The 144179-nt window shown below is 40.3% G+C and overlaps 1 protein-coding gene across 4 annotated transcripts; it reads left to right on the forward strand.

The window, feature by feature from the left end:
- The first annotated feature begins 308 nt into the window (after positions 1 to 308).
- On the forward strand, positions 309 to 99122 carry TBC1D4 (TBC1 domain family member 4). Of its 4 annotated transcripts, XM_036393314.2 has the most exons (20): positions 309 to 881; positions 56286 to 56894; positions 58224 to 58313; positions 61649 to 61753; positions 64252 to 64384; positions 66140 to 66231; positions 67005 to 67115; positions 67807 to 67929; positions 71447 to 71521; positions 72492 to 72718; positions 74576 to 74725; positions 80801 to 80961; positions 81873 to 82082; positions 85669 to 85827; positions 87168 to 87326; positions 87764 to 88008; positions 90782 to 90941; positions 93198 to 93367; positions 95076 to 95252; positions 96882 to 99122. In XM_036393314.2, the coding sequence occupies exons 1-20, from the start codon at positions 405 to 407 to the stop codon at positions 97107 to 97109; spliced, it is 3861 nt and encodes a 1286-aa protein (XP_036249207.1). In that variant the 5' UTR covers positions 309 to 404; the 3' UTR covers positions 97110 to 99122. The 4 variants fall into 4 exon arrangements, with proteins under 4 accessions (XP_036249207.1, XP_036249225.1, XP_036249233.1 ...); XM_036393332.2 differs by lacking the exon at positions 74576 to 74725; XM_036393340.2 differs by lacking the exons at positions 309 to 881; positions 56286 to 56894; positions 58224 to 58313; ... (7 more) ...; positions 74576 to 74725; positions 80801 to 80961 and adding an exon at positions 83983 to 84016 and having other exon boundaries at positions 82018 to 82082.
- Positions 99123 to 144179: the final 45057 nt, after the last annotated feature.

Raw genomic sequence — 144179 nt, forward strand, 5'->3', positions numbered from 1 at the left:
CTGCGAGCCGCAGGCAAAGCCCAGCGCCCGCGGCCGCAGGGAGGCCGGCAGCATACGGGAGAACCGGGAGCGGAGCGCACGTTGTGTTTTCCTTTGGGGCTCGGCTTGGCGGGGCTGTCCCGCCCCTGAGCCGGGGGTGGCCAGGTCTCGGAGCCCGCTCGGGGCGTAGCCCCGCCGCTCCGCCCCGGGGCGTTGAGGAGGAGGAGGAGTGGGGTGTCTCGGCCGTCCTTCCCCGCCCCGCGGGCTGACCCCGCGTGGGCAGGCAGGAGGCGGCGCGGCGGCGGGGACGTGCCCGGCGGGATGCGCGTTTAGCGGCGGCCCCGGCCGAGCGCAGGCCCCGCCGGCTGCACCTGGCGCCGGGGGAAGCGGCCGCGGAGCTCCGCGTCCTGCGCCCGACACCAGCCATGGAGAAGCGAGGGGAGGGCGAGCCGCTCTCCCACCCCCTGGAGCCCGAGCCCGAGCCGCAGCCGGCGCCGCCGGGGGAGAAGCGCTTCAGGTTGTGGTATGTGGGCTCATCGTGCCTGGATAGGCGGACCACACTGCCTATGCTGCCATGGCTGGTGGCCGAGATCCGCCGCCGCGGCCAGCGGCAGGAGCCCTGCGGCGCCCCGGGCAGCGGGGTGCCGGCCCGCGAGGTGCTGCTGCTACTGGGCTCGCCCACGCTGCGCTGCGTGCCCGCCGGCCCCGGCCCCGCCGGCCCCGGCCGCCCCGCCAGCCCCGCGCCCGCCGTCTTCATCTTCGAGCACAAGGCGCAGCACATCGCCCGCTTCATCCACAACAGCCACGACCTCACCTACTTCGCCTACCTGATCAAGGCGCAGCCCGACAACCCTGACTCCCCTATGGCCTGCCACGTCTTCCGGGCCACCGACCCCAACCAGGCGAGTGGGGATAGGGGGCGGGGGCGCTCCCCGGGATCTCCCCGCTTGGCTCCTCTCCTCGCCGGACGGGACCCCAGGCGCTCCGCAGCCATGGCGGGGCCGGTGTGCCCGGGCGGGGCAGGGTGCTGCCTGCGGGGCGCTGTGGGTCCGCAACCTCCGCACGCCCACCTGGGGCGCGGGGGAGCCCGCCCGGGGCCGGCCGTGCCCGCCGGACTCGTCCCGGTGTGCCCCTCCAGCTCAGGCGGCTGCAGCGCCCTTGGGTTCCGCGGAAAGAGGGGGTGGTGGGGACACAGAGCCCTGCCTGGCCATGGGGTGCATTGCCAGCCCCTGCCAGGCCGGGGTATCAGCCTCTGCGGAACGCAGTGCCCGGCGACATGGAGCCCCTTTCTTCCCGGGCCATCCTCCGTGGGGAGGCCTCGCATCCTGCAGCAGCTCAGTGGCAAGGGCACGGTTTGCTCTACGATCAGGAGGCAGGACTTGTGTTAAAGCGTCCCAGCGGTGCTGTCAATGCCGGACGGGAATGGAATAGCGGGGAATGGTGCTTTTCCTCAGACCCCCTTGGTACAGAAGCGATCGTTCGTGACCAGCGGGTCCTGTCGTGCTCACGGGTCACGCTAAGGACACCTGGCCGTGCTCAGGCATATGCAGTAGTGCTACAGCAAGGCAAGGTTTGGGTGGGGACATTTTTGATCAAGTGCCAACTGGAAAAAAAGACCTAACAGTAAGATTGTATTTTCCTATCTAGCCGGCTTTGGCTAACACATCAAATGTGCAGCAGACTTCTTTCTGATTTAGTGTATGTGAGCAATAATGGGTGGACAAGTTGGTTGGATAATCAATTTAGCAAGATGCCAGCAAGAAAAAAGGCCTTTTGATAACAGTCCTTTGGTTGAGTAAGTCAGAATACCTTCTCCTCAGCTTTCACAAACTGGAGGAAGGACTCTTGCAGTTGGAAGTTACCTGACTTACTGCATGTACTGAACAGCTCCTAGGGTTTCTTTGTTTGTTTGGGTTTTCTTAAATGGGGAGGGTGGGAAATATTAAGAAAACTACTGAAAAGTTCTCGGTATATTAGCCCTTTTATTTGAGGCAGCAAACTTCCAGAGAGAGCATGGAGGCATTTAGATTGCATTCGTAGCTGTGGCTTAAGGACAGGCAGTATCCCAAGTGGAGGTAACTGTGCTTAACTTGTTGGCAACTGCTGTGGGTTCTACTCTGCCAGGAGAGCATGCAGCAAGAGCGTGGAGGGGATCATTTTCTGGCCGGGGAGGAGCCCAAATGTCCTTTTAGGAGTTTGGCAGTATGGACTGAGGCAAACTAAGGTTCATGCTGTTGGCAGAAGATGCTGAATCAAATTTATTTCTGGAGTAGGTCTGTACTGGTACCATGAGTTTGTAAAACAATCTTGCTTTAAAATAGTGAATCCCTAGTACTCCAGTGAATGTGTAAAGTACTACATAAATTTACATTTGGAAGGCTGTTTCTGACGACAGCTCTATCCATGTATTTCCTCCTTTCCTCATGGGGAAAGTGCCCTTATGTGCATTGAATTAAATCAAACTGATACTGTAGGTAAAGTCTTCCTTTTGAAGGAAGTTGTTAGTGTGAATGTGTCTTGTTCAATTTTTAGTTATAGTTGTTAAGATTTTTTTTTAACTTTGTTATCATTAATAAAGAATATATCCCAGGAGCGTTACTCAGCACATGATTTTGAACTACAGTGAGGGTAGTAAATGCAGCGCTAGTGATGTGATTCACAAGTGTCTGATTAACAGGAAGGTTTTATTAAGGTACCAAAAGGAAAAGATGAATTCTCACCCCCACCTTCCTGCCCCCCACCCTGAGTCTTGTTATCAATTTGCCCAGGCTTGGTTAGTTAAGCCTGTGCGGGTATCTAGCTGTTGGTCTGTGCTAAAGCTTAATCCTGAGTGGGTAAAGTCAAGTGGCACTAGCTCTGAAAGTCTTCTTTCTAAGCTCTTAATTGTTTATTATAGAATTGATGCTGTCCTTGCATGCTTTCAAGTTCTTTACACAGTTCTGTTTCATAGTGGTTATATGAGGCCATGTTGTGTAGTAACTTAGAAAGTATTTTTCACAGCTGTTATTTTCAGACAATCTCATTTTCCATCTTCGGCTATAGTGACTTTGAGCCAGCCTAAGTTGGCACTGCTACTGAGAAAAGTGATCCTGTCCTCTTCAAGCCTCAATCCCTTGTTTCTTCCTCTCAGCTTTGTCCTCGTGGCAGCACAACTGTTTGTGCAGCCATACAGCAAACAGGATCTGGGAGTTGACTGGTGTTAAGCTTGCTTTTCCCTTACCTTCTCTGGAGTATTTCCAAACTGCTTCCCTAATTTGCAACCCTAATGACTGTTTACATCAAGGCAGGTGGGTTGGAGGCACCTGGTATCAGTGAGTGGCTAAGAAGGGGAAGGGTCAGATAGCCTTTCCAGAAGTTCTAGAGAAGGTAATTTCCAGAGAAATTGTGGATACTCCATCCCTGGAATTGTTCAAGTTTGGTTAGGGCTTTGAGTGACCTGGTCTAGTGGAAGGTGTTCCCTGGCAGTGGGCATGGAATTAGCTGGTCTTTAAGACCTCTTCCAAGCCAAACCATTCTATGATTCTGTGGAAGTTATGCTGACTTCAGATTCACCAGGGCAAAGCCATGGTATTGTCCACTTTGGCAGTATTAAGTTCAGCAGCATGCTAATTAGCTCTGGAATGAAGGAAAGGTACAGGAGGTGTCTTGGGGTCTCTGAGTTAGAAGACAGCAAGCCATAAGTGGATGTTAATTATAAAAGTGAGAGGTTAATGATTGAATTTCTAGGAACTAGTGCTACCATGATAATTCAAAAAACAATGTACTGAGAGTGAAAGTTTTGGCTTCAAGCCTGTAGCTTTGTCCACCAGCTGTACTGCACAAGGTTTAGGCTGCACATGCATTCCCTATGATCACAAAAAGGCCTGGTATTCATAGAAAAAAGCACGACCTCTTGCCATTCTCTGCCAATTTCTTTACCAGATGGCTGGTGAAAAGCCAATGTAATATGTGCTCTGATGACATCAGGTGGGAAGATAACATCTTTTAATATTATTTGCTGTGACTGGAGAAAAATGAGAGAATGAGCTAGTAGAATGAAACACCTTCATATTTTATTTGAAAGCCTGAAAATTTTAGGCAGAGCTGAGAAATAGGAGCCAGTGGGGTGACTCCTGTTCTGGAGTAGTACTTTGGCAGAGTGTCAAACCCAGTGCTTGTTGGCATGACAGTGGATGCTAAGATACATTTTTTGGAGGGGCAGTGTGGGTATGTGTCTCTTTCTTTTGCTGTTTAATTACAATGGGAGGCATCTGAAGCCATTCAGATTGACTGGTGGAGATGGGAACAGAAATGTTTGCCCTTTTTTTTCCTCCCTCGGGACTTACTGCAGTGTTTGCTGCTTCTTGTAACTGTCCAAAGTAGTAGCCTGCAGAAGTGAATAAGGGTAGTTGTCCATTTAGTGTTGCCTGGTAGTTCTGAGTAGCAGCCAGAGATGTGTTATTTTCTGTTGCTGTCATATGAGAATTATCAAGTATGCCCAGACTGTATGTAGACATCAAATGATGGCATTGTCTCATTTTATATTTGACAGATTTTCTTTACAATCCTGGGAACAGAATTTTTTTTTTTTTTAACCCAAAAGTTAGAATTTATAAATATGGCAGGCATACCCTTCTTGCAGCCACTGAGAAAAGGCTGTTTACTTAGTATTTTTAAGCTCAACTTTAACACATTTTTATTATTAAGGACTGATTGTATTCTGTAAACCAGATTTTAATTGTGTGGAACAATCAATGCAGTTTGACAATTGCCTTGAGTTCCCTGTTCTCTGGGGGAGAGGTTTATGGTATAATCACTTTCTGCAGTTTTTTTTTTTTTTATTATTATCATGCTGATCTAGATTGTATGTTTCCTGCTTGAAACATGAATAAGCCTGTTTTGAGAGGATGTTTTTTTTTTAACCTGAACTGGCATCCTAAATCAAATTATACTTTACTTGATTCTTATTAGTGAAAATAGTTGTTTCCTCCAGTTAAGTAAGAACTCATTTCATGCATTTTGGTTTTCTCTTCTCAAACTTATAAGCATGATGAAAATGTATTGTTATAAGGTTTCAACTTCTGTCAATGGCTATGGAAAAAAAGATGTTCAGGTGGCCAGACCTCAGTTTAATTTAGCTCTTGTGGCTATAATCTGTAGCTGTGTTAAGGGTCTAGGCTTTCTCAAGGTGAAGCAGAAGTAATGGAGCCTTTTGGTGACAGTGTAAAGCTGTGATAAAAACTGGAGAGGTGGAAACTTAGAGACAAGAGCCAGAGACAGCCCACTTGTCAGAGACACTTGTCTATTCCAAGAATGTGTTTCTTTTCTGTTGAATTATGTATTTCAGTAAAGCAAGGACATAAGACAATTGTTCTGGAAAAGCATCAGTACAAAGTCTAGTCAAAGGAGGTTTTCATGCTGTATGAATATCATGTTACATAAAGTTTCTTACTGAAGAATGTAAGTAAGAAATGTTTGAAGAACTAAGTTTGTCAAGTTTACATGCCTATTTCTGTTGTCCTTTGATTATTATGTGATATAGGAGTGTGAGCTTAATGGCAGTAAAGTCAAGGTGTAGGAAGTACATACATACAGCATTGTTGAAATTCATATTAAGGTATTGCGCCGGTTGAGTTGTCTGATAAGATGTGTTTTGAATAGGTATAACAGACCTGACAAAATAGATACGCTCTAGGTTTTGAAGGATTCTGTAGCAAATGGGAGAGCTGACATTTGGTTGATAGCACAGTTTGGTTGCAGAGGAAGGATTTTCCATGAGAAAGATAGGTTGTCTCAGTTTTTACCAAGAAAACAAGTCTTGGAGGGACCAAAAAAATGAATGTTTTCTAAGTTCGTGTGGGTCAGAATTTCATTCATGGGTTGTAAAACTGAAAAGCAATGACTCAGAACAAAGCATGGATATTAAAGACTTGCAATGAATGCAGAATTGTTTGGTGAGCAGCCTTATTATCTCTAGCTTGCATGGGCTATACAGCCTCAGATGAAAAGTCTTGCACTCCCTTTTTTGAAATGGAAAGTTGAGAGCTTAAGGTTTCATTTTTGATTTCCTTAATAGATTTGGCACTTTTTTTTTTGAAAATGAGAGTACTTTTAATTTTAAGATTGTAAAGTTATCTTTAAATTTTGGTTTTGAACATCCTGCCCATAATATTTTTTTCCTATGTCTCAAACAGAATAAATAATAAAATTGTTGAGTGTTTCTAAACGGCGATATGTAGCTTTTTTATTCCTGGCCAATGTTTAGGAGAGGATAGGGCTGTCTTAAAGAAAGGAGACTGTGTGTATCTGAGAATACCAAATCAAGGCTTCTCTTCTGATTATTTGTTTCTAGGTTGTTGTTTTGGCTTTTTTTTTGTCCTGTCTGTCAATGTAGAGGCAGTTTCTTTTGAAAACAATTAAATAAAAATCTGACTTTAAAAATATTTAACTAGCATATGTGTGTCTTGGCAACAAGGAGAGTCTGATTTTTAGGGGTGATGGAAATCTCTGACCAAGATGCGTGAAGGTGGTTGTTTATAAAAGTGAATTCTAGAGAAGATTTAATTTCTAAACAGCCATTATGAAATAGTGGTGTTCCTGATGCCTATCAATCTCTGCTCTTTGCTAAGGTTTGGTACAGCATTTGATGTGCACAGCTCACCGTTCTTGGATCTCTTCCATCGATCTTCCCCATTTGGAGCTCCCTGAACATCTTGAGTTTCTCTGAGGTAAAGTGGTGAATAAATACCGCAGTGAATTGGGACCAGTTCAGAGATTGCTGTCTGCTCTGTAGGTCATGCAGATTTTCAGCAGCATTGGCATGGTCCCCTTGTGGTACCAGCTGTCCTCTGCCACCTGGTTTTGTTTCCTTTGTGGTTTCAGATACCATTTCAAGAGCAGGGACAAGGAGGAGTTTATTTCCAATGTGGCTTTTGTCACGTATGCAAACTGTTACATCTTCCACATTTGTATTATGCGCTGTTCTGAGGCAACTTTAGAGACCACAGGGAGATAAAAAGACCTGCAAGATCTTCAACGGTGAAAATCTACTTGCAGAGGTCATTAAATAATGTGGTGTTTCCAGGGCTGCTGAAAACCAAATTTAAGGCAGCAAAGTGAAGTGATTTAATTCAGAAATAGGCTCTGTGCTTTCCTGTTCTCTATCACCTGTAATACAGTATCTGCCACCTTTCATTCCGACAAATACATACATCAAGACCATATGCCGTTACGTGGGTTCCAAAATAGAGCATCACCAATGCAAGATAGCATATGATCATTTGACAAACAACTGTATTGTCCCTGGAGAGGTCAAAGTATAAAAAGACAATACTGAATGTCACAGGGCAGGATAAAAATATGGAAGTGGTTACACCAGGGATGCATGAACTATGTGACTTCCTATTTTGGGATTTGTTTTGAGTACCAGAGAACACGCATAAGTTTTGGACATGCCTGTTTTCATCCATGAACATGTTGAGGCTTTTTACTCCTTTTCAAGTGTTCTAATCAGGTGACATCTGGTAGATCAGTGAGATGGGCAAATAAATATTCTTGATGGTCCTGTAGGTCTGAAATTACTCTGTTATTTCAGTCTTCCCCTTGGCATTGGTCAAAGGTAAACGTGTTTGTGCTGGATGGGTTTAGTTCTGATAGTGTATTTAAGACTTCAGAGAAAGGAACATAAAAACCCACACAAGCAACAAAACCACATTTGACTGAAGGGGCTCATTGCAGCCAATTAATTAGAGTCTTAAGTTTTATATTTTATAAAAGTTAATTATGTATCTTGAAAAATCCAGTTAATTTTTATTCTGAATGCAGTCACTCTCTACCAGTGCAAAGCCCATGGTTGTCTCAAGCCTCTCTCTCTTTCTTGCCCCTGCCTCTCTGTAGCAGCCACCCCACTTGAAATGAGCAGCAACTGTGCCTTGCTGTTTGAGGCAAAGCCTGCTTAAAGCCATCCCTCTGAGGAGAAATGGGCTGCTTAGCCCCCCACCCCCTCTCCCTGCTGCAGGGAATTAGGACTTAGAGTGAGAAGTTAATTACTTGGTCCTCTTCTGGAGAGGGTGGTGCTGCCAGGATTTCCACTGCTCCCTTAGCAGACTCTTTCTGGATGAAGAAAAAGGAAAAGCTTGGCACCAGCAAGACTATTAGGTATCATTTTACCTTCCCAAGATCAAGCTTTGTATCTTGGTTTCAGCTGCAGTGCCTAAACATGGTTTTTGTGTCCTTTTGTGTGGTTTTACTTGAGTCAATTGAACAAAAACTTTCAACATGTACCTCAAAGGCTGTCAAAGCATGAATAGATAAGGTTGAAGGCATATAGTAAATACATATATGAATGTCATGAGCTTACAATTATGTAGTTGTGGTACAGCTCCTTTCAGTTTGGATCATTTTAAGAGTGGCAAAATACTTCAGTTGAACCACTGCAAAAAAGAAACACTTTTTTTTTTCATTGTTAAATTTTTATTAGACCCCTAATGCTATTCAGAAACTCTGCTTGATGCTTTGGAGAAATTGTATCTATTCAACCACATTTACTGACTTCATAAGCTACTTGTAGTCATAAGTTTTCTTCATCTCTGTTCAGATCTGGTTGCTTTCTCATGGAATCCATAACTTTCCTTTTTAAAATCATTTTATGTATTTGGAATTAGATAGGCTTTTAAAAATAATATTTTCTAGAAATTTGGAAGGGTAATATGGTGAGGATTTTCTTCTGTATCTCTGGAACTGCTGAAGATAGGTAGGATTCTACAGTATTGGACACGTGACACTTTTGTGAAGGATTAAATAAATTTAAAATGCAAACATGAAAGAGAGTGTTGTTCAAAGCCAGTGTGAAAGACTTTTAGAAGCTGTTGGGTAAGATAAAACCAATACCATAGAAGTGTGGCTTTTTTCCAGCTCTACCATCCCTAGCTCTGGTTTTCCCTCTCCCATTGCAACTGACTTTTAAGGTATATCTCAGAAGTTCATTTTTGTATGTTGATAAACCTCAACAAAGATCTTGCTCTGTTAAAGTGACTGGGGTTATGTTTTGTTTCATTACTCTTCTTGGCAGGAACATGTAGATCTGCACAGCACTGTTTAGAGATCCTTGATGCATTGAAAAACATGTTGAGGGAAGTCAGAATATTATCCTCCAGGGCATAGCAGTGACTGCCTTCCAGACTGTTCATGATTTTGGTTTTCCTAGCAAGATAAATAAGTATTTATTTTTTTAGAATGCTGATGTTAAATATATTTCATGTATTATGTGACACAGATGTGGGTTTCCTGTTTTGTTAATTCAGAAAAAGGGCAAAAAGCAGCAATGTCCCAGGAACATTGGGAATGGTCAGTGGTCTGTGGGTTCTTAATTATTTCTGAAATAGAGTAAATACTCAGTAACAGAGCAGTGAAAGACTAGGACGTGCAGTGCTAACTTGTTGAAGCATATTTTTATGTGCCTGTTAATAGTTTGTTTCTGGCTTTGGCTTGATTATTCCTAACAACTCCATCTCAAGTTACGCTAACATTTCTAAATAAAAATAGAGTAGGCTAATGTATGTTTAACAGTGCTGTCTTTGCTGGGGAGGAACCAGTTGCTTGCTTGCTGCTTGGCTGAAGGGCAGAAATGAAGCATCACACCAACTCCAGCTAAAGCCTATGCTGAAAGCTGATGTTTGACCTTCAGGTGCCATACAAATGCAAAGGTCTACAATTCCTGCCTGCCCCAGCTCTGTCACAGCGTGCAAAATTATAGCTTTGGTAGTCTGAGGTGAAAAAACTCATTCCTGCTTGTGTGCAAATTAGAACAGGAAGAGATTGTGTGTGTGACCTGCTGCTGTACTTGGCAATGAAAATAAATACCAGACTGCCCTCAGGGTCATGGTGCTTCTGTGGCAATTAAGCAGTTAGGTCAAAAATTGCCAAACAAACTACTGTAAGTGTACTCTACAAAAACAAAAAACTAAGAACATAATTTAAGATCCCAAAATGTTGCTCTGATGTGCAAATCCCATAACAACTGATAAGAGAGCTTTCTGTGGAAAATACTGCTCCTTCTGTAAAATTTGGTTTAGACTTCTGTACAAGATTTTTTTTTCTTTTTTTTTTTTTTATGGAGAACAATTTAAAACAAGTATCCCTTTTGTAGACAACACTTCTGGCCTGACTTTGTGGTCGTACTCACTGAAAGCCTCAATTTTCTGTGCAGCGTGACTGCAAACTTTAGCAGTACAAAAAATAACTTGTAAAGAGGATACACTTTTTTTGTAAACCAACTACATTATAAATAGACACAAGATATTGGCTTTTCTTCAGCAGCAGTTTTTTGGGTGAACCTTGCCAAAAGAAAATCAAGTGAGCCTTTCAGTAGGAGTAGCACACCATACTTCTTTTTAAATTATTCATGAAGAAACACACCCAGATTATCCATGGTATATGTGTGCATATATTCAGATTTAGCCTTGAGAAAATTTGCTGACCTAAACATGGGAGCCGAGTAGGAGCAAGGCAACATGATTAAAGCCAGCTCAGAAGGAGTGGGTTTACATCCTGGCACTGTGCCTTGGATTCCCTCTCTGCTTAGTGCTAGGGAGAACTAAAAATAATATCTGCAGTTTAGTGGGGTAGTGTGAAGTTTACAAAATGAATAAATTTCTTCCATAGTGACCTTCTGTCTGCAGAAATCACCACAGAAGAAGGTGATATTAAAAAAAAATTAAAAAGTACATATGGAGAGCTATCAATCAATCTGTATAAATGCTGTAGAGTTTTTTAGGGAATTTTGTTTTCCTTTTTTCAATATGTGTGTTGTCCTTAAAATATACAGCATTACAGTTGGGAGTGTAGAGAAACATAGAGGCCAGCCCAGACTGCTAGGTTTGCTTGAGTTTTGTGTTTCTTTATGTAACCAAGTGGTTTATTTCTGTATGGATTGCTCACTGTTCTGCATTTCATCTGTTTTACTTAAAATTGTAGCCTTGCTGGTTGTAGTTGTATGGAAGTTTGAAAGGGAACGTCATGTTTAATTAAAATTAGAGGTTAAACCCCATTTTTAACAATACCATCAGTAGTAAGCTGACCAGGAGCTTAGCTTTGCTGCTGTTTTATTTCTTATCTGAGTTTAAATTTTTGAGATTTGATAACATATTTGATATGCTTCTGCTCTGAGTTCTCACACCACCACCACAAAAAGGTTAGATTTTGAAAAGATATTTAACTCTTGTATTTCTCCAGCACAACAGACTGGATGCTTTAGGATGTTACTTCTAGAAGTGCCAACCTCAGCAAGGCAGGGATTTATATGTACATGCTGCTGTTCATTACCTATCGAGTAACAAATCTGCAAGACTCACATTATTATCTGGATTATCATAAGCTTTCCTATTATGCTAAACTTGAAGTATCAAAATGAAATGTTGCAGTGCTATTTCACTGTTTGCTAACCCAGCCTCTAATAATGGAGATTCTTTTAGCTGTTTAGTCCTGCTGTTATGTTTTGCAATTCTACTGTCAGACTTTATACATATTCAGTTTAGTAGTTTACCATCACCTGAAAAACTTTGGCAGAGTTGCATGTACTAGCTTTGACACCCATTTTGCGGATTTTAAAATTCTTACCACAGCCCTGTGAAAGCTCAGAATATTCTGTGGAGTCCCACAGGTTGTTGCTGTCCTTGTGGAAGCACAGCACCAAGCCCTGTCCTGGGCAGTCTGTTAGAAATAAAGAGTAGGCTTAGCAGTGTCCTTTTACACAGGTCAGTTAATTCAGTTGTGCTTACTGCTGCCACGTGGGCTCCCCAGCCATGGCACAGGGAGAAGTGGACATGAATTGTGATGGATCACTGCTCCTGGAAGGGCTGTTTTTATGCACCTACAAGAGCCCTGCATGAAACTATGCAGGGTCTGCTTCATGCTTTCATCCCTGTTTAATTGCTTTGGGTTGCTTTCAGGGGACTATTCAGTGAACAGTTTAAGCCCTGCTCTGAAATAGGATCCAAGGCACACAAATCATTGTCTGGATTGCAGGGTTTTCCTGCAAGATCACCAGCTTCTAGAAGATCATACTGCTTCACTACTCTGTTACTGCTCTAAGTGTCATCCTACTAACAAATATAGCAGTCTCTTACTATTACTGTGTCATAAAAGTAATACTCTGGAAGTTTTTTTCATTTCTGCCTGTACTGTTCCTATTAAAATGTCAAAATATCTTTCAGCACAATTGAATAAACAGGAGAGTAAGGATGTGATAGGTTTCTAATTCAGTTTCAGCATGGGTTGCAATTGTCATTTGGAAATCTACACCAAATCTACATGCCAACAGAAGTTTTTATGACTTTGTGGTATGCACCCAGAGTGTTCTTCCAGGGGAGCACACTTCTTGAAGGGGTGTTTTCTCTAGTTGACACCTGTGAGTGGTCATGGTGTAGGTAGGATTGGGAACCGCACGTGAAGGTAATGGGGAATCTGGTACAGAAATCAGAGCTGCCCATAGAACAGTGAAGAATACTGTGAGATCCCTGTGAGATCCCTTACTGTTGCCAACAGATGCATTACTTTTCGAATTTTTGGGCTTTTCCAGTCTTCTTATTCTATGTGTATAGGAGGTAACTGCTTATTTTTTTCTTATGTCATATCTCTTGCTCCTCTGTTTCTCTCATCTCCTTGAAATTGTCCCAGTCTAGGATTATAATCTTTTGGTTTCGAAGGAGTTGTTGGTACTGCATGCAGTACTAACAATCATGAGGAGTCATGATTCTGACCATAGGGGAAAACAGGTAATAATCCCTTTAGCCCTAGTGCTTCCCACAAGCTGCTTGCCTCAAGTTAAAACTTGAAAGTAAAAAAAGCAATCATTCATTCTTTTGAGTGCTTCCTGCCAGAAACTGAGCTTTTCTGATACAGCTATCAGGAGGATAAAAGTTTTAACTTTATTCCTGTTTATATTTCTTGTTTCAAATTCTGCATTTTAGAAGTATCACCAAGACAAGCCCTTTTTTTTTAATTGATATTAACAAGTTTTTTGAAGTGTAAGTTCTGATAGCAGCTGTTTATTGAATAGAAACTTGAACAGAAAATTTTAGGTGAAAGTAATAATGCATGGTGTTCATTTGTTCATTTCAGTTTTAATAGAGCTGTTCTAATGTTTTTAGGTGCTCAAAGTTCCTTTGCATTTGAAGTTTAGTTTCACCTTCACACCCTTTTTTTAAAACACATGACCTGGCGCAAATTTATTTTTAAGTTGTACTGCTAGTGGCTGATGGGAGGTGAAAGCTGGTCTCCTCAGTGACCAAGAGAAATGTATTCTCTTTCAGAAAGAAAGCTTGAGTAACAAAAAAACCCTCAAACAGATAAAAAAAAACCCCAGCCTCTACTATAGAGGGAAGGGATGGTGTGCTGTATGGTAAAAGTCGGTAATATTAGCAAAATAACTCCTGGAGCCTAATATGAACAGCTGAGTCATTTATAGCTGGTGGAGAGACAAATTGCTGCTGAAGGATGTTTGTTATTGCATGGCTGCTGCTCCAGCTGGTGGATTGCCTGCTTAAGAGCAAAGTAAACTTGAACCCAGTAAAAACTGCTGTGAAAAGTACACTCCAGATAAGCATGCTTTAATCTCTGGAACATTTAATTGGTTCAACAGCATTTTCTAGTGCCTCAGGTTTTCAAATGTGTGCAAACATATTTATTACATTGACATAATTATCAATTTCTAATTTATTCTTTTCTGTCAATCCACTGATATCAGTGGCAGAGAACACATTCTCTTTTTCTGTTAATACAGATAGGGTTCATATATCAAATTATGAAGTTAATATCTGTCCTTGAAAGCGTCCTGACTATTACTTCTCTGCTTCTTAATGCAGTACCAGGCTGCTACTGTAGGTCCCCATACTGATGGTCTTGTCTATCTAGTGAGGTTTGAATGTGTTTAATATGAGCCTCAGAGTATGCAACTGTGTAAAATTAATCCTCTCAAAAATTTATATTCAGTTTGTTATCTCTGGAGATCATGTCCATTGGAAGGTTGTTTTGACAGATTACTTAATTAATTGTAAAATAAAGAGGGCTTCTACCTTCCTTAATATTTCCTTTGCCTCCCAGCTGCTTTTTTACAAGCAAAACTGAGCATCAAAAATAATTGTAGGCCCCTGCCCCAGTGGGTGAGTAGGTATAGTTTTAAACAATCCTTTAGTTCTCTCACTGGTCTTAAAGAAGCTGGCAAATTGGTGGGACTTGAAACAACACATTACAAAATTTCAGAGTGCCATTTTGGAGCGAGCAGCGACATAGATTAAAGCTAAGGGCAAAAGTAGGGCAATTGCCCTGCTCCATGGGGGAATAGTAATGCTTCCATGGGAGCCTGCTGGAGGAATGATTAGTGGCCAGTCATAGGAGAGGAAAGCTTTTAGTGTCCTGTATGATAATCAGGCTCCTGAATAATTAACCAGTGACTCTGACAAACACACTCCTCCTGTTTCTTGAATCTTGTTATTTCTAACACTGAACACAGTTGCAGACTTGCTTACAGAGATGTAGCACTGCAGCTATAAGTTTACAATATGAGTAACTATCTGAATACCTTCCTGGGCCTCATACCCTGTTGTCCGTGTGACCACTTGTCTGCATAGTTTGAATAACATAAAGGCAAAATCCCCAAACACAGCAGTAATTTTTTTCAAGTATATTACATCACAGATTCGAGTCCCACAGAGAACCATTCCCCCGGTCTTCTGACCAGGTAGCTCAGAGTGCTCTGATAGCTCTTTGTTACCCAGTAGCTTCTGTCTGACAACCTGGATGGTCTCAGCCTGTAGCCCCAGCCTTAATGACAGAATACATCAGTGCATACCTCTTGCTTCAGCCTCCAGAGTATAAACTAACAGATGGTGTTGGCTAAGAGAAGAGGGGACATTAACTACATCAGAATTACTCATTAAAAGATGCTGTTGCATGAAAATGTTTTTGAATAGCTCAAACATGGAAATTCCATTCATAAAAGCATTATTTCTTTGTGCCCCAGAAATAGGTTGGAAATATTTTTTTATTATTAGACTAGATGTAGTTTTTTTAGAAATTAGTAAATTAAAATTAAAAAAGGTACTGATGGAGGTGGGTTGACTTTATGTGCAGAATGCTTATTAGGACTATAAACAAGATCAGTTATTTTCAAGAATAGATTGAGTCACTGGCAATTTTTAATAGTCCAGATTAACAAAAATGCCTATTTCATGTGTTTGGGGAGATTTAATGCTTGTATTTCTCTAGCTTTTCAGTGAAGGATGATTGTGTCTCAATAAAATTTCTCTCAGCTTCTACTATAATTATATTTTCTCAAGTGTAAGCAGCTTTTACTTTGCTGTTTCAGAGTCTGAGTATCTAATGTTTATGTGTTGCATCTTTCACTGCGTATCCCAAGAATTCCCACATGCAGTGGTATAAAGCAAAAACATCCATGCCTGCAAAAAATGATCCATGGGAACATTTAGACCTTGTGAAGTAATTTGGATGTCCTCAAGCAGAAGTGAATTTTTTGCAGTTCATTCTGCAGTTTCACATAAAGGAATCTGCAACTGTGGTGCTGATGGCTGCTTTGAAGAACACCAGTCCTGTTCCAGCAAACATTGACCTCCTGTCTGTGGGACTGATTATCTTTAAATGTCCAGCTCTCTCTCTATTGCACAGATAAGTTCCTTTCCTTTAAGCCCTTCCTTCTAGATCCCCTGCTGAGAACATGGGATCCTATCTACAGTTTCTAATAAAGGTCCTTACTACTTCAGGTTGTGTCCCAGCTTGTAAACACCCTTTGCCTGTGGCCTTGCAGTCATGCTGTCGCCTTGTGAGCTGCAGTTCCTGGCTGAACACAATTGCCCAGTGTTACAGCTGGGCTGGCACAAAAATGCCAATTATCACACAGAACTACATTATTCTGCTGATTTTACATGCTTAAATACTTACAAGTGGTGATTCTTTCCAAGCTGGTTTCTAAAGGCACAGGCCTTTTAGGTGTTCTTGCACAACTCTGGCTGACTTCAGGGACTTGGCTTGTCTATGAATATTCCTGAAATTGGCTGCAAGCCCAATATTTGACTGGGTAGGTTATTCTGAAGAGCACTATGGTTAGGTCTTGTTTCCAGATGAAAGCTTTTTGTAAATTTTGGTTTTTAACAAGGCATGTTAAAAATTCTTTCATTTATTCACTAGGTGGTTTGCAATGTGCTTTAATAGAAAAGTGCGTAAGATATCACCTATCCTTTTCCAGCAGCAGCTTCAAATAATTGCAAGATGTTCTAAGAATAAGCTGTTACTTGTTTTCCCACAAACTTAGGAACTAAAAAACCTGCTATTGGAGCTTTTCTTCCATATATTTCCTTTAGCTGATTACAGTTTTATGTGACCTTCTGGTAACTTTGGAGTGTTTTGGAAAAAACACTTTTATTAGAAATGTGGCACAGACATTAAGAGTGAGTCCAAACTAAAGAATTTGCACAAGGCATCTCCAGGTGCCTTGAAAGAGCTGCTTGTGGTGAATTTATTTTTTAACAGAATCCAAACCCCAAGTAACAGTGTATTTCTTCCTTAGCAGTTGCTGAACTATGTTGTGTTTTCTCTTATATTTTAAGCACTGGAGCACTGTAGTTTCCCTCCAGATGGACTGAAAGACCAACAAGAGGAACTAGAGAGGAACCCTAGCCTTTGGGGGTAGGGGTGGCTCTAAAAATAGAAATTTCTTTTTAAGGTCATCTTCAAGAAGGATGGAAGATGCTGATGCAGTTATCTCATCCTTTGCCCATGGTCTCATAGTCTTACTTCTGAACAAACACCAGGAGACAGAGCATCTTCCTGGCACAGCAGCTTTAGGGTTATGAAGAGGTGAGCCTCAGCAGCCCTGTTGGTCCTCTCCTGTACCTTAAGAACAGACAGTAAAGTCAGGACACATGGACTATGTGTTGTGTGCAGTCTGGAGAGCTGGTGAAACCCATATGTGAGCAGTCCAGTGCTAAGCCTGCTTCTGCTAGAAGAGAGCCCTAAGGAGATGGTTTTCAGGTCAGAGTAAACTAGGAAAGAATTGCACATCTTAACCATAAGCATCTAGAGCCAGGTGGGTGATAGATGTTCCCCTGATGCTATGGAAAAGGTAGATGAAAATCTAGCTATTTCTGTGAATTCAGAGATGTTAAGAAATATTAGAGTTTTATTAATTCCCTGTGTGGTTCTGTCACAGTAATTTCATTTTCAAGAGAAAGGCCTTCCAGTAGCATTAGAACATTAGAAGTAATTTCACAGCTTAAATGAATTCAGTCACGCCTCTGTAATAAAGAGTGCATTACCCTTTTTATTACCATCTGTGAAAAATGCTTTCAGCTGCATTTGAATTCGAGACCATGGTTAGACTGGGCTGTGCGTAGTTGAAAGTGACTGATCTCATTTTTGAGGAGGTATTTCCTGATAAATGCATCTGTTTATCAAGTAGAGTTTCAGAAGGGAAGTGATTACTCATTTACTGAATTTGAAGGACATGCTTTTATGGCCTAAGTTGTAGTAACTGCTCTGAATATGCAGCAACTACTTTTTAGAATGTTAGTATGTATTAAGGGCAGGTGTGACTTTCTTTGGGAGAAAAAGTCTGTCACCTCTTAAAAATTCACCATTTATCTTAAATGTAAATTTGAAATTCACTGATACCATTGAGACATGTATTGAGTATTTAGAAAAAAATTTGGGCATTTCTTCAGATTTCCTTGGGTTTTCATTGATTATCACCTAGGTTACCTGTAAAGACAAGTTTATCTGTCCACATACACTTCCATTTCTCTTTGAAGTTTCCAGATCTGTCTGTTGGTAATGGCAGCTTGGTCTCTTATTTTTTTTATAAAGTAGAGAAACTGCAGCAGTTTTGAATCACTTTCAGGTATTTCTGAATTTGAAACAATCAGCTTGGACAGACTACATTTGAGACAGAAGCATATTTGGTGCCCTGCATTCAGTATTACAAACTTCTTTAATAGGTTTAAAATAAACGATCTTATTTTTGAATATGAGCTGACATGTGAAGATCAAAATTCTTTGCCAGCTGTGGGTAGAGACAAATGGGCCTAAGAGGGACAGAGGTCTCTTAAAATACATAACACTTTAAAGGGTCTGCATATGCTGGATGGACCATGTGCTTTATTTAACAATTATACTTCACCGAAGCATCCAATTTTACTTGGCTTTGGTTGTCAGCTGCTTATATCAAATGGAGTTTATTATGTACCTTTACAAGTCCAGCTAAATTGCATTTCAAAAGAATTTTAAGAATCAGCCTAACTAGATGTGGACGTAAAAAATTCGGAAAGAAGCTGAAGTACAACTCTTGCAGAGAGAGGGTCATGGAGTCTTCTTTTTGACATAATGCTGCAAAGAGCGAGTGCTGTATAAAAAAAAACCCCAAAACCACCACAGAATACAGACTTGATGAAGAATAGTCCTTCAGTTTTCATAATCTTTCAAGAAGGTTGGAACTGGTGATGTGGAGCACTGTATCCTCACCTGAGTAAGACAGTGACTGGGAACAAAAATTGTCATGAGTCTTATTGTTACATTAATATAGATACACCCCAACTGTGGTATTTAAAGAGAGGAGAAATTCCATTTATTAAGGCTATCTCACAATTTTTTTCTCAAGACTGTCAATGAGCCAATGAGGTTCAGAAAGCTCTGAAACAAACACTGTGATAGGAGCAGTTGGGTGTTCAGCAGTTATTTACTAGCATATTGTTTCAATTAGATTGCAACAGGAAGGAAATTTCCATGAGATTGCCTCACGTACCCATCAGAATACCAGTCTATTTTGGTTGTTCAGTGCAAGCTTTATATAGCTCTAACACGAGTTCAGCAAAATTGCTCTGTTTTGCACAATTAAGCTGCACAAATTGCACTGTTCTAGTTTTCAGATCAAAGGCAGGTGACAGATTTGCCTTTACAAGGTGATATCCATTGGGATTGTTTCTTATGTCAGAAAATAAACTAAGTCCTTAGTTGGTACTTGTAGTATGAGAGAGACCAGGAATGGTTTTCAGCTTAGGATTCTGCTTTACTCTGACTCTGCTTTACTCTGTCCATGACATAAGGTCCAGGTTCACACTGCCTCCTACATGCTGTTTTTCATGAGACAGAGAGCCCCCAGAGTAGGAGCAGAGCTGTGCTGCACCCCAGAAGACACCTCAGTCTGAAGAGCAAGCCTGCCTTGTTTTCCAGAGGGCATCGTGGAAAACAATGGCCTCACCTCTGTCATACCAGAGTTGATGACATGTGTTACAGAAGGGGGTCAGAATCTGCCTCTGGAAACCAAGCATACTAAAAAAATCCTTTTCCTCAGAAACTGGATCTGCTTTCTTACAAGATTTTTTTTTTTTTTTACTGCTTTCTGCTTTTTTGAAAGCAGATGTTTGGCTGCTGACTGCTCGCTGATCCCCAGTGTGGAAAGATCCAAGCTGCATCCTAGATCTGTTGATTAGCTGGAGCTGAGGCTAGTCCCCAAAGCACTGCTCCTGTCCTCTGAGCAGTGAATCAGAACATGAGAGTTCCTGCTATCCAGGCCATTGCAGAGATGATACTATTTATTAAAAAAATATTTTAAAAGTTACATGTAGTCTCACTTTACAGTGGCTTGAGGTCAACCATGTCGAACCTTCTAGTTTAGGGTTCCTAATCTACATACAGTCCTTTAAGCCTTTATTGGAAACACCAGAATAGTTGTGAGGAACCTAACCTTCAGGCACCATGACAAGTATTGTGTTATGCAAGAGCTATTTTTAACGTATTAAAAATTAACATTGATGTATAAGGTAATCAGGAATAAACATCATGTGTTGATAAGGTAAAAGCATTCTCCATTTGTTAATACCCCTATTTTTAAGAGATCCCAAATTAGATCTAAATCTTGGGTTTTTTATAGCTAGACATTGGTCCATGGAGTAGTCAGTCAGGAATATAACTTTTTGTAAGAAATGTGTTGTTTACAGTGACTGACTTTTTTCCTTTGAATTTTCATCTTCATTATTAAATAGAAAAGGTAAATCTGTTCCTTCAATTTTCCACTGTTGCACATATAAATGGAGGACTGTGAGGTATTGGTAAGGATGTTAGCACAAAAATGCCTTTAGAAAGGCACTACATGCCCTGGAGGAGGAGGTTGCAAATGTGGCATCATTGGACTTTCTTCCCTTCAGGCTCTTTTCCAGTGCAAAGGCAGTTTGTAAAGCTGTCCTGGTTCAGTTTATAATATTTCTAGCAGTCAGCAGTCTGCTAGCCATGGTGTTTCAGTTTGTGTATAGTTCAAGCTGTCACATTTTAATTGAAGGGGAAGGATGTCAGTTATTTGAAACTTCCTCCAAAGGTATTCACAAATTAAATCTGCTGTAACAGTGATGTTAATTGTACCAATAAAACATTTGCATCTCAGCAAAAGCTTTTGCTAGCTCTCTTGGATATATTTCTTGACCTGTTTGTCTCAGCTGCTTAACTTAAATTTCACTTGTTCAAGGGCTGTCAGAAAGGTTACCAAACTGGCTGAAAATGTCATATCAGCCAGATACATTGGGAGACAGCTTAAATTTTTAAACCTCAAATCCTGTAAAATACAGATAAACAGGGAAGATGTTTCTGCTACAGTCATTCAGATGAAGTTATTTATACTTCATCTGCTTCTATATTTAACTGTGTTGCAATTTAAGTTCCAGTAGCTTCGAAATATAGGAGTAAAATTATGCTGGTTTTAAGCACTAACATTGTGCTCTTCTGAAAAATATTAGTATATTAGATAAAATATGTCATAAGTGACAGGAAGGATTAATTTTGACAGTAAGCTTTGAAGTGATGTGGTTGGAAAAAAAAAATTAGCAGATGTGGATATTTGCTGAAGAATCTGGATTTGCAGATTATTAAATGTGGAATGAATTACAAATTCAAATTGAGGCTACTTGAAAGCTTCTCCACCTTCTGTGCCTGCAACTGTGTTCTTAGACTCCATATTCTGAGAAGTTTTTCTCCTCCTAAATTAGAAAGTGCTAAAGAGTAACTCTCAGTTTTGTTAGCTAATTGTTCCTTAATGTTCAGTAGGATAACTGGGTAACAATCTACAAAAGCATGCATTTTGCTAGTTACTATTATAAAAAAAAACAAACCAGCCAAGAAAACCTTTCTTCAAGAAAGGAAGAAAATTGTAGGTTTTTATTATTTCTGTTACAATGCCTTTTTAAATGTCTGTTATAATGTTTTTATTTTAAAATAAAAAATGTTTCTTAGGGAGATGGAAGCATATCTTGGAGAAGAGCTGGGCAAACAGCAGTAGGAACTGCTAGAAACAACTTGGGAACAGCTAAAGGGAGAAGAGTTCAAGGGCTGTTCATATTTAAGTTTGGGTATCCATTGGTCGAGTTGCTATGGCTTACCACTAGAAAGCCACGGACTAAGAGAAATCCAGACCTTTATTTACAAGAAATGCTGTCATTCCCTAGCTTTAACCATAGGCTTTTAGGGTGGTTATAATTTGCTGTATTTTAGTGTATTATTTCACATGTTCTTGTGTTTTTCTAGGATGTGTGTTATGCCCCAGTCTGCTGATTTAGGGGAAGGTTATTTGATTTTACTCTGGGCAATGCGTAGGAGTAACAACAAAATTCACGGGCGGTTCAGTAACAAACTTTTACTTGCAAACTTTGAAACAGTAAGGTAGAATAAGGTGCTTGGCAAATTTTGAAATGTATTTGTTTTGGTTAGAAGTGCAACAATGTAAAAGCAGTGTAACACTTAAGAAAGGTATAAGGGAAAGGAAGGAAAGGGTAGCAGTAGAGAGGTATCCAAGGTGACCACCCCTGGATCCAGCAGTGAGACCTCGTTGCAATTTCAGCATCTGTTGGTTGAAGTCATGATCCCAGTCTTGATTCATTGAGGGTGGAGAAAGCCTAGGAAAGACAAAGCCCAGTGGGTTAGTATATGCTCAGTTTAGCTGGGAACACCCAGGTAATGTTGCAAATGTTGCAGTTAAATAAAGTGTATGTCCCATATTTTTTTTTTAAATTTAATTTTTTTTTTTTTATTAACTGCTAAATGGTTAAGCATATTGTTCTGGATGGGACATCATCTTAAAACAGGTCTGTAGTCTTATCTTCTTTTGTTGTAGCTACAGCTGTGCTTTATTTCACTGCAAGTTGAAAAGCTTGTATCAGACAGGTCTTAACAGGCAGATACAAAAAAAATCAATGTAATTTAAATTAAATAAGGGCTTCAACTCACATTGCTGAGTATTTGAAAATGCTGATTAGCATTTACTTCAGATAATGGAAACTCTGGCTAGGCTTTTTCCTTGGGAGCCAGTGACTGACAAAATCAACACCTTAATCAGCTGCTATGTTCCTCATGCACAGTCAAAGCCCTTGCATGTTTTGTCATTAACCAGGAATGTTTACATGTTCCTGACTGAAATGTTAGTTCAGAGCAGGTGTCCCATGGTCCTGTTCTGCCTCCCAGCAAGGTTAGCTGCATTCATCTTGTAGGCTCTGCCCTCAATTATTCTGATGAAACTCCAGACAAAATTTGCAGCTGTAGGAGAAAGTAGTGCAATTGAAGGCAAAAGTTGCACTTTATTTGTCAGCAAAAAAAAAAAAACAACAAAAAAACACAGCTCCCCCTCTAAAACAACAGAACAATAGTGCTTGTTTTTTTTTAATATTAAACTGAGTTACCAGAATAACCAATGGAGCTAAAAAAGAATTGGATTATGAAAGGGAGGTTGTCATTGAAGTACCAGAAAGTAAACTGTCTCTGCTATTTTTTTAAAGCTACAAAAAAAGACCTGTCCTAAAACACATGGAAATTATTTATATCTGCTGCATTGGAGCTCCTGTTTTCCCATGCAAAATCTTTAGTCAGTTTTAGTATTCCTTGTTTTCCTCTACTTGCCTTTCTTTTTCTACTTACGCTGCTATGAGAGTTCCATGGTGTTGCCTTCAGAGTAAAATGTTTAGGGTGATGATGACAGGATTGGCTCTTCAGAACAGGGTGCCACGTGGGTTGTACTTAAAATGTCATCTGAAATAGTCCCTTTGGAGACAAATTCTGAAATGGTTTAGCCTTCAATAGGAAACTCTGATTTGAATAGCTACATTGTTGGGACATCCATTATTTTGAGGTGGACTTTGTACTGGATAAAAGCTTGAATGGAGATGAGGAATAAACAAAAGAAGATATAGCCTATTTATAGAAATCATAGCCTATTTATCTTTATAGATTTACAAGTTGCTTAAATACAGAGATCTCTGGTGTAAATAGTGTTTCTCTGTCTGGTAGAGCTGAGACATCAGTGCTGTGAAACTAGTAGTTCAGAGATCTATGAAAATGAGGGAGATAAAGGAAAGAAAGCTTGCTTTGGGCAATGGGTCCAAACATTTGGGGGGCTCAGGTGGAGTCTAATAATGATGTTCTTTCAGTTGTGGGAGAAGAAAGCTGAAGCTGGGGAAAAAAATTCCCTATATTACACAGACAGAGGCTTTAGTGCACCATGTTATGCATCAGGCTGTTACCTTCTATCCAAAAAACCTTCACCTGCTACCTTCACATTGTAGCTGGGATTTCATATTGAGAGGTAGTGAGAGATAACAGGGAGAATCCTTTGACTGTGCACATATTTCACAAAACACTCTCATTTTGAAATGCCGTCTCCATCAGTCATCCAAGGTGCATCTGTTTACCAAAACACCACTTTGGTGTTCAGATAGGAGCAGGTATTAGATGTGTTATGAGCCCACTCCCATTACATTCAGTGTGTTATGATGGTGTTCATTCTTTGGGAAGAGTCTGCTGAAACAGTAAATGTTAAACTTATTGGTACCAAGAAGCATATGAAGGCATCACTAGTTGTGCCATCCTTGGAGGATAATGACATCAGTGAACAGATTGTGCTGTGCTGGATGTTTAAAGTGTTTTAAGTACAGTTTTGAGTGGCAGATTTAATCTAATTAGCATGGAGCTGATAGCATTAACAGTTGCAATCTCTCTTGCACAGCTGAACAGTTACGAGTCAGCGCTGCATTGCAGAGGGAGTTGTGCAAGTATAAATAAAGACAGGATCTTGTCCTTGAAGAGCTTCCTATTTCAACTGATGTATATCCTGATAAAGGTATGTGCTCTGGGAAGTGGCTCTTGACTCCAGCACCAAACAGATGGCAGTCTTGTGTTTGAGCCCAGCTAGCTCCCTCCAGAGGGTACTGGCTCTGTCCACACTGGCCAGCATCTGCTTGGAGTTTTATCTGGGTTTCTTATGGTCACAGGATCTCCAAGGATAGGCAGGCACTTTGCATGGTTCAGGAGCTAAAAACATGAAGTTGGAATTGGCAGTCACAGGAGTGACACAATGGCATGGAGTTGAAGTGATTGTATCGTGTCCTGGGAGTTGGCTGAATCATGGAATCACTGAATATCCTGAGTTGGAAGGTATGGGAATAAATCATGCAGACTCCATGTTCTTTGTGGTGGAAAAAGCCCATTCTTTATTCACATAACTCGTTTTTATACAGTTTTACAGACCTCGTGTGTGACACCAATTGGTTAGTGGCTTTCTTGCCAATTAATTTATTAGTTAGTAACAAGTTGTTACCCTGTAGTGATTGGTCGATGAAACCCTGGTGTGTGGGAACATGCAGGAAAAATTGTTTGTGAGAGATAGTATTCATTTTTCTATCTAATGGTGTAAAAACAGTTTATACAGGTGGCTAGTTGTTTTTTCACCCAGGAATAGATTGTTATGTTAACAAACTGCTCACACCAGAATTTCTTTCACATGGGAACTTGCAAAGCGTTAGTTTGACAAGGCCAGCCACTGATTTCAGGAGAACAGCCTTGATTTTAAGAGGCCTTTCTTTATAATTTTTCTACCTTACTGCAACAGGAAGGGACCTACAAGCATCATCAGTTCCATATCCAGCCCTGAACACAATCCCACCATGTGCCTGAGAGCATTTTTCCAATGCTTCTTGAACTCTGTCAGGCTTGGTGCTGTGACCACATCCCTGGAGAGCCTGTTCCAGTCCCCAGCCAACCACTGGGTGAAGAACCTTTTCTTTACATGAAGAGTAGTAGGGGGTACTGAGAGTGGAAAACAGAACTTGTATGTAAATGTTGGAAGTATAAGGGGAGAAAGGGTCAGATCTGGTGCAGTTTTGCTGTTTTTCTGTATTGCCCTGCAAGCAAGTGCTGCTAGGCTTCATCCTTAATGTTTGAGCAAGCCAAAGGGGCCAGATGGTGACGGCCAACAGGGTACTTGGGAGTGAGTTTGTATGCACAGTGTGGCTGAGCAGGGATGAGACTTTGGACTGAAATTGAAAGCAAGTGGCAGGCTGAACGGCATCAAACAGCACTTTCAAGGGATTTTGTTTTGAGGACCTTCAAGAGCACCAGTGAAAATATTTGGCCAGCAACTTATCCACAGTGAACAAGAGAAAGCTGCTGAATGACTTGATAAACTGATCTGATATTTTTAAAGGAAAGCAGGTGTGAGGAGACCTTTTTTGACTGACTGCTGCATTTCTCAAGAGGAGCTTACAGGCAGCTGTAGCCACTCAGACTGGTAGTTTGAGAAGCAAATGACCGAACTGATCCCAGAAAAGCTCCTGGGTATGTAGGGAGAGTTAGTTGTTGGGAAGCTGGTCACATCTGAAAAGAACTGTATGTAGGGAGAGTTAGTGTTTGGGAAGCTGGTCACATCTGACAAGAACTGTGTCTTCTTACTTTTGTAAATGAAGTGGTCTTAACTGATGACGAGGCAGGTTCTGTAGGAAGAGGGAGCTCCTGCAGAGAACAACTGAGTTGGACCATCTTCATTCTGATGAATGTGGCAGTTTTGGCATCCATTTTTACAGCTCATTTCCTTTCCATTTATGCATGAAATAGGTCATTAAAAATTGGGTTTTTTATTTGTGAAAGATAGAATGTTTCTGAATCATTGTTTATCTTTAGCAGAATGCATCTTTAAGTAAATGAAGTAGTTATTCCTAAAGAAAATTTATCTATACATTTATAAGACTGTAAGTTATTTCCAATATTATGCAGGAATATGAAAAAAGTGCTGTAAATTCCTTGGATTTTAATTTGTGTCAAAAAAGGAATTTTCCAATGCTTTTCTTAATGAATGATGGAATGCTTATATGACATGGATTTCACTGCCCTTGTATTTAATTAATGAGAAGAACCTAGACTCTGAATTGCAGAACCAGAAGTATTTCCCTAATGTTTCCACAATAAAGTTTTCAAATTGCTGGCAGATTAAAAGTGTCATGGTGAAAAAAAAACCATAGTAATCTTTTCTGCCAGGATTTGTGAAATTTCACATTGCAGTTTAATATCACTAATGAAATCACTTCCATGCCAGACTAAAAAGAGGTGTCAAACTATAGAGACTCAGCCTATGCTAATCATAATCCTGTGATAAAGGGATTTGGTTGCTGACAGTGCTGATGTTCTCTTGCTCTGTTATGGTTGCTGTGTGAGTATGGAGTAAAGCTTTTTTTTTTTTTCCCTTTAATACTAGTATCTGACTTTAAAAAGGTCATTGTCCAACTGCAGCAAACACAGCCATGTGCTCTGGTTCTGCTGGGCACTTTTATCCTGGGTTTTCTGGTGCATGTTTCTCATAGCTTGCAAGAAGGAATGTGTGCATCACTGATTATGAAATTACAGCAAATGCAAAATACTGATTTAAGATCTTCCGGTCTTTAGAACTAAATTGTTCTCTAGTAGTTGTAGATACTAAGTGGTACTTAAAATGCTTGTAAGGAATTTTCTGCTGTGCTGTCTTGATACTGTGATTTCTCTGGTTTATTAAAGCAGGTAGGTAAGTAAGGCTCAGATGTTCTGCAGGATTAACAAGATCAGCTATTGAAACCAAGATGTAGCTAAAGAATCTGGTATGCAAACAATGAATGATGTAAACTGCACTTAGTTATGAGCTATGGACATAGATTAAGAAAATGGATTAGTAATGGGAAGGGGGGGAAGAATCAGATAAAACTTGCATTATTTTTTACAACATATATGGGGACTTCTTGTCTCCTTTGCTTTCTTACACTTAGAAATTATGTGTCTGGTCCTTGCTGTTTATTCTTCCACTTGATTGCACTCAACAGCAAAGGTGGTTCATGCTGCGTTGGTGATTAGAATGCACATAACATTTGCACAAACACAAACTTCCTGGACACATGCTTCTGCTACCCATAATCCGGTACACCACAACTGCAGCCACCAGCTTCCTAAGGAGTGTGCATTTTAACCTAAGCTCATTGTTTCATTGACCTAGCTGTATGTTGAACTCTTTTCACTCTTCCAGCAATTTTTGTTTAAAGGAATGTAAATAGAAGTATTCCATTCATAAGCTTAATGTTTAAGAGGTCCAGCAGTGAAAATCATGATAAGATGGTGCTACTACACACATTAGAACAATCTTTGCATTCTTCTGTGTCATTTCTGTGATCTTGGAGCTCTGTTATAAAATTTTTTTAAAGTCCCCCAAGACTTATTACCTCCTTGTAACCCTGTATTAATCCAATGTGTTTTTCCATTGATTTGTGAGGATCATATCGCCATTAAGGTGGGAGATTACTTTTTAAAAAAAAGTTTTTTGTCCATTCCTTTGTAGTTTTTGGAGTTACTTAAACAATGTGCTTATGGAATGGGTGCCAATCTTCCACATGTTTTCAGTTTTTAAACTTGAGCACTAAAACCCAGTGAAATTGTGTGCAGTCATGTACAAACAAATTATTAGATCTAATTGTCTACTGTAGTGCTCACATTTTACAAAATGGTAAAAATGGAAGGATTTTGGCCCCCAATTAAGCTGTTTCATTTATCAAAAATCATTAGTTGGAAGACATTCTACACTTGTGCACCTCTCTCTGTATCCACTTCTAGAAGCTGCATGTGTTCAGTATTTCACTACTCAAGCACTCACGTTTATCATCAATGCAATAAACACTTGCATAGCAATGTATCACTTATGTAGAAAAGTATTACTTCTTTCCTGCTTCCCCCACTGTTTCCCACCTTTCTATCCATGTCCAGAGCTGAATGTGTGAGGCCTGGCCTCACAAAACATTTCTCATGCTGGATGAAAGAGGCTCACAGGGGCGAGCTGTGGCTGCCTGTGTGCTTCTGTAGCTGCTTTCAAAAAGGGAACCTTTGAAGTGCTTCAAAGAACCCAGCAGTATCTGTACCTTTTGATTAAAAGGATGTTCAGTACAAATAGGAGAATATACTGAAATATTAAGATAAGCAAATTTTGTGGTCATGAACAATAATTCCTGGGGGGGAACTGATGGTGACCAAAGTGTACCTAAGCAAAACTGTACTTTTACCCAGCTCATAAGGGCTGAATAAACAAACAAACAACCTTGATTAAAAAAGAAAGTGGACTGAAACACACTAGTGAATGTTGTTGCTGCCCTGTACTAGAAGAGACAAGTTATGGGCAAAGCTAAAATCTTAATGCTTTTGATTTTTTTAAATGTCAGATGAAATATGTCAGGGTTTAGTTTTATATATTTTACTGCCAATACTAAATAAGTAATGGGTCTAGCTATGACTTTTTAAGTGGGTAACCTTCCTAACATGTTCTTACATTTTTTCTTTTTTTTTCCCTCTGGAAAAATGAGGTTAGAGTTTTGGCAGAGAAGAGTTGTCTCTAATGTAACAAAACTTAGTTCATCTCATGCCAAACACCAACACTTGATATCAATAATCGTCGACTCAAGTATTGCTCTCGGGTACATTAATCATTGCCATTGTTCCATAACACAGTGGGAAAAACACGCTTTAACAATTGCTACCAGGGAAAATTGCACAGTGGGAGCTGAAGCAGTTCTTGCAGTTGTGTAACAAAACTCCAGAATGTTGGCAACACTCTGGGCCTGGAAGGGGATTCTTGTTGGAGAATGCTAGCAGTGGATCCAGACTAAAGTGCACCATCATTTTCTCTCTTTGTGGTATTGAGTTACACTGCATATGCAAAAATGTAATTCTTAAAGGATGTGTTTTTTCTGCTCACTGCCCCACAGAGGGTAACTTGTAGGGAATGTATGATTGGCAGATTGTGACAGTATGAATTTGAATTTCCTTACTGAACAACTGTTAATGTCCATTTGATGGGTGATACATTTGTATTGTGTAGTCAGATCAAGCTTTTATAGCATTCAGTGGTGCCTATGTTTTAGAGCATGCACATTTCAAGAGAAAAGAAGATAGAGATTATTTCCCTTTGGTTTCTTCCCAGTAAGAGTAACTAAAAGTCCAGAATATTCTCTTCCATCCTGTACCTCTCTTCATGTTGTTTTTACCACAAACTGCTTAGCAAGAGCAATATCACTTCCTAAGACAAATGGTTTTAATTAAACTTCAGGTTTAATTCTGACTTCAGAGGATGAAGATCATTTGAGAAACAAAGATACTTCTCAGGAAGGTAAAAGATGATGTCTCCCCTGCTCCTAGTTAAAGGAATCTATTTCTTTACATTTGGAAAGATAATTTGAAACTCTCTGATGCTTAGGTACATTGTTACCTTGATACTTTATTAAGTGAAGGAGGATGAGAATTTCCTATCTCATAAATCGCTTTGTGGAGGGATAGAATGTAAGAGAACAGTGCAGAAGGCTAGTCTCACCCCTGAGGAGCTGCAGCTGTGCTAATCATCAAAGATTAGGAACAGCCCTGCCCTGAATAGGCCACAGCTGTGTCCAATAAGAAGAAGAACGCTACAAAAGAGTGGGTTAGCTGGGTGAGGAGAGAGATGGAGTTTGTTGGCTGTACTGGGAAGAAGAAGGAGCCAGTGCTGTGAGGAGATGCCCATGAGAAATCACTGAGAAGGTATGGAGCTTTGCAACAAGATGACAGCCTTGTTTCAGTGTGCCTTTGAGTATGTTTCCACTAAACCCAAGCTCTCATTCACTGGACTGTGGCACTGGTGTGCAAAGCCTTCAGACCAGCTTTGGGACTGTTAAAGGTGCAGGTCAGAGCACAAGGTGTGTTCCAGCTCTTGTTGAGACCTGTCTGCTTGGCAGCAAAGGTGCAGGGAAAGGAGATCAAGTGCTGACAGCTCCGGGGTAGCTGTGCCTTAGCTGTGTTTTACTTGGAGTGGTAACACAGCAGGCATGCAGCACTTCCCTCCCACCTCAGCCAGGTGTCAGCACAGCCAGGGTGGGAGGTGCTGTATGGAGAGAGGGTGAGCATCTTGTGGAGCTCTGCTGGGGGGTGATGTGGTCCCTCATCAGCTGCAAAGGTGGCATTTCCCTGATAACTGTGCAGTGTTCGGTGTATACTTTGACTTCTGACTGGTCATTGAGACACTTAGCATTTCCTCTTGGGGTCTCTAGCTGGTCAGAGTGACCCCAAGATACATTAGAAAGTCTCTTTTCCCAGCCCAGCGCTCAAAGAAGGAGTCAGGGCTCCTCATTTCTTGGTCCCAAGGTTGTTTATTGTATCTTATCTATAAAATTCTTTCTCCTGTCCAGCTGAGGTCCTCCCAGCAAGACAGTCAGAGGCACTCTGCCTGCCCCAGGGTGGTGTTATCTTTTTATACTAAAAACTACATGTACAATATTAACAATTACTTTCCAATTACTAACAATTACTATCACCTATGTTAGACAGTGATCTTCTACTCTAAACCAATCTGAAAGTGCCAACATCACAGCAGAAGATGGAGGTTGAGAAGGAGAAAAGCTGAATTTGCCTGGATTCCTCCATCTTGCCCCATGAACCCCCATTCTAAAAACCCCAAAAGTCTATTTTTCACCCCATGATAAATTCACTATCATTCTACTTAAACTTTCATGGCTTGTAATTCTTCGTACAAGGTTGGTAATTGTTTTTTCCAAGGGCTAAATTAAAGGCACAGGGGTCCTGGGCTCTGTGCCAAGGTCTCTGAGCCCCCTGGGTAGGGGCTCGAGTCCTCCAGAGCAGCCAGAGGAATTTCATGGGTTCTGACATTTAAGTCTCTCTTCCATTAAGACTTTGAGTCTCTGTGGTAGTACAGTTGGATTCAAAGGGACTGGAGTTGGGGCTAGAGAGTGATTTCTTTATTAGGAATTGATCCATAGTAGAACTTTTCACCCAATACATGTATAAGTTTTCTTATGTGATCTCTTGAGTGTTTAAGCATTTGTTTCAAGGGAGTAATTCATTCCTCTAGAGTGTTTGTATTCTTCCTTGCAGTTAGTGGTTTCAAAGGATTTTAAAAATATCCACTGGCTGGTGACATATTGTTCTGCGTTTATGGTTCCAGATACTAGGATCTGGGTAAGTTGGTAGCCTGAGCCTTATGTCTCAGAATAAATATTACACCCACAAAAATAAACTTGCCCTGTCTCAGACCATCAGAAAACAATTTTTGTTCTGGGTGCATTCATCTAGTTTGCATGTTGCAGTGGAAACCACTGTGTTAAGTACCTTTATCTGCATGTCTGCTGGTGCACGAGGCCTCTTCTGTTTATGTTGATGGTTTTGGAGAGATTGCCAGACTGAATCACTGATGTAGCAATATTTTATAATGCTGTGAAATAGTTCCCTTGACTCCACACCATTTTCAGGACAAAAGTCAAGTTAGGGAGTTATGTGCTGTCATGAAGTGTCTGCCTACATATCAGAAGCAGCATTGCTGTTCTTCCATTAGAGCTTAAGTCTGGGAAAAAATCATGACATCTTTTGGAATATTTCATGGTGTGATAATTGGCAGTTGTGACCAAAATAAAGGGATTTTCAATTGTAGGATGTATGGTTGGCAAGCCAAATTCCTAGTTTGTTTTCATGGTCCTTTTAAGTAGGAGCTGTAAAGAGCAACTTCTGCCCACTTAGCATCGGGTTGGGCTCTCACTAAAGAACAGATCTCACTACTGCTTGTGCTGCTCTCCCCAAAGCACTGGGAAAAAGCTGCCTACTGCTCTTCTACTCTCTGTCACCATGAACGAAATCCCTTACTATTTTTTTTCAGGCTTCCTAGGAATGTCTTTTGACTCCTGCCACAATTTGAGAAAAGCTGTCATGTGAAAGATCTACATCTGTATAAGATGTAACTCCAACAGCATTCTTCATATTTAAGGCTACAGTTCTTCACTCTTATCCAACTGTTTCTCCTTTGCAACTGTCTCTATAGCTATTGTAATTTCTTGGATGATATCCTTTAGATCATAGCTGGGGGCAGGAGGAAAAAAAAGCAGGGAGAATCTGTGTTAGTACAGGCGGTGTTACACTTGATGAAATATTTTAATAATGGCCCTTATGAGTCAGAAATTAACTGATATGATGTAGCTTGGTTTTTAGCAATACCTTGTTTCTTAGATGATGGCATTTGAAGGTGCTCAGATTGCTCTCACAATGCCATGCAACTTCCAGCAAACAGGTTGTTTCCTACAGTCAACATTTGTCCATGACACTCTCTGACCTTGTTTGCATCGTTTCTCCCCAACAGTTTTCCAGTTGTCAGAAGTGAAATTGCCAAAGATGATCTCTCCAGTATGGTAACTGCAGGGCCTTTGTATGGTTTGAACCTTGATACAGATTTGTTATTTTTTTTCCTTATTTTTTTTCCTGCAACTTTAGGTGAAAAATCAGCTTTTCTTGCTCTAGTAGTTCAAACAGAATCAGTTGGAAGGGAGGTTACATGCAATTGGCAAGAATATATCTTTCACAGGACTCTGTGTCTCAGTATTTTAGCTTCTCTTTTCAGATCTGGTACACTTTTTTTGGATCTAAAATAATAAAAACTCACAATAACCCCAAAAATTAAGTTTCTTTGTATGTCTTCCTCAGGCAGAGAAGTTGGCTTTGGGGTGCAAAAATGTTCTCTTTGCATGCATAAGTTTATCACTGCTATGAACCAAATTGTGAAGTTGTCTTTCTACAAAAGCATAGGATGGTAGAATGATAAAGGAGGATTTCTTTGTACAACTTTCTAGACAGATTTGTTTTTTCTCTAACTTGCTAATTACTTCTATAGTAGACTCTGCTGTTTTCTGAAAGGTCATACACTTCTGTAGAAAACTGTCAGTGCAAGAGACAGTCTTGGCAAAGCCGGTCCATGGATTAGGATCTGTCATAAAGAACCTTGAACAGACTCCTTAAATTTCTTTCTTCTTAATCAATTTAGTTGCCCAGAGTTAACCATTTGGACATAGCAGGACCACTTTCCATACAGAAGGGAGTCTGTATCTCAGACTAATTTTAAATGTGTAGTTGTTTTCTGTGAGCAAAGGTCATCAAGAAAACATTGATTAATGTCTAAAACTTGAGCAAGGATTTTTTGGAAGCTAGAGAATCCCTGCTGTAAGGGATGGGCTGGAAGGGCTTTCTGCAGCTGCCAGAGCTGTCAAAGTGTGTGTGATAAATTGTTCAGTAAATGCACATGAGCTGATCCTATAGCAACTCACTGGAGCTTTGTGATGGGACTCCCTGAGGATCCCAGCCTTGCTAGACACAAATCAGCATAAGCCTCTTTGGATTTATCCTGCTAGCCATAAACTCTGCCCAGAAAGGATCCAGAGCTGGGAGCAGGGAGCCTGCTCCCTGTGAAATCAATGCCTCTTTTCAGGCTTATGGACTAAGAAGGGAACAAGCTCTTAATGGCCACATGAGGGTGTGGTGAAGGTAGTAGGGCAGAAAGTTTTTATTCTGACTGGAATCTGGATATGTGACCTTCTTTTTATTAGGGAGTACTTATTTACCCAAGACTAAAAGTGGAAGCCTTTGAAATGCATCTCTCAGATAATGCTGAATATCACAGGAAATATCCTGCCTTCCTGGCTGTTTATGCTTGGATGATAACAAGTAGTACCCCTGGTCAATGAGCTCAAATGGCAGTTGCTCATTTAGCCAAGCTTGAGGGTTAAAGAACCCTTTGGAAAGGATTCTTTAGGAAGATATGATGGGTTTTCTTACCTTTTTTTTTTTGTTTTTCCTTTAATGCAATTATTCTCTTCCCTGGAAAAGAAAGTTAAATTCTGGATAAAGGCAAAATTGAAGTACCTAAGTTATCATAATTAGGTAGCTGGATATTTGGAAGTACCCCTGTTGCCTCAGTCTATTTTTTAAATGGTATCACTGAGGAATTTATGAAGGCTTTGCTTTAGGAAAAATACATTTCTTAAGAGTAAGCATTAATTTTTGACTTTTACAAGGCCATGAGAGAAAGGTAGTAGCAAATATCTAGGAAGAGAATGGTAAGTAAATAAAAGGTTTTCATCTGCTCAGTATAATTTTAAATACAAGATCAGGTTCAGTAAACTTGGTTCTCATTATAAACAAGTATTTCCAATTACTTTGTTGGAAGCCAGTCTGGGTTATTTTTTCTTTATTGTTAGATATTTGAATAAACTGGTATCATGGTTTAGGAATGGTATTCTCTAATTTAGTGCTCCCACACTGCAGCTTCCTCCACCTCCCTCCTCCCTCATGCAGGTGGCTGGAGAGGAGAATTGGAGGCACCAGAAGGCAAAGATTATGGGTTTGAGATAAGAACAGTTTATTGGAAACAGCAATGAGATAAGAAAATGAACTATAACAGCAGCAATACTAATTACAGAAAATTATATATATGAGAAAACCCCACCCAATAATAGATAATAATGGATGGCTCTGTCCACTGTATTTTCTCAACCAGATGGAACTCCTTCTCCCTGGAGGAGACTCTTTTCATCTCCCCCCCAGCAATGGCACAAAGTGGTACAGAGTAACCTCTGTGTCCTGGCCATGGCCCCTCCCAGCTACTGCAGAGCTTGACCCTCTGCTGAATGGAACCAGGACAACTGCAAAGTGGAAGGCTGTGTTTATTTGTCTTCAGAATTAACTCTTGCCAGTTTGGGATACTTGGACAGTAACCTTGGGGTCTGTATATGAAGAGATGATAAAAATTGGAGCTGCTTGTAAGTGGATTCTCACTCTCTCTCTCAAGCTGTTTCATGCTTTTTTTCTTAGGCACCTACACCTGGCACATTATAGTTGGTGATGGTCTACCAGATTCAGTCTGGGGAATCTGCAGTGCCTGGCCAGATGTCAGTGAGCTGCAGGCCACTCTGCTGTCTGACTGTGTTTCTGCTGTGAGAATTCAGATTCTTCAGTCCAACTCGTTTCAGGGGGTGGGAAACACAAAGCTGTTTGGAGATGAGACAGGGCAGGATGGGATTCAGCTACAGGTTTAAATCCCATCTCCTAAATGAGATGGCTATTGTAGCTCACTCACATGGAGTAGTAAAACTCCTTTCCATCTTTTATTAACCACCCACTAAATTACTAATCTGGTCTGTTCACTCACAATAAATACTCTTGCCTAAAGCATGAGAAAGTTGTATTTTGATTGGCAGTAACAGAAATATTGTATGCATGAATTGCTCTACTCAGTTTAGAAAAGACAGTCAGTATAAGACTCAGACTAAATATTATAGCTAAGGTAAATATTATATAGCTACCTAGGATTTGAAGAGTTCTGGCTAGCCAAACACAGTGCTTCTACTAGCATTTTATGTACTGTTTAGAGTTCATTTTTCTGTTGAAAACAAGTATGCCAAAAAGTTGACTTTAATAATTTTTTAATATTGAATTTGTTTATAGCTTAGGTAGCTGTGGCATTATCTTACAGGATGGCAAAATCCTTGCTGTCTCTTCCAAGGTTGAAGATTTATTTCTGTCCATGAGGGTTGTATAACACTCCTTGAGTTCAAACACTTCATCATTTCAGTCCTTGAAGGCACATAACAGATATTCCAGCTTGGTAGTATAAAACCCTTGAAAAATATTTTGTAGAAGGAGGTGAGGGGATATCTCTTATGCATTTGGAAAACCTGAACTCTTGACATCCAGAAGCTCTGGATGTGCCCTGTGAGCCAAGCCGATTGCATGTGTGAGGCTCTCTGCTGTCCTGCTGGGACACAGCTCCATCTGGTTACTCTTGTTAAGTCAGCAGTTTGGGCTCAGAGGCAGTACCTAAGCTAGGGAAATGCTGTTCAATGTTTTCAGTGTTCTTAAATAGTGGGTGGTGTTCAGTGACATGCTGCAAAGTGTAAATAGGAACAGGTTGAGCTTAAGCACACAAGATTGGTGTAGCATTGGAGCTAATGAATAAAGTAGTCTTAATGTGCAACATTTAGCTTAGTGCTCTGGAGAGCTATGACTGTAACTGGTGAAATGCTGCAATGTGTGTATGGCTAAGAGGGAGTAGGAAGGAGGGGATTCAGTTTGTGAAGAAATCTTCATGCCTGAAAAAACACTGTTCATGTAAAACAGCTTCTCATCACAAATTGAGAAAATCCAGATTGCTGCAGAACAAACACTCTTGCCACTTCATGAGTTACAGACTTTCTTGTTTTGATCCATTTCCTTCTGTTTAAAAGAGATAAGAAAGATGTATTATAATATGCTGGGTACCTCAGAAGATTCAGCTAGGCCTTCAGCATTTCCTGGAAAATGAATGTGAACTTGTCCAGTGAGGTGGGGCCAGAAGTAAGAGCAAATGGAAAAACACACAAATAAAATGCACAAGAAGAATTTCTTTAAACTGCTTTCTGTAAAGCAGTTTTTTCTTTGTTTTACACAGTCTTTCAGTTTTCCTGCTAGTTCTATGTCCTTGGGTAGTTGCTGGGCAGGAAATAGTGTGTTATAATGTTTACTGTGCACACACTCGTGTGTGCATTGGCCAGCCAAGCAGAACAGATGCCCTCAGTACAAGCTTGTCAGTTCTGCTCTGGGTGGCATCCCTGCTTTCCACAGCCACTTGGTCACTTCCTCCTCTCTGCACCCCACTTGGCCTTCCCCAGCAGAGGTTACTCTAAAGGCAAACAAAACAGTCAAACTCAGTGGAAGACATGAGCCTTAGGTGCTTATGAGAATGGAGAAGACAAAAAGGGACTGATGATGTCATTTCAGAAACCTTTTTTTCTGCCAGGAAAGGAGGTGTACAAGGTTCCTGTAGATGGTCCTTGATGTTTCACAAGGGACCTGTGATTGTTTCCTCCAGTCTCATGGCTGGACATGCAACTCTTTTATTGTGAGAAGCCTGCTGGCACACTGTGATCCCTTACAAAGGCAGATTGGGCTCCTCCAGGTTAGCTGTGGAGACCCCAATAAGGTCTTTCACTCTGATTTTCTAAATAGTGGGTGTTTTATTCCAAACACTCTTTCCTTTTGCTGTCTAGGTACTGGGAAGCTCTGCTTTTCCCTAAAAGGTTCAAATATCTGAGGCAAGGAATGAAGTTGAGGTGCTGCACATTGGGTGCAGCAAAAGAAAGCCATTAAATGTATGTTTGCTCTGTCTGTGCTTGAGGATGCAATTTCTCAGCATTATCCTGCCATGCCTCATGATGCTGGGGATGAAATACAACTGCCTGTGCATGAGCAGCATTCTTATATCCCTGAGTGTTCCCCAGAAAATGACTACACTCACCTCTGTGATAGACTAGGCTCATTAAGAACAGAACTAAGACATGCAGTGTGGGATTCCAGTCTGAGGCCTGTTTCCAAAAACTAGTTTCATGTGAAAAGGAAAGAAAAAGTACGTTGTTATGGTCTGTTACACTGTACCTTTATTTTGATAGTTTCATTCTGTGAAATGATAAGTTATAATGTTTTATAAGCAGAAATCAGCCTTGCTTCCTGTGTTGGAATTTAATATAAACCAAAGGGTTTATGAAAAAATAAATCTCTGAAGTCCTGGTTGCTGCTACAAGCACTTGTTAACTTGTAGGAATGGTTAAGCTGGCTGTGCTTTGAGCAAAAGATAAGACGTGCAGATGTAGCCTACTGTGTTGCCTGGTTTCTGAATCCTGAAAACAAGCTTTTGAGAACAACTGAATTTCTTCCCGCCCTACTGAGCTGAACTGAAGAGCCATAGGTAGGCAAATAAACTCATTCCTAAGAGATAAAGTTTTAAGTAGCATGTATTAATGTCCTGTCTGTCGTTCATGAGCCTCCACAAATCAGATTATGCTCTTCCTGCTACTTATGTGCTATGTAATGTAGATCAGCTTTACTAAGGAATGAAGTATCTGAAATCTCATTTTTTGAAGTATGAAAAAAATAGAACTTGATGCCTAAAAATAAACTTGGATATAAATTGAGTATGACTTACAGAAAATCAGAGCTTTTTATTTTTTTAATGCAGTTCTCACCAAATTTGTGATAGTGCTTGGCAGTGCATTGAAGTGTTCCCAGTCAGAATTCTCTGTAAAGCACCTGTATATCTTGTAATCTTATCTGTCCAAGCTCACCTTCAGCTTGCATTGTTGCTGTGTTTTTGATTGCTTGGTGCATAAAGACTCAGTGCTGTATTTACAAATAAAACTGTTTCATGGTGGCTATTTCCTGTTGCTGAAATTTGAGGGGCTGGCATCTTCCAATCTCTTCCACCAGCTTCCTTGAAGGTGTAGCAAAATGATGCTAGCAGGAATGATTTCTGAAACACTCTAAAGAGATACTAGGTGGACTCTACTGGTTCACCTTGTGTGAGCTGTTGTATTGTTTGCCAGAACCTGGCTGCTTTGGAAGCTGTCACTGTGCAGTTGAATGTACAGATGACACAGGTGACTTTGAGGGAAAGCTTTGTCTGCTGTCATCTTCTTGGGAAAGATGAACTTCATTATTTGGTTCAAGTTTTGGGAAGAGAGACTCTCCCCTCCTCCTCTCTGTGCATATTTAACTTATTCATTATTGGCTACAGTTTTTGGGGGGGTTTTTTGGGTGGTTTTTGGTTTTTTGGGTTTTTTTTTTTGTTTTTGTTTTGTAGATAGGCTGCTCTTGTTTAAACATTCTGGTACAGAAAAAGCTTTTACAGAAGTGGTACTAATTCTCATACAAAAGTTTGTTGTTTTTTTTTTTTTTTTCTTTTTCTACTGCCTCGCCTTTGTAATTACTTCATAGAAAATGTTCCACATACCTCAGATCGTGAACCTTCATAGGCATTTAAAACTGATCTTGCAGGTTGTTTTGAGAGGAAAACCTTCTGTCCTTTCACAGAACCCTGCTGACTAGAAATGATTGATCAGTCTGTCTGGACTCTTCCGGGCATGGCTGTGGAAGGAAAGAGATTAAAGGCTGCACTTTTACAATAATGGAGAAACAGTGCTGGTGCAGGGGAGAGTTTACTGCCAGGATCTCAATTTCTCATCTAATTCTTGAGTGTCTCAGAAAAGCAAGTTCTTTTTTTTCTCCCCAAGCAATTGTACTGTAGAAAATTAAATATTGTAACCTTATCCTTTTAGTGGTAACTTGAGAGATCTACCAAAGAAATGAAATTGCATCTGTACATATAAAGAATACTGTGGTAAACAAATATTTTTTCCCTCCAGAGTAAAATAAAGAATAATTTAGTAGCTTCTGCTTTTAAATTAAAAAGCACTTGCAGAGGATCCTCGCAGAGCCTAAGAATATGGCAAAACATTGTGAATGGAGGTGAGCATTGCAGCCTCTTGGCCACACTTCTGTTCCAAGAGCCAAGCTCTCTGTGCATTGTTGCGAGGTTAATTTACTGCACCTTTGGATGTGGGTGTTGGTTGGCCCCTTCCTTGATGACCTCAGGACCTCAATGAAAGAAAAAAAAAAAAGAAGTCTTGCAGTCTCTTTTCTGGCTGGCCAAGTGGGAAGCTCTTGGCTAAGATGCTCAGCCTAATGTAGCTGATGATATTAGAAGGTAAAGGTTAAGATGACAAGATCTCAAGTTAGAGTAAAAATAAAGCAAAGGCAGCCAGTGTTCTTTCAGGCTTGCAGGTGTGCAGAGGCTTCTCTGTGCAGCTGCTGATGAAATCCAAGCTGAGTACATAAAGCCTGAAATCATCTGTTTCTGTGCTGCTTGTAGTGGGCTCAGGACACGTGTTCACATCCCGTAGGTACAGCTACCTTAGCACAGGGTGCTTTATCAGCAAAGTGCAGTGTGTGCGTTGTTAGATAGCGCAGGGTGGTGTTCAGATAAGCAGTGAAATGATATAAATGCACCTTTGTTCTTAATGTAATGAAGGGGCTTCTTGTGTTGTAAAAAGCAGCTCCCCCTCCCCTACTCAGTCTGTTAAATATTTTTTAATTGCCTGGGAACTTAAAAGCTCTGAAGCTTTAGTTTAGTCAGTTTATGAGCAACACCTGCTGGGTACAGTCACAGCCTCAGTTCTTTGTATTCAAGGAAAGTCAGCTATAAAGCCTGTGAAAGTGCTGGGAGGGTGGCAAAATGGGATGTTTTTTGTAAATGAATGTTTGAGAGTCACTCTTACCTTCTGTGGGTGTGAGCATCCAGCCAAGCTTAATAGAAATACAGTGATGTCTGCAATCCTATTTCTATGCATCTATCAGGATAAATCATAGATTTGTTAAAGTTGAAAAATGCCTGTAAGATCATCAAGGCCAGCTATTAATGTAGTATAGCCAGGTTCACCACAATTTTTGCTGTGTTATCTTGAGAGAATACTGGGGAGGTGATAGAAGGGAACCTCTTCAGCATCTCAGCTCTGAGATTAATCTCTTCCTTTCCAGCTGCATGTACAAACCCTTCTAAGCACCAGCTGTTGGGGAGTGGGGTTTCCCTTTCCAGTGGGAGTTTCTTCTGTCGTCTTGTCATCACTTGGTGTAAATTGGTGTACCACTTCTTGTAAATTTGAGGCTTTCCAATTATGCTGCATATAATTATAGGTTAAAAAACATTTAGGCTGTGCACTGTAGTTTTGATACATGCTTGGGAGTTTCAGTGTTGAGTTGACATCAAGTGTGTTTTTAGCAGCTTACTCTTTTTAAAATCCTCTTTTTAAATCCTTCTAATTACATAAATATTTTTCCAAATGTCTGTTTGGGTTTTTTTTCCAGAATGAAATTGTAGGATATTTCATAAACTGGGCAAAATGATGCATTTTTTTTCCCTAAAAGAATAAATCACAGCTATTTTACTGTAAATTTATAGAATATGAAATAAGATGTAATTTGAAGTTTGATGGGAATCCCAATTTCTGAATAGCAGGTGTGCATCCCCAAGTTTTATTGAGGTGGGGCTATTTGTGAAGTCTGTGTATTATGAACAGTTCTTATCTGCTTGGGAATTCACAACAACCAGTCGGTGTATCATATAAACAATACAGGATTATTGACAAAAGCTGCTCACAAAGATGACTCTGCCTTGTTTATTTCTGGCTAAAATACTTCTTGCAATCAGCATTTATTATAGCTACATGACCTCATTTTGATCTTAATTTCCTGCTTCTGTTCATAGATAGAGGAAAAAAAACCCTAATAAAATACTAGGATTTCCAGTTGTTCTTCACCAGTGTCCTAATCTTATACAATTTGTATATTTGGCATTTGAAATAAACTTTTGGTTTCTTAAACCCTATATTTCACCTTCATGCCTCTTGTTGGAACAACGTATAGTACCAGGATGTTACTACATGACATGTATCCGTTGTTACCTAATCTGTTTCTTTGAAGTGCTGCCTTAAAATCATCCTCCTACGTACCAATTTATCCACTTAAACCAGTGACTGATCTCCAGAAGTGACAATTTCTGACACTTTGGATAGTTTTGGTTTTTTTAACTCAAAAGACTCTTATTCCTTGGTTGTACATAAAAATTTCAGACCTGTCAATCCAGTAACTTGTAACAGGCTTTGTTCTGTGGCCCTGTAATTAACTGTGTTTGTGTGTAACATTCTTTTTTGGTTTTTCTTTCTTTTTCCTTTGATTAGCTCTTATTTCATGGATTGCTTTCCTCTTGTGTTCTGATGAAGAAAAGAGGGCACAAGTTTTAAATTTGATGTTCAGTAGCTGTTTTTTACCATATGCTATTGGGGCTTACAAATTCTTTGCAGCAACTCTACTTAATTGTGTCCTTCTAGAACCCCTGTTTGCTGTGGTCAGCCTCAGAGCTGGCATCATCTAAACAAATTGGGCTAACAATGATCATCAATCTGCTACTAACTGAAAGGAACACAGTTTTTTTAAGTGTTATGCGCTGATAGCAATTCCAAATTGTTTAATTCCAAGATTGGTGTTTATACGTGATGCATCTTTGAAGAAGTCCAACAGATTGAACAGGGATTGTCATAAGCATAAATGGCATAAATTGTCTCCTTTCATACCTCCTCTGCTTGGGTAGAGAAGGTGCAGTACTTTAGGTGTGATATTAAATTAAACATCCAAGTCTGATAGTTATTCCCAGTGTTCCCATGAGGAAAAATAGGATGTTAAAATCTCTTTTTGGGATGTAGGCTTGAGCACAGGGAGAGCAACCTCAGCTGGGCAGGTTGTGACTCTGGAGAAAGCTGCTCTGAATTGTCACCTTGAAACTGTGTACATAGCCAGTACTGGATTTGGGAGCAAACATGCCTGTTCCTATATTTTCTATTACTTTCACTTATGAGTTTGTCATTGTTTGCTCCAATGGTTCATAAACCGTCACAAAGGTCTTCCCCACTTAAAAAAATAAACAAAACCCAACCAAAAAAATTTACATGCTAGTGGAATGGTCATCTTTTTATGAAAAAATATGGATGGAGATGTCCATATATTCAGTTTTATTTCTGTTCATGTAAATCCCTTTGAACTACATTTTGGTCTATGAGTTCCATAGTGGTTTCTCAAATGGGTTATGTATTTTTTGGATTTTGCTTCTAGCTGAAGTCCATATTAATTTATGAACTCTTATAAGTTCTGATAAAATTCTCTTGATAAGGTATGAATCTGTTAAACCTGCTTCAGTGGATTATAACTCTGTTTTGAAGTTACCTAATTTATGCAAGATGTTAAGTTTTTACAAGAACAAAAACACAGAAATGATTTGTGTCCTATGCTTGCTAGCTTCAGCTTCCTGAGAGCTCTTGAACAAACAGAAACTACAGCACTTGGGACTGTGCCAGATGGTTTAAAAATTCCCTAGAGAATAAATAAATCTAGCTAGTGTTGTATATTTCCATCACATTTGAGATTACCCTTGAAGTTGAGATTTTTGTTGTTTCTCCTTGAAGTTTGTCAGTATCTACTATATAGAAATGTATGGAATTGTTTTGGAAGCCCTGGTGGGTGTCACAGGTGAAACTGGAAGGCAAACTTGTGAATCCTACCAAACAGAGACACACCTTGTCTTCCAGGTTTGGATGCTGGGAATCACAGAATGGGTAGTTAAGAAATATGTTTAACTTTTGTGATACAATGTTTCCTCGCTGGCTCTGCAAAACAAGTTTCAGGCTTGACTTCAGTGAGAACAGGACATTCAGACATGACCAAGAATAGATTCCTAAGATAGATAATTCCCAGATCAACTAAGATCCCCCAGGGGAGAGAGAGCTGATGAGCAGGAGGAATGAAGTTCACTGTTTAGGGCACCTTTTTTCTGATTTCTGTTAATAGTTTGTGTTCTCACTGCTGACTCTCATCAGCAAGCCGACTTCCAGTTGCAGAGAGAAATCTTTCATAGTCTGAGCTAGTGGAAGTAAAAAATAAGCTGTAGAAGGACAAAGTTGTGGATAAACTGAGTTTTAATTTCCTCAGTCAAGAGAGCACTGTTGACTTCCATGAGAGAACCCACATACTTATTTCTATTTCTGAAACTTTAAGTTATTTGAAGGCATATCTTGCTTTGATGGCAGCTGAGCATGACAAGTATTACCTTAGGTGAAATTATAAAGAGACTCTTGTAGTAAGCTGAAGTGAATGGGATTTGCATTATCCTTCCAAATAACTTATTTAAATATGACACGAGAACACTGCTGTGTCAGTGACAAAATCACTCTTCCCTTCTCATCCCTTGCCCATCAGACCAGAAATAAGAGTTTCTATTTCCAGTCCAGGCAGGAGCCACATGATGGGATTTGTCATGTTACAGCTAAGTATATTTTTACCAAGCCCTAGACATCAGGACTGTGCTGCCCTTCTCCTTTCCAAGCAGGGAACCTACCTTACACAGGTATCCAGCTATAGTACTGGTGTGGGGGCTGCTCTGGCTGGACACCAGACACCCTCTAAAGCCTCGCTCTTGCTCATCCTCAGCTGGACAGGGGTGAGAAAATATGAAAAAAGGCTTGTGGGTTGAGGTAAGGACAGGAAGAGATCACTTAGCAATTACTGCCATGGACAAAGCAGAGTCAGCTTGAGTTTAACTTATTACCAATCAAATCAAAGTAGGGTAATGAGAAAGAAAACCAAATCTTGAAAACACCTTCCCCAACCCCTCCCTTCTTCTTGAACTTAACTTTACTCCTAATTTTCTCTACTTCTTCCCCCTCAGCAGCTGAGGGGGACAGGGAATGGGGATTCATCACATTGTCTCTGCCACTCCTTCCTCCTCAGGAGCAGGACTCCTCACACTTTGCCCGAGCTCCAGAGTGGGGCCCCTCCCAGAGGAGAAAGCTCTCTACCAACTTCTCCAATCTGGGTCTTTCCCACGGGTGCAGTTCTTCAGGAACAGGCTGCTCCAGCGAGGGCCCCTCCCACAGGGTGTAGTCCTTCAGGAACAGGCTGTTCTAGCTTGGGTCTCCTGCTGAACTCCTGCCAGCAAACTGTCTTCACTGTTGCCTTCTCTCTCTATGGGTCCACAGGTCCCTGCCAGGAGCCTGCTGCAGCCTGGGCTTCCCATGGAGTCACAGTCTCCTTTGATCTTCCACTGCACCAGTGTAGCATCATCCAAGGGCTGCAGGTGGATCTCTGCTCAGAATGGATCTCCATGGGCTGCAGGGGCACAGCTGCCTCACCATGCTTGCTCCATGGGCTGCAGGGGAACCTCAGCTCTGGCACCTGGGCACCTCCTGCCCCTCCTTCTTCACAGACCTTGTTGTCTGCAGGGCTCTTCCCCTCATGTGTTCTCATTTTGCTGTCCTAGCTGCCTTTGCACAGGGTTTTCCTCTTCTCAAATGCATTACCACTGTCACTGCAATGGTGGGTGGTGGGTCTGTCCTGGAGCTGGCTGGCATTGACTGTTGGAAACTGGGGAAACTCTGGGAGCTTCTCGTGGAAGTCACCCCTGCAGTCCCCTTTGTTACCAAAATTTTGCCACATAAACTCAGAACTACTAAAGTAAAGATGCTGCTATGAAAGTTGAAGCAGTGTGGGCTTTGCTCTGCATTAATAATGAACTGAAATTCTAGAACTCCTGGGTTAATTTGTCACTGTGTTGCTAGGACTCCATAATGCCAATGCTAATCTTCGTGTGAATATTGTTATCAAAAGGTTAGGTGCAGTTATTTAATGCAGTCTAGCTATTCTTCTTACCTATGTGGTCTCAAGCCAATTCCAAAAATCCTACTGTTAATGCTGTCAGGCAGTGCTGTGCAGCTGCTGGTGCAGAAATACCTGCACAATAAATTCAGAAAATAAAGTTTGGCAGTACTGAAATGAGAAGCATCTACCAACAGCAATTAGTGAAGCAGTGCAAAAGTTGCTTTACCTGATGTATAGGAAAATGTTGCCTAAAAAAATGAGTAGAACCTTCCTGATAAGCTCAGAAACAGCTCCTTCCCACCCATCTTGACTGTATATACCTGTTGTGCTTTCTTACTTACACAGTGATTAAGTGCCTCTATGCTCCCTTTTCCCCTTCAGTTTTGTAGAACCCATATTTATAACCAAAACAAAATGCTCTCGCAGACTTTTTGGAAATACATGTGATGGGTCTCATGGGTCTCTATCACACCCTTAGCTTGCTTCATGTATGTCACTATTGGTGCAAGAGTCTTGCCTTATAAAGCTGTTTCTATGAAAGGTCCTTACTGTCTGTTTACTTTATTGACTGCTTTATATCAAAGCTTTCTGGGAAAGCATTTTCTTTTCTGTTCCCCAGGGTCTTGTGAGTTGTTTTTGGTTTGGTTTTTTGGTTTTTTAATTATTAGTAGTAGTAACAGTAAATCTGTAGCTCTTTCAGAATTTCTCTATGTCAAAATGTAAAAGGATCATACATTTAATTACTTTCAGCTATTAAATTTGAAATACTTCCCCATGCAGCTGTGTCTGTATGGATTTACATTTGAATACTATAACTACCTAATGATTTAATTCTCTTTACAGTGACTAACAAGCTGATGAAATCTTAATATTTTAAGCAGTTAGAGATTGACAAGATTAGACTAATGTGACTCCCAGGGAGATCAGTATTCAGTGTTTTGTCCTGTGCTAACTTTGCCTTCAGGTGTGGTATTCATTATTCCCCTGACTCCTAGGCAAAGTGGTGGTTCGAGACTTGGTGCTGAAGGAAGTATAGTTAGGGGGAAGCTCCCAGCACCTCATTTCAAAGCAGTTGGTAATTCAGCATCTGGATGAGTATGGCTTTGAAATCCTTCCTTGCTGTGTTTTGCTGGTTGTTATCTGGGGAGAGTTAATTGTGCTGCTGGTTGCTCAGGCATTTGATACTGTCACAAGACAAGGCAGCTGCTCTTGTGAACTGTGAAATTAGCAGACAAGCTGGAACGTGTACAGATGTGTGTTTCCAAAGTACTAGAAAACTATTGAACATTACTTGGCAGTGATGGCAAAGCTGCTGAAAGGCTACCAGGTTGCCAGCTGTTTTCTTTATACTCTGTCCACATTGTCTGATGAAACGTGCATTTGTCTTTCACAGTTTTTTAGTGATTGTTCTTGTGACAAAAGGAGCCTTGAACCCAGTAGTAACACTTTTTGTCTCTGCCACAGTATCACCTGCTGCATGACACTGCTCTTGGTGTCCAACTTTCTGTAAGCAGAACCTTTTCTAAGGAAAGTCTGTGGTCTGAAACCTCCCACTGCAATTGAGAGTTTGTGGGAAAACATCAACTAGGGAAAGAAGGAACTCCTTGGTTTCAAGTCATTGAGGAATTTCTAGCCTCATTAAGGGATCTAGAAGTTATTGCAGTGCCTGACTTTTTGGACCAAGCATACCCACATCTGCTAGACTGAATAAAATCTAATTTTTCCCATCTCTCAGAGCCAGCACTGAATTAAAACACCATCTTCTTCTTCAGTGATAATAGAAGAAAGTGGTTATTGTAGTGAATGAGTTATAAAAGTGTTGTCATCCATGGGTATCATTGTAGGTTTTAACCAAATCTGGGATGATGCTCACTTTAGGGCTCCTCATGATCTGCCATGCAGGAAATCTTGATCCTTGGCTAGGGAAAACCAGACCAAAGTGTGTTCATTTCATAGTGAATCAACGTGTTAGTTAATATTTTAAATTTAAAATATTGAGAACTGCTATCTGAAACTAAAGAATTAAAAAATTGCCACCTTCTTAAACGTGGTGCCTGGAACATTTATTTCAGTATTGCCACTTTAAATCTGCTAAAATGAAGTTCATGATCTTCTGATCTGTATTGGAGAAGTAGATAGTGACCATAAATGGGCAAAATACTTCAATGAGCTCTCCAACTTTCCCTCCCACCCCCTCAAAAGGAAATGAATGCAGAGAATGTATTAATTGTTTGGGACTGTCCACGTGACAGCCTTATCTTCTCAGGCAAGCCCTTTTAAAAATAGGGTATGTGTTAAACATGATGGAGTTTTAAAAACAACATATTTAATAAACCTGTTACTACAAGTGCCAAGTTAAGCTGAAACACAGTTTTCAGGAGAAAATTCCTACCTAATATCTGAATTTGTACTTTAGTAGTTTGTAAGAACTTGGGTAAAGAACTGCTGTTCCAAGCAAGCTGTACTTTGCTAAGTCTTTCCCTGGGAACTGTGTCCTAAACTTGGAAACAAACTTGCATATGCTCGAAGTATAAAATTGGTGGATGAAATGAATTGTTTTACTAATCTACATATTCAAGAGCATAAGGATCATCATGAGACCTCTGTACTGACACTTCTGTGGGTTGCAGAGTACTCAAGCTGAGTGAATTTGGGCTGTATTTGAAAGGTGGAAAAGCATCAAGCCTGACTGACCTAAACATAGGAGCAAAATGCTGAGTGCAAGAGCCATCCTTGCTTGAGCACTGCTTCTCTTGTGTCTGGCTGTGCTGTCACTGCCATCCCTGAAGTTCTTGGATAGGCAAAATATTGTCTCTTCAGTGACATTATAGAACACCTGTTACTTGCCTCTTACATTGCAGTCTTGTTTGGTTGGCTTTGGTATTGGGGTTTGGTTTTTTGGTTGCTTTTTTATTTTTTCCTTCATGCAAGCACTTGACAGTGGTGCTTGGTTAAGAAAGGGACCTATTGTCTGCTCAGGCATCTAAACCATCTTGTAACTCTTAGACATTCTTTCCTGTTAAGTAACTTGATCCACCTTCTACCATTATACTGTTTACTTAAATTTGGATATTTGGCGTAGAAGCACCTTGTGTGTGTGTAGCACATGGAATATGTTAGGTGATCCACAAGTTTCCAGCTGCAAATTAGCTACTGTGATGGTTTGCTAAACGTGTGCTGTGCAACTCTGGTACTTTTTTCTGCTCGTTGACTATATCAAAACTCATCAGTGTAAGTAATTCCTGGGTTGGTCTTGAATAAGAATTATTTTGAAAACTGAATTTGATTTCATTTTAGCTTACTGATGTAAAAAGAGAACCCTCTTTAGGGTGGTGTAGTAGTAGTCTTCAGCTTTGCCTTTGGCAGGAGTATGTGATCTCCCCAGTATGTGGCATGAGGCTGAATGTCAGAGTAAAATACATGCACTGCTCTGTAGCAGCTCTTGAGAAGCAAACCTAGCTGGGTCTTGACCAGTCATCTGGGAAAAATATAGGCCAGGCAAATAGGAGGAAGACTGTCTCCTGAAAGCAAAACTTTGTTCCATGCAATCCTTTAATGTTCCTCTAGGCAATCAATCCTTTAATTGTTTTCTGATGCTTTCAGTTTAGGCTGAATCCATGAGCCTATAGAGAAGAAATGTGAAAGCACTAGCAGCCAGGGATGGCAGCTAGCTTAAAGCTCCAAAAACCGCTTTCACTGAAACTTTCTATGCCAGCCCCTGTGTTCCAGCTTTCTGCTACTGGGCTTGTGTTGTGTTGGCCCAGACATACAGCAGAATGATTTGGAGTTGATGGCAGCTGCTTATTACTGCCTGCTGAGAACCTGACTTGGAGTTTTCTAAACTGTTATTTTTAGACTGTACAGTAAGTGCAGATGGGTTATAGAAATGCTTAGTAATTTGGCTGTTACTCCTTTCTCTTTGGGATAGCGTTTCTCTTGGCTGAAAATCCTCCTTATTTCTGTAAAAACAAAGATATCAGTATTCCTTCAGCAGTAAGTCAGCTGATGGAGGCAGATTCTTCTGTTCTAGTTTCTAAATACCTCTAGCATAAACAAAGTCAGCAAATTGCTTGTGTGACTGCATAAGTTGAATGACATCAAGCTGGTCTTTTATCTTTTTATTGGAAAGATGCATTTTTAATGGTGAAAACCGGGAAGTGGAGCTCTGTCAGCAGAGTGGAAAGCAGCAGAATGCAGCAGTTTTAGAAGTACAACAGGTCTGAATGATCAGTGTTGGACTAAGTGGATGGCAGTAAAAACATTTATAGCAGTTAAAGGAAAACCACTTTTTCCCTCTCCCACCCTTCTTTCTGGTTGAGAGTAGTTACAGCTATCTGCACTTTGGCTGGCATTTGGTTGTGGGTTTTTTTTAAGATAAGAACTGTGCCTCCTTGACAAATGCCTGGTACATAGCAGGATATTATATGCAGCTTGTTTTGTCTCTGTTCATGTTTCACTGCTGTGGCTGGGTTCTCCTATCTCATGGATATGCAAGTTAACACTAACTAAAAGGAGAACCATTCCAGTTGCTCCTAATTTTTTCTCACATTGTGTTGCTTTCTTATTGACAGATGTCAAACTCCCAGTACTTAGCAAAGCACAGGGTGTTGATTTCTGAGCAGTATCCTGTTTCTCTTTTGTTCGTTTTTAAGTGTACATAGCTTGATGATGAGTGGGGTGCATTATTCAAATCCAGCAGTGCGGATGCTTCCAGCCCCAAGTCAGGAAATGCCTGGCTTTTGAAGAATAACGGCTGCTGCATGGATTTCTGGCTCTGCTGTGATATCATGAAACGAGCCCGAGGAAGTGCTGTGACAGCACTGCCAGCCCTTTGTGAGAGGGAGATCCTTTCTGCACTTTCTTATCCCAGGAATCTGTTCCTGAGTCTTGGTGTTCATGGCACTGAGGTTTGGTGACAGCTCTGCTTGGACATGCCTCTGCTTCTGAGCTGGATCTCCCACCAGAAGGTACTGTCGGCTCTGTCGAGTGTGTGGGAAGTTCAGTCAGCTCCCTTTGTACAGTGGAAGGGATCTGCCACTGCACTTTGCGTGGTGATGGAGTGAGAGGGGTTGAGCTTTTTCCTTGTCTTGAAAGTAATTGCCTTGCTAGAAATGCTGTCATGAAGTAGCCACATTTGTTAGGCGTGTTTGTTAGATTAGTATTTCACAGTTGCTCTTATGTTTATAAGCTTTATGGTATGAAGAGGGGCTTTGCTTTGTTAATAAATTCCAGACTGAAGTTTTCCATGTGGAAGCTAGGCACAAATTAGGACAAGCTGCAGCTTCTCTGCACAGTGAAATTCTGTTCATTTGTGGAAATAATGGAATCCAGACAGTGAATTTTGTTCTTCCTTGCAATATCCATAGCATTCAAGTTCTAAGTTTGGATTAAAATTGAAAGCACTGCTCAGTAATTATGGAGGGATCATTTGAAAGTTATCCCTCCAGCCAAAAGGAGACATCCACCTTTGTTCTCTGGAGGCTCTTGTGAATTCAAAGGGTTGGTTTTTCGGTTGTTTTTAATGCTTCCACTTCTGTCACTGCTGTTCAAGAAAGCATGTAGTGTTACAATGGAGATGCTTTGCCCTTTCTAGACTTGTGACAAAATGTGCTGTTGTTATGCTGCATCAGGCATGATTTAGTAGGCTCAACAGTCTCTCTGTTTTGCAACTTAAAGATATTGGTGATAAACACTCATAACTGAAGTTCTGTTTTTGAGGTTTTAAGGGTTGTGGCAGTTGGAATTAATTTTAGCAAAATCTGTTACATGACGTGAGATGAATTTGGTGGTAATTATTTTTCTGCAATCCTCCCTTTGGTTTTAATCTACACTTTGGTCAGAGGAAAGACCTTGCATTCCTTATATCAGTTAAAGTGATGTTCCTTTCTAACATGAAGATACTATTCTGTGTAGAACACAGTGAAGTGTATAATGATATTGACGTATAATAGAATATTTCTTGGCAGTACTAATCACATGCCCTTTGTGCAGTGTGCTACTCATGCATGAGGAAGGCTTTTGCTGTCCTTTATGAATTAACACTGTTGCAGGTCTAGTCACAAGGGACAGAACTACATCTAGCTCTTGAATTGCAGAGCAGGAGTTAGCTGAGTGCTGCCACCTTATTCTACAGTACCTGGCCAAATGGATGATGTGCTGCAATAGCTCAAAAGGTCTCTAAGCAAGATCATAGGTGTGTGGTACAAATAGAGGAGATTGGGGATTATCTGGCTAAAACTGGTGCTGCCATTAGTTTCAACTATCAAAACTCTACTGCCTGTGGTAAACGAGTTTTGTGTCAGTGTCATGCTTTATTTATTATGTTACTTTTTCAGATCAGGATGCACTTGTAGGTGATGCAGAGCTTGGCCACTGCCACCTGTTCTCATTTGAGTGCAGCTAACTTTTCCTTTTTGAATCACCACACATTGAATCTGGTCACTTTGGATGACGACTGGTTCATACAATCTTAGGCTACTCGGACGTGAATAAAAAATTAGATGTGGGTTCCCAAGTGTGTGGTTGTTTTTTTTTTTCTTTTTCTATAATTACTCTTAGTAGATCAAATATATTTCCCTGGAGGAGAATATTGTCTCTTCAGTGATATAAAGCACTTGTTACTTGCCTTTTACGTTGCATTCTTGTTTGGTTGGTTTTGGTATTGGGGTTCGGTTTTTTGGTTTCTTTTTTCTCAACCAAGTTTTTTAGTGTTGTTCACACTGGAGACCCAAACTAGTATCACAGGTTTAGTTTTGTACTTATGGTACCCACTGTCCATCCTTGTCTTATTGGCCTCTTGCATTTGGGGGCATTGTTTGGAACAGGCCTGAGGAGGGATTTCTACTCTTGAGTTCTCTTGGCTCTGTTCAGAGATTGAGTTACTGTGAGCACTTTTTCAAGGGTCTTGAAGTACACATTTGCTGTTTCTTCCTGACAGGCATGGATGCTCTTGACATCCTGGAGGAGAAGAAAGCTCATCTGAAGCTCTCAGATCCATTTTGTTTGGTTTCAGGTTATTAATACCTGAGAAGGTTCAGTGTGCCAGTTGCTGTTCAAGCATGAGGTCACTGCTGCATTAGAGAAAGCTTTGTGTGCTTTTCCAGCACATTTGAGGAGGTGTACTGGGGTGGGAGGTGATTTCCTTGTTCTGATTCATGGAACAGTCTGCTGCTACTCAGCAGTATAGGAAACTTCATGAATAAAACCTATAATAATGCTCTACATTATGTTTCTGCATTTGAGATCTGGTGTACCAGCACTACACCATCAGCTCCTACCTTTCTGGACTGAGAAGCCCTGTGCAACTCCCTTTGGAACATAGTCATTTCCTTCTCTCCAACAATATTTGGAAAAAGATTATAGGCCCCTAGATTATGGGATTTGGGAAAGGCAAAGTCTGGGAGAATTCAGTCTTCTTGAATTGTCCCACCATAGGGTTTGTTTGGGCTGGAAGTGTGCTTCTCTCACCATGAGAATACACTGTGTAGCCCTGTCTCATCCAGTCTTTCTTCTTGATGTAACTACCTTCAAGGCTTGTATGTAGTATGTCAAGTAGATCGATTGCTTAAACATTTGAAGGATTTAATTTCTTTATTTTCAGGTGAATACTGAAAACCTATACAATAATTCATTTGCCCTATTGTAACAGCTGGTAGTAGATGTCCAGGAAGATTGTCAATGGCCTTGTGGGTTTCATGAGTAAGAATCCCATTTCTCTCTCTGGCTGCTTAATTTAATGAGACTTCTGCAGGGAAATACTAGGACTTGGAAACATGTTAGTAAGTTTTGACTGTTTCAGGAGTGTATATCATTCCTAAACTGATTTCTAAAAGTAGTTAAGGATTTTCATCCAGGTAATTCAGTATTTTAAAAGCTTCATTCTCCTTATTATCTTGTCTAACTTTGCCCTGCAATTTTGACATTAAGAAATAATAAGCTAATATCCAAATCCAAAAGTTACACAACTTCAATGGTGAAATTTTTGATTGGGGTTTCTTGATACACAGAGAAGCAAAATGTCAAAACCCAATGGTATATGTCAAAGAAATGTGTAAAAAGCCATACTGGGATGTATGATTGATAATTATGTAACTTTTTCTTCATCTTGTCTTGCAGAAAAACACAGATGTGAAATGTTGTTTAGACTCCACTTGATCCCACTTAGGGATTTTAACTCAACATCAAATCTTTACATGAAAACACTACTTTGATTAGGTACATCTCAGAAGTAGCTTTTGGTTCTTGGTAAGAAAGAGTCATTCTGAGAGTGAAGAGGGTCAGGTCTAACAGCACAGGCTGGCACATTGTCAGTCATTGAGTACATCAGCAGCAGCACACAGTTACTCCTGTACACTAAAGACCAATAAAATTCATGAGCATGACTCATAGCCTGGCAGTGTTAGTATCTGTCCTGATTGTTATAGTTGAAACTGTTTTTTACACCATGCTACTGAGAGTACCCATGAAACAATAACAAGCATCTGGAACTGGTTCTGGGCTGTCTGATAGATATTACTTATCAATTGTGACATCCCTGTATTGCATTACATTGTGTTTCTTTTCATATGTATATAAGGAAAGTATATCTACAGAGATTAAACAGGTCTCAAAATGTTCACTTTGATATTTTGTTTTAGTCTGTCTATAGGTTGAAAAGAAGAAAAAAAGTGAATGCTGATGAGGGAGCACCCAAAAAAATAACATAGCCTATTAAAAAGTTTACCTAAACAAAGCAGGGAGTAAGGATTGTTTGGGCTGTATGAGCTGAAACCCCTGATCTAATGCTAGGATCCTCTATGGACAAGTGAAAATACTGTAGGAATTTATGTATTGCAAAAGCTTTTTAAGGAGCAGAGATGCTGAAATAATAGTTGTGGCTGAAATACTAGTCTGAAGAGCATACACAATCTGAAAAAGATGTAAATAAAAGTGATAAATGGCAGGGTTGTGGGTTTTTCTAAGTAAAATTGCAATTACTTAAAACTCTGTGCCTTTGTGAGGGAGATCTCTGACAGAAGAGGGAATGGATGGGTATTACTTTTGGGATAGAATTGGTAGTGTCTTATCCCCAGCCTATTTGGACATTTGCTGGGGGAGAGAGGGGGAAGGGATGTGTTAGGAAGTTATTGAGTATTTTTAGAAAGACTTTTTTTATACCTTTTTTTTTGTCTTAGAGGTGATGAGCAGGAGGAAAAACCTGGTTACTGGTGTGGAAGTGATGGTACAGTTCTAAAAAGAATTAAATTGCTGATTAAACAACTGACAGTGGTTACTCGAGTTGATTGTTTGTAAAATATATGCATTTTGAATAGAATTATCATTTTTCACTGTACTTTGAATAGAGATGTATGTGAATTGCCCTGTAACAGCTTCTGGATTCTAAAAAGGGAAATTTTAATTAATAAGTAGCTAATTTGTGAATTTTGTTAAAATAGAGAACTAAGGAATTTAATCTCTAGAGCTTCTTTCTTGGCCATAGAGAGAATAAGAGACCAATGAGTGGAAAAAGAGCTGCATCTTGGAGTACAAACAGGCAAGTGCAAGGTGAAGATTTTGCATGTCCAGCTGAACTGCCCTGGCTGGGAGGAAGTGCACCTTGGGTGATGGTAAAGCAGCCTGGCAGTGAAAATGAGGGAAGAACAGTTCCACTCTGGTATCTGTGCCAGATCTAGACTTGGCTTTTAGCCCCACTGAAAACTGAGATGATGGTGACGTCTAAAGGGATAGAAGCCAAAAGGTCAGCAGACCTTAGGGTAATTGAACTTCATTTTGCAATAAATGAACTGGAAGCAGATTTGAGTTGAATGCCCAAGGGATGAGGAGTGTGTAATGGGAGATGGGGATTAAGATGAGGTAATTTTCCACTCTGACTTGCAGAAATGTTGGTAGATGAGATTTCTGCCTCAGTGGCAAGCTTCAGCTGGTATCGTGTGAAAGAAAGAGATACTGTAGAGAGCATGGATTATTTAAGGTGTGACTTTAAGGTTACCTTCTTTTAATAGAAAAATTATTTGAAAAATATCAAATATTGTAGTGGGAAGCCGTATAGAATACAAAAACTGTTGATTGATTCTATTGGATTAGTTGAATGTTGAGAACTGATTTCTCTTGCAAAGAAAATGGGATTGTTATGCTCTTTATCTCATTGTCCCTGGTAACCTCCCCAATGCATGTAGTGTGATGCCGTTCATTATACTTCTAGAGAAATGGGACATGTGGAAAAGAGTATGGTTCAGAAGAGTAGGTACTGTCAAAAGAGCAACTATTACCACTCTGATCTGCAGTTAGTAGAGTTGGGGAAGTCCTTGTTTTCTTTTGTGAAGCCAAAATGAAAAATGTGCTCACATATTAAATATGTTGGTACTTAAACCAGACTCCTCCCAGGGTGATTGGGATAAAATGGAGGAAGAACCAGGTGTCTTTGAAAGACTGTGTGATCCAGGGCTGAAATTGTGAGTTTCTTCTGCAGGTGTGTAGTTTGGCCCCACAGGGTATAGCAGGGGTTTGTGCAGAGGAGAAGAGAGATTTGTGTGTGCTGCTTTACGGCACAACGACTGAGGCAGCAGGGAAGTGTGACCTTAAGGTGAACTGTGTCACAGGATGGATGGGGCAAGGTTTTTATAGTTGATAATAAGTGAGATCTAATGCAGTTTCAACTCTGTCAGTTGAAACTGATGGAGATTGCTGGTCTCTTGTCCACAAAACTGTTCCCGAAAGTCTTAAGAATAGAATAAGTGTCTCTGCAAAATAAAAACAAAGGAGCAGTGATGACCCTTTACAGAGCACAGCAGTAAAACATGCCAATGTGGGCAGAGGACAATGGGAAAGAGAAGGTAGTCTCAGTAAAAACAAACAAAAAAAAAGGATGTGAACATTTGCCAGTTGACCTTCTGGTAATTTAAAACCTTATGTACTGGGAGACATTCCAGGAAAAAAATTAGAAATTATTTGCTCTGCTTCCACTACATAAATTGTCCATAGAGAATTTAGATTTTACTGATTTTATATTCTTTGCCAAGAAGCTTGTTGCACTCTGCTGGAGAAATAGCTTGTGTAAATACTTACCTTAACAAATGCTTGATGCATCACTGTCTCTGCTGTCTCATTTGTGGTTACTAAAAAGGCCTTTCACACTGTCCCCTCAGGTTCCTGATGTCATCAGCAGCATAAGACAAGTCTCTAAAGCAGCACTGAAAGAAGATGCCAAACCAAGTAAGGAGAGTGAAGATGCCTTCTATGACTCTCAAAAATTTGAGGTCTTGTACTGTGGGAAGGTGACAGTGGCTCACAAAAAAGCTCCCTCCACACTGATTGACGACTGCATAGAGAAATTCAGCCTTCATGAGCGGCAGCGCCTGAAACTGTTAAACGAGCAGCGCAATAACGAGTCGAGTTTGGACCTGCCCCTGTGTGAGGAAAATGTGCCAGCTTCTCCTCTGGACAGCCCTTTTGAGGAGCTGGACAGCCCCAACAGCACCCCAACAGCAGGGCGTGCTGCAATGTTTACAATTGGCAGCCAGACCAACCTGACCAACCTGGCCAGCACTCGTGGCTTCTTTCCAGAGAGGATTTTGGAGGACTCTGGCTTCGATGAGCAGCAGGAGTTCCGCTCCCGCTGCAGCAGTGTCACTGCAGTGATGCAGAGGAGGGTTCACGACACAAACCTGAAAGCACAGTCCCGCAGGAGACACGCCAGTGCTCCCAGTCACGTCCAGCCCTCTGACTCTGAGAAGAACAGGACAATGTTGTTCCAGGTGGGTTCTAGGGCGAGCAATTTACTGTTGCTCTTGTCTTCTTCCCCTGTGCAGTTTGACACAAGTTTTGCAAGATAACTAATATGGATCCAGTATGGCTTCACGATTTGTTGCAAATATTTTTGTATCTGTTCATAAATGATTGGAACACAAGTAGCTGAGCTTTCACCTCAACTCATGAGCTCAGGCAGATTTTAAGAAAAAGTAATTATTTATGGAGTAATCCATAAATTAAAGGAGCAGACTTTTTAGTGAAATAAATATTTTATGTACCGTTCTGGATTGTCTGTGTTGGTGATATTTAGAACCTAGCTGAAAAACATGAATATTCTTTCAAGAAGAGAATCAATGAAGGCTACCATGCAAACAAAGCCTCTTTTTTTTGTGCACTTAAAAAGAAAAATTTCACATGAGACTTCCACAGCCTTGTGTTTGAGCCAGCCTATTTTTGATAATTTGTATTAATGTCCCCTCTTTACAAGATGAGTATTCAAACATCTCTGCACTGAGGGCTTCTTCCTTCAGACTCCAGTGGTTATTTCTTCTCTTGCCTGAAGTGCATTTCACATTTTTGGAACTTGTTTTGAGAAAAGAGAAGGACACATAAAGGAGATGACCCATAAAAGGAAAAATCTTTGGACCTTAAAATAACAGTGGGCTAAATGCCTGGATTTTGTCTTTCCATTTGTTTTAAGGATCATGTTTTTATTCTCTTGTGGAAATGATATCTGAAGTGAGAATGCATTTCCATTCAGAAAGCCACAGCTTATCACTAGTAATGAACAGGATTTAGCTGAAAAAATCCGAGGTCTGTAGAATAAATTCCATGGGCTTGAGAAGCAATTTGGAAAAGCTAAAAGGTAGTTTGCTGCAGAAGCTACTCTTTCTCATTTGGAATTACTACAAACCAAAAAGTATCGTCTTAGTTTCTCAGCTAATCTATAGTATAATTTAAAAACCAAGAATTCCCATTTTTTCCCCAGCTTTTAATTTAGCCACATTATTTCCTAAAGGTTTTAGTATTGTCTGACAAACATGTAATCTTTGGACTAAAATAACTTGAAGAAAAAGGGTGGGGGAGGGGAAGAAAAGCTGTGTTTTTTCCAAGTAATTTTTGTTATTCAGCTGAGTGTATTGTGCTTGCTGAAATATTCTTACTCAACATGGGCAGAATTACAGTACCCTGGCACACTTGTTCCTGCTGAGTAAGCTGTTGTGCCAAAAGATACTCCATGTGAGCAAGAAAGGGCAAGATTCTGACATTTTTGTTGCTGTAAATGCTATACTCCTGAGACAGTCATAAATTAGATTTATTTTTCTCTCCCTTAGGTTGGAAGGTTTGAAGTTAACCTCATCAGCCCAGATACCAAATCTGTTGTGTTCGAAAAGAATTTTAAAGATATCTCCTCATGTTCTCAGGTAAGGATTAATAAGAAGCAATGTGTAGATCATCAGGAGAAAAAAGATTTTATTTGTTCTTCAGCTGTGTTGCCTTGCTGGTCTATAGGCAGGAGAAAAAAAGAAATGTAGAATTCTTTTTCCAGAAAAGTCCAGAAAATATGAGTGCAAAATAACCAGTCTGAGCTGTGTAATAGCAGCAATTTTAATCACTCATCAGCAAACAAAGTATAAACTATTTCTGCTTTGGGAGAGTATTAAGTACGTTTTTGGAAGCAGTTTAATCTCCAGGCATTTAGGATGCTCTGAGTGTACTGTTTATTTCTGAGCATACAAGTTCCTGAAAGCCTTCAGAATGAAAGGAAGAGAGCATCAAATCAACCCTTCAGAATGACAGCAGTTCACCTGCATAATCTCTTCTGGTCAATATGGTGATAGGTGTACCTAGCTATGTTCAGGAATAAGTAATTATTTCTTGTATAGTTAAATGTCAAGGCTTAGATGTTCGCCTTTCCATCTTGCTCTTGTTCAGCACTGGTGACACTTTTTGGTTTGAGGTCTTACTTTATCATCTCTTTATTTGTTGTGCCACATCATCACACCATCACAACACTTAAACATGATTATTCTAGTTAAAGTATGCTTTTGTCATTCTCTAAACCTGTGTTTTACCCCCAAGTACATTCATTTTAATGCCAATAACCAGTCTGCTCTTGCATGACTGGGCTACCAATGCTTAGACAAATTAGGAATTAGGCAATACTTGTAACTCAAGTGGAGTCTTGAGCTACCAACTAAAGGTCTAGGTCCTTAAATTGACTCTACATTTTAACTACAATTTGTATTGCTTTTGAGAGAGGAAAAAAGCTGATGCAAATACAGAATTGGACAATATAATCAAAAAATGTGGTAATAACTTTATAATAAATACAGATCAAAATGATCTTAAAGCAGAGGTATGGAAAGCAGAATTTGTAGATGACTTGGATCTTCTGCTTTTTGGGTGTACTGAAGTGACACATCAACTTTAGGTACTGGGCTCCTAGGTTGTATATACAAACTTAAAATAGTCAAACAAAACAGTCCTAAGCTGGGGCAACCTTTTATCTGCTGACTTTAAAGTATGGTGACCAATAAGACCATGGAAAACCTTCAAGGCCCAGCTTTCCTTCAGGAAAATTACTTTGTACAGTAAATAGTGTCAGGTAATTCTGTGTGTTGGATTTTGGAGGTGTTTTTCATTCCACCCCTTCACTTTCATTTGGAGTAAAGCTTCTCTGTTACTTTGCATTTGTGAATAACTCAAAGAAGCAGTCACAATACTTGGAGGATTTTGTTTGGTTTTTTTAGTTTTTTGGGGGGTTTTTTTATGTGAAACAGTTACTTTAGATAAGTCCAGGGGGCTCTGTATTCAATAGAAATAAAATATTAATTTGTTCAAGACTAAGCATTGGTTGCATAAACCTCATCAGTACTTCCTTTAAGAACTTGGTGCTAGCCCCAGGGCTTCTCTGTTGCAGATTTATAGGGCAGTGATTTACTATGTATTGTGGGACTGTGGCTTAGGAATATTTGTCCTTCCAAACTTTACAAACAATGAAAAGGAAAGGTCATTGCCAGTTTGCATTCTGGATTCTCTTAGTCTGGTCTAATAAAGGTATTTTTTATCCTATAGCTTAAGCATGGTTGAGCTGCTGCATTCATGTAATTATCCACACTCCTTATAATTGTCAAGCAGTAGACATAATTGATGATAAAGCTCTGTGTGTGCAGTCTAAACTCAGATATCAAATAGCTTTAGAAGTTTTTTTGTTGGAGCCTTCCCCTTGAGGGAACCCAGAACAACAGAAAACATGGCTCTGTTGTCATGACCTCTTAAAGCCTCTATCTTAAAGAAATGTGATGGAAGTACTGTTGATTTAGGAACATGCTGTCCTATTTCTGCTTCAGTAGGGCAAGTGTCCCATCTGTCTCGCCCCTCAAATGTTCTCCTGTGGAGACTGAGAAGTCAAGACAGCAGTAGACTTGTTCAGGCACTGTCAGTAAGGAGGGAACTGGCATCTCACCGAACCACCTTTAATAATTATGTTTTCTTGCAAAACAGAGCTCAACACTTCACTGTTCTATAGATCAACATGTGTATACATCTGACCTTTTTTATTTTATGCTTTTGAAGACTTCATCTGTCATGAGAAAATGAAGTCAAGATTAGTTGGACTATGGTTCAGCTAATGCCATTTGTGTCCTCTTAGCAACCCTCTGCACCTCTTAAGTTTTAAGTAGCACAAAAGTGACTTTTGGAATTTTGTTTTTAAAAACAACAGCGTGTAGTGACAATATGTTCAGTTTGTCACGTACTGGATTTCCAATTTTGTGTAGAGTGTTTTCTGTAGTGACAGGCAGTTGCTTTGCCTCCTCCTCTCTTTTATGATATAGGTGTTTTCTTTGGAGATGGATCCAAGCAAACATGTTCTGATTTTTGTTGTATTTGAACTTGAGGAATTAGGCTTTCATTTGGAGAAAATCTACTATTTCCATACTCAGATGATAAAAACATTGGCAAAAGCTTTAACAATAGTGAGTCATGTTCCATGAATTGAGACTGGGAATATAGTGCTTCTTAGGAAGCAGCTGTCTTTGATCTTCTCAGTGCTGTTTTTAGCAAGGCAGTGTTCCCTGTCAAGCTGTTACACTAAGATCTTGGAAAAAAGTGTCAGTAGTAATGTGTAGTAAGTCTTGAAACTTCTGGTATGTAACTCAGTCTCAAAGAATTTATTTCAGAATTTAGCTGGAATTCTGTAGGTTGCCACTCATTTCCTCATTTTTTGGTTTTTTTTTTTTGTTTGTTTGGGGTTTTTTAGGTTTTTGGGGTTTTTTTGTTTTGGTTTTTTTTTTTGTTTTGGCTTTGTTTTTGTTGTTGGTTTGGTTTTTTTTTTTGGGGGGGGGGTTGGTTTGTTTATTTTTTGGTTTTGGGGTTTTTTTGTGTAGTCCTATCACAGGAAAGCAAGAGTCTGCTGCTATCCTGATACTTCTTCAATCCTGTGTTTTAACATGGCTTATAACATCAAATTTTCACTGTGGAGGCAATTCCAAATACAACCCAGAAGTCTTTAGTTTGCTTCCCTGAAAATTCAGTTTTGCTGATGGTATAAATTCTGGTCCAGATTTATTGCTGTATAACTTTGGCTTTGATTATATAGCGATCTTTACATAACTTAAACGCAAAAAGCAATTTCAAGATAATTATACTACTTGTAAAATAGATATTAGGGGTATGCATTTATAGTTATTCAATTTTTTGGAAACTATACTTGTTTATAAAATAATCCACTGATGCTGTCTTTAAATTCTTTTAGGGTATAAAACACGTTGATCACTTTGGTTTTATTTGCCGAGAATCTGTGGAAGGTGGGTTAAGCCAGTATATTTGCTATGTGTTCCAGTGTGCAAGTGAGTCTCTGGTGAGTATTTATGGATGATCCTGACCATTTCATCAGAGCATTTCCAAGGCATTTCCTGAACAATAGGAGTCTCTGTCATCCTGCTGTGTCAGCTGAGCCCCAGTGCTCACATCTGCTCAGGTGCAGGACATCAGCTGTGCATATGCAAATTTGCAGTAGGAAATGTGTTCTGTTCTGTTCATACACAGCCATATCCTGCTACTCTGCTGATGCAGATATCAGCAACAAATAGATGAATCCATATGGGTGTGTGACTGTGAGCGTATTTGGGCTCTGTATTTGATGGTAACTCTTCCAATTCTAACTGTTGAGAGACTTGGTTCCCCATTAAACATGAAAAGACATGTATTGAATCAGTAACAAACCTGATGATAAAACCCAAACATACCCTTTGGGGTAGGGTTTAAACTACTGGCTGATCCTGCATGTGTCTTAAGCCTACATCTGGCTTTAGCTTTTTTCCTGTAGTCTGTTTTGTTCCTCAGGAGAAGAAAATAGCAGCATCTGATCACAGAAGAAGAAAACCATAGTATTCATGGATGTATGTAACTATAAAAAAGTTCATTGAACATTGTATGAAGTATGTATCAATTAACCAAAGTTCCAGATATCGTTGATTTTACTGATGACAGGTAGCTTAATAGTGTGAAATACACACAGGAAATAATTTTGACTATTCCATTTTTATTTTAAAACTGTGACACTTTAAAAGAAGTTGTTTCCTGTTCTGAAACGTGTTTGTTTGATGGTGCTGATAACAGCTGCTAACTCTTTCTCAGATAAACTTAAAAATCACTTTTTTAGCTAGCTGAATATGTAATTTGTTAATCCATTGAATCTCCTAGCTTGAGAGTGAATAGATTTGCATCAATAAAACTTCAAAGAGCTAATAGCTCTAGGTGTACCATGGCAGCTGAAGCTGCATTTTTGTCAAAATGGGAGCTTGCTATGAGATCAGCTTTATCATTGTAATAACAGAAAATGTTATATCTGACCTATTGATAAATCTGACCATGCATAATTCAGAGGCTTAAGTGGTGTATAAAACCCCCATGTTTTTATGAACCTCTTTGCTTATTCTAGTACTGATTGGTTTGTGTGTGTCCACACTGCAATATGAAATAAACATTCCTGAGCTACTTTTGGATGCAATCACTCAGATGCACCCTGGTGGCAGTTTGACTGTGGCAGGGCAGACCTTTCCAGGTTCTCCACTGCCAGGCAGGCTGTGCTGGGAGGCTTGTGTATATTTGCTCTAAGCCTACATACAGTTTGTGCTATAGTTCTTATGATTTTAGGAAAGTCATAAATCCATATGCTTAGCACAGTTCTGTGGATCTTGCATTGGAGAGGGATAGTAGCCAACTTAAAAAACTTTCCAGTCCATGTTGCAGGATGGACGTTCACTGTTCAATGCTCTGCTTTATTGCTAAGAAGAGAAAGCACCCAGAAATTATTGGTAATGCTTCAAACCATGAGGTTTAAAGCAAACAAAACAAACCTACACATACTGGGACGCAAACTAGTTCAAATTTCTATATTCAGCTTCCTTTTCTACTTTTTTTTTTTGTTTTGTTTTTTCCCCCAAGTGACAGACCCTCAAAAAAGTCTGTATGTTTTTAATGTTAAACTGCGTGGTTTTGGTCTCAAATATTTCAGTTTTATTCTTGCTGCACATGAAACAAAGCAACAAGCAGAGCGAGAACCTGATTCTGAAGCAGAATACTGATTTTGTTCCTAAAATTGTTCTCAGGCTGCTGTCTCCCTCTTTCCTTGCTAATGCTGAGACTGAGCAAACAGCTTTTAATAAGCACTGTATTCCCCTGAAATACAGAGAGAGGAGCTCCAAGTGCTTTGTGTGCCAGGTCTGGGAGCATATTTGAATGAATGTGGAGAAATGCTGTGAGCTCAACCCTTGTTAGATACAAGCTGAGCTTTTCTAGTGCTGGTGTGTGGGAACATAGCAGCACTGCTGTGTTGGTGGGAGCAGCAGAGGAAGGATCAGGGCAGCCTGCAGGGTAGTGATTGTGATGAAGCTGGTAGGCACTCTGGAACTGCTGTGGGAAGCTCCTGTCTGGCAGCAGGGATAGGTTTGTGAGGGTTGCTGCTAAAACGGTTTAGTGGTGGGACGACAGAGGTTAAGAGGGAACACGTGCAGTTTACAGGAGAGACTTGAAACTAAAGAAATTAATGCTTTTTATTTACCCAGCATATATTCAAGTCAAAAATTCTCACTTATAGTTTCAAAAAATAGTGGGTGCTTTCCCTGCAAGCTTGAGTAGCTGTCTGGCAGAACTTAAAGATGGTGATCATCTACAAAAAAGGCAGAAAGCTGGGAATTCAACCCTGATCTCTTCAAAAAACAGCAAATGGGTTTCTATGGTTTTGTCTTTTCCTTTAATAGTAAAGCACCTGTCTGAGATGTGATTTATAAATCTAATTTTGTGTATATGGCATGTATTTTTGTTTATATACTCTTTTCCCTCCTTCCCATACAGGTTGATGAGGTAATGCTGACCCTGAAGCAAGCCTTCAGCACTGCTGCCGCCCTGCAAAATGCCAAGACACAGATCAAACTGTGTGAGGCCTGCCCTATGCATTCATTGCACAAACTCTGTGAAAGAATTGAAGGTAGCAGCTGAGTTTATCTTCTAATTGTGGTTTGCTGATTTTTCTAGAGGAATAACTTAGACAATATAAGAGCAGAGGTAGAAGTATCCCAGTATGCAATTCTTACTGTCACTTTGCACCCTTTGTATTTAGGTGAGAGTTAGCAGTAATGATACTGCAACAGAATATAGTGTTGCTTCTGCTGTAAATACATACTCTTTCATCATCATACCTTTCTTAAGCAGAGCAGCAAAACCCACCAGCTGACCTTCCATTTGTTTAGGTTTTTGTTTGTTTGTTTTTTCTCAAGTTGCATGCTTTCAAAATGACTCATAAAAAGACAGTCATGATCAAAAAGGATCTTTCTTTCCTGTGTTCCTTCTTTCCTGTGTGGGGTTATTTTTTCCTTCTTTGTATTTATTCCCTCACACACTTCAAGATCTAGTTATATTATAGGAAAATAAATTATTAAGTTAGGAGATTTATATCTAATCAAGAAAATTAAGACAACACCCTACATTCAGGTAGGAGTAGACAAACTTTTGTAATGTCTCTGGAAGTGAAGCATGCTACAAGACATGCAAAAAGTCTTAGAAGACAGAATTTTTAAAATAAAAAGTTAGGATCCTGTTTTTATAATCATTCTGCTAGGTGTTCTTGCAAAGCATTGTATGCAAAACCAAAAAGTAAGTATGTTATAAAAAGCAAATAGTCAAATATTTTCTGGTGTGGTTAGGGTGGTGCTCGATATTTACAGTTCTCCCATTCATTGAAAGTCACTGCTGCCACTTGCTTCCCTCTGGTGGATGAAAAGTCAAATGTAAAATCTTAGTGGGGTGAAATTTTCCTAGTCTGTGACTTGTAGTTTCTGGGAATAACAATAGGTATTCAGAAGTGGTAAGGCTAAGCTGGGAAAGTTTTCTGTAGATGATAAACTACAGAGGCTGCTGTATAAGGCAGTGTAAGTAATTTGAAAAGTACCCAGTACCAAAATAAAATCTTCTCTTGGGACAACAACTAGAGTACTGTAGTAGTAGTAGTTTCATAAACTTTCTACTTAGTGACTGAAAAACTTATTTTAATGTCTCTTTTTTTTATCCATCTGCTTTGAGTCCAGAAGTTTAGCAAAATAAAACCTAAAGCTGCATTATTTTGAAAACAATACTTTATTTGTTCTGATTGCAATTTTCTATGAATGAGACCTACTTTGGATGGAAGAAATCTTCATCTGGTTCAAGGGGTTTGTTTTTACTCACATTTTTTGTTGCTTCCTCGAAGTACCTCTGTGACAAAATGTGCACTTTGTTGAGTACCAGAAATCTTTCCTTTATTCTTAATTTTTTTCCTTATTCTTAATTTTTCAGTTAAAATCATCTGAAAACTTCCAAGTATCCTGTGTATTGATTATCTCTCCCGTTATAACCTTGATCTGTTCCTTTCCTCCTCTTCTCCCATGCAGTTGTCAGGCTTCCAGCTGTCAGTGATCTCTTGGCATTAGGACAGAAGCTATTGGTGGGATAGGGAGCACAACCTTTTACACAGGAGGCAGCCACCTAGCTGCTGCTGGTTATATTTTTGCTGCTAAAGAAAGGAGACAAAGCCATGTGGTTTAGCAAAACCTCAATTATTTTGTGTCATGTATATGTTGGATATACAATTGTCATACATCTAACTTGTATAAACTCAAAGGCAGGTTTATATCTTCTACTGTCATTTTGCTCAAAAAGTGTTTTGAGAGTTCATTTGAGAATCTTTAATGGTCCATTCTTTTCCTAGGACTCTATCCACCAAGAGCCAAACTTGTAATTCAGAGACATCTGTCATCGCTGACTGACAATGAGCAAGCAGACATTTTTGAACGTGTTCAGGTAGTACCTTAGAAGCTGTTCTTCCTAATTTGAGGAAGACCATGATAAAATGGACTAGATATTTTTGCTTTTGATTTGTTTGGTTTGTTGGGTAGTTGATCTAGAATTTATTATTTTTCCACCAAAAATCATACTGAAATAGCATGCTCCAATTTAAATGCATGTGTGATATACCTCTGTTGGAAAGTTCTCTTTCCCAAATTTGCTGAGATACTCTGTGTTCTTATATAGACTAGTTTTTTTTTTGTTCTGAGCTTAGTTTTTCACCTGTAAACCAGTTTCCCTGCTTGAAAGTGATGTGGGAGTAAGCTGAGAGCAGGAGGGACATGTGGGTATCAGGAACTTGTATGGCATCTTCAGAATTTGTCTTTTTGATTTATTTTGGCACATCATTCTGGTGTAAGCTGATGTAATCAAGTGGATGAGGTATACAATGATTTAGGCTTCCAAAGGATGTGCTCCCCTCTGGATTCCTGAAGAATAGAGTGGCTTGGTTTCCTTATGCCACTTAGAGGGCTGTAGAGTAACAGGCTTGGAAAACAAAATGTATGGGTGTAAGGCTCCCTTCTCTCTACAGCCTGCAATATTTTTCACTTTTTGTTCTATTTTGCCCAGGAGTGTGAAGGCACACAGAATTGCAATTCGACATAATAACAGTGCACTCTGGTGTTTGGTGTATCAATATATTAATTTCAAGGAATACCTACCTAGGAAGGAAAGATAAGCAAATCATGACTTGAAACACAAACTCCTTTCTTTGCTGTTACTGACAGAAAATGAAGCCTGAAAATGACCAGGAAGAAAATGAACTTGTGATCTTACACCTCCGTCAGCTCTGTGAGACTAAGCAGAAAACACACATCCACATTGGTGAAGCACCATCGGTAAAGCTTGGTTTTATTATTTAATATTATTTATTATTACTTTAATGTTTTTTATTATTCCTCTTCCCCTTTCCAGACTATTAATATGCTCTTTTAATTACTTGTAGGACCACTGCTCAATTTCTTCAGGAGTACCTGAAGCTGGGTGTTATAATTAAGAAAGGACTATACAGGAAAAAAAATCTAATTTAATTCATAGTGGCTTGCCTGAGTTTTATAGGTTGAGGGGACATGACAGGAAGAAAGACAACCAATTAATTTTATGTCTGTATTTCCTTATAGTGTGAGGATAACTCTTCTTTTTCTTTCCCCTTTGATCTGCATGTCCAAGCAATAATATCTAGGAAGCGTAGGACTGAAGAGGGCATTTGTTTTAGTTTAAACTATGAACTTATCTTGCAAAGGGAATGGGCAACAGTGTTGTTAAATTGATATGCCTTTACAATATAGTCCTTCAGATGGAATGTGCCTTTAACTGTGGGTTTGTTTGTTTGTTTGGGAGACTGTTTTGGTTTTTTGTTTGGGGTTTTTCTTTTTGGAAGGAGGGTAGTGTGTTTGTGGTGGTTTTTTTAATAAGGCCAAGGGTATTTTGTTTCTTATGTAACCTGGTTCAGCTCTAGTCTTTGGAAATAGTTTTCACAATTAAAAAAGAGTTGCCAAAGCTGAATGATGTCCTTGCTCATTTCAACAGGTCATTTCTAACAGTGCAATTCCAGAAAGCACCACCGGTGGTGGTGGCCGGTTTAAACTTGACATTCTGAAAAACAAGGCAAAGAAATCCTTGACTAGCTCTCTGGAAAATATCTTCTCAAGGGTAAGTTTAACAACTCATTATCATCAGCTGTCCCAGGTATCCTTGACAGCAGAGACCTATCAGATTTTTCTTTGTTTTGTCCTCAATATGATAAAAGCCTAATGAAGCAATATCCCTGTTGTGAAATCTGAAACTTACAGCTGGGTTGATTGTGATTTAACTTTAAGAAAGTTTTCTGTAAGGCCACACATATTGAGGGGAAAAAAGGACAAATTTCTGAATAATGAACATTCATTGTAGGTGGCAAGTGAGCTAGCTGAGTATCGTTGCATGTGTTGCTTCAGAATAGAATTCAATCAGGATGGTTGCATGGTCCCATAAAGAGACATGTTATTGGTTTTGCAAAGTGTAAATAAATGGGCCTGCATATATGGGAAATCTCTCTATTCAGAGAAGCAATACCTTCCAGCTCATAGATAAAATTGCTCATATTAGGCACTAAGAATCTTTAGACATTAGTGACAAAGTTCCTTTTGCAGGGGAAAAAAAGCAATAGTCTTAAAAAGTGAGTTGCTTAATTTTCATGTTCCTAGCCAGATAGGATGTGAAATTACAGATAATCACTGAGACTCTCTTATCTTAAGTAGTCTTTTGGTAAAGAAGTCTGAATGGCAAATTTTGCTTAGTGTCCTCTGCTCAGAAGGGTGAGTCAGAGAAGAGGCATATAGAGAAGTACCTGAACAAGGCTGTGTGCCTGTGTGTCATTACAGAGGAAATGTGATGAGCTGAGTACAGGATAATTTGGACCAGTGACATTAAGTTCCTCCTACTAGTAACTTCAAAAGCACTTAATTGCACTTGTCCTGCAGTTTACATGGACATGTCATAAAGTAACCTACAAATGTAGGATGCCATGTAGGATGTTCCCTGTAAAGGAAACAGAATACTCTTAGCCAGAGAGAATCCTTAGAACTTACAGGTAGGTGTCAATTTGATCTGGGACTAAAAGTAGCATTAAACTTTCCTGGTCAAATTTGACCTCTCTTGTGTAGCAGATTTTACAAACTAGGAACTTGGTGTGAATATGGAGAGAGAGAAAGGTGACTGTATGTAAAAGAGAGCAAAAGAGTGATGGCAGTCAGAAAATTTGGGTAATTTCAGCAGTTTGGAATGTCATCAAATGGTGACAGCTACAGTTGTGCCTTTGATGTGTCTGGTTTCTTTTCCACATCTAAGGGACATGTGACTGGCAAGTGATCTAACTAGTGGTGGGTCACTAACCCTGTGGTGACTGTGAAAGAAGTCATCACTAAAATAAAGCTTTTACAGCCATGCTGGCACTCCAGTCATGTCAAGGAAAAGTAATTTGGATGAAATACACTGCTTAAATTGAAAAAACTCTGAAGGGAAATTTCTTATAAATAGATGTTAGAGGGTTTATGGTATAGTATGTTTCTTCTCACCAGGGCCTACTGAGACATGCTGCATAATATAATATAAGGCTCTACCACAGCTCATGATTGAATTCAAGAGAAGGGGACACCTGAATCTGAACTAGGGCCATTTCAAGTTGGCTGTTTATGAAGTGGATTTGTGATTGTGAGAAAGGTCCTCTCATCTTTACCTTGACAGTACAATAGATCAGGAACAGCAGTATGTTGCAGTGAGTCATGATACACATAGGGGTTCATCCTTGCAGACCCTCCTAAAGGTTACACAACACAAGACCAAGAAAAATTACTTGGAGTGCAGCTCAACCACTAATTATTTGTTTAAAGCAGGTACATACAAGTGTCTCTGTGCAGGTGTGCTGTGTGTTATGTGCATACATGTGATACACAATGACTGTTTCAGTAGTTCTTATTCTTCATTAGGCTATTACAGCAAGCCTCACAGGTCATGGTTAATTCTAACAGGTATTTAAGCACTAAATACTTATTGCTGTAGTGGGTTTTCCCCTCCTTAAGCCAGATGCAGATGGTATGATTCAATATACTTAATTATGCATAAGTTGCTGTCTTTATTTAAAAGTACATTTAGTAACAGAGAGACCAAGAAAGAACTTAAATTAATTTTGGTGGGTTTTTTTTAAAGTGGCATTCAGCATCATTTAGAGATAAAGTTTTTTAAATAGAAGTTTGACGTCAGTGTAAGTTGGGAAGAGTCTTAGACAGTCTCCATCTCAGGAAAGTTGGAAAGAAAGAAGTATGTAGGAACCAGTAACTAGGAACCATTTTAGTGGATGGCTTCTTAGCTAGGTAAATAGCATCAAGTGACATCTTAAGCCACTCACTACTTGCCGTAGGAAACTTGTTGGTTTCTGTGCCCTGGCTTCACATAGTCCCAGAGGAATGTCACTTCTTCACTTGTTTGTTTTGCTGGACTGATCTTGTTTTTGTGAGGCTTGAACCAAAAACAGGCTTCCTAATGAGGTACCTCAGAGAAACAAATATAACCTTTCTTTGACCTCTTGAACAGATTTCATCCACTCCATGCTGCACTAACCTCTTCTGTTGTTGTTCTTTCTTAACCAAAAAGTCCTTCTTAGAGTGCCAAAAGTGTGCATTTTCAAAAGTAGTGAGAAACTTCCAACTTACACTTTGCTCTTGGTTTTTTTGGGAGATTCAGTGAAGAGATGCTTCAGGCAGAGTATTTATTGGTAATGCACTTAAGTGGGATAATGTACTTAAAGGGCACTCAAAGTCTTGAAAATAACTCTTACCGCGAAAAAGTAGGCTAAATAAATTCTGGTGATGTTGACAAAACTTCCCCTGGAGCTGCAAGCATACCAAGAGGAGCTTTGTCTATAATTTTCCTAAAACCTAGGCTATTTTTCTCTTCATAAAGTACTGAAAGCAACTTGCTTCAGCAGTCAGAAGTGTCCAACAGCAAACATAACCAGGGAATTAACATTAGGAGAGAAAGCTAGTCAAAAGTAGTGTGGATCTATTGCCTTTTCTTGTGAAACTAAAGGACTGTTAAAAATTGAGCAAAAATCCTTTAGCATAGATTTCTAGCAAATTTGCATCAGTCTTATCTGCATTATAAATGAAAAATCTTGTCTTGTCTGGTGCTATTTTGCTGGATTTGCTGCCAAGAGAGCATTTCTCCCCAGTTTTAGTACTTTTACTCCTCTTGCCCAGGTGGACTTAATTTGTCTGAAACGTTAAGATATTGATAAACTCTATCTCATGGGACTGTAGTGTGTCAGGAGCATCCATCAGAGCAGTGCTTCACAGTACTGAAATCTGGAGTTTTTTGAACTGAGCTGTTTAAGCCAACTAGCCCACTTAGCTTTTTTGCCTCAGAAGTGTCAGGAAATACTCACTTGCCTCAAACAATGGAGTGCAGGGTTAAAACTTCTGGGAGCAATATGGGAGAAGATGCAGTTTGGCCAGCTAAAGGCGTCGCTTTCTTGTCAAGACCAGTGCTTGACCCATGATCTTTGGTCCTCTGTCAGACATGTCACATGCCTGAACTGTTGCCTGTATTCACCTGTGCAGGTGTTGCCATCTTTGCCTAACCTTCAGAAAAAGAGAAGAAGACCAGATTAACTTTCTTGCCTTTTTTCTTGCAGGGAGCCAACAGGATGCGAGGCCGCCTGGGAAGCATGGACAGCTTTGAGCGCTGCAGCAGCCTGGCTCCTGACAGAGTACGTAAGGAGCTTAGCTCAGACTCGTACACAGCTCTCAGCGCAGCGTAAATACAGCACTCTGCTTTCATTTGGAGGAAGTAGAACAAAGCACATCAACTTACAAAACTCGAAGATGTTTCCACTGGGAGGCAGAGGGTGTGAGAAAGCTGGGGTTTATGTTGACTCGAAGCTTCAGCTTTAATCTGATTGCCAGTCCTTTTTTCCTACACTTCCCTTGCTTTTACAAAAAGCAAGGAATTTCTGGTTTCTGCCTTGTTTTAGTGAAGTAATTAAGTAAGGTCATGTCTCAACAAAAGGAAGTGCTCTGAAGGTGAAGAATCCTTTCTGTAAGTAATAGTTGCTTTAGGGAAGTAAGAATTTTTAACCTAAGCCCAGCTGTTGGGGATGCTGTATGGTAGCAAGAGGGTGGAACTCTGTTCACTTTCTTTTTATTTCCTGTTTTTAAAGTTTTACCTCGCATGTGGGTTTGTTGCTGGTGTTCCCAGGAGGTGAAGATTCTGTTTTGGTTTTCCTGCTACAGTTACTCATAAACTGGCTGTGTAATAACAGTCTCTCTTCCAGGATGTCGCTGTGACGGTACAGGAAGTATGCTCGCGATATGTCGAGGAAACTAGCTAAAAGCAGTTTCCCTAGCCTTTTCCATTCCTGTGTTTTCCTGAAAGAGACACAAGTCTGGTAGCTGGAATGCCAGTCCCTGTGAGAGGATGCCTGGAGTAGTTAGTATGTTGTTTGTGCTGCGTATACGGTTGTATTCCTCCCTCCGCTTTCACTTTTTGGAAGAAGGCCGCTGCTGGTTCGGAGTGAACTCTCAGAGGATGTCTGGTTTGGGTGATAATTAGCATACAATAGGCCATGACCCAGAAAGGGGAGAGGCTTTGGTGCCCTGCTGCTGGCTGCCTGTGGGTTAAGTGAGAGCTCTCATTGGGCACAGAGCCTCAGGCCTTACTCCGCCAGCACTTCCTTTCAGGACACTTCTCCGGGCGATTCCCCGCCAGCAACTCCTCCAGCGTCCCCCGTGTCCTCGGCCTGGCAGACGTTTCCCGAGGAAGGCTTGGACTCGCCTCAGTTCAGGAGGCGCGCGCACACCTTCAGCCACCCGCCCAGCAGCGCCCGACGCAGGATCACCTTCCAGAACGGCAGGTCCCAGAGCGCCCGCTCCCCGCTGCTGCGGCAGAACGGCCTGGAGGCGGCCAGGTGAGTGAGCCAGGGCACGCCAGGGGAGTGAGCCAGGGCAGCCGTGCCACCGCCCGCAGCCCCCTGCCCACCCTGGGCAGGCTGCAGCAGCCCTGCTTCTGGCAAAGTACGAGAGGAGCTTAGCTCAGGTGGGTTTCTGCACTTCTCCGGGGTGGGTTTGTTCGTTTATTTATTTATTTTCAGCCTGTCTTCTCTGCCTCTGAGTAGTTTGGTACCTCGCAGTAACTTCATAGTCCCTCAATTAGTGGTTCAGGGGAGGCATCAATCCATCAAATTGATGATTCAGCCAGATGCCTGCACCAATCTGTTTATTTATTTATTTGAGCCTTTTTGGCTGTCTTGTTAGTCAGACCTTTTGGAAAACAGGCTCTCAGTGCTTTAAGTGGCAGAGATGGCAGCCTGGAACTTTGATGCCAGGATGAAAAGGGCACTAACAGCTTCAGATGTCTGTAGCCGTGTCAGTCAAATCTCACAGAGACTATGTCCAGCATTAAAACTGGTGAGGAGTCTTGCAAAAGGACACAAGGATTAAGCACATCCACTCAGCTCTGAGGCATGTGATTTCCCTATTTGCCTTTCTCCAGAGCTTCCCTCTGTAGCTTCCCTCTGTAACTTCTTTCTGCTTCCTTTTTGGAGACTCTCCAGCTATTAACATATGGAACACTGTTCCTTCAGGAGTTCCTTCACTCAGCAGATGTCTCCACAGTTCATTGTGGGCCTCTTTGGTTGTGCCTTCTTTTTCTCCTCTAGGCTGGCTACCTGCAGTAAGTGACTATACAAACTCCGAACCCTTACAAAACTCAGGTCCAGATGAGCTGAATTTTTTGCTGTTGGAGGATCACATTCTCCAACCTGTTTGCTATTTCAGTGCTTGGCTGTAATGCTGTTGTTTGTGGGCTCTTTCTAAAAATGGCTTTAAATAGTAATTTGTCATCTATTTGATGTCTACATTAAAATATCAGCATGAATGCTGCACCAGCTAGTAGAGAAGGGCAACAAATTTTATTCTGTTTTAAGGGAATGGAAGGGAGTGAAGGGTAAGAATGTAGCCTTTGTTACACTGTGTTTCTAGAGAGGTAAATAATGTGTTTTTTACTGAGATAAACTTTTTTTCCCCACTGACTGTGTTGTATGCAAACAGGAAACCCTGACAGTTCAAAGTGAAGGACTTGCTGACTGTATTACTTTGTAATAACTTGTAAGAAGTCACTGATTAAGTGGCATCAGCAGATTTTTAGTCAAAACATTATGTAGCAGCGTGGTTCTAGGCTGGGATTTTTCATTCTTTCCTTTTGAGGATTAGTCATAAATGTTCAGCAAAAGAAACTGAATTCATTTTCATGTCCTCTCCAGTACTTGCCACTGCTACTAAGTAATGTTTAACTGTGGAGTAGAACTACCTTTCTTAATTTAGTTACTTCACAAAAATTTATCCAGGAGGACTGCATTTACATAATCTCTACTTCCTAATGCTTACAAAGGTAAAAGAAAACTGAAGGGGAAGAAACAATGAGGTTTATATTATTGGAACAAGGTTTCTAAGGATATTTTCTGAATGTTTAAGAGATTCCTTTTGTGAATATGCTTTGGGAATAAACAAAGCTAAAGAAATAAGGTGGTCTCCCTGTTCTGCAATGTCATTGAAAAGTTTTTAATAGAAATCAGCTCTAACAGCAAAATCGATATCCCCAGGAAGCCTGCCCAGGAATGCACGTGATGGTACATTTTATCTTCTGGGAAACCAAGTTAATGTAAGCCCAGATGAGGTATTTGGCCAGTGTCTCTAATCTGGTGGTTTTGTTGCTGTATCTGAATCTGTGCTGACCCATCTGCTGTGTTCTCTTGTTGCCTGCACAGTCCTGTGGTCGGGCTTCGGCGCGCTCTCAGTGAGAGTGAATCTGCATCTTCTGGTCTCCCCTCCTCTCTCTCTGCCCCTTCTTTCCTGAAAACCTTTTACCAGGGCTCAGGAAGGTTGCTCCAGCACTCAGAAAGTGACCTCTCCAAGAGGTGAGAGCATTGTCTCCTGCCTAGTTTTCCAGTGCCACTAGCTTAACAGCAGGATTCCCAGTGGAATGCAGCACATGGCATCTCTGCCTTGTGCTCCTGCATTTCTAACAGACTCCCGTGATGCAAATGGGCAAACAGGCTTTTGGATCAAAAAGCCTGTTAAAACTTGAGGCTTCTGTGCTGACATCAAGTAGCTGTCACCTATTTCTGTTGCAGTGTTGCAAATCTGCTGCATTGGTTTGTCACATGAAATGCAATGGATTTTAGGAGTGTTATGCCAATTTAATGCTTTCTTTGCTGAATGCAAACCAGCATGTGTTGCCATGATCACTGGCATGTGAAAATAAGAAAAGAGCAGTGTGAAAAGTGTACAGTACTAATGTGGGATGCCTGTGCATGAGGAAGGGGAAACACCAAGTTAACTGGGTGATACTAACTGTGAGATGTTTAGAGAGAATTAACAAATAACTTCTAGCTGAAGAGGATTTGGGAAGAAGCAAAAGTATGAAAAGTGGCAAAGTCCCCCAAACCCATCTTTTACAGACTATCTCTAATTTGGGTTCCAGTCCAGCTTTGTTTCTGTGTTCCCTTTAGACAGCAGAGTTGGTCCAAGCTGAACCAATGCCCAACTCAGTTTCTGCAGGCAATGGACAACATTAAACCCAGCTTTCTGGGTTTTGGGAATGAAGGATTGAGTATTGTATGAAAACTGAAGGATTGAGTATTGTATTTTAATGCCAAACTGAAATCGGAAATTTCTGAGATACATCCTTTGGCATTGGTTCTGCAGGCAGTTCAATTGCTGTGTTTCATTATAGTGGAGTTTTGAACTCTTGGGGTGGGGAAATCTTCAAGGGGTAATTCCCAGAAGACCACCATATTTTTACTAAGGTTTTACTGGATACATATTTCTGTTACCATTTGATCTTTAAATTTTATGGAGACTCTTGTGAAAATGGGATCTCAGTAGCTACAGGTCTTTCTGGGAGCAAGTGGGCCTGAACTGTCACGGTGAGGAAATGGCAATAGCAAGAGTACACTGGTAGCATCTAGTTGGGTTTGTGAAGGGAATGCAGGAGATAGAGTCAGAAAGAAGTGCTGAGTGAATAATACTGATGTGATAAGGATCACTGAGGTAATCCATCACTTCAACTGGCTAACAGAGAATGAAAAATAATGTCCAACTGACAGTGGCCAAAACTTGCAAATGTATGTTATGCCGTCAGGTTTAGGAATAAGAGGAAGTTCTGATTTTTTGCAATGTGTCTTTTCTTGTGGATTTCTTCTTTGCTTCGTTGGGGTTTTTTCCTTTGGTTCTTCTTCTCAGAGAGGACCACCATCTATCCCCAATAGGATCAGTGTGAGGTGTTTTTGGCATTCTCATGTGAGTGAGTGTATGATAGGTTGGACTTTAGCACAGTGTGTCAGTGCTTTGCAATCTGCAGACTATAAACTGTTTGACTGTTAGGAACCCTAATTAAAACTTCAGTGCATTTTCCAGAATAATCCTGGTCACTATGCATTCATGAAGTGTGGAATTCCTATTGCACAGGAGAAAAATTCTGCAGAGTCTCACTTCTTTATCATATAGCTTTGAGATTACACATGATGCAGCAGGCAGCATTTCTTGGTGTTCTGACAAACTTCAACGTGCAAGAGCAGAGACAGTTTCAGTTGGAATTCATTTTAGAAAGATTTTTGAACCGTAGCAGTCAGATGGGCTTATGCAAAGAGTATGTTATAGAATGGCATGGGATGTTTTGTTGGGTTTTTTTTTTCTTTAATTTTTTTAGAGGTTTTTTTATTGAATCACAGAATGATTTGGGTTGGAAGGGACCATAATTTAGTTACAGCTTCCCCATAGAGTTCCTTTCTTTAAGAAATCAACAGTATAGTGAATTTTGGCATCATAATATTTATGTTGATGCCAAAATGAATACTTTCAGAATGTTTCAGCCTTCAGAATGTTTTTATGGCATTGTCAATATATTTCTCTGGAGAGAAGGCTGGGATGGAAATGGTCTCCACATAATCTTGACTTTTGACAAGTGTGTTGTGCAACATTGAACAGAATTGCAGATAAGGATTAAAAAAATCTGATCAACATAAAGGTAAACAAGCTTTTTAATATAAACACAAAAGCAACACTTAAAAATGGAACAATCTTCAGTGTAGGTTTGACTAGCCCACAATTTCTCTGTTCATTGTGTTGCTGTGCAAGGATAATTTAAGCTGAATTTGAACAGATTCCTTTTTTTAAAACAGCTTTATGTCTCATGAAAGAAGTAAAATACTTGAGAATATTCTTTAAATAAAATAGCAGAAAGTAATTATTCAGAATAAAAATATATGACAGGAGTGAGAACCAACAGAGGGGTGTAAGCTGATAGAAACTGGTTTTTCTTCTTCCCAGAAGGGAGGAATGCTTCATGTAGTAGTCTTACATATAGGTCTGCCAGCTTAAGTGCTGGGAAGTTGAATTCTGTACTTGATCTGGGGGATTTTGTACCATCTCAGCCTCCAAATTGTAAAGTAGGTTGCATTTATTCAGTTGCTACTTAGAGCAATCAAGAAGAGACATTGAAATGAAAGCAAAAATGGGAAAAATACAAGTCTTGGCATGAGCAACAACAGTATTTACTCTCAAGTCATTTGGCTTTCATGGGCTCAAGTGCAAAATAATTCAGGTAAGTATTATGTAAAGAGTTCACAAGAAATGGGGGGGGTAACATTGTGGTTTTTAAAATATCAGTCTTCAGGAGCATTTTGAAGAACAGTTTTGGGAAGAGATTTAGATAATTAAAACCAAGCAATATTTGTAATCTGACCAATTTTTTGAGATTTCTTCTTTCCTTCCTTTTTATTTTCTTCCCCTGAAGTAGCTGTCTCATCTTCATGCTGTGCATTATCTGATAGAATAGTGAATGGGTGAAACTGAGTTCCAGTTACCTGAGATAAAACCTTACATGATCAGTACTGTGTACTCTTGAGTACTTGGGGTATTGCTTCAAACAGCTTCAGGGTGAAAGTAGAGACTGAAATATTTGAGGCATTATACTGAATTTACAGCTGCTCACTTTTTATTGTGTACAAGCTGATAAATGTGTTTTGGTTTCTATATTGGGTCAGAAGTGTAGGGTAAGTAGCCCTACAAAGAACCATCATTCTCCAAACTGACTTGTGATGCATATGTCTTAAATACAGAATATTACAATGTTATCTTTTTGCAGTGGTTCTTCCATCCGGTGACCTTGCAGCATGTTTCCCTTGTAGATGGGAAGATGTCCACCTAAGGTGTCTGTGTAGGTGGTAGTGAAAACTCTGCTCTGCTTTTCCGTGGCAATGACTGAGCTCTATTTAAGAAGTTGTTTTTCCTGTTTTGGAGATTCATTGGCTTAGTCTCTCCACTCACATTAATAAACCTCTTCATTTTGTGGGAGCTGATAGCTAATTTTTTTTTTTTGTTACCCCCACCCTGTTTAGAGAAACTTTTTTTTGCACCAACCTCCTGAATCTTTTCATTAGGGTAGGAGACACTACCATTTTACTCCGACTTCTTCCTCCTTTTGCTTTGTTAGGGTATTTTTTCACACCTTCAGATCTGATACTAAGCTAGGAGTTGTCTGTCTTGAAATGAGGAAACTCTCTTTGCTCCCTTTCAATCCTCCCTTTCTAAAGCTTGGTGTTTTCCTGGGTTAATATGACAAGGCGTGTTTCTGAGCATTGCAAAAGTTTTCCTCTAATCACTTACTCTTTGAAAGCTCTTTGAAAGAGAAGGTGATTAGTATTAGTTGCTTAAAGTGACAGGGGATTTTTTTGAAGGGAGGATTTAACAAGAGAAATACAGGTCTTCAGAGCAGTATGATTTGCATGCTTCATGAGGTAGTGTATGTGATTAGTTCATCCCAATGTAACCTCCATGACTCAAATGTTGTAAACAGGTTAGTTTTATGCCCTAAAAGAGCCACCTTCTTATTCTGACTTTTTTGTGAATTTTGCTACTGTAAATTGAACACTATTCCTACGACTGTCTAGAAGCACAGGTAGCTGAATGTAGATTTTTGTACATAGCAGTAGAAAAGAACTTTTCATTCCCTTGTTATGTAGCATCTGTTTAGTAAGCCCTGGAATGACTCAGTTTTTGTGTTATAACATGCGATGATATGTAGGACTTGAAATAGTAAGAAGTAGCTCTGTTACAGTTATTTATAGAAACATAAGTTAGAATTATATATATCCAAACTCAGTACCCCATTTCCAAGAGCTGGACTGAAATACCTTTGAGAAACAGCACCTACAGGTTCAGAATGAGTGTTACAGTCTAAGTAGTCTGTGTTTGGCTACCACAAGCAGTGGTGACCCATCATCATCAGAGACACAGAGTTAGACATAGAAGATTGTCACAGTTGCTGTTTAGGTTAGTGCAGCATGGGGATCTACTTAGACCACCCACCAATAAATAGTGTGATGCTACAGGGAGCTGGGGCACTACGGAAGCTGAATCAGGAGTGGAGGACAGTTCAGACCATGTGTCATTCAGGGCTCCCAGCTGGTAGAGCTGTTCTTGGAGAAGAGCAGGGGTTGGTGTCTTGTGCTGGTTAGCTGAGTTTGAAGTGGTGGTTATTTCTCTGCCAGGGTACAGAAGGAGGGTCTGATACCTTGGTATGATAGTGAGTCTGATTGGTCACTCAGGCTGACAAGTATCAGGGAGCTGTTGTAGGTCATTTGCATAGTGACAGCTTTGGTGACCAAAAAGGCCAGTCCTAGCTTGGTGAATTCAGCACATTCATTGAGCACAGAGTTTTAGTAATGAAGTGTAGATAGTGTAGCTGGTAGATTGGTGTAGCTGAAACTTCATAGTCCTCTCTTGCAGATCTCTCCTGTGCAAGCCAGATGTGGGGGGATGGACTCCAGCTGCAAACTGCCATCACCTGCAACTGCCTTCCCACTAAAAACATAGTGAACATGCTGGGCTTTCCTTTCATCTAACTTTTTAGGATCCTTGCACTATAGCACTGAAATTGGTTACAGGATGAAGGTTTAAGTGTAGCTACTGTTTTGATATAGCAGTTTTCCCTGTGATGAAGGTGAAGCTGTAGAAACAGCTCCCTCTGATGCTCTCTTCCTAAAAGCTTGTAATTGTGCCTTGTGCTGTTCACTTTACATGGAAGGATTAGTGGCAGATAATGAATGTGCCCATTAGTATACAATATCTGTGCACCTAATTTGCTGCCACAAATGCAAAATTCTGAAATAGTTCTGAAATTGGATAAAGTACTTAGAAAAGCTAAATGTCTTTTCCTCTGGCAATAGTCAGTAGAAAGGTGTATTTGGTGTGTCCTCCCTGTAAAGCTTTCCTGTACCCTCTCCTTGTTTCTTCCAGCAGCATAAGATAAAATTATTAATTATTAAAATTAATGTGCAATTATATTTCTACATGGCATCTGGGGAGAAGATTTGCCCTCTGTTGGCAGGGTCTCTGTTCCTACAGCTGATGAAACATGAGGACATGTGTCCCCATTTATCCAAGTGAAGCATACACTTCTTGAAGCTTAGCAAAGAGACTATATGGGAAGGCAGAACATTGTCTCCAATGAAATATTCACCTGTGAGCTCAGCATGACATTTAAAATGGCACTAAATGGAGTGTTGTGCTCCACTGGAACACCATCTCTGCTTTTAGGGGTGTTACATCAGATCACTCCCAGAAGACAGATGTGTAGCAAAACAAAACCCATTGCTGTCAAACTTAGAGGCAAAGTATTACCATATTTCTCTCTTAGCTTCTCAAAAAGTTAAGCTTTTATTGTGAGCTTCCAGCTGAGCCCTGTATGAATGCTATGAATGCTTCCTGGTGGTATATAGTGCTAACTTCACGGCACTATGCACAAGAAAACAATTGGGCACTTCAGCATTCAAGGTGAAGCTCACACACAGCACGCTTTGCCTTCTTAAGCTTCCCCACAAATGCTCCTGCAGGTTTGGTTATACATTAGACAGAATTAATTAAAGGCATTTTTTCCTCTACAAGGAATACTGACTTTAAATACCCCATCTGCTTTTTCTTTCCTTCAGTGATGGGGAGGGAAAGAAAAGAACATCAACCTTCTGCAGCAGTGAATCTCTAAATGCTGTGGGGGCCACGCTCACACCTCGCCGCATCTCCTGGCGGCGGAGAATATTCCTGCAGGTAGCTTCACCTATGAATAAATCTCCTTCCAAGATGCAGCATCCAGGTCTGTGTGTGCTTTTAAAGAAAATAAACAAGCAGTTGTTACTTAATACTGTAGTGAACTGCAGCATGTGATAATAAGAAAGGGAGAAGGGAGTCGGTGTGGTACAATATTCATGCTAGAACCTTGCCAGAGATCAGTTGTCCTCATTTGGTTTTAGACTATTTAGGTTTTTGTTGCTTTGAAGAGAGGATTTTGGCATCAAAATTAAATGAATTGCAATCTGCCATAGCTGCTGTAGCAAAGGAAACTAAGACAGGTCTCTTACTGACAAATATAATATTTTTAACAGTTAGGAATTTTTTACCCTGACCTGTGTACGTAATAGGAGTGTTTGGTAAGTTTTATATCTTGTCCTTGTAGTGCACATAGCCCCTGTTGATTGTGTTAATAATTCTTACAGCTTTAAGCCGTTTGAGGTAGAAACTCCTGAAACAGCTGAAATCATGCTATTCATAAATTTCCATTTGGCAGAAATCAAAACCATAGGCAAATGGTAAGCTCTATATTTAGTGACCACAAAGTGCTATAGCACTCTCTGTAGTGCAGTTAGCAGATGGAAAAAGTAGCTTTAATCTAGCACCCATGGTATATCATAGCAGTAAACAAGCTCAACTGTAAAGGAGGCTTTATGGATAAATGTCTTGTGGTAACTGGAAGGAGCTGGCAGGGGAAAGGTTTGAAATACTGGATGACCCTTTATCTAACTCTACTTAATTTAAATATAACTTTATTAATGCAAACAAAACACTTATAAAAATAATTCTCTACTGTTGCACTGCATTTTCTCTGGTTTTGGAAGCAGCAAGTCACTGCTGAATGTGAAAGACAGCTATTATTGTTCTGTTATGACAGATTTTCATGATATGTCAAACAATCTGAGTTTCCTGTAATAGCTTTCTGATTCTTTGCAGATGGTCATGATGGAAGTGAATTGTTACCTTTATCACCTCTTGCTCCACCCCTGGAGGAAGACCCTCTTGTTCTAGTATTGCAAAATGAGGATGGTCCAGATAAAACCGGAGAGAGGAAAAACTCAGAAGAACTACAAAGTCTGTGGAGAAAAGCGATCCATCAACAAATTCTGTTACTTCGAATGGAAAAAGAAAACCAGAAGCTGGAAGGTTAGCTATTTAGAAAATACCCCTAAAAGCTATTGCAGATTCTGCTACCTGAAGACGGAAATTGTTCTGGTGTTGGGCACCTCAAACAGATATGTGGTTCTGTAACTTTTTAATTAACAGTACTAGAAAAAAACCTGTGTTTTCCTAGTCCTGTCTCACAGTCTACCACGTTCTCTGCCTACCTGATTTTAAATGAGTAATCTTAGTGACAGAAGAAAGTGATTAAATTTTCCTCTTTGGGTGCATGTTAGACAAAGATGCCACAGTCTGCGTTGTATCTGTCTGAGTCTAGAAGTTCTAATGTGAAATGGAGTGAGGAGAACAGGTGCTGTGTGAACACTTAGGTATGGTAAACCTTACCCTTTCTATCTCGTTTCAGTCCTTTGCAGCTCATGGCCTTTCTCTCCAGGCTTTTTGTTCTTCATTAACCACATCACAGTGGTAATTTATTAATGCTTGAATCCAAATATGATTTTTGAGCAACTTTCTCTTGAGGTATGTCTGGTTTTTTGGAACATGAGCACTGTACACTGAAAATTGAGTGCTGTTAGTGAGGGATCTAACGTTGACCATTCTGATTGTCAACTGCCTCAGCTTCTGGCTCGGATATTATTAAGGCTGGTCAAGATTCACACAAATAAAAGATGGGATGCAATGTCTATCCTAGCATACATAATTCTTCAGTATAATAGACAGTATAGTAGACTAACCAGCTCTTGGTGTAAGTTGAAAATTCCAAGTGTCCTCTCTACAACTGCTGCCTTCATCTTCTCCTTTATGCTGTATAACCTATCTGGTAGTCTGATTCTTCACACTACCATACTACTTCAAACATAATGATCTTGTTAAGATCAGTTAACTCTTTTTCCTTCTTTAGGCTAGCTTACTGGGAAGGCAGGGAGAGGAAAGAAAAGCATCAGGACAGAATTATTTCGATGTCCCTACAAGCATACATCCTTGAATGTATTTCCTACACATGTAGTGTATTTCTCAGTGCTGTTTCTCTCTACAGTTTGTCTCCCTGTTGACACACACTTCTGTAGAAACTCCTAGATTCATAGGGAATGTCTAGAGAGAACTTCAGCCAAAATCTTCATTTCATAAACCATTTTAGAAAATAGTCTATTTTTGTGGGGTGAGGAAGCTGGAGATCTGCTGTGGTGACTAATTTAATGTTATTCCCTCTGATACTTGGAGCTGCTGAGGGATAAACACTTTGCTATACTTACCCTGTGTGGCTGAGGGTACTGAAAACTGTTAAATCACTCCAGTTCCTTAAAGACTCAGTTACAAGTTGCTTCCATTCTGTAACATGTAGAAATCAAGTTTTTCCCACCTGATCGTTCATGGTGAAAACAGGAGTGTTGGCAGTGGAGATGCCAAACTGGCACACATTTGCCAGCCCACATTCTTGGTTTGTGCTCTGAGGAGCATGTCTCCATTCTTGTATTCAGGTTCATGAGTAGCCCTGCTGAAACTGGTGCTCTTGCTAGCTAGAATTCATCATCTTATTTTAAAAGGGTGAAAAGTAAACTGTTCTAACACTTATCTCTAGGTTTCCTTCCTGTGGTCTGTTATAACATGGGCCATTTTATGGACAGGACATGGGCAGAGCTGATGAATGCATTCCAAACAAGTATAGGTTTGGGTGGTTCTTTGCATCCTAGCCTACAATTAAATGTAGATCTCAGGATAGGGAAATGTAGTAACAGAAATGCAAAAATTTCTTTACTTGAAGTCAGGTTCCTAGCTGGGAATTTATTAGCTGTATATATTAGACTGGTTTAAGACTGGAATTGCTGTGAAACTGTTTCTAGTGGATTTCTGTTAATCATTTGTTGACTTTTATGTACCAAATATTAATAAAACCTCTTTTCGTATTCCTTTTGCTGTCGAGGAGACTTGAATGCTATTAGTTCTTTATTTTACAGAAGGTAAGTTCTGTCAATTGCACAAACTCGCTTTCTTTTCCTTTTTCTTTTTTTCTGAGAAGCTAGAAGCTCCTTTTTCCAGTAGGTCATCTAGAAATATAAGAGCTGCAAAAAGTAGCAGGCCACCTAGCAATGATTAGGAAAAATGTTAACAAGGGTGGTTGAAAACAGTGAAGGATGGGGTAGTAGGGGAGAGCACGTATATCGACAGGCAAACTGGCTGGCTTTCACAGGGCTAACTGCACAGTTAATGAGGGAGTTTCTTGTCACACTGAAATATCTTACTGCTGGCTTGGATCTGTTGCATGCTGCTTACAAGAGTGAGAATTCTTGGGTGAAATCATACAGCAGTAGGGCAGCATTTGGAATCGCCCCAGCTGAACTGCAAATTCCTGTGGTAAGGTCACACTCCCATTTTTATGGCAGTGCACTGCTCTTTGCATAATACCTGCTTCTGCAGGGGCCCCTGTAGTCTTGAGTGGGTAAGATCTCAGAGGTGTAACATTGGGGTTTTGGAAATAATTTATCATTTTTGGAGTGGACTAGGCAATGATCCTGTGGATTGATCCAATATTGACTCTAGCTGAAGTGAGATGAGTAGGCGAAGGAACAGATGGTCTTGTTTTGCAGGATGTATAAAATGTGAGTGAGAGTTTGCTTTCACCTAGAGGTGATGGTTGGAAAGGGGATGCATTTGTAAGAGAATGGGGGCTTCTGCAAGAAGTAGTGTGCACAGATCAAGGCAAATTTGGAATAAACTCAGCTGCATCTCAGAGGTGATGTTGTGAAATGTACAGTTCACTCCAGTGGCAGTTAAACAAATCTCTCTAAATTAAGACATATTCAAGTCTTGGATTCAGTTTTTTGTACCAGTAGTTAGTGGAACTGGAGTGTTTTTCTGCATGTGCATCATGAATAATAAAATACTCAGAGTTAATTTCTTAGTAATGGAAATGAAAACTGCTTCTCCATGAAATGCTAGGGTGACAATGCAGCTTTATTTTAGAAGTAACATAATAAATACTTTGTACCAGGTAGTCCTATGCAGCAAAGCTTGTAAGTTTATAACAGCAAGAGTCTGTGCTTCAGCACCAATGGTTCATGCTGGTTCATTCTGTTTGCACTGGTCTGCCTGATAATGCCAGTGCCAAGAGCTCTTCTCACTCTCTTAAGGGACATGTAAGAACTGGAATCAGTCAGTTCTGACTGACTTCAGTTTAGAAGACTTGCCTAGCCTGCTTGCCTAAATCTCTAATGCAAACATTCACATGTTTGGGACTTTCCATACTCAAAACAGTTGTAATGTTCAATAAAAATAAGAATAAATCGATCAAAGGTGTTTTTGCAGAGGAGGTGCTGTGGGGTTTTGTTTAGTGGATTTTTTTTTTCCCCAAGCTTAAAAAATATTTTTATGTGCTTCATGAATTGCTAATATTCATGACCCAGTAAGAGAATTTAAATTGTTATATGCAACATCTTATGACAACTGTCACCAACTAAGCTACAAACTAAAGAAGTCTAGATGTATTTATCACCAGTCAGATTATTGGATAGATATATCTACGTTGAATGGGGTTATGTGTATTTGTTGTTGTCTTGTAATTTTCTGATTTTCTGGTTTTCCATGTGCTCTTCCTTTTTGTTCTGTGTTCTAGCAAGCAGAGATGAGCTCCAATCAAGAAAAGTAAAACTGGACTATGATGAAGTTGGCACATGTCAGAAAGATGCCATAAATATTTGGGATAAAAAGTTACTAAACTGCAGAGCCAAAATCCGATGTGACATGGAAGATATTCATTCCACTTTAAAAGAAGGTATTTATGTAGGAGGGCTTTTAGCTCTGAAGTCTCAAGATCGTATTTTTTGCTCCCTTCTGATACCAACAGAAATCAGCAATACACTTTTTGCAGTAGCAAAAGACTGCTTTCTTTTCACAAAGGTGCTGCCTTCTCCTGCAGAGCAGAAAATAGGTTCTGCTGTGTCTGCAGGTTGCAATGTCAGCAATGCAGAAACGTGTATAGTCATACTCCTGAAAGTAGCATCTTGTTTCCATGTGTCATTACATTCAAGACTGAACTTGGGGCCTCTTCAGCCAATGCTATGACCTTTTGGTTTCTGCTCAGTGGATCCAATTCTGAGTTTCAAATGTTCTGATTTTACTTGCTTACTGAGACAGCAAGACCATAATGTCTACTGTGGACTGTGCTCAAAACCTAGAGGAATCAGAGCCAAGTTTTGGAGAGTCTGGAATATGGTCACTTTGTATTTCATTTCCTGGAGTGAAAGGCTGGGAATTTTGTCTTGAAGTAGATATTCCTGTGGACTAGCCATAGGCCAAGAGGGTATCCAGAGGGTCTTGTTAGTATAATGCAGCTGTAGGGCCTGATTGCACTGCTCTGCTCTCTTCCATAGAATCTCATGTCTGTGTTACAGATGCTGAAAAATAATTCGGTGTAATCTAGCTGGTACAGAAGGGAAGTTTAAATTGCTACCAAAGTAAATTATTGTAGATATAAAGCAGTTCCTGTTAGTGACCTGCAGAAGTCTGCCAACAAATTATTTACCTTGATACCCTGCGTTCTACTGTTGGATTGCAGTTCAGAGTTGGGAACAAGGATATGGTTATTAACTTGTCTTCTTGTTCAATAATTGTTTACCTGGAAGGTATTAGCAGAGTTGACATTTTGACTTTCAGAGGTTGGTTTACAAAGTCAGATACTGAAGGGGGATGTATCTCCCCACATCTATGGACTGACATGGGCAGTCCTTTGCAAAGGGAAAGAGGAATTGGACTTCCCCGAATTTTACACTTCTGAATTTAATTCGACTTTTCTAAACAGGTCATTCTACATTCTGAGTGTAGTTGTACATCTTTTCCTTCTGGAGACTGACAGCTCAGAAGTGGCAAAGCAAGGGATGTCTGTACCTCAGTTTCCCAGGATACTGCTCAGTGTAATTGCCCTTAAGTTTGTAGTTCATATTTAGTTTGTTGGACTGAGCTGTGGCTACTGAGTTGAACACACTGAAGAGTGGAGTTCACTTTGTAAGGGATCCTCCAGAGTGGTTCAGCCAAAATTGTAACAAACAAATTCTTTTGCTGTAGCACTAAAAGCATCCCCCTGCTTAGGCCTCTTGTTTTTTGGCTGCCCTGCAGGTGTACCAAAAAGTCGTCGGGGAGAAATTTGGCAATTTTTGGCTGTGCAACACCGAGTCAGGCACAGGCTGCCAAACAAGCAGCAGCCTCCTGACATCTCTTACAAAGAACTTCTGAAACAGCTGACTGCTCAACAACATGCCATCCTTGTAGATCTAGGTAAGTCTGTTCTTTCCCACTAGTTTGTGGGTCTTTGAGTGAAAAACACACCAGTCATAATAGAAGCTGCTGCTGAAGATAAATGCTGCTCTATGAGCTTCATTTTCTATGTCATCAGGATACATTCTGTGTATGCCACTTAGAGTCCTGGAAGCAGATGATCTCTTAGGCTATGCCATTCATATTTATGCCCTTCTCCATCTGTCTGAAAAGAGAAATCAGCAACTGCTTCTGCAAGTTCTGTGCAGATGAGAATATTAAGTGGGTTCAAAAGGTACAGTCCAAAATCAGTGGTAAGATACAGATTGATCTGATTGAAGGCAAACTGCATATGAAAGCAAAGAGAAGCTGAGGGAGGAGAAATGCTGTTTGTCAGATGGATTGGGGTTTTTCTTCAGAAAAATTGAGTATCAACTACTCCTCTCTTTTTACATCAGGACGGACATTCCCTACACATCCTTACTTTTCCACGCACCTGGGAGCAGGACAGCTATCACTATTTAATCTCTTGAAAGCATATTCTTTGCTGGACAAAGAAGTTGGTTATTGCCAAGGTATAAGTTTTGTAGCTGGAGTGCTGCTTCTACATATGAGTGAAGAGCAGGCCTTTGAAATGCTGAAATTCCTCATGTATGACCTTGGCTTCCGTAAACAGTACAGACCAGACATGATGTCCCTACAGGTAAGTCAGCCCTTCTGGAGCAAACCAGTGTTTTAAATTACTTTTGAGCCCTTATAGAGGTTGCTTAGGTTCTCCAGGGCCTTATGAAGCTTCTTATACTGTTTTGGAGGTTTTGAGGTACATGTATATTTTACTGTCAAGCCCCTCTCTGTCTTTCAATTTGCAAACAGAGAAGTTTAAAAGTTGCAGAGTTTTTCCTGTCACACAGCCCTGTCATCTCTCCAGAAATTCTGCTTTCTGCTGTTTTGCCTTTCTTTTTCTCTTCCTCACTGCTCTCTCTTCCTTATGCCAGAAAAAAAACCGATAAGCTTTGTCACATATGGATGGAGTTTAAAAACTAATTAGATTTTGTTTTTCTTCAGTCTGTGAGCGCTTGCATGTAGACTTCGCTCTTGTAAGGCCAAGTCAAGTCAATAGTGACACACAGTGGCCAGTCAGTGTATTCTGCAGGCACTTGTACTTGAGGCTGCTCTGCCTTGACTCCTCATTTTAGCTCTTTCTCTCATTGTCTTCTGCTCCATCACCCTCAACAGAGAGAGAAAACAGATGACACTCTAATCGTTTAATTATCTTATGCAATGATGCATGCTCTGCAATATTATTTAACAGCTAGCTATAGCTACTCAAGACTGTTTAGGAGGGAGACAAAAAATTTTTCCGATCTGTATAAATTTTAGGGTTTAAAGTTTGAGAAATCTTTCACCTTGGCATGCAATTGTCCCCCGATTTGAATAATTATAATATTCTCTAAACCCTTTATATTATAAAGGAATACACCATTGATGAGTTAAACCTTGTATAATCCACAGTGGAGGAAGAGAAAACAAAGCAGCAGATAGAAAAGTCTCCTTTTTTCCCCATGCTCCCTGCATAGCAAACATTTATAATTAAGTAAAACTAAAGGGAAAGTTTAATCCCACTTTTCATGGCCAGTCACTTTAGGTGCTTATTTGGCAAATGTCCAGAGCAATGGAATAGATTGTAGTTAAAGAAACTGTATGTGCTTATTCTGAAAACACTAGAGGACTGTGGATGTAAGTATGCTATAACAAGTTTGTTGTTGATGAATTAAGAGTGAACAGCCATAAAAAGCATTGTTTTACCTCCTCTTGTTCCATTTCCCCACACAAATATGTTTTAAACCTGTGAGGGTCAAAGTGTGATAAATGCATGTTTGTGGGGTTTTTTTCCCCTAGTAGATGCTAAGTTAGTGTGTGTTATACTGCAGTTGTAGACTTCCAACAGCTGATGATTTGAGAGCTTTCACATGTCCAAGATTTGACACTTTAGTTCAAATGAGTGTGACTGTTTCATTGGCAGAACCTCTTAGTAAGAACACTTAAATTTGAGAAAGTTTACCACTTGTAGTACTGTTTGCCTTTTAAATTAAATGAGCTGTCTTTCCCCACAGTTTGCTTCTAGGCAGTTCTTCTGTTAAAGGAAAGTTTTGCCTGCTCAGGACAAATTTACTATATTTTACTATATTATATATAGTAAACTGTATTTGGGTTGTTTTCTAATAGGAGTAGAGTACTGCAAATTCTTTTGCATTTACAACACTGAAACACAAGCAAGCTTATAGGCAGAACTGGCTTCAGTCCTGTAGAAGAAAAATGTTGGATGATTCTTCAGGATAATGAAAACTTATTAGACTTAGATTTTTTAGTTGTTGTCTGGAAAAAGTAGTAATCTAGATCCTTAGTCCATAATGAACTATCCCAACTGTTTTACTGATGCAATTCTGACTTCACACATGTGTTTTGTATTGACACTGTCCAAACTGGGCTTAATTGGTATCTTACACAATTAAAGCAAGAACTCAAATGCATGCACAAATTTAGCTGATTTGCCTAAATGAAAGTGATCCCTCTGCTTGTGTGCAGTGCTGATGAACAGGTAGCTTCAAGTGCACTCAGCTTTGGTAGGGAACAAGCATGAACTCTAAAATAGGAAAATAGCTGAATCTAAAGTCATTTTCTTATTGAGGAGCAGGATTCACCTTAAGCATAAAGCACTATTGACAATAAAATTGGACCTGGCAATTAATCAATATATGTCTGCTTCTTATCTTCTGCTTTCTGAGAGAAGCATTGCAAGGAAATAACTTACCACAGAGTGCTATTTTTAGCCATGAAGAGCACCTTTCAACCACTCTCCCTTGCAACCTTTTATAGGTTGTACAGCAACACTTTTTTGCGTCAGTATCTTAAATTCCACAGGACCCCTGGGAGATGTGCTGGGAAATCTCTGTGTAAAATGTATTCTCTGGGTACAGAAACTGTCTAAAGTTGTGATGACTGTAGCATTGGAGTTTTAAATGCAGTAAAAATAAGGCCAAAATTCAAAGAATAACAGCTGAAATGTGTAAATTTAGTCACAACTAAATTGTGGTTCATGGTTTTGACATCTTGGAAGAGGTACGACTACTTTCATTGCGGCAAGGCTGAAAGCTCTGGTTTGTTGACAAAGTTGGAGCAATCTATTCCCTTCTTACCTTAAGCCTGTGAACCTGAAATATACTTCATTAGTAATCAGGTTCAAACTGTTCTTTGTTATTGACTGCCCTGTTGGTTTTAATTCATTAGTGGCAGGTTGTTTATACATGAGTAAATACCACTTGAGGCCCCGGGAGGCAATTAAGCTTCATTTTACTGTGCCATCTGTACTGCAGTTAATTTCCCTTAAATGAAATAGGAATAATTTGGAAAACTGAGTAAAGCTGAACTTTTGTTTCTTTACTTTCTCCCCCCTCCAATCCCCTCATGCTCTGTAGATTCAGATGTATCAGCTCTCAAGGCTTCTACATGATTATCACAGAGACCTGTATAATCATCTTGAAGAGAATGAAATCAGTCCCAGTCTTTATGCTGCACCGTGGTTTCTTACGCTGTTCGCATCTCAATTTTCATTAGGATTTGTAGCCAGAGTGTTTGGTAAGAAAGTTTATTCTATTGAAATAATAAACAGAACAATATCCATTGTGTTTTGAAGCACTCCAGGGGTAGTTTTCTATATGCTGGGGACATTTGGGGTGATGGCTGTGTGTGGCAAGTAGCAACACTTTTCACAGTGGGATGTCAGCTCCTTTGTAAGAGGAAAATCCAAAAGGTATTTATTGAAACATCAGACTTGAGCAAATAATTATATCTTCTCTTACTACCTAAGAGACTTCTGAAGTGTAAACAGCAGAAAGGTTATTGTTGCAAATGTATTTTATGCAAATGTATTCAGTTTATATCAATAGAAAAGTTCATCTTGCCAAACTTGCAAACTGAAAAAAGAAAATGCATTTCTGAATTCTTATTCTAGAGTGCTTTCTAAAAAAATTCAAGCAAATTTGAACTTAAAGGCTGGTTTTGGTATTCACTTATATATTGAACAATTTCCAATTCATAATATGCCTCTGATTTCCTTTAGATAGTTTTTTCATTAAAAATTCCTCTTCGGGTAACGTCTAGTACAGAAGCCTAAATATTGATTATTCCTGGTAGCATTTACAGTGTCAGGATGTCAAGTAATTATTTTTGTGTTCTTTTCTTATCCACAAGAACTTCCAGCTTAGTCAAATCTCTAGTGATGCACCTTTTCTTTTAATTTAAATTCATTTTTTAATGCAAAACTCACTGTACTTGCATACGCACCAAGAATCTAAATGTACGTGTAAGGTGCTTCCTCATAAATCAGATACTTTTTTCCCCTTTGATCTTTCTCTTTTCATAGGGCACCTTTTGTCCCTTCTTAGGAAATTCAACCTGACTTTGTCTCATGTTTCAATACTGGAGTGTGTTAGGCTCTCAATTTGTGTGGTGTGTTGGCTTGGGGGTAGGAAGAGGGTTTTGGTTAGTTAGGTTTACTTTTAAGTTTTTAATTTTTTTTTTTTTTTTTTTTTTTTACCCAGTGCTTTCTCAGTTGCAGAGAGTTTTCTTCCATTTACAGCAAACACTTTTTGGCTGCTGTCTGGGTGAACAAATGATTGGTGTATCTCTTTCTCAGTGGTGTACCAGTCATGTGAATATCTGTTTCCCAGTGGGATTTCTGAATTCTGGGACACTTGAGCATTTTATGTTTGTGTCTTTTTTGTTGCTTGGTTTTTTTTTCTTTCCTAAATGAATTTTTTATGGATGGGGAAGATGGGAAGGAGGTTTGGTGTTCACTTCTCTGTGAATAAGCTGAGCAAGTCATGTTCCCATTTTAAAATTGAAAAGTTACTGTGTTATTTTAGTTCTTAATGCTTTGAGTTCCTGAATTTTCAGTGTCTTATGGGCCATTGTCATATACCAGGAACAAATGGCTACTGTCTACCTTTCACAAATTATATACTTATATCTATGCTGTTTGAATGTCCATCATAGACTTGAGAAGGGAGAATTTCAGGAGCTGCATTTGAGGGTGATGGCTGCCTCATCAGTGTCTTTGTGCTGCTGTGTGATCCTGGATTAGGCCAGGGATCACCTCTTGAGTATCAGGATCAGGAACTGAATTTCTTCAGTTGTGTAGCCCTGAACAAACACCCTGTTCTGTGACAGAGCCAACAGCTCAGGAGGTTTATTTGAAATGCCCATGTGCTGCCTTCATCTCAGTAACTTCAAATCCACCACTGATCATGAGGCAGAATCTCTATTTACTGTCCTCAAGATTCCCATTTCTGTACAGTCAGTATCTACTGACCTGCAGAGCCCAGACTTTCCTCTCTTATCCATGTAATTGTACCTCAAAGTAAGGGTTTAGGACTTAGGACTTAGATTATAGTCAGTAAGAGCACTACTATGAATTTTGAAAATAATATAACTGGTTATGGAATCAAATTTTTTTTTTTAAGGACTAGCTTCTGCCTAGAAAAGAGTTGTGTTGTGATCTACCCCCAACTGCTTTTCAGTCACAGGAGCACTTAAAACCAGGTAGCAGTTGGATAAAGTCTCTGGCATTCAGTGATGAAATGCTTATTGCAGATAACTGCTACAGACATAATAACCATGCAGTATTTTCCTTAATGCTCTCTCATGTCTGTAGGATGAAAGAAAATTCATGCTTTATCCTCATGTTGAAATAAGACAGATTGCACTTCTGAGCTGAATACATCTGCACTGTGATTGATTACAAAGAACATCCCAGTAAATATATGTATTAATCCAGTGACTCTAGCTCCCATTTTCAAAATTAAAATATTTTTAAATTATTTTCTCTTTTAGACATTATTTTTCTTCAAGGAACAGAAGTAATATTTAAAGTAGCACTGAGCCTACTTAGCAGTCAAGAAACATCTATAATGGGATGTGAGAGTTTTGAGAACATTGTTGATTATCTTAAAACCACTATTCCAGATATGACTAAACCTCAAATGGAAAAAATTATTACTCAGGTAAGGATGTTTTTCTCTTTACTTTTTTCCCCTGTATTTAGTTTACTTTAAAAGAACAATGCCTACACTATAGGCAAAAGTCTTCACAGAAGAAGATATGTTAAGCTTCTTGAGAAATACTGTCAGTGGCTGGAATCTTCATATCTGTAACTTAATTTCTTCTGCATTGAAGCTGCAGATTGAGAGTGAGCCTGTCTAGCACTTAATTGTGAAACTGCAATCAGCGCTCCCCCTTCAGGTGGGAGTTCAGAGATAACAGAAGAGCTCTAGAAAACCATGTCCATGTGCAGCAGTGGAGTAAACACTTGTGCATTCCTGTGGCTTGTTCAGGTTTGACTCTTTCAGGTGCTGTTAGATAAGAATTCATTTTTAGACAATGTAAATCTTGATTTCCTCATTTCATTGACAGTCATTGCCATGCTAAACCTGTGTCAGACACTTTGGTGACTTTCACAACTCATTGATTCTGGGAATAATAGAGATGGTAGTTTAACATTTTTAATACTTGTAGACATGAAATCTGTTCAGTGCTCTGCATGGGCTGCAGAGCAGCTCTGCTGTTGTGGGCAGGGTAGAAATGGCTTTGTGCAAAGCCAGGTCTGATAGAGTAAGAATGGGTTATGATGCCTGCAGAGCTGAATTGTGGTTACATGCAGGGCAGCTCAGCTCAGCTGGCCTGGGTGTGCTCTCATGCTGAGCAGCCTTCCACATCTGCATCCTCTGCCTGTATCCTGTGCTGCTACCTAGCCTGGCTGCAGGGGGCAGTTGTTTGGCCCAGTCTTACAGTTCCCAGGACCATCCCCTTATAATGGGAAATGAAAGAAAAATGTTGATATTATGCAGATCTGTAATGCACAGATGATTGATCAGGTAGCTATGCAGAGGAAAATGGTACTTACTGAGCTTGAACACAACATAATTTGAAGTTTTATCTCATTTAAATACAATAGAACAGTGAAAGTAATACAGGACTTGTTTTGTCAGGGAATCTGTGTGTGTCTTGTGTTGGTGGAATGTTTGTGATCTCTAGGATAAGGAACAGAAAATTGATGTCACTATAGACATCCTTCCAATCCTTGTCTAAAATCTTTGATAATTTTCTGAAGCTGAGAGGCTGTAACTAGATTTGTAAACAGATCAGGGTCTTATGTCCCATTGTTGTATTGCTCACTCTTAGAAACTCAGTCCTGTGGTCTTCACAATGCTTTGTCCCTGATGTATCCCAATAAGAAAGTAGCAGGCATCATGCAGGGATAGAGCACATGGAAACTGTAACCATGAAGAATGTTTTTACAGAAGTCTGTAAATGAGCTCTTGGAGTCAAGGGATCCAGTTTTGAAGAAAGAGATCTGATGAATCCCAGATTTAAAAATTATGTCTTGAACTTCTTAATATTCCTGAGCAACAGTCAATAAAACTTTGTCATATTATAAAATTCTTGGATTGCATAAGACTTTTCTGATGATACATCTCGTAGTAAGATATGGTATTGGTAATTGTGCAAGGCATGATCCAATTTATTTTGAAGTCTATGATTTATTATGGCTACAACTCTGTTATAATGCTCTTACTGTAGACATCACCTTAAAATACTTTTTTGAAGGGAACAGGAAAAGCATTAATCAAGGAGAGTTGACTCTTAGTCAAACATTCACATGGAATAAGTCCTCCCTACTGTAATTAAAAATGGTCATTTCTCTCACGGCAGGTGTTTGAGATGGATATTTCAAAACAGCTCCATGCCTATGAAGTAGAGTACCACGTTCTTCAGGATGAACTGCAGGAAAATGTGAGCCCCTGTGACGAAGGTGAACCTCTGGAGAAGCTGGAGAGGGCAAACAATCATCTGAAGAGGCAAAACATGGATTTGTTGGAGAAGCTACAGGTAAACGACTTAGGCTACAAGCTCATGGTGAAATCATTTCTGTGATTCAGCCAATAGAGGAAAAAGTATTGTTTTAAGTGTATGTGAGAAGTCTTCTTACTGCAAGACCTTGTGGAGTTGAGCAGTTCTCTTAATTACAATGATTCACTTCTGCTAGGCATACTTCTAACTCCTTTGTCATTCCTTGGACTTCTCCTTGATTTAGATTTATTTTTTCTTGAAATCTCTCTACCCTTATCTGCCATAAAATCTGTTGGCAAAATTTGCTTATCTTTCTGAAAAGTGAGTTCTCTGTCCCTTCATCTCTCTGCTTCCCTGTTGGAAAGGTTTAAGAAATAATCCATAGTACAGCAGACTTCTTTAGTCCAGGCCTTTTTAGGCAGTGTTGTTTTGTTTCCTTCTGCTGAAGCTCATAGTCCTACTTTGGAAGGTGAGGTCTCTCCTAGCAGACCTGATTACATCTGAAAGCCTACCAGACTTTTCCTGGTCAAGTTGTGCTTTAAAAAAGCCCTTCCTCCTTCACTATTTTCCCTTTGTCTCATAGCTTGGCCAAGATTTGTTTCAGTTGCAATATGTTGTATTGTCTTGCATTTTCTTGAAAGAGAAAGTCTTGTTTTTTTCATCATCAGGCTATTTCTTGCTATATTTGTTAATTTGAACAAGCATTGCAAAGAGCTCAGAAAGCACTTTGAGCTTCTGAAACAGAAAAATGGTAGGAAAAAAGGGCAGATCAAGTCCTCATTATTTTTGTGTTTACAGGCTAAGGGTGCTTTGTTCTTTTGATACTGAAAACAGGAATCACTTGAACTTTTTACTATTACTGATTTTTCTTTCTTATTTTTCTTTATTTATTTACTGCAGCTGTGGCTTTTAGGCCTGTTCTGAAAATGCACCAAAGGCATAGAATAATTGAGTGGCTGAGAAGGCATAGAAATATTGAGTGGCTCAATAATTTGAAAGGCTCTATGAAAGCTTTCCTGCTCTTTCAGAGTGCTCTGCAATAATGCATCTTTCTCAGTGCTTAACCTCTTCACCTTTTTGTTTGCATAACTTCTTCATTCCTTTGCTTATACCCTTTCCTAGGAGCAGTCAGAATTCTTCCAATACCCACAGAGCGAACTGCTGCTGCTGTGGTCCAGGGTTTCTTTGACTAATCAGAGGAGGCTGTAGATCTTTAATTGGAGAATAGGGAACACAGTCTGCTTCTAAACTTAATGTTGAGTTTCTCTTCCCTCCAGTCTCTTCATCCTAACTTACTTTATCACAGAGGGTTCCCCTTGTTCAGACAGTGCGTGTCTTCCAGTGCTACTTCAGCTGCTGATTTCCATTTTCTCCCTCTGGCTCCAGTTCCTTGTTACTCTCAGCTGTCCCTTGCTTGCTACAATTTGTATGTCTCCTTCCCTCTGTAAAGCTTGGAGAAATTCTTCAGATTGATCTGGTCACTATGAGGAGATTTTGTTTTTGATACACAGTATGCATTCCTTGTATTGTCTGCCTACACAGATGTCTTTAGAAGTAGTTATGTAAAAACATCATAATTTTAATATTATGATACTATATAATAATATCATAATATTAAAAGAAAACTATTCAGAATGTATCAATTTATGATAATGTTATTGTTTGCAGGTTGCTCACGCTAAAATTCAGAGTCTGGAAGCCAGCCTGGAGACTGTTTTGACACGAGAGAACAAAATGAAGACTGTAATTCAGTCCCTGGAACAGGAGAAGATAACATATCAAAAGACTCTTGAGCAGATAGTGAAGTACTTGCCAGCAGAAGTGTTGTCTGACTGTGAACTGCTCCTGAAGGAAGTAAACTACAACCCAAATAATAAAATATGGAGTAAGCCATAAACCAGGGTTTTCTAGGCAGCGTTTCTTCAAAAACAAAAAGGGAATGAAAAAATGAGTATGCTGCTTTCAATAGCTACTTAGCAATAGGCAGTGGTATTACCCAAAAATAGTGCTGGGACACTCATAGCTACAGATGGGCCTTCAAGTGTCAGAATGCAAATTCAGGCTATAAATTTTTTTATGATTATGTAAATAAATCACAAGGGGGAAATAAAGGATTCTCACATGTAATTATGATGAGTAGATGTATATTTAGAGTTGACCTAAAGGAAAGGAGAAATTGGAGAAGACAAAGATAATGGTGATCTGCAAATTCATTTTGGATGTGCTTGTCTTGTAGTGAAATGAGGATAATGTGTCTTTATATATATGTATATTGAATATGTTGAATAATACTTGAAGAAAAAAGAAAAGAGAATGTAATTTTCCCTCCAAAGAGCAGCATGTTTCACATCTTCTGTGGAAAACCTGTGTGAACTCATGCGTGCCTCTCTTTTAGTTCTACTGACATTGTGAGCACAGACCAATAAGCAGAACCAGTATCATGACATGGTTTGCACAGAAGGAGCTGTAGTGCCACCCGCTGCCTGGGCTGCAGCGGTCAGCAGCGCAATTCCAGGTGCATGTTGGAACTGGAAATGAGCAAGCATCGCATCATAGCTCCGCCTCCATTGCCCAGAGCTAAGGAATCGTGTCTGCAAAGGCAAGAGCTAGCAGTGACTGCCGCTTCCTTCCTGGCCTGTTTGCTTCCACCTGCCCTGGGCTTGGTGGTGATGGCTGGTGGACAAAAAGGAAGCACAACAGTGGGATGGGATTTTCCTGATGTTAATTTTCCACGGGAGACTTGCCTGTGTAAGAGTTAGGTGTGTCAGGGGCTCTCATTTAACCAAAGAAATGCTGAAAGAAGCCTTGTCTAATTGTATTGGGATGCAGAAAGCTGTTTTAAATTTTGTTTGAGAAGAAAATTGAGGTGGGTTGCAGGAAGTTAAGTGTGAGTGCACAAGAGAGGACCAAGCAAGTCTCAGATATTATGTACCTTTCAGTTTTCACATATACAGTGGCTATACATTTCAAAGGGGATCCTGAAGTACAGGCACAGTTTTAATAACACTTTCCAGGCTATTCCTGTTTTAATACTACTTTGTGGTCTTTTTATTAAAACAAAAGTCATGAATTTGTGTGTTCTGGACAAAAGGTGGGATAAACTCTGATCATTTCAAGGGAGAAATTATGTTTATAGAGATATAAAAAGTTGCATATAGATTTGAAAATGTTTTTGAGTGGAATTTTTGAGAAAGCTTAGACAAATGTGAAATAGACAAGTATTTTGGAGTGCATGTCTGAACCCTTAATTGCATTTTACAGTGGCTCACGTTACCCCTTCCTGTTTATACTGTATTTCAGGAAACACTTATTCTTTTTAGTAAGAAAACCAATTAAGCAAAGTGCCAAATCCAGCAGTGTCTTCACATCAGATTGTCCAATTTCGAAAGCAAGGACTGAATATCACTGCTTTCTAAGTATTATGCTTTATGTTACCATAAAAGTGAGGAACAACAATGCTTACTTGCTGCACACTGCTGTGGAACTCAGGGGCTTCGGCTCTCCTGGGTTTTTTGTTGTTGTTTTTTTTATTTCCATGGTGTTTTATTTGATTAAAGATACTGATTTACTTAACAGTCTCTCTTTTTACATTTGGGGTGAAAGGTCTTAACACTGTGTATAAAATTATGTGGAATCTGTCTAGATATTTCAAGAATGTCGTATTGTACTAAATGGGAAAATGCCAAGTGAAAAAGCAGTTCTTTGCAGTTCGGTTCAGAGTGAGTTTTAGCTGATGTGTACATAAAAATCTAATCCCAGGAACTGCAGCAGCATCTCTTACAAAGAACCAAGATTATTCAGATACATCTTTTTTTTAAAGATGCACTGAATGAGCTTTATTCTGTTTCACTTTAAATTTTTTTTCATGTAATGCCTGGAGAAATTCCAATAAATGTCATTGCTGCATTTCCCATAGCCTCTGGCTAGTTTTATTTTTCTACCCTTCAAGTACCAATCTCATTCTCAATAGTATCATTCACATGAAATATGAAAAGGATCCGGCTTTAGTTTCTAGTTGTGGGGAAGAAAACCTGCAGGATTTGTAAAAGTACACAGAGTACAAGGATAGATATTCTTCTTGGGGAGAATAATCTTACATTGTTCTTAACTGAAAATGAAATTTTTAAAGGTATTTTTTTCTGTGGCAGTTCAGTTAGTATATATGCATGTTGAGAATAGTAATTTGATGAACTTTGTGTATCTAGCTTTGAAGGGGGAGGAGGGTGAAACAACACCTGGTAATAAACTACAGAAGTAGAACCACAGTGGGGTAAGTGCCTCATGACATCAGGACACTTCTGATAATGTTTGTGTGCTGAACCCAAGAGTGCCTTGTAACTGAGCATCTCTAGGCCATGGAGCTTGAAGTCTTCACTCAAGCAGGTATCCTCCAGACCATCTTCTGATGAGTAACTAGCAAGATCATCTAGAGGACTGAACTGGATGTGTGCTTGGTATAGACAGCTTTGTGGAGGGATAGAATGTAAGAGAATAGTGCAGAAGGTAGTCTCACCCCTGAGGAGTTGCAGCTGTGCTAATCACCAAAGATTAGGAACAGGCCCTGCCCTGAATAGGCCACAGCTGTGTCCAATAAGAAGAAGAGTGCTACAAAAGAGTGGGTTAGCTGGGTGAGGAGAGAGATGGAGTTTGTTGGCTGTGCTGTGAAGACAAAGGAGTCGGTGCTGCAAGGAGCTGCTCATGAGAAATCACCAAGAAGGTATGGGAATTTTGCAATAAGATGGCAACACAGCTTTACAATTGTTTTGTGCAGCTTGTGAGGAGGGATGTCTTAAGGTGCAGTGGGCCAGAGGCAGAGCTGCAAAGATAATTGCTTGGGAGAAGGGGCATTTCCTGGGATCATAAAAATTGTTTTTCTATTTCTATATCTTGTTTTTCTGATGTTCTGAAAAAAGTTTTCAGAACAAAGCTATTGTTCTCTCTGAGCTAAGCCCAACAGAGCACTCAGTTTTTGCTCTCAGCTTCTGGAGAACTAACTCTTGAGGGAAAAGTATCTGCTGTTTTCAGGAACAGGTGACTCAGACTGCTTTCTGCTGGGAGAGGGCTTTTTTTGAAGTCTGGGAACACATATGTCCTAGCTTGCAAACTGGCTGGTAAGTGAAGAGTATCACTAGTAGGAATAGAGCTGAAATAAGTCTGGTAAGCAGGGCTAATGTAGGAGACTGGTATTCCCTTCTTTGATGGATGGAAAACCTGGCCAGAAAGTTGTTTGGTCGGGATTTTTTTCTTCTCCTACAAAGTAGAGTATTTATTTCTCTCCATAAAAGACAATTGTGTATTTAAGGTGCCTGAAAGTTGCATTTGTTCACTTTCATTTTAAAATAATCAGATTTTACAGAAAACCAGCCTTACTTGAAATCACAAATCTAGTTAATCTTAAGTGGTTTGATTGTGCCCTCTTCAACATGACACTTCTAAGCTCAGTATCACTACAAGAAAGCTGAACAATTTGTAACATTTAAAAGAATTTCAGCAGTTTATCCAAGAATTTGGTATTACTACTGTGATCCAGAGGGTCTGCATCCGGGCACTTAATCTAAACCTGAAACTACATAGGTATTTTCTGTGCTGAGGTGAATAACCCCAGGCAGTGTTAACAGTGATTGTCCAGTCAGTCTTTGTAGTCATAGATGGGTGTTGACAGGCATGTGCAGGCTGTAACATCTCAAGATTTATGCCAGGCTATACCATCCTTTAGAAGAACTGTAGTTGATTCTGTATTTCTGTGCTTCATCTTTTACTGTCAGTGTTGGCTCTTGAATTTAACCTGTACTTTTCCTTCCTCAGTCTTTCTAGTGACTAGATAAAACAAAATTTAATGCTCTTTTCAAAAAAAGGCATACCCAATGTTTAGCTATATCCTTGCTCCAGTGTCCAAGAGAGAGTTTATATGCCTAAAGTTTAACATATTAGCTCACTCTTTCTCAAAGTGTGTTGAGCTATGCAGTAAGACTAAAAAGCTGGGCAGTGAAGCAAAGATTATGGTGTGCCTTGAGCAGCTGACAGGTTGTGTGCTGACTGGCTTGCTGTCTTGTAGAATCTGCACAGATTGGCACTTGGTCTGTTTGGTTTTACTTTAATGTTGACCTTAACTGTGGACCAAAGGAAGCAGCTGGCAGTGCTCCTTTACCAAAATGTTCTGTTGGTGTTTTCTTTGAGTTGAGAAGTCTTCCAGTCCTTAACTGTTCTCCTCAGAGCTCTTGCTCAACAGCCGCCTTTAACAAGAGGCTTGGGAATTGTTGTTTGTAGTCTTACCATTAAAAAAACTTCTGGACTGTCTAGACTGTTTCTGTGCTCAAATTGCAACTTACTCAAGTCTTCACTCTGATAAAGGAAAGTAAGAAGGTTTTTATTATATAGGTTTTATTTTTGATGAGAATGTGTACTGAGAGATGACACAAGTACCATACATGATTTCTTGCTGGAACTTGCTGGGGGAAAGTGTTCTGTGCCTGTTGCACCCCAGAGCATGGTTGTCCCTTTTGCTGTCATGGCTGCTGCTGGCTCAAATTGAACTTGCCATCAAACCCATAGATCACTTTCTGCACGACTGCTCTGTAGCCTCTCATCCCCCAGTCTGTACATATGACCAGAATTGCCCCATGCTAGCTAGACAATACAGCACTTGTTAAATTTCATTCAGTCAGTGATTGCCCAGCTCTGTAGTCTATCCAGATGTCCTTTTACCCTTGAGGAAGCGCACAGCTCCTCCTAGTTTGATACCAGCAGCAGACATGGGGACTAGAGGCACCCTGGGGACAGTGTGAGGTGCAGATCCAGGCTGGCTGGAGCCCAGAAGCAGCCACAGTAACACCACAGTGACACCAAAGCCTGGCTTGTTAAACACCAGAGCAGCCTGTGGAGGCTCTGGGCTGGCTGGCCATCACTCCATGCTGCATGTTTGGGCTCCTTGCTGCAGGTGAGGCCAAGCCTGTGCTCTGTGTGCTCGTTTGTTCAGTGCGGTTCATGCTCCCGAATGTTCTCTTGTAGTTTAGTGTTACATGCTGGGACAGCACTGGGATGCAAACCAAATTGCAGAAAGCAGGATGATGGGTGAGATGTCCTTTGTGCACACCTGATTCCAATTCAAACTGCTGCTGTGGGCAGGTCCCCAGTGCCAGGCAGGACTCCTTTGGTACTGCTCCTACAGGATACAGGACTAGTTCTGTGTGGAGCTGCTGGGCTGTCTGCATTATCCTCTCCAGTAAGAGGTGGGGGTTTTTCCCCCCCCAGTGCTGCAAAAGATCATATGCCTTCATTTTTTTTTTTTTAATGATCAATCTCCTAAAGTTGATGTTTGGAAGAAATCGGAGTTATTAGCTTTGTGCTTGACTATTGCCCACAAGGTGTCACTGTTGGTTTTGTACACGCAGCTCGTGTGTGTGTGACACTTTGGTGCTTGCTGTGGCCCTTACTTTAGAGAGGAGTATGAACTTGGCCCTCTGTCTGATGAAGCATGATGCTCTATTTGCATGCTGTTTGTAATAAGTGTGATGTTCGTGGTCAAAGACTTTATTATAATGAGAGGACTTACTAAATGACATACAGGGCTTTCTCAGAAATCAATGTCTTGCAGTGTTTAATCTTCGCTCTCATGTAAGAGAATTATGGAAGCACTTCACCCTTGAACAGGCATATATTTTTCTCATCAATCTGATCCCAGGTGTCATCTTTTCCACTGTGAGCAGAATTTGTGTTTCTTGAAAGCAGCATTGAGTTGATCTGGTCTAACTGCTGTCTGATTTCACACTTAACCTGTTTTTTTTTATTTTTAAAACAAGGCTTCCTTAGAATGAGCTTCCCCATGTCTACTAAATCTCAACTAATCAGTTCTTTTTTCCTGGTTTTCTTTTAATTATCTTACTGGTTTTAGTGATTAAAAGGAAGGTGGGGGATTTGCTCCTAATTTTCCTAGATCTACAGAGAAAACATGATTAGCTGCTTCCATTTTCCAGTTAACACATTTTCCCTCCAAGGGCATTGCTTTCATAGTGAGCACTGTGCTCGCCCTGAAATGTTCAGATAATGTGATGTTCCAACCACCCAGACACAGCTGTTCCCAAATGCATCTGGACACCAAGCACAAGTCATGTTTACCTCCCAACCAGAGCCCCATGTTCAAGCCATGCTCAGGTAATGATGGCATCAGCAATTCCCTGGGGACCACTGGGCACAAGCAAAAAAGACCTCAGCTCTTCTACAATGCGTTTGCTTTTCTAAAAGCACCAAATTATAGATGGGCCTAATGGGTTGAAGGTGCTTAAAGCAGGGCTAGTGCACTTCATGTGCAATAATATACCATCATTTGAAAAGCTATCACGTTGTGGAAACATCATTCAAGTGCTAATTTAAATAATACTAACATCTGAAACGAAGGCATGTTCTGACATTTATAGGTTTAATGTCTATTTCTGCACTCTACCAAAATAGATGGGCTGTGGGTGGTTCTATGATTATTGCTGTGCATTAGCAAGACAAAAATCGTGTAGGCAGCTGCTATTATGCCTGAGTAAATATAGATGAGGGAGAATCTATAGAGTAATTTTTTGATGTCACATGTTTATTTAAGATATAATTAGGAACAGCTTTAACTTCAGCAGTGCTTAAGGCTTTGGAGAGGGAGAGAGTGTCTTAAAAATTCAGTGACCAATATGCCTCTGTACTGCATAGCCTGGGGTCCTGGTAGCAGGCATGGGGTTACACAGTTCTGGGAGCAGTGATTCCCTGCAGCCCTCTGCCTGCTGAGCAGTCACAGCTATTGAGGCTGGATGCATTGTCAAGCCATCATCCTGACCAAAATGTGTGACCTTTGTGTCCTCTTCCACTGCAGTGATCCTGAAAACTTCAGAGGGCTTTGATAGGCTGAAATGGGTATTTTTGCACTGACTCTTGGAATTGCATGTTGTGGAAGGAGGAAAGGCAGCTGTTCTTTTGAAAGAACATAATTTTATCATGTTTTGCCCTAGACAAGTAAAAGCTATATCATTCCTACTCTAAATGGGAAGGAAAACAAGGAATGCTGAGCCACTAAACTGCTCACAGTGGCATAACTGCATTTAGTAGTTTATATCCTTGGCAGGAGGATGGGATCTTTTTTTCCCTTTAGGCCAGCTGGCCCCCACATGTGTAGCCACTGTAGTCCTGTTTGCATTCTTCACAAAGAGTGACCCTTCTGACCATTTCCTTGACTTATGGGTGATGTTCTTACCAACCTCAACCTGCTGGAAAAACATAGCATTCAAGATCGTGTTTTCCTAAAAATTGTATTTTCATCAGCTCAATGGACAGTAACATTGCTTTCCATCCTTTGTGGAAAGGCAGAGAGCCTTGTCTGGCTGTTCCTTGGGGGTTAGTGTGCATGCTCCTGCAGAAATTGTGCATAAGCAATGCTGGAGGATGTTTCATTAAAAGGTCCAGGGGTTTGGATCTTGGTAACACCCCTAGTAAATGAAGGTGTTAGGTTTTTTATTTCTAGCTGTCTCTCAATGGAAGACAGCCTAATGTAACTAAACAGCCCTGAAGGAAACTTTAGCTGAGGGGGATGGAGATGTGTAAAGTGGTTGTGTGTGGAAGGGCAGGAAGAAATGGAATAACGGTAGGAAATCATAAAGGAGATGTGACAAACACTTATTCTTTTATAGCAGTTTGTTTATACCAAATCATGATACCACATCAGTTTTTGAGGAATTCTGGTCTCTTGACATTTGTCCTACTTACCCCTTACAAAAAGTATATATTTTTCCTAGCACCACCTGAAATGATCACAGCATCCTAGAGAGCCAAAGCACTCAACTGGTGCAAAGCTGCTAAGAGAAGAACCCTTGATTTAGGAAACTATATTTATTTGTGATGTAACAGAGCCTAGAGAGATGCTACAACACAAATCTCGTAAGATGGCAAAAGATGCACACTGTCCCAAAAATTTACTATTAAATCAAAGAGTTGAGAAGAGCAGCATCAGCTCAGAGTAATTATGGTCAGTTTAGGCAAATGTACAACTGTATTATATGTGCCTGTAGAGGTGGGATGATTTGATTTAACCTTCATCAAGCTTTTTGGGTGACAGTGACTTTTCAGAGACACCTCCAAAGAGCAAATCTTACTCATCTAATTTTGATGTCCACCTTATTCTGTCTATGATGAGTCCTAAAATATTTACTCCTTCCTTCTCTCCCATCCACTGCAAATACTAGCAAGAAAAGTATAGGTGCAGCACTTCTTTTCACAGCCTCTATATAATAGCCTAATGGTTAGCACAACTGTTAAGGAAACAAAAATCATGGTTTCTGGTCAAAAATGCATCTTGGAAAAAATTCCAGCAGCAGAAACATAACACGGACAGCTTCCACAGCCTCTTTGTTTATTCTTATACTTAAATCATGAGCAGGACTGAACCCTCAAAGGATCTCAAGTACTGACCCTCCCACCCCCCTGCCCCCCCCATTTCTGACATGCTTTGAGGGAAATTATAATGAACATGCTATTAAACAAAACATGAACCCTCAGGCTATCGAGGCTGTGGCAAATCCTCTGCTCCTTTGAGTGTGCTCCCTCCCCTGCATGAGCTTCAGTCCTGATAGGACTTTCCAGTCCATTCTTGCTCTCAGACTCCAAAATTAGGATCTCTAGTCACCACATTGGGGAGGGCAGGAAAATGAGAAGAGGGAGTGTGATGCTGTCACTGTCTCTCCACACATGCCAAAACTGCTGTTCTTCAACTGCAATGTCATCCGAGCTAGTAGTTTCAGGAGGGTTTATAATTCTTTTTATTTTCTTCCTTTTCTTTCCCCTCATCTTAGGGGACTCTGAGTCTGAAGAGAGTCTCAGTGTAAACCTCTGAACACAGAAATAAAATGTAGTCCATCCTGTGTGGAATAGGAAAATGAATAGCAATAAAACTTTGCCTGGAGCTGGAGTGAAAGGTGAAGGAGGATTTGCTGCTGCCTGGGATGCAGGGAAAGGTGAAGGAGAAGGATTTGCTCCTGCTGCTGCCTCAAGTAGAGAGAGCATACTGGAGTTTAGAGCCTGCTTCCATGTATCTGTCATAAAATAAATGTGTGCTCTATCACCATCCATAGTGTGTGCATAGCAGCAAACCACTTCAAATACAACTAAAAGTGTAACAGCCCAGAGGCAGGGAAGGAAAAGGAGAAACAGAAGAGAAGGAGGGAACACATACTGCAGGAGAGGATGAGGGCTGGGATTGCATTAGGCATGTGAGAAGAAACCCATGCCACTTTTCTTTGCCTGCTGGAGGTGCCTGTCCCCATAAGGTCTGGAGTCACAAACTGGGTTGGGAAATCTGGCTAGAGCTCTGCCAGCAACCCTCTCCAAGCTGTAAACATGTCAAGCTAGAATGTTTACTGCCCTTTCACAGTAAGGATGTAGGGAGGAGAAAGAACCTACCAACAAAATCCTTTGTAGCCCTAAAGCACACTGATGGCACCCACAATCACTGCTCCCCACAAACAGGGTTCCTTTCCCACAGGAACCAAGTCACACATGAAGTTTTGCCACAAACACAGTTACTGTAACACTGAAAACATTTTCCTCTTCCCAAAGAGAAAGTTCACTTAAAACTTCTGTAGTCATGAAAAGGAAGAGGTGAGCTTCTGAACAAAGATCCAGTGCACAAAATCCCTGCATCTCTTTGGCTTGGCCTCTGACCTGCAGGTGAAGGGGAACTCTTGTTTTCAGAAAATCCAAATGCCAAGTCAGGCAGTTAGAGCACACAACCTCCTTGGCATTAGCTTTTTTATAACCCTCAAGGTGTAACAGCACCCTTACAGTCTGATTGTTGAACTTTTATTTTTTCTTTAATGTCAGAATATACATTGGTCTGAGCATGTAAATGAAAAATATAATTTCATTACAGAGGAATCAAGGATGTGTAGCATATTTCTTTGATTTTGCAGGGCCAATAAAACTTGTGTACTGAGAGTAGCTTCCTTTAGTCATCCTTTTACAGAAGCTTTTATTACTCCCTTCACCTTCACATGAAAAGCCACACATAGTCATGGCTATTAAACCATGTAGGATTAACTGAGCTTGCAAAGGTTTGGGATGTTGAGCTTTCTGCAAAGTCTGCTACCTAAGTATTTAAGCACTCTTCTCATTTACATAATCTAATTGTTACATTCATTGAAACATATTCTCTCATCTAAATCCTACATCTGATCTCCACTAGGTAAATGTCAGAGCAATTAGATAGAAATGCATTAGGTATAGATGGGAGGAAAAAGAAGATCACCAGTTTCTCAGCAGGGTTCGCAGCCCTTTAACCACAGTGCAGAGATGATGTGATCACCAATCCTATCCCCTAATTCAGTTTTGCCCCTAACAGCCATGGGAATAAAGAAATGTCAGTAAAAGTAACTGTTTCACTCAATTCTTTCCTGACCACAGCCTGCACTAAAAGCTTATTTTCTCTGCGCTCTGCACACTGGAGGGAAAGACAGAAGGAAGCCAGGTAGCTCACAGAGGGTAAGGTTCACCACAGCTGTGGCAGGGAGGGATAGAGGAGCAGGGCATCAGGCTGAGACAGAGATGAGCCAGGCAACTGAGATGTGATGTAAACTTCAGAGAAAACAAGACCATGTAGATGTGCCCTCCCTGTCTGCCTCCAGCCCCCTGCTCCTTCTGCTACAGCCCTGAAACCTGAAGTGAAGGGGCAGGTGTGGGTGGTGGTGGAGCAGCAGCAGAGCAAGCTCCACAGAGGAGTGTGGGCAGCCAAGGCAAAGTGGGCTCTTTAGGGCTTGAGGAACACTCCTCAACTTTCCCCTGCTCTTTCACCAGCTCTTTGCAGCCCTCTGATGATGGCTGAGATAGGGCTGTGAAGCAGGAATGTGGCTCTAAGGAAAAGGAGCCTAGGTACTGAGGGCTCAAGGAGAAGTCTTAGGGAGGGCCCTTGTCAATATGGGAAACAGGCAGGAGGCTGCTGGGAACATTAAGCTTTGAGAGAAGAGAGCAACCTTTCTTTAAGAAAATGGATGGGGGTGGCAAAAAACAGAATCGAGGGAGCATACCTGTGGGTCCTGGAAGACATATCAAACAGGACACCAGTGTTTCCCAGATGAAGACTGTGCAGTGCTCTCACTGGAGTGTGAAGTTCTACAGGCTGTACTACTAGTAAAAATAAATAAATAGGAGGAAAAAAAAAAGACTGAAAAATATGGTCATTTCTGATAGTTGTCAGTAGTCTTGCACTATGGAGTACTTGATGACAGTGATAAAAGCATCTCGTGCTCTTTTTGTAAAACCCTTGACTGTGAGAGAACTTGATAGGAAACAGTCAAAACTGTTGTTTTTAATTTGTCTCTATCACCCAAATAGAAAAATAATGCCAAAACCAAACAACAAACCAATAATAACAAAAAAACCCCAAAACAAAACCAAAAACAAACCAAACAAAAAAAAAATCTCCAGAATGTCACTCATTCCTCTAACAAAGAGAGTTACATGTAATTGCTGCTAGATTTTGGAGACTGAAAAGACTAATTAATCGAAACCCCAGGCTTTGTACGTTTGTAAATTTGTACAATACACAGAATAATGAAATTTTTAGGTAATCTATGAAGATTTATTAACCACAGGGCTGTTGGCTGTAGTGCCTAATTTTTATTACCTTGATTTCCAGATAAATACTTTCCAGGGATTCCTGCTGGCTAGAGTTACCCACACAACCTGGGGTTTGCCCTGTGTAGTCATGAGCTGTTGCTTCAATACTGCCACTGAGGTTTTCCTTAGAAACTGATGACTGGGAGCTAATGTTAATGGGAAATCATTTTAGAGTATTAAGCCATGACTCAACTTTCTTAAATCCAAAGGAGATTGGGTGTATGTGAAGAATGATTGCTGCTAAGAGCAGGATTGAAAGGGAAGTACTGTATTACATATATGCTTCATAAAATGCTTAATAGAATATATACTTATTAAAGTAGATAGTGGAAGAGAATAGTCTCACCTGAAATAGTTAGGTAGGGCTAGAAATCTTGGCTGTGTCTTGGATGTCCTTCACTGCTGCAAAGAGAAAGTCTCATCTCAAAGGAGGTGTGTTAGAGGACATTTTTTGCCACATTTACCCCACACTGTCTAGGCACTTATTTGAGTATTTCTATGCACTCTCTGCAGGAGGGGAAGAGTGGGAGAACTCCAGAGGATAATCCTGGCTTTATGTTATCTTTCAAGTAGTTTAGCCTAAGACTAGAATTACTCCCTGGAGGGACCTCTCTTGTTTCACTGACTTTTGAAGAAGTGTTCAATTAATTGGGTGTGCCTAACTTAGTTGGGTAACTCTAGGCCTAAACTGTGGGATTTCCCTGTTGGTGCAATTGTGCCATGCTGTGTTGTGGCTGCTGAACTCTTCATGGTTTTAGGGGTCCCTCTCAGAACCCTGGTGGTTGTGATGGAGGCCTCTGTGTCAGAGGCCTTCTGGAGCTCCTGGCTCTCCTCAGTTCTCCCTGCCAATGGTGGTTTTTAGTCTGAGTGGTTTTACACCCCAGGGAAAAGTAACAGATCTCACCAAAACTCTTAGATTACCAAATGAAAGGAATGTAAGTACAAGAAGTATTAACAAAATCCTGCTCACCAGGGTTAAATCTCTCCTGCTGGCAAGGAATCTCTCTGAATAGCAGAACTTACCTATGCTGTTCAACACAGCTGGAAACAACAGGGTGAATATTGCATAAGGATGAATTCCAATGTGTTACGCAGATCTTTCTAAGGTATCTGTTGTATTAGTACTGGTTATTTAAACAAGAAGCTTTTCCCCTGGATCCTGAAAACAGCATAACAAAGATAAAATTTGGTTTAATTTTTTTTTTTTGTATGTGTGTGTGTAACTTGAATCATGTTTCTGTATTTCAGGGCTGAAATATAATCATAAAAGTTAACACAGCTCTTCAGATTGTTCTTCTTTCTGTAAGCATGGCTTCATAATGGAGATTTAGTGGGCTGTAAACAGGATGTCATATGGTGCTCTCTGTCAAAAATTAATGATGGCAATGAAGATTAAATTATTCTTCCGTGAAAATACAGCACATATGCAGGGAGATGTTTGCAAGCAGGCTTAAAATAGTCCATTCCCTGAGGACAGCCTGGGAGTTTACTGGCTGCTCCTGTTCCTTGTGAGAGTCTGGGTCTACCACAAAGAGGAGCTGTGTTTAATTCCTGCAAAACCCTGGGACACAAAGGGAGGCTTTTGTTTCTCTGCCTTCCAGGTGGAAGCTGTAGTCTGTGGAGCCTGGATAATCTGATACTCAGCTACCTGCAGTGTGCTCCCAGTGCTCCAATTTGCACTGCTGGCCTCCATTCGCTGCCCTCCCTTGTCAGAGCTCAGAGCGTTTCAGTCTGTGAGGATTCATTGTGAATCTGACTCTGCATGTTGAGCTGGGTGGAGAGAGGGGGAGAAGGGATTTTCCACAAATGGAATCCAAAAACCTGCAGCATATCTGTATGAAAAAGGTTTCCATTCCATCATCTGCTCCTGATTTTTTCCCCAAGATGCAGCACGAACATGTCAGTGGGAGAAGAAAATATTACATTTCCTGAGACAGGTTTGTCCTGATGCTGGCTAGCATGGATAGCTTGATGTGCCAAGCAAAGCTGTTTCCTGTGAGGCATGGTTTTCTGTAAATGCAGCTCTCAGGAAGCCTGTGGGGCTGCTTTCTATTTCATTTGTTGGCAGTAGATGGCTGTCTGCCTCTGCAGAGCCTCAGACCAAGCCAGAGTATTCCCCAAGCTGCCTGCTTCTACACTCCCTGAACCTGTTTTCCATATTACCACTCAGTAAAGATGTAAATATTAAGCAGAAGATTTCATGCCTTCCACAAGGGCACAGCTTTCTCAGTGAATTCATTCCTGATACTGGAGAAAATTAGGAAACTACATCTTGGAGAGAAGACGTCATTGTGACCTTTCATTCCCTTGTGAAAAAACTACCACCAATATTTCAGCTCAATGATCTTTGTCTTCTCACAGCTTCAGCAGTTACTAGTTAGGAACCTGAAATGCATCAGGTTTGGGGATTTTTACATTTTTTAGTGTTTTTTTTTTTTTCTTAGCCTTGTGAGCTGCCTTGATAAATTTTTTTATTCCCACCATTTATATCCTGTGTGTCTTCTCATGTAAATCCCCTTGTGAGTAGATCTTTATAGCTGTATAATCCTTTGAGCCACCTAGCCCTGGGAAAACACATCTTTCCCCCTTGTTTTTGATGCCTGTTGTCTGTGTTTATGTATGCTTAGAATTTATGAGCTGATAAAAGTGAAAGAGGGGGGAAATAAGGTGACTACGGGACTGACTCCATCCCCTGGCACAGGGAACACAGTCCTTTGTAGCAGGAAGCAGCTCATTTCAAATAGGTACTGTGTTGGACCTTTGACACATATGGATGTGTAAACTGAGTCACACCTGACACTTCAACTCTCCCCTGAAGTTTTGTCACTACAGCAAAGCAAAAATATATCTGATATGTAAAAGCCGACCAGTCCCATCTCTGCTCCTTTGATTGCTCACATATTTCATGGGAAAAATTACTCCCCTTACAGACTTAGTCTCTCAGTCAAAAATTAATCTCAGTCTCTCTTAGTCTCTCAGTAAGCAGTGAATATTGTTGCTGTTGCTCAGGAACTAGCTGAACAACATAAATTATTCTGGTAAACCAACCAGCGTGCAAGCATGTCTTTCTGATTTGACCTATTAGAGATTATCAGCACTGGCTCCTGTTTTGGGGCAGAGGCGACTTTTTGTTTCATAAGCAAGGGAACCTGGCAGGGCTTCTCAGTTTTGCCTTTCAAGTGGGGAGATATATGGCACTTTTGATGTTGCTGTTCTTTTATATGGGGAGTGGTGTCTTTAATGAGATTTTTTTTCTTAGAAAAGTAATAGATTTTACTTGATATGCTAAGACATGATCCTTGGCTCTTCCAGTTGTTTTGGGGAAACCTGGTAACTGGGATGTAGCCACCTAGCAGGGATTGTCTAGAAGACAGAGTGAGAGCAGAATAGCCCCCTGTGCCTCTGTGACCATTGCCCAATACACTGTTTACTCCTGTGCTATGTGATGGGCAGCCATTTTCAATCTCCATCATATATACACTTTCACATTTTCCTATTCTCATCATATATACACTTTCACATTTTTCTGTTCTGGTCCCTCTGTTGAGATCTCTGCCATGGTGCCAAAGTCTGCATTTTGCATCTCTGGATTTAGCACAGCAGGTTTTATTTTATCCTGCGAGCTATATAACCATTGCTGTGTCTGTGAATGCAGGTAAAGGTCTAAACCACCTTCACAACAGAATCCCTTCAGCCCTGGCATGGATCAAGGATTTGCCACCTGCTCTGTAAATCCAAGTCTGCAGCTGCTTTCATAGCCCAGAGATGAGTATCTGTGGGCCTGGGACAGAGACCAGACACATGTGGGCAGCCTGTGGAGAGAGAATGGCAACATGCTCCAAATGGCAGAGCGAGGTGGAGATGTCTGCCATGAGTTACTGCAAGGCTGCCTTCAGATGTTGTTTGGTCTGCTGTGGGCAAGGAAAAAGAGATGGTCAGAGCAGTCATTTGTAGATCACACCTGCTATCCAGGCCCTCTCTTTACAGCTGTGGTATTTCTCACTCAAAAACAAAGCTTGTGTAGAGTGATTCCTGTGTGGCTGGGGGAGGTCCTTTTGCTTTGAATTCCATCCAATGTAGAGTGCTTGTCCAGGCATCCCTTTACCACAGCTGCCTATTTCTCAGTAGGATGGACTGTTTGAATAATGTATTGGCACTTTTTGTAGTCTGTCACACATATGAAGTGCAGGCAGTGATAACAATAGATACCGAACTGCATTTTCAGATAACTCATCTGTATTTCTTCATCCATCCTCCGAATTAACTTGGGTTGGGGATTCTTGCCACAGAAGCCCCAAGAATTGTCTTTAAGCCTCAAAGTAGAAGACCAGCTGAAGTTTTATAAATGCTACTTTGTTTTGCTCTAGCTGCAAAACTGCTCAAGGAGCACAGTTTAAGGGGTGGTATAGCTACTGCTCACACTGGTCTCAGGATGCAGGTGTTTGCACTGCCTCCTGGATTTTCCAGACCATCGAAGTCAGTTCAGAAATGTGATTAAATCAAACCCCATTTTATTTAATACGTAATTTTCCTTCTGGTTTAAGTAAATTAAGTGGTCATTTCTAGATTTCTTAAAAAAATCCCTCTGGAAAAAATTCCTCTGGAATTTGGCCGAGGAAAGCCAAATTCTGGTATTAGCCATACTAGAAGGTTAAGACTTTGCCCCTAAGCAATGTGCAGCTCAGCTGAACCTAAAAATGCTGGTTTGTACTCCTTGACTGAACAAGTATATGTAGTGTTTTCAAATAAACTATATTCTTCTTGGACATGGCTATCAGTGAAATAGAATCCTAACTACTGCTACAAATGTGACCCACCTTGAAGGGAGAGTAGCAGAAAATATGGAATTTATTGCTTGCAACATAACAACTGTGATTGTGACAGAAGCAGCTCTGGAAAGACTGCTGTCCTTCATGTACCAAGCAGGAAAACAGAGGTGAAAACAGGCAAGAGTGAATGACCATCATTAAATTTCTGTGGAAACAAATAAATAAATAGAGTCCTCTGTAAGGATAGCAATGAATATAAATAGGGAATAATGTTGTCTCACTGTAGACAGTGTTCCCACATATGACAAGAACGACTCTTGAAATTATTGAGGTTGTGTGTATATTTTGGGAAATTTACAGCTATTATCTGTGTATTTCAAATAAGCCAACAAATGGATGGTTATCTGAATAAAGCATCAAACTTTTGTCTTCTATTTGATCTTTCTAGCCATATGAGTAAGCCAGTCAACATCAGAGGCTATCTCAAGCCTAGGAGAAAGTAGCTGAGAGGAGATATTATCTTTTTTCACTGACTTATCTCAGAGAAAAAGCCCATGAATAATTTCATGACTTTCTGACACAGTGGACTGCAAATACCTACACAGTGGAAAACATCTCATTGTTGCTGTATATTTTCATATTTTTTTTTCAAGTTCTTCATTGAAGAAAAATTGAAATATGTTTTTCCTCAATCCTGTCTCTTCCCCCAGTTCACTGAAGGAATCTTTTTCTGGATACCTGTTTTCAATAAATAAACTTTGTGTATTCAGTTGCAGTATAGAAAGGGACATCAGCTGGGACATCAGAATTAATAACCTCTACTCTTTGTATCCATGGTGGTCTCAGAAAAGTACTAAGGGAGATAAATATATCTCTTCTCATCAGTACAGGCTATATTTGGAAGATCTCATGTGATGTAGATTTCCATTGTTTAATCATTCCAGAAAGAAAAACCCAACACAACAAAAACAACCAAAAAACACCCCTTACAAGTTCTCAACCCCTGAAACAATGATGGAAAATCATGGTGTCCCCCTGTGTCTGTGGGTCAATGTGTCCTTCGGGAAATTAGAGGTACTTCTGTGCAGCATTTACAAGATTACTGTGGAACTAAATGAGGCCTCTCTTTCCCATCTGAGTTGCTCTTGAACCTCAATGAACCTGATGTAATCACCAGCTCTATGCGTAGGGCAGCAGAGGCTGTCAAACAAACTAGGGAGTCCGTGCTGTTGAAACAGAAAATGGGCAGCAGAAAATGTCAAAGGGAAACGGACCATAAGAATGGAGTCTGGAATGCAACTGGCTGGTCTTGCTTGCTCCATTTCTCAGGTTGTGCAGAAGAAATGAAAGGCATGGGCTTTTTTTTTTTCCCCCCACAAAGCTTACTCACAAAAAGGGGCATCCCCTTGTAGTGGGGACTCTCTAAAATCTCCTTCTCTTTATTCTGGAGTGGGCGGGAGGCATGGCTGGTGTATTGTGTCCTTTTTCTTTTCAATATTGCAGCTTCATTCACCCTCCCTACCCCTGGAAAAGCCTAGATAAGTGTGATTGATTACCTGCTTGGATCTGCAGCAATTTATCTCATTCAAAATGCTAATTTGGAACTATTCATGCCCAGGTGAGAGAGAATAATTTTAAAGGCTTATTTAAAATCCTCTATCAGTTCCTAAGTTCTTTATTAGCACGGAGGGAGTATATTAAATAAACTCAATGTTTTCCCCTGAGCATCAGAGTGTCACACTGTGTCAGGCCCATGAGATACATCATGGGTGCTGTGACAAGGATGGTCATCTGAAACACAGGTTTATATTTGTGTGAGGCCCAGTGAGGACAAAGTGCTGTAGTTCACCACAAACCTTGTCCAATGTAGGGGGATAGAATTTAAGTAAATAAAGGTAGAATAGAAAGTAATCCTATCCCCTAGAGAGTTGCAGCTGAGACAATTACTAAAGATTAGGAGCAGGCCTGATGTTAACAGGCCACACCTGTAGGCAGTCAGAAGAGTGTTATAAAAGAGTGGATTGGGTGGCTGTGGGGGAACTGGAGTCAGTTGGCTGCTGTGAGGCCGAGGAAGAGTCAGTGCCTGGAGGAGCTGCCTACAAGAAACATCAAGGAGGTGTGAAACTCTAGCAATATGGAACCCTTGCAATATAATGACAACAATCCAAAGTCCATGACTTTGGATATCCAAAGAACTCTATGTTACCATTGGTCCTGAATTGAAATTTTTGTTGAAGTTCAGCTCAAAGAAGAGCAAAGTGACAAAAAATCCCATTTCACTGGAGAAACAGCCATCACCTTATCAGATATATGGATGGCTTTGATTTATTTAAGAATCACAAGTAAGACTTCTCTTTATTACTAAATCATTGGTAATGAAAATAAGTCTGGAAAAGCTGGATCCATTACACATTTCTTTGTGTTTCTCTTCATTGGTAAAGATTTCAATTCCTGAGTATTCAACAGTTCCTTCAAAAGGTGAGTCTAAATGTAGTTCATATTCTGGACTGCATTTATGTTTGATGATTACATCAAGTCTCCTAAATATTGTGTACAAACACCTGGACTGCATTTATGTTTGATGATTACATCAAGTCTCCTAAATATTGTGTACAAACACCAAAGGGAATGCTAATTTCTAAAGTGACTGTAAAATTATCTTGGGTTTGTTAGGAAGGAGTTAAAATATTTTAAACATCTGATTTTGAAAAAATTAATCCCACTCTCATGATGTGATTGCCAATCATCATAATAACATCCAGATTTTTTTGGACTCTAAAGCTCTTTATAGATGAGGTCGGTATTGTTACCCCTGATTAAGCTGAGAAACCCAGGGTAGAGCAAAGGAACTGGCCCAGCATCACTCAACCAGTGATGGAAGTGACAAGAACAAAGTCCAGATCCCCTTCATCCCAACCTAGTGAACTTTACAGAGGCCATTAAATATCACTATCCTCATTATTCGGAGGGCAGAAACTGACCCTAAGCAGAATGGAAAGGCATGGGACCTCTGTCCTAGCTGGCATCCCAAAACAGGATGTCTCACCTGGGGCATCACCTTCCCAGCTCAGACTCTGGGCATCCTTCCATTCCTTGTGCTGTTATTCCTCCTGATTTCTACACAGTCTGTTCTGGTATTTGTGAAAAGAAAAGAAAAACCAAAAAGGGGAAAAAACCCACAACCCTCGGTTTTCTTTTCTGAATTACAACCAGACCATTATGCTGAGCTGAACATTTCTGAATTGAAGCAAGTCCAACTGCAGTGGCCTTGCCATAGGCACACCCTAATTAACAGCAAAAATTTCCATATGTTCCACCCTTCACACAGACGTGACTGCTCTGTGACCCAAATGCTCTCATTTGTCTCGTGCAGGAGAGTTTTCACACTGGGCGCCACTTTGACTTGTGTCATTGCCTACATCTGCTTACCTTTCAGGTGGTTTTATCTTTTTCTGTCAAGCCTCTGTGGCTATTTTCAAAGGCATTTAGAAGCTGCTTTCAAAGGCTTGCTTCACCAAGTATTTTTAACCCCACTGCCTCTTTCCGCTTGCTTCATCTCACCATAAAGTTATGATGTTGAATTTGTGACATGGCAATTATTTATATGGTGACAGCCTGGAACCATAAAGAAGAATTATAGTGACTTCACTGAATAACCAAGCAAAAGTAGCCCAGTTCTGGGTAGAGAAAGTTCTTTTTTAAGAAAACATTAATATATTCAAAACAATGGGAGTAAAATAGTTAAAGTCAACTTGCTAGCCGCATGAACAAACCCTGTTATCTCTCTCCTAGTGAGCAAAGTCTTCCACTGATGCACAGTAGATTTTTGAGAAACATTCAAACCCTGGAAATCCTCATAATGCTTATTTGTAGTTACACTTATGTATTTGGATTTTTTTTCTTTTTACTGGGCAGGGATGGGTCTTGAAGCTTTTTGCTTTAGCATTCCATTGCTGCTATTATAACTATTAGTGCTCTATTGTATGTATGGGGAAAGAGCTGTTCATGGGACCTTTTGGAGCAATGAAATAATGAGGTTTTGCCTCCAGCTTCCCTGAACCATCTACATGAAAAAAGTAAAGCTTGAGTGAGGCTGGAAATAAACTCTGCTGTGGTAGTTCTGTACTTGGAACTTCAAATGCAGGCGGTTAATGATACTTACTATTTGCTCAGGTTTTTTAGCCAGTTTCTCTTTCTTCTGACCACAGCACTGCATGCCGCACTCTAGTGTGGGAACAGGCTGGAACAGGTGTGGTCCTTCTCCCCCTCTCTTTCATGAAGACATTGTATATTGGGGCAGCCTCTGAAATACCCAGGCTTGTGACATGGCTTGTACAATATCATAAATAAATAACCAACAGGAAAGAATAAGACCTGATAGTAGTGTTTTTGTAAACATATGCAGTGAACAAATCACACCAAAGCAGAGGATTCCTGTAACTGGACTTCTACAGCAGAAATGCATCACTTTTGTAGCTCTTGTGTTTCTGGCCAATAATAGCTGTTCCTGCCTTGGAGAAAATTGCTATGATATATTTATCTCCCCTTCCAGGTTCTAGTGATAGCTGTGTCTTATGGCTTTTGTGGGATGGTATTTTCCAACACTGCCTTATGTATTTTTGGAGCGAGTTGGAAACACGGTGGGCATCCAAGCCAGACTGCTATTCCTTAAGGGGAGTATTTTGTCTGTACAAAGGATTATTTCCACCTCAGCTGTGGAGCCATCAGGGGTTAATAGGGTATTTCATGGGTCTCAAGCCAGCCCTCTGCAACAGGAATGAATTCACTCTGATCCTTTTCGTGTTAAACCCTATGCAAATACAACATTCAACATTTCTCTCCACCTTGCTCTGTACCACCTATCTTTATTTTTTGCTAACTCCCCAAAGCCCTAATTTGCAGTGCTGGTATGAAAAATCTGACAGGAACATATGACAGCTCTGGCCAATCTCTCCCCTTAGATGTAAGAAAGACAGTTAATAACCTTTTTAGAAGGATGAGACAAAGAGCCTGTATATATCATCTCTATGTATTAATATGCTATGTATGTGGCCTATCCACTGCATCTGTCTAGGGAAAACAGAGGTTTCTGATGTTGCTGTAGGCTGCTATTTTCACAGTGCAGCTGAAGAACGTGTTGGTGCCATCTTAGCCACTTAGGTCAATCAGTCACCTGAAACATGTCTGTGCCCCAAACCATTCAGGCATCCCAGCTAACAGGAATACACCCTCTATCATCATTTGAATTTGGGTTTCAAAAAGAGGATATAAAGAGTTTCTTCATATGTTGCAGATTCTCTTAATTGTCTGTGTGTTTGGGGGAAAACCCAAATTTTTAGTATTTAAAACAGTTACTAAGTGCTGCTTTTTTCTTCCAACTTATATTTATCAGAGATATTTCCTACGTATATTCTGAGGCATTTTAATGGACTGTGTATTCAGTGACTTAGCCTGAAAGACCTTTGTAAGGCTGCAGAGCTGTACTGGGGTTAGTCAGCATCGGCCAAAGGGAAGGCAGATTCTTGTGAATGCAGATCCAGAGACATTTGGCAGTGGTCTCTCCATGTTAAAAATAAGGTAAGATGCCTGTCTCAGCCTCCTTTTAGGGTAATACAACACTCAGAAACAACGTGGACACAGCAGAGGTTTAGCATCAGCTTCTGAACTGCTGCAACAGAGGTGGGACGGGATTGTGCTTGTGCTGCACCCATCAAATTCCTTTGTCTTTCTTCTTTCCAAGGATCTGGCTAGAAGCAAAACAGAGTGAAAAAAAAACAAAACCTGTTGCATTCAAGGATCACAAAGCCAAACTGCAAGTCAGACTTAGCTGAATATCCAAAAATATTAGCTTACAAATGAGAATGGAAACACTCCCCTAACAGAGTTCAAAATTTTTGGCAGCCTGGCTTGGCCCAGGGCTGTCAGTACCTCAGATGCACAGAAGTCAGTGGGAAGGGCTGTGTCTGTGTGTGCTCCCTGAGCAGCCCACAGGTTTGCTGCAAATCCTCCCTCCCAAGGCTCAGCTGCAGAGCCATGGGGCCATGGCATGCAAATCAGTTCCTGGGATCCACTGGCCAGGAGAGGCAAAGCCGTGTGTAGTCTGTTATCTTGCCGAAATATCTGTGGCAAGATAAAACAAACACTTTATAATGATAACAGTTTGATTCTCCCAATTTAATTGTGCTACAAGAACATATTTATTGCGTGGCTGCCTGGTTTCTGAGGGCAGTGCAACAAAACCTTGGCATGGCCAGAGGCTCTGTATTTGTCAGCAATTTGCCAGGATCTCCCACTGAGTGCTAATTTTGGGAGGGTGTGAGAGGAGTGCCAGCCAACAGCGTCGTGGTTAAGTGAGCATCCGTGGCGATGCGAGGGTGTCCGGTGAGAAACAAAGGGAGGCAGGAACGCATTTCCTCACCTGGGGGAGCAGGGAAAGCGCTCGCCTGCCCATTCGCAGCACGTGATGGAGGCAGGAGCAGAAGGGAGGCTTTCAATCCAGCTCAGCTGTCTCCTCCGGGTGCTTGGGAGCGGTTGCCATGGATATCTGCTGATTGGAGGGCACCGGCAGCGCCGCGGCCGGGGGACCTGTCTGGGGTGAAGGATGGAGGGGAGGATGCTCATGGCTGTGGGGGGCAACAGCAGGGATGTTTCTGGTGGCAGGGAAGCTGAAGCGATTTTGGAATGGGATGAGGCCTTCCCAGGAGTGTGGCATCATTCCCCCCACTGCAGCACTGATGGGGTGACTCAGGCTACTGAGCCTTGGGGTGAATTAGCTGTGCCCCAAGAGCTCAGGGTTATTTCTGAGCCATACCTTTGTTATTTCTCTCTCTCTCTCTCTCTCTGTGTGTGTGCATGCAAAATTCATCTTTGAAGCCCCTGGTTCTACTCTCTAGCTGCAAGGCAGGTGCAGAGCTGGCATTGTCCATACAACTGGCACTGCAGGACTGTGTCTGCATGTCGTGTATGTGCAGTGCTGTACTGTAGGTTATGCTGTGTGGCTTTTTGTCTCTGAAACAAAGAGCCCAGTTGCATAACTTTATTTTTGTGGTCCTGGCTGCTGATTTCAATGGTGGTTTTGGGTAGACAGAAATATTTCTTGTGTGAATGAAAATGCTGTGATTGTTTGAACCTGTGTGTTTCTTGCTCTGCTGCTCGTGTGCTGCAGTCCCAATCCTCTCCTGTTTTACTGTTGCTCAGAAATGGTAAATGCCCATGTGAAGAATAACAAACTGCAGTTATTCTTCTGTTTTGCTGAATTAGCAAGAATGAACTCAAGGTATGCTCTTCTGAAACACTATTTAATAATGATATGTGACTAATATTTTTTTACAGCCCTGGTCTTTTCAAGCCCTGTACTCATTGGGTTGGCTGCTGCCACAGTAGTTTAATTCAAACCTCCCTGTTTGAGCTCCATCCCAGCATGACTCTATAAAAATAGGACAGAATTTGCCCGAAATAAATGAAACACATAGATCTGAACTTGTAATCATGTCCTCCTCTAAGTCAGTCCTCATAAAGTGCTGTTAAAGGTTGTGCTTCCTGTGGGTAGAAACCAGCACGGGACACAGAGGTGAGGCCTAAGGAGGCACTCCTGGCCTTAGCTGACTTGTGACTCATTTAGCTGTGATGTACTGGTGATAAACTAGTCTGGCTAAGGACACAGGATGGATTTACTTTCATTAAATGAAAAGAAATACATACATCATTGGTTCTTTATACACTGTGCATGGAAGCACATCAATGAAAATTTATTCCTGGGGGTATGCTCATCTCTAGGCAATGTTCCTGATTCAAGATGCTCAGGAGCTAAGGAGTGATCTGGTGGACGTGAATATGCTTAACCTTAGAAACATGAATAATAGCCACATTCAAGTGTCATCAAAGTCAAGCTTTTGCAGGATCAAAGCTTTAAGGGTGCAGTCTTGTAGAAACACCCCCCACATTCTGATTTGATGCACAGAAGTATTTGAAAATGGCAATATTTTATGGCTAAGGACATTTTATGATATAAAATACCAGGGCAGCTATTATGTAAAATACTGAAGGCAGCAGCTTCACAGAGAATATGTATTATGATGGTTTTCTACACAAGTGATTATGGATACTGGTGGATTTTCACTTTGAGGAACACTTTGAGCTAATAACAGAGTGATTATGGAGTTAATGTGTACCTGCATGCACCCTTGGTAAGTGCAACATGTGCCCTAGATTTCACAAGACAAATTAATCCCTGGTGTAATATTGTTAATGGGTAAGGTTTTGTGAATGATTAGTCCATTATGAATCACTGTAAATCCATTCTAGCAACTGGGAAGATTTTCTTGTTTAGAGGAACAAAAGGAGACAGAAATTGTGTTTCTAATCAGCTGTCGTAGTCTAAGTAATAAGGATAGTACTGAATCCTGATTTTCTGTATTTAATAGGAAAGGATTCTACATAAAGGCCAAGAAAAAGGGAGATAATCCATCTGATATGCTAATTTCCTAAAACTATGGACACCAAAGCTATCAAAATTCAAACCCTGAAGTAACTAAAGCCAGATTTGACTGAATGTTAAGAGGGGGAAGCAGTATTTTTGAAAGAGTGACATATATATATATTGATGTACAAAATTTAGCTGATTAAATTCTATCCAAATGGGAATGAATGCATAGCTAGTGTAATTACTCAAAAAAAACCCAAAAACCCCCAAACCAAACAAAAAAAAAACAACAAAAAAAAAACCCCAAACCCCCCCAAAAACCCCAAAACAAGCAAAACCAAAAACAAACAAAAAACAAAAACCAAAAACAACCAAAAACCCCCAAACAAACAAAAAAACCCCATTGCAGTTATTAAAAATAAGGCATTTGGGGTAACACATAAAATTACAGGGATTTAAATGTAAAATATGAGTCCTTGTCAGGCAGAGTCCCAGTACATCTTGTCAGCATAGGAGGGGGCCTGGCTCTGAGAAGAAATGGAGGTCCAGAACTAGGACTTGGTGAATATTGGGACTCACCTCATATGAGGAATTTCTTTCATGTGCTGTCATTGTGCGTGGAAAAGCAGATAAAAGATATGGGAAAACTGGCTTATGCCATTATTTACAAAAATAATCTTATCATTGTTTTGGAAAATGTCCTTAATCTGGTTCTCAGACACTCATCTGTAGGAAAATGACATATTCATCATAAGTTTTTGCTTCCTTGTAACTTACTTCCCAAACTGATGTACAGGCTCTTGTCCTGTTGCTTTGCTCATCACTGTGTCACTGCCCTGCCCATCTTTGCCATATTCTAGCTCTTTGTTCTGTCCATCTGCCTTTTGCAGTATTATTTCTTACTACCCACGGGACAGCACAAAAAAATGTTCTACAGTGATTTAAGGATTTTACATAATTCTTAATCTGCAAGGAAATTTAATATGAAGTGTGGAGAGAATGGAGATAAAGCCATGCTAATCTCTTTGCCATTCTTCATCAGCTGAAGTGGGCATTCAACTCATAAGCAGTGCTGTCCTTTCTCAAGTGCAAGGACAAGCTAATGAGCCAAAGAAGCAAATCATTTAGGTCTTCTTTGCAGAAGCATAGTTTAAGAAGCATAACATTTCTTGTCCAAGAGAATAGACTTATCTAATTCAGAAATCGAAGGAGACAGAGGTAGTTGACAAGTAATCCTTCAGTCTACAGAAGTTACAGGACAATCACATAGGTTTTTCTTTATATTTTGATCAGATAATGTTGCAAGCTGTAGGGAGCAACTGGACAGAATGACTCACTGTCTCCTCACAGAGCCTAGAGTACAGACTCTGGCAGTCCTGCCATATCTGCAGAGCCAGCTTCTGGAGTAAAGGGAGTACTCAATCATTAGCTGCATGCTGAAACCACCAGGAGTGTCATCTGGGGTGATTTTTGGTATGAAGGTCAGTTGACTTCAGTCTGGATTCAGAGTCATTGCACTGGAAAAGTAATTCCTCATGACCTTGATAAAGAGGAAGATTTTCCCTCTATCCCAGTGCCATTGCAAAGGTGTGACACTGAAGGCAACAAAGCTGCAGACAAACAACAGTAGCTTTGTAGTGGCTGGAAGTTCCCCCAAGGGTTTCCTCTCTTCTGGTCTCCATGATGAGGCTGGTTTTGAGAAGGTAAGTCTTGTGCTTTGTTGGGAAAATGTGGCTGCTGCAAATTTTACAGTAGACTATGTCAGCATGACATAACAGCAGTGTTTTTCTATTTTCTCATTGCATGTCATGGCAGACTGCAGCATGCTATGATGTAAATGTGTAACACTGTGGTGTGTCTGTCTGCAAAGCCATGCAGCGATGTGTCTCACAGAAAAACTACACAGGAGTCATTTCCTTATTAGAGAATTGCTCATGAAAGCTGTAGTTTTGATGAAATGAACACTCACATGCATAATTAAGCACCTACATGGTGTTGTGTGTCACACCAATTTGATGATCAAGATGAAGTGCAATGATTTTCAAAAGTAATAAGGGAAATATAAACAGCAATAATATAACTATGTACAGCAGGAGCAGCACAGAACTGATATTAGTCTTTATTAGAACAAGGGAATGTCTTTGTAGATCCACAAACAATATGATCTCAATAATTTCTGAACTTGGAAACAGATGTACAGTATATTCTCTCCAGCAGTACGATTTTTATAATCAGCTTATCTGCCAGAGAAATTACAAACAATGAGAAAGTGGATGTGAGGGGAAAGAACCTGAGAAAATCCCTTATGTCCAAGTGTCTTGCCATGGCAATACGTTTCAAAAGCCATAGTAGCAGCCACTCAGTACTCTGAGACATTCTGCATTGAAATACACCAAAACAAAAATCATTCCTTGCCCAGCTTTAGGACAAGCTTTGTCATAAGCAATAAACCACGACTCTGCTTGCTAAGTCAAACTTGCAATTTGTTATGGGGTAGCTTTTCAGGACTTACTGTCATTACTGAGCACTGTTAAATATCTGAGCCATGGTAGATTTAAACTGGTGAAGAATGACATGTCAAGGGCATGGATGGTACAGAGGTGTGTGTTTCTTGTGTCACTGAAGTGACAGAAGAGATGGAGAAAGGGAGAAATCCATGCCAGTAGATTGAGCCAAGGCATCTCTCTGGTTGGTGGTACAGCCACACCCCCTCCCTCCCCTCTGCTCAGGCCACACTATAATCTCAGAAAACCTGAAGGATGGAAAGCTGAGGGAAATTTGGCTGGAAATGTCTTGCATATGTACAAACACCTATGGTGAAGCTTGAACTGACCAGCAGAGCTCAGGAGAAAAAATGAATGTAATGAGAAACTTTTACCCACATGAATCCTAATTTTCACTTGCTCAGAAACTTGTGAAGAGGTAGGCAAAGGCGTGCTTTAGTTTTCAAGGAGAATGTTAATCAATAGCACAGGATTCACCCTTCTGAGTCTGAAAATTCATTTCGTGGATTAGCGTCAACTTCCAGGTGGATCAAGGTATTGCTGGATTCCTGATTCCCTTCTCTTTGCCTGCCAATGCAGAGCACCAAGTGCTGACAGTGAGCTGCATCAATGGTGATATTCAGAGGATGAGCCCAGAAGTGTTTCAGCCAGGTGTGTCTCCCTTTCCACAGTTTTCTTCTCAATACGTTTTGTCTGAGACTGATCCAGAGAGATGCCCACCCACATGTTTTCGTGACTTAGACTATTTGTATTTATTAGCACTCTCTAACACAAGTCTAGCCTATCAAACGTCATAATTCAGCACTTGATGGGCTCATCTAAGGCTACACTTCATTTCTAGCCACTTTTTTTCTGAGTCTCCTTTCAGTTTTTTTGTTTGTTTGTTTGTTTTTATATTATTTTGGTTTTAATATCAGTCAGGGAATTTTGAGGCAACTGAAAAGCACTGAAAAGCTTTATGATTTTGTCCAGCATTTTTCTTTAAATAATGAAGTCCTGTGTCCAAGGAATGGATAGATGTGTAGAGCCATAAAAATGAAAACCTGATTGCCTAGTATTTATAGCCTTTCACTCCTTTATATAATGGTGTGCTAAGGTGTGGTATTTTCAGTGTCCCCCGTGGCAGGAAGAAACTGATGAATCTGACTCCATGTTCTTAGAAGGCTAATTTATTATTTTAAGTTACTATATTATATAAAAGAATACTATACTAAAACTATACTAAAGAATAGAGAAAGGATACTTACAGAAGGCTAAACAAGATATTAATGAAAAACCTGTGACTCTCCAGAGTCCCAACACAGCTGGATGGTGATTGGTCATTAAGTAAAAACAATTCACATGTTGGATAAACAATCTCCAACCACATTCCAAAGCAGTAAAATGCAGGAGAAGCAATCGGGTAATTATTGTTTTCATTTTTCTCTGAGGCTTCTCAGCTTCCCAGGAGAAGAAATCCTGGCGAAGGGATTTTTACAGAAAACATGACAGTGACATCAAGGTTCCCTCCATTGCATGTGTCTGTGCCCCTGACAGGCACTTGGGCAAAATTTCTATTTGTCCCAACTTCCTGCTCTTCAGCTGTGACAAAGAGGACCATTCTCCTTCACTCCATTACCTTGAGGATGACACCCATGTAAGGAAATGTAAAATAATTCACAGCAGAGATAAAAGAATGCCTCTTCCCTCATCTGGTCTGTCATGCTAGCTAAGTATTTTCCCAATGAATTTCCAGTCTAATTGTAAGCAGTAGGGACTTCAAATATGTTGTAAAATATGCCACTGATTTTGGAACAACTCTCCCCAACAATATGAAATTAATTCTCTTCCCGAATTTGAGGGTGGCCAGCTTTAATACAAACAGTCTCAGCAGCAGCAGCACAACAAATAGCAAGTATGACTGTTTGTCAGACCTACATCTGTAAAGGTACTTCTCATCTGTCTCTAAGACATATGGAGAGTGTTAATAATAACTAAGCAAGGGTTTTCTTCCATGAACTCCAAGCCAGCATCAGGGATCATACTTCAGAATCACATTATTACAGCAGTAGATGATCTATTGCCAACTACCTAAGTACAAAGAAAACTTGCCACAGCTTGAAAGTGCCCACCAGAGACCAATGCTTCCCTGCAGCACTTCATCTTTTTTAAACAAGGGATAAATGCATTTCTTTAAGTCCTCGCTCGAGGATTTTTCTTTTCAGATTTCTCCCAGTGGGGAATGGCTCCTGCTAAATAATTGTCTGGGGATTCAGGTCCCAGAACACTGGTGTTCTCTGAGACGTGGTGAAGGTTGTAGAGAGCCCTGCAGGGGCTCTGGTGCATCCAAAATGTAGCTCATGCTCCTTCTGGTCCCTTCGCGGGGTAGCAGAACAAGGAGACACCACCTACTGCTAATGTTGCTTCAGAGCCAGAGATGCACAGGCAGCATGCCTGAAAGAGAATCTGTGATCTTTTTCTGAGCCTTAATCAGGACTAACAGGTGAAAATTTGCTGGGGAAGGGGGAACAACTTGGAAAAAAAAAAAAGGGTTGGGCGATTTGGAAATTTTTGTTTCAGATATTTAGGCTTTGTGAGTATAAATGAACTAATTCATAGAACAGTTCTTTTCAACAGCAAAAAGTATCTATAATCTTAAAAACCTGTACATATTAATAATTTCATGTCATAGAGGACAATCTAGTACTCAGCAATGCAACACTTTCAAAAAAAAAAAAGAAAGAAAATCAGAGAAAAATCCTCAATTACAAATAATTACAATTACAAAATACAAACTGTATTTGTAATTACAATCACAACTATGAAGATTTCTGACCCTATCATTTCAAAACCACATCTGCTGGTGGAATAAAGAAAGCCCTGGAAGGCAAAGTTCCTCCCTGCCTCCCTCCCTCTCCCATCCCCACCTGCTCCCCTCTGGGCTGCTCATGTCCTTGTCCTTCCCACTGGGGCTGTGTGGTGTAGAGGAGGAGGAGGCTGCCCCAGGAAAGGGTTAAGGAGCTCCTGTGGTGGCTGGACACAGGGTGCAGTCACTGGTGTGCTGATGAACTGTGCTGGCAGCTGCTGCCACAGGGACAGAGCTTATTTATCCCCACCTTCCCATCCCACTGTGCCTTTTGACTAGCACAGAAAACTGATGATCTCATGGCATGCCAGTTCAGGGAGTTCATCTGGTAGCAGAGTAACTAATGAAATAACAGGAGGGATATTTTCCTGCTGGTTTAGGTCCATTTGCCTAGAGATATGCCAGCCCAGGGAAGCAGGATGGAAGTGTGCCTTGGATGGGGAGAGCCAGAACTGGCTGAGCAGCAGCCACCTGGGCTAGCTCTGCTGTACCCCAGAATCACACTGGGAATTTAGTCTGGATCAGGGTGCAGAAGCTTTTATAAGGCCTTCGAGGCTTAAGGTCCAGCTAGAAATCTGTTTTTACTCACCTGTGCAGAAGTGAGAAATCAGAGCTGATGCTAAATATAGGCAAAATAAAGGGCACAGGGGAGAATAGCAATACAATTTTAGCTTCCTGAACTAAGATGTGTGAGAGCATATTGTACTGCTCTGTGCATTCATGTGATGTTTGGGGGTTCCCTGCCTTTTATAATGTGAGGCAGGTATAATTCACCATGTCCTATGGCCCAAAATATGCTTTTACTCTGAGAAGCAATAGTATAAGTAGCACTGGAGTGATCCAGGATTTTTTCTCATAAGTTTTCAAGTTTCATTTCAAAACAAATGTTTGTTTGGTTTTCCCAGCTGCCAGGATCTCAGCTGAGATTCAAAAGATAACTGTACTTACTTGCATATCAGCACTGATCTTTTTCCTTCAAAGGTACGACAGACTAATTCTTACACCAGTGACATTTATCCAACCTGATTCTCACAGGTAAAGACAAAATGCAAGTATTCCATCAATACTTTTCCAAACACTTCGTAAATTAGCCTACAGAGGAAACTAAGGAATGCAGAGATGATACATATTATTTCACAGGAACACAGCAGACAAGCAGAAAAGATCCTAACTTGTGTCCTAACTTTGTACTGTCTCAATTAGACATTATTATCAAATGTTATTTTTTGGAAAAAAAAAAGAATCTTTTTTTTTTTTATAACAAATAGAATGCATGTTTATATCTTTCTTCTGCTGATAAATGCTATAGAGAGAAAAAAACTCCAACAGTTTTAACCAGAAGGAAAAAGCTGTTACTACAGAGTTGTCAGATTTACTAACAAGACTTTATTTACTGTAGCAACTTTTCAAAATGGAACCCAGCTTCATCAGAGCAAAAGTAAAATAAAAAATGAAACACTAGAAGGTACATTTAGTAGTTCTTGCTCTCTTCATGTTCTAGTTGGTATCTGTCTGCTCTGTTTCATCTAATTAAAAAAATCTAACAGTGTTCATATATGAGTTTTCCACAGTTTCTATTGATTTTGAAACTGTTTCGTTTAAGTGATGCAATCCTGAATTGCTGAACAACCTGAGAATAATCACTTTCACTGTTTCTTGAAGGGAAAAAATGATGCATCTTCTTTCTTTTTTTCACATCTTCTTTGTTCCCCTCCCTTCTGTTAAATGTGTGTCCCCAAGCATATGAAAAAACCCATCTTTTTGGCAAGAATTTTAAAAGCCGTTGCTGGCAGTTTTGGCATTAAGTTATAATTTCAAAGGCTTCTCTGTCTCCCAGTCAGAGACTGAGCAAGGAGTCAAAGCAGCTGCCACGCCTGGGCTGTGTCTGTGTGGCAGAGCAGACAGGTACTGGCTTGTTCTGCCCAAACTTGAGCAGAGCCCAGGAGCTGTGCTGGGCTGCAGAGCTCCAGCCCAGGAGATGCAGAGCACCCTGCTGAATGCTCCCAGCCACCTGCAGTGCTTTGGGATCCCAGCCAGTGCTTCCTGTGGGTCCATGCTGCATTGCAACTGTACAGCTGTACAATTCAATTTATTTTTACACTGAGACTGGCTGCACCTATGCTGCTTTCTAAGAGGCCAGGTGTCTTGGTTTGGAAAGACAGGTGTCTGCTAAGAAAAGCAGGAGCCTCCCCTGAAATGGAGAATGTAAAACTTCCCCACCCTCCAAATTGCTATAAATTTTAAATTAAGGGGCTCTCAGGCAAAAAAAATATGGGAACAGGAAATAACAGTTCTTTAATGGGGAAGAAAGCAAAAGGATAAAATAAACAATGCAGTACACTAGCACAACACTGACAGAGTCTGAACGCAACCTGACACCCTGTGGGGTGTTGGTAGCAGTCCAATTGGAAACGTGGCTGCAGTCCTCCTGAAGTGTCAGGTGTGGTTCTGCTGGAGCAGGGTTCCTGTAGCAAAAGGGTGTATTCTTCCTCTGAAGATCCAGTGGAAGAAGAGGCAGCTGCTGTTCCTCTGGGGAATCCAGTGGAGAAGCCGTGCTGATGTTCCAGGATCTCCAGATTATATCTGGGCAGCAATGCTTGGCTCCTCTCTCTGGGTGGAGCATCTCACAATGGGATGTTACAGTTCTTATCAGTCATGCAGTGACATTCAACAGCCTGTTATCAGCACATGTCCCCTCCTGAGGAAGGAGTGATCGTGGAAGAGATAAGGCAAACTGCCCACTTGACAAAAGACAACTGCCATACAGATGGTAATAGAATACATCTTGCCTTCTGGAATACCAGGGCCTTGCAGAGAGCTAAGGCCTGGTTTGGTTTTTTTCCTTTTTTATTCCCTGTCTCACTTTCCCATAAGGCAGGTCCTGCTGGTCCTGCTCAAGCTAATGCAAAAGTCTTCATTTTCTCATGTGAGGATATTATTACAGGAAAATCTAAACTGGCCTTGGACCTCTGCTTTAAATACACTGCAGATGTAGCTTCTGAGACAAAATAAAAGTCAGTTACTGTGACCTAAGCCTAACTGCCCTGGAGGAAAATTGGCAAAAGTGATTACTAGAAAGTTGTGCTAAAGAGTGCAAGCTTATAACCTATGCTAAACATTGGGTATATCCTAATGTAGTGTAGATCCATTGTGGTGTAAAAGCAGGTAATATTGGTCTATCAAAGGGCATAACCTACTAGGAAGAATTTGATTAATAAAAAAAAAATTGATTTTGTGCCTTAATATGGATTCAAGCTTAGAATAGGAGGACTATTGCTCTGCTATGTATTTCATGGAGACATAGTCTAGGTTAGGCACATTTGCCACGACCATTTTGCTCTATAAGAGCCTGTGATAAACTGCAGCTTTAACATTATTCATGGCAAACAGGAAAATGACAGTGCAGACTTGTTTTGAGGCTCTAGGAAACAAAGCCTTAGGAAAATACAATCATTATAGTGGTGATACTAAGGATTAGTTTACTTCAGCTGAAAATCTATTACACAAATAATATTCAAAGGCCTTTTGAAATATGGCCTTCTTTTCCATCCCTTTTCCTGCAGTGTTTCCAGTACTAGGCTTTCTGTTATCTTATTACACCATGCTTAAAACTTTATCAAGCTACTGTGTAAGCCAAAAAGATAACCAGATATGCCTGCATAAAGAGAATGACTATCCAAGAAATTTTTCTGTACAAAAAATTTAATAAGCAGACCTTTTTTATTATTTCAAGATAGTTTGGATTGAAAGAAGTCCTAAACCTGTATTTTAATGTATGTAGTGTGCATGTAGATATGATACATGTGAATTTATGAAATGTTATGTAAATTGCCTCTTCCTTTTTTTCTCTGTAATGTCCAAACTTTTATGTAAAAATATTAAGCCTAGGCCCCAAAAACTGCAATGAGAGGTATACATTTAGGCACACATATTGACGTACAAATAGAGAACCTAAAGATGCCTATGCTGTAGAACTCTTCACTGCTTCACCTCACTTTAGACAGTGCCAATATATTTGTCTTTAGTATTTCCAGATTGACTAGTGCTGTGTGTCATTCAGGGAGAGGTAGAATACACTTCCAGATTTACAGTCTCAGCTTTTCACCACTCTTTTACTCCTCACCACTGGCTCTTCCTCTAAACTTCCAAGTAGCTTCAGTCTATAATGTGCCATACAACTAAAATAAAACAAGTGGATACTCTGCAAGTATATTTCATTCACCCATCTAAATACAGGCATACCTTGTCTCAGGCTGGGCAAAATTCAGCTTGTGATCAGCAGTTGATTTCTATTTACACTCTTATTAAAGCTAAAATAGGAGGTTTATCCCAATGGAAAAGGTAATTACTCAGACCTCCCATGGACTGTAGGGAGCTACAGCAGTGCTTCCTAAAAGAAAGCTCTGCAAATACAGAACTGTTTTGCAGAAAACCAAACAGTAAAATATCACTAAAATGATTTAAATTACTGAAATCAAGAACCTGAAAGTTAGCTATCTTGTTTATATTTGATTCCTCTCCAGTACAAAGTTGTCTGCAGTACAAGTAGGGGCTATCCATAAAATGTGGGCTATGTACTTTGGTGTACTTCAGTATCTATGGTTTCTCTCATCTTGCTTCAGACTTGGGGCAGGGGGTTATTAACAGACAGGAATTATTAGTGTGATTTGGGGTTGTATGAGCTCAAGCCAATGTTACAGGTGAGGAATGGTATAGCAAGTTATTTATCTGAGATAGGCAAAGTCAAAGCTAGTACTGTGGCCCTTGGTCATTCTGGTTCAACTTTATACTGACATAAATCAGAAGAAACGTTGCTAGTGCCAAAAAACCTGTGCTAGCATAAAGTGCACTGAGATCAGACCTGGGCCTCATGGGACTGGGGTGGTGGCAAGTGCTTTTGACAGATTATTTAATACGTTGTCCAAATCATCTGAGGTACATATTGACAATTGAACTAGTTGAATCTGGATGTGGGAAGGAAACTTCACAGATTTCAGCTTTGTTTGCGTGGGTTGAAAGTGATTCTTCAGGGTGCATCCACTTCTTCTAACTGCTCAGCTGTAAGTCTGAGTGAAGGCTGGAGAAACAAAAAGCTATCTATGTAGACTAAACCACTTGGCTCCATGCCCTCCTCAGTGTTTACCCAGGCTGCAGTCTGTTTTAGCAGAAGAAATCAAAGAATAAATATGCTCTAAGGCCTAAAGATTCTCTCAACTATGTAAAATCCAACACAGGGGCTGGGAAGGGCAGCTGCTCGTTTGCATTCCTGGCATCCACAGCTAATGACTGGAAGAAACTGTAAGAAATGTTGGTTTTGATATGCATTCATGTTTAAAAGAAAACCACAGCTAACAGAACTTTTTTTTTCTTTCATTTTTGCACTTTCTGTGCTCTTTAGACACATATTTGAGATGCCCTCATACCCAACATCCCTTATGCAGCATGTGTGTTTGTTTTTGTTACTATGCTGATGTCTCCAGGCTCTTTTTCAAGGTTAAACTCTGCAAGGCTGTATCTTCCTTTGGCCCAGGGTTTTCATCTCTCAGACATACTTGACTGGCCCTGGTGACTTAACTTGGGTGTCGCTCTCTCAATTTATTTCGCAGTTTATGAAGACTATTGCTCTCTCCCTCTTTTCTCCAAATTGGAAAAAAATGGCAAAAGTTTCCTTGCAGTAAAATATATTTGTAGCACACTCTACCACAGAAAATTTTCTTTTCAGATTTGCAAGGCTTCTGAACACATCTGTGCTGTAAACATCAGCATTGAGAGACCATTTTGTGTTGACAAGAGGAGGTCTGGAGGTCTGGTCAGGGGAACTGAGCACAGAACTGGAAGTAGGAATTGCTAAACTTTCCCCATCTCTACCTGTTTTGTCCTAACAGAACTTCCTAATATGTATAGTATCTTGCTAATGATTATCATATCTTCCAGCATTCAGATGGGTAGAAGGTGATGGCACACAGCTCATTTTTTGGACTGGTCCCCAGTTAGATTAACTGAAAGAAATGGAAAAATGAACAGCCTTTTGTCTGTGTTGGCCAAAGAGAGCCTGTGCCACACTACACCAGTGGTTTTTCTCCAACAGCTGGTCCACATCACAAAGCACAAATATCCCTGTAGTCTCAGTAGGCCAACAAGATGGAAATTCCCATCCTCTTCTACTTTAGCAGAAAGTGAGCGCCTCTGGTCTTGTATTGAGAAAATATGAGTCTCCTTTTCCATACTGAGGTGCTGCTGAGATTTGATGAAAATTTCAGAGCAAAACTGAGCTTTTATTTTCCCTGACATTTGGTGTTGTCAGCACCCAAACCTATATAGACTTTCTCCAGTAGGAAGACCAAGAGGATGAAATCCCAGCTCACTTGAAGTTAATGGCAAAGCAATCATGGACTTTAACAGGGCCATAATTTCAGCGCCTAACACCATAAAACAGCCTTTGGTACAACTGATTTCCTGAACTGCATTTGCTGAATATATGGTTTATTCAATGGTTTCTCAGTGTTTTTTGTTCAGAATGTACACACAGTGGCTTCTGGCTTCTTTTTTATTTCCTCTGTAACAACACACTTTATTATGGCAATTTCACAAATTAATTTCACAATTTCACAAATTTCACAAATTTCACAATTTCACAAATTAATTTAAGGGTTTAATAATAATAATAATAATAATAATAAAGGATATGATAATAATTTTCTAAACTCACAATGGCACAAAATCAGCACTATTAAGGTTCCATAGGATTCTCAATGCATTAGCAAATGTAATTTTGCAATCAGAAATCCCCTCATGTCCCAAAAGCAGGACACAGAACTGTCTTTTTCAGTAGGAATATGTTTTAGACTCAATCAGCTGAGTCCAAACAAAGATAAAAATCCTTACCAACTGCTCCATATATCAGGACCGATCATGAAACTGAGCCTTTATTTTGAAGCTTTGTTGAACTGGAATTGAATCAGGACAAGTTCAGCTGCCCCCAAATCAGAACTCAGAATCTTTTGCTGGTATCAATTACTTCATGAAAGTGAGATAGATGTCTCATCTCAAGTTATTTTATCAGCAGCACCCCAAAGCTGGAGATGCTGATATTAATAGGAAGGTAGGAAGCTGATTTATGGTTAGAGAGAGGACAGAGAAAATTAAAACTTCTTTAGAATAAGAGTAGATGGGGCCATTTTTGCATGAAGGAAGTGGGAAGGATGGCACAGGTTGACAAACAACGAGGCAAAACTGGCTTGGCAGTGGTGTGAGGTGCCTAGATAAGGTGACTGAGACTAAGTTGTGCCTAAATGAATTTCCAAACTACGGCTGTGACCCTCCAGATCCTGCCCCTTAGCTGAGAACTGAGAACTTGTTATCCAGTAACACAGCCTTTTTTAGCAGTCTCACAAGGCAATATATTCATCATTTTTTTGAATAATTACATATCACAGCATGCAACATTACCCATTGCCATGTGTGATACTGCATATTACATAGGATGCAGTTATCCTGTGTAGTGTTTAATTCATCTAAGTATCAAGAATATGGGATTAAGCACATGTAGTTTCCATGTGAAATCTAAACTTGTCTAATACAAATCAGGAGAAAAGTCAGTACAGCACATTCAGCAGAAAATAGGTTTGAAAAAACAAGGTCAATAAAATTTTTACCTGTAATCACCCAGAGTAAAACAAATAATGTTGTTTAACTCTGTACAGTCAAAGAAAGGATCGGAAAATGAAAGGAGTAACCTGAAAATCAATTAGCATCTTGTCTGAAAGATTAATAGAGAAAACAGACTTCTTTTTTCTGAATCATAGAAGCACAGGAATGAGAAACATCTCACCTGATGTCCACAAAGCTGTATAGACATGAAATGCAACATTGCTAGTAAATATATATACCCCTTAATCAAACTACTGCAGGTAGAAACCCACAATTTTACAAGAAATCATCAAATAAAATTACAGTGCAGTTTATCAACAGACATTCTCTGTGTATCTCTGATTATATTTATTGAGGGTTTATTCTACTGAGCTGAATCCCACTAATAGTATCCAGGGAAATATCTATTTGCTTGATTTGTGAGAGGAGTTATTTTTATTCACATTTCAGCTTCCCAATTGCAGATAAAGCTTTATTCAATGAAACCTATTAAAAGCACAGAAAGAGACCTCTTCCCTGCCTGGTGGCACATTCTGGCTCTGCCTCACCCACAGGGTGATGTACAGGCATGTACAGACAGGGTGGCGTGGGCCAGTGGGTTTGGTGGCTCATGTGGTGTATTAGAGACAAGGTTTTATAAACTTGTGCATTCACTGCAGACCAGCTTTCTAGAAAGCAGGCTGGACACAAACTGTGCTCTAAGCCAAGCTGCACAAGGTTTCATGTGGACAGCTTGTGCGAGATCAAAAGTTGCAGGTTGGTTTATCTGTCTTATTGGTAGGCTCTTAGGAGAGGACGTGCGTTTATTAGACCCCTGGCTGAGCTACACACAGTAGTCTCTGGAAGATATGATGCCATTATTCTTAAAAGAACCAAATAAAATGAAACTAACTGAACTGCAGTTTATTTGGTTTCTCCTGGTCTCACTTCACAGTGTGCAAGACAAGATAAAAAAGGAGGCAGTTGCAGAGAGCTCATGGCCCACCCTTAGCTCTGGCAAGCACCCAAGCATGTTCATGGGACTAATGGACAGAAATTGTGTTTCCTTAATGAAGAACTTGGGTGGCTAAGGTGGCATTTGCATGGAGGGTTGGTGGGCCCTCAAAACCATCCCTGCACTTGTACCTCAAGCCTAGCCTTGGCCACAGCCCACCCTTGACTTGGGGGCACGTGGCTGCCCTGAGCAGAGGTGGCACATCCAGCTCTTGAAACAGCCCTGGTTCAGGCTGCTAAAGTGTGAGATGTTTATAGCCTGGGGGAGATTTATGATGATGTGTTTGTAATTTATGAGGGTTTTTCCCTTCTTTTCCTCTCGCTCTCTTCCCCTCTCCCACCCTCCCACCTTCTGTCACTGGCTACATTTTAAATCATTGATGTGATTCTCAGTCATTCTTGTGCCAGGATATAAATCACTCACCTACAGCTATTCACGTGGCTGCAGCAAAATGCTTTCTGTGTGATAATTTGAAAGGCAATGAGGGAAAACTGATACAGATCAATAATGCAGGATTTTTGGGGTGTTTACCACAGAAAATGGAATGAAGGATATTCTTTTAGGATAAAACATCTGCTGCAGCCCATTACAAACAGAAGACCCGGGATTTAATGGTGAGTCTGGCGCGTGGCACTGTTATTGTCCTAACTAAATAAAAAATATGTGTTTACAAGGAATACATTAATGCTTGATGAGGCATGGATGGCACCATAAAATATCAGTTGCTTCATGTATTTATGAGGTGAACAGTGACTTTTCTACATTTTGTAGAAAAGTCTGTCTTGCATTAAAAACCTCACGATGAGGAATTTTATAGCCTTAAACACCAAGGACATTGAAAAAGACACAGATAGATGCCGCAGAGCCTATAAGGAAATACGTTGTCTGAAAAAATATTCTTATTGCTGCACTGTGCTTTGGACTTCTTATTTTCCCCCTGTGGGGCTGAGGTGAGCAGACATAAACTTGGCCTTCCCAGGAGAATCAAGCAGAGCAGCAGTGCTCTCCCCTGCACTGCAGAGTGACCCTTTCTGTCTCTGAACCCTGCCATTTGTCCCCTGGCAACCCAAGTATTATGCCCTTACTGCCACCACCACTGCCCTGGTTAAAATCAACCCAAGTCTTCCTGGTTCATTCCACAAGAGGGGCCCTGAGATGCCTCTTTGGAGCACTACAGGAAAAGGTAGCATGGGTTTGTGGGATGCTTTAGAGGAAATTACCTACCTTCAGAACACCCATGTTAAGGCTATTTCTGCTTTTACAGTGTAATGTTTTTCAGTCTTTAAAAAGAGCCAAGGGGAAAGTTTTCTTACTTGAGACAACATCTCTTAAGCAGTCTATAAGGGAGCCTCAGATTACATCTCTACCTGACTTGCAAAGAGAAGCCCTTTATGAAACTACTTTTTTTTTTCTCGGTTTTGGAGATGCAGGACTGTGGAGGTGATAACAGTAGAAGATAGGTTTTGAAAAGAATAATTTTGGCAGCTTTATGCTGTGCAACCTCACAGCTTTTTCCTTCCACAACATTCTAGGAGTGGAGTGCTGTGCATTTGCTTTTTTTTTTAGGCTGGAAGTAAAGTTTATTATTGTAACCCTTTTCTTACTCTAAGAAATGGATCCCCTAAGCTGGCATGGCATGTAGTTTCTAGAATACTGTTGAATAACGGATACAAAATATTTCACTTGACACTTCATGTTGCCCTGATTGCCAGCTTGAAAATTGCAACAGCAGTGACAAAAGCTGAAAGACCCGTTCTGCTGGCCTGATTCATAGGAAAACAATATATTTTTGTTCAAGCTGTCACAGCAAAATCCCCTTGAAATGTTACTCAACATGACTGGATTGCAGAGTCAGGTCCTCTTTGAATAAAAGTCTTTAACTTTCAGAAGAACTCAAGGAGTATGGTTTCATCATTTTAGCAAAAAAAAATAAAAAAGATGCCAATGGAGAAAAGATGAATTTTCCCATCTCTTGTTGAATCCTTGAAGACTTTTATATGATTCAGTATGTTTTATGAGCTGCGTTTCCAGGGATGTTGGCAGAAAACAGGGTAATCACTCTTTCACCATCATGTCAGCCTTATTTTAACTGGCCTCCACTGACTTTTGGGAAAATGAGGAGCAATTGGAGCCATCAACCAGCTCTGTTTGTGCATACCTCTCTCTGGTACCTGACCTCACCAGTCCACCTGCTTTATCGACTTTACAGCACACATGGGCCCCATCAAATTATTCTGGGAGGTAGGAGCAGGGAAAAGCATGGAATAACTTTGTCCTTTGAGTGGAGGAGGCAGGAGTCCTCCTGGCAGCTCAGCCAGCAGAACTAGCCATTTTCAAATCTGCAACTTGCTGTGCTTTCTGCTGGTGGCTGTCTGGAATGTAAGCTGGCAGTAAAACCCTGCCCTTCCCCTCCCACCTCTCCTGTATCTACTTCATTTTATATGTTTTTACAGGATGGTGAGATAAAATATATGATAATTTTTTAGGTTGTCCAAGCCAGTATCTGCTGTTCATCTCATCCCAAAAGAATGCTTCATACATATTCTCTGTGCATGTATTGTATCCTGTGTTCTTTGAAAGGGATGCAGGTGCACAAATATTAATCTCCAGTACCATCCTAAATGCCTTGTGCAGTCAAGTTGTCCCTGGGTGAATTGAGAGAATGGAGCTTAAAACCTCACTTTCCCTTTTCCATTCCCTTCCAGAGTAGTTCCTGCGTTATCCTTCCCTCTGTGTTCAGACACTTGACATAAAAATAATTTTATCATCGATCAACCAAATATACATTCTGAGTCTTAAATGCTGCTGTTTGGGTCAGCCCAGAAATCTCCTCCTGCCTCTAATCACGACCTGTGACAGATGCTAGGGGAAAGGGTGACAGGATAAGGATGTGAACAGAGTGACCTTGAATTTGCTGAACTCTTCAGCTCACAGAAATCAGCTGCTTTGGGGCTTTGGAGATGTGAGTTGCATGCAGATGATTATTCAGAGGTGTCACCTATCTGATGTGCACTCAGTCAATCACTTTCTAAACCCTTTTTCCTGTGGTGTCTCTTTCCACGGGCTGTCACTGAATGCCAGGATGCTACTCTATGCTGTATAAGAAAGCATTTCCTTCTGCTTGCTTTCAAAATTGCTCTGGATAAATTCACTGGGACCTCTTTAGCTCTTATTTTATGAGAAATAATAAGTCTCATGGCTTATTTAATCTGTTCCATAGCACTTAGAATTTTGCAAACCTTTGTTATATGCTTCACATAATCTGCTGGGATGAGCCTTTATATGGGAGCTGTTTCATTCTCTGATGATCCATATTGCCCCTCTCCCCACCTTTCATAGCTCTGTTAGATTGCTTTGGAAATGGGGTGACAGGAGTGATTGCACTATAAAATTACACAGTGACATAATGACTGATTTTTTGTTCCTTTCTCTTTTTGGCTACTGTGGAATGTTGCAATGCAAACTATGAATCTGTGCAGACTTGCCTACTACCAGATATCCAGGCTTCAGTGACTTAAGTTTTCTAGTAACTATTTAAATGATGCTAGGTTTTCCATACAGAATAGAAACTGTTTTTTTGGGGTTTTTTTTTTTTTTTTGTTCTTTAGCTTATACCTAAAATATAGCACTGAGAAAAGGAAGAAATTAAAATGCTTAGGTATGTTCTAATTGTAATTCTTAGTTTTCTGATGTAATGGAGCTCAAATTTGCAGCCTGAATGAGTTGTACTGTGTTGAATTTAATATATTCAACTGTTCCAGAACTAAATATGACTCATTCCAGACCCCAGAAAAGTGTAATTATATGGAATAAAGCCCACATTTAAAGGGGGAGATAGAAAACTTGTTCTTAAACCATTTGTTGAAAGCTGAGTAGAGTTTGAAACATTAAGAGGTGCTCCCAAGGAAGATGGATTAGTGACCAGAATTCAAGAAAATCAGTCAGATGTGAATTATAAATTGCATTTGTTCAAGGTTCTGTGGTTTTTCACATGGGCACTTACACGCTACAATATGAAGTTATAAATATGAGGTATAGTTTCCAGACTTTTTTCCCTTCACTTTTTGTATCTGTCTCACAGGCAGAATGAGTGTGGTGTGTTTTGTCCATCTGAACCCATCCATGTAGCCCAGCACAGTTCAGAGTGCCACGGACAATTTGTAGCGCAGAATTTACAGGCAATATGCAAAATATTAACGTGACGGCCAACGACCCTGCCTGGGCCTGTGAGCACAGCCAGCACCTACTGCCCATGACTCTGCTCTGCCTGTCAGTCTGTGTGGGAACCCAGGACATCCCTCTGGCTGCCCTGGATGGCTTGAGACCCTGCCAGGAGCTCAGAGACCTTGGCACAAAGCCAAAGACACCTGCGGCTTTGATTTTAACCCATGGAAAAATTACCAACTTTACATGAGGATTCACAAGCCATGGGAGTTTAAGTAGAATGATAGTTTGTTACAAGATAGAAAAGTAGAATTTTGAGTTTTTAGAATGGGTGTTCAGAAGCCAAGACGGAGGAATTTGGGCATGCCTTGTCTTTCTTCTTTCTTCTTCTTAGCCTCCATCTTCTGGGTGATGTTGTCACTTCTGGATTAGAGTTTGGTTTAGAGTAGAAACAAACTGTCTAACACAGGTGATAGGTATTGGAAGATTATTGTAAATAATGTACATGTAGATTTTAGTATAAAAAGATAACATCACCCCAAGGGTGGTCAGTGTGCCTCAGACCAACTTGCTAGACAGACCTCAGCAGGTCAGAAAAAGAATGTTATAGATAACAAAGAATAAGCAACATTGAAAACCACAGCCAAAGAATCCTGAATCCTTCTTCGATCTCGGTGCTGGGAAAAAGAGACTTTCTAACACCTCAGGGTTATCTTGACCACAGAGACTCCAAGAAGTCAGGCAGAACAAGATTTTGCTTTTCTATTGTTCATTGTCAGGAGAAAAGTCACACGACACTGCTGCCTGCAGGCTGGAGTGGGACCAGGAGCCAAGGACCATAATCTTTGTGCCTGTGAATAATAAGGTGTGGGCCTGTGCACTGGCAAGGATCACATTCACAAAATATGTATTTACTTCCTTTTCCATGCCATCAAGGATTAAGGAGAAGTCCTGCTGACTGTATGAGATCCAGCTGTTTCAGATAGCTGGGTTCTGGGCTCTGGCTGCTTAGAAAGAGTGTTCTGCAGCAGGTCTGCACCTGGGATGTCTGCTTTTGAGATCCAGACAGAAGACACCAGTCCCAAACCCAGAGAGTTTGAAAATATACAGGATTTGAAAATTGGATGCCATGTAACAGCCATTCAGACAAATTTTTAAAAATCTTGCCCTTTTTTTTTTTCCTGTGGAGATTATTAGTACTTCCATTAAACAATAGTGATTGTTTATTTTAATAATTTTAAATTATTTTACTGGAAATGTATGCTTCCCCATGGAAATCATGGTAATTTCTTTTAAAGAATTCTCTGTGCTTGAAATTCCTGAAGGTTTTCGTTAAGAGAAAGGTATTTTTAAAAGGGTCTTTCAAAGAAAGTTGAAAACAATCCAACAATCTGTCCAATTTTCTGACCAGTTCTACTCCATGAATTTGGAGAGCACTGGAGGGCCCTTTGAGAACACCCCACATATTTCTCCTGTTTGCTTCTATGTAGGATTGGAACTATTTTGTTTGACATTATGTGAACTCTTTCCTTGTAGCAGCTGCTGTTTCTTTATGCACCCTTGAAGCGAATTAAGGCAAATAGAGACCATTTTGAGTGAAAATGTGCTTGCAAATACAGAATGGCTAGAAAAAGTACCAATTTAATAGATTTTGTGCACATTGGATCAACATGCTAAAAATACACTATCGCTCTTTTTAAGACTTTGATATTTCACATAAAGTACCCTAATATTTTGGCTGTTCTGTTTCTCTCTGTTTCCCTCTAGACAGGATTAAAGTATGTCAGGTAAAAAGTTGTAAAGATGACAATAATAGATGAAGTATTGATAAAGAAAGAGAATTAGTTTTGTTTTTCCAGTTTCTTTACTGAATATTTATGTCTCTCTTCCCAAGTACCATGAAATGTTAATAATGACAAAAGTCTTGCTGTGATAACTTGGTTTGACATCTCCCTATATTTTGGCCCTGGTGTGATCTGAAGCTTTCAACTCATAGATTAGCAAAATCCAGATGTGGAGTGCATGTGGAGATAACATCTGTTTGCCACCAATGGGTTATAAAAGGGTAATCCCTTATGCATGGAGCTGAGTGGGGCCGCATTTCACAGCATCCCTTGCTGTGATTGCTGATCATGTAGACATACTGCAAGGTAACTTTAAATGTCTCTTTTGGGTAGGATTACCAGCAAAGCACAAGAAATTTGGTTTTCAGCTCAGGCTGAACCACCAGAATGTTTTTCTCAGTGGTTGGGTACATTTTGCTATCAGACAGAACCAGTTTAAAAGAAGGGTGCATGTTTAAAATAATGTGTGCATGTATTTCAGTTATGGTTTTGACCACTGCAATTGAGGATCCTGACTAGCAAAAAAGTCCACTAAAATACTCTGTAAATATAAAAATTGTCTTTATATATGCTCTTATAGAGATATTATGTAACAATGATGATGTCCAAAATGCCACTTTTACTGCCCGCCTCCCTTCAATATGTTGAAGACCTGGTTCCTCATTCCTTTTTACCACTTAGTGGAGTTGCTCATTGTATCTCTTTGTCTACAGGCAAAAATTGAGAAACAGGCATCAGCACTTTTATCATGTGGCTACATACATAGGGTGTCCCAGGATGTCATCCTTTTCTAAATGGTCTTTTCTAACGGATGTCACAAGAAAGCAAAATACATGCGAAGGAACTGAGCAACTTTTGTTGACAAATGTCCCATGTAATTTCACCAGTTGGAAAATAGCACTTTGTTCCTCTTCTTTCTCACCCTCCCTCCCTGCCTGTTTTTCTTTTATCTCTAGGATGTTCTTTGACCAAAATTTTTTGCTGAGAAGTCAGGGAAGGTTCATGGTTTATGCCTTTTTACAGGCCTTGAGACCATGTTTAGCTGCTTACCATGCTTCCTCTGGAACTGATTGTTTCAGATTGGCCTCCTAACTTTTCCACATTATTTTTGAGGGAAAACAAAGGGGCAAATTCCATCTCTTTGCCCTCTCAATGCTCTTCACAGAAACTGAGTTTATGAACTTGTTAATCCACTCTTGTTTATCAACTCATCTTCCTGCCCACAGGTCTAGCATTGCAGAGGGGAGGAAATAAGTTGAGGGGAAGATTACTTCTCCTTCCACCATGTGGATGGGGTGTCTCTACGCACACAGGTTTTCACCCTGTCTTTGCCTTCACACAGCAGGGTCACATGAAAAAAGAAGAACTCAGGTTGAAGAGACACCTGCTTTCAGTTCAACCTCCTGCTCAAAGCAGGACCAGCTCCAAGGACCAGCTTCAAAGATTTCTGGGCTCTCCCATGAGGTAGTTGTAGGCAGCAATAACCTCTTTTTCCTCAAGGCAAACACTCAGAGTTTCTCCTCGTATGTCCTGTGCTCCAGCCCCCAGCCAGGCTGGTCACTTCTGCTGTGCTCACTCCAGGGTGCCCATGTATCCCTGGCACTGAGGAGCCCAGAATTGGACCCAACACTCCAGATGTCTCTTGCCTGGGCTGAGCAGAGGAAAAAGACCACCTCCTGAGATGTACTGGCCAACCTCCCAGTAATGTAGGCAAAGACATTGGCTTTCTTTTACACAAGGGGACATTAGTGGTCAATATGGTGTCCATAAAGATCTTGTCCTTTTTTTCAAACTGTTTTCCATCTGGGGAATCCCCAGTGTATTTTGCAGCATGGGCTTTTCCCTCCCCAGTTACAGCCTTTCATTTGACTTTCATAAGGTTCCTGCCTGACTGCTTTCCCAGCTGGCTAAGATTCCTGAGAGGAAGTCCTGCCTCCCAGTACACTGAGGGCTTCCCCAAGTAGCACACTATGATGTTATCTGTGAGCTCCTAATTTCTCCTATGGGTTAATTTAATTTTTTAATATTTTTAAAAGTTTCTTTGAGGTGGGGCAGGATTCAAGTACTTTGGCCACATCTGCACAATTAAATTACATATGGCCTTTGCTCTTCTAAGGTGGCCATCTGACATGGGAAAGG

Source organism: Molothrus ater, chromosome 2, assembly GCF_012460135.2.
Source record: "Molothrus ater isolate BHLD 08-10-18 breed brown headed cowbird chromosome 2, BPBGC_Mater_1.1, whole genome shotgun sequence".
Classification (NCBI taxonomy): domain Eukaryota; kingdom Metazoa; phylum Chordata; class Aves; order Passeriformes; family Icteridae; genus Molothrus; species Molothrus ater.

Excerpts from the sequence above, each read along its gene's own strand:
- TBC1D4 (XM_036393314.2), top strand. The coding sequence starts at position 405 with ATGGAGAAGCGAGGGGAGGGCGAGCCGCTCTCCCACCCCCTGGAGCCC. Across the intron at positions 80,962-81,872 it reads TTCCAAGATGCAGCATCCAG|ATGGTCATGATGGAAGTGAA; the intron begins GTCTGTGTGTGC and ends GATTCTTTGCAG. Across the intron at positions 95,253-96,881 it reads ATTTGTTGGAGAAGCTACAG|GTTGCTCACGCTAAAATTCA; the intron begins GTAAACGACTTA and ends TATTGTTTGCAG.